The sequence below is a fragment of the Pseudophryne corroboree genome, chromosome 7, assembly GCF_028390025.1.
Source record: "Pseudophryne corroboree isolate aPseCor3 chromosome 7, aPseCor3.hap2, whole genome shotgun sequence".
In the NCBI taxonomy this organism is placed as follows: domain Eukaryota; kingdom Metazoa; phylum Chordata; class Amphibia; order Anura; family Myobatrachidae; genus Pseudophryne; species Pseudophryne corroboree.
In genome coordinates this window covers 53,960,461-54,077,818 of record NC_086450.1, presented here as the reverse complement: position 1 = coordinate 54,077,818, position 117,358 = coordinate 53,960,461, and the positions used below count along the sequence as shown (strand labels likewise).

The 117,358-nt window shown below is 44.9% G+C and overlaps 1 protein-coding gene across 1 annotated transcript; it reads right to left on the bottom strand.

The window, feature by feature from the left end:
- Positions 1–13,160: 13,160 nt before the first annotated feature.
- Positions 13,161–100,713, bottom strand: LOC134943358 (putative methyltransferase DDB_G0268948). Its single transcript, XM_063932247.1, has 6 exons — positions 100,603–100,713; positions 82,759–82,922; positions 82,457–82,670; positions 40,393–40,493; positions 18,967–19,104; positions 13,161–13,278 (listed from the first exon to the last, which is right to left on the bottom strand). Exons 1-6 carry the CDS (start codon positions 100,711–100,713, stop codon positions 13,191–13,193), a joined length of 816 nt encoding a protein of 271 aa, XP_063788317.1. The 3' UTR covers positions 13,161–13,190.
- Positions 100,714–117,358: the final 16,645 nt, after the last annotated feature.

Here is a 117,358-nt window from a genome sequence, read left to right as displayed (position 1 = left end):
TAGAATAAGTGCATTGTCCATTTCTGCTAGGAGAGGCTTATGGACTCGGCAGTGGACAGGGGATGCAGATTCTAAAAGGCACATGGAAGTTTTGCCTTACAAGGGTAGGGAGTTATTCGGGGATGGTCTCTCAGACCTTGTTTCCACAGCAACAGCTGGGAAGTCAGCATTTTTGCCCCATGTCCCCTCACCAGTGCCAGATTAAGGTCCACATGGGCCTGGAGCTGAAACTTATGAAGGGCCTATTGTATGCCGCTGCAGGGGGTGGGACAATTGCTGTGGCGGAATGACTGATATGGGGGTGTAGCCAGTACTGTGGGTATGGTTATCCCCGTGGAGGGCATAACTGGTGCACACCTTCAACCACTTTATAGTGGAATTATAACAAGAAAAAAATGTTTTACTGTGAAAGGGTGAGAACTGTATTATCTGCCTTTTCTTGAGTGCTTGAATAGTTTAAATTTATAGAAAATAAAATTAAAATAAATCAGGTTTAGCTTACAGCATTGCAGATGTGCATGTGTGAGCTGGTTTGGGTTCACAGTTATACTTTTTAATAACAAAAATGTAATTTTAAATAAAAATAGATAGTAAAGATGATTTAAAAAATCGAAAAAGTATTCACATATAAAAATATATCTATTTAAAAAAAAAATTAAGCTGTCATTGACATCCTGAGATAGCGCTAATAAAACAGTTCAGTTCTCAGTGGTTTCTTTATGGGGACTTTTGTGTATAGTAGTATTATTATTATTATTATTATTATTAGAGATAGCTAAAACTTTTTCTTTTGTATTACCTTTTATGTCTATGGCAAAAAACATAAAAATCTACCCCTTGTACCTTGAAATCACACTCTCTGAAAATGTTCTTAATTTTCAACCTTTGTATGATTAAATATTTAGTACTCTATAATACAGACAGCATCTTAGTGACCACCATATAATACAGAGCATTACAGTGACTGACATATAATATGGAGAGCATCAGTGACCACAATATAACACAGGCAACGCACTGACTGCCATATAATACAGAGAGCATCACAATGAGCACTATATAATACAGCGAGCATCAATGACCACAAGTGGTCGCTACAGCACATTGAGCAGGGGGGGGGGGGGGGGGAGAGGTCAGCACATATAAACATACTGGCATGCTGGTTATCCTGGGGTTTGGCACTGCATGTCTCACAGCTGTTGTGCGACACCTGGGACTCAGCATTAGGCTTTACTCTCTGTCTAACCTCCCCCCCTATCCCCAGACTCCTATGAAACCTGCACTGTCTGGTCGGCTACAAATTACAAAAAGCATCAGTGACCACCATATAATACAGAGGGCATCACAGTGAGTGCCATATAGTACAGAGAGCATATGATACAAAGAACTCCAACGACAATCACAAAATACTCAGGTCATCACAGCAACACACTATGTATGGCCTCTTGAATGGGATAAATCAGACAGCAATCTGCAGGCAGATCTTATATATGAAGGGAGATACCAAGTAGCAGTGTTACCTCTAACACATAGAGACCTCTAGATACTACCTGTGTTGGTGTAATTTATGACCCATCAAAAATTGTGAACAAGCTATACATCACTTTTTCCAGATGTTATAGGCACATACTCCATTGCACTCCATAAGTGTGACCCATTTAAGATATACCTTACCTGTCCTGATGTTCTGCTCCCCTCTAACAGTGCCTTAATAGTATCCACTACTAGATGTTGACACCAGGTACCTCTCTCTAGAGACTAGGCCACTGGGTGGGAGAGAACGCAGGGTGGGAGAGGGACATATTGTGGATATGGACACTCGGTGGGAGAGGACGCAAGGTGTGAGAGGGACATATTGGGGATTGGTACACTGGGTGGGAGAGGGACATATTGGGCATTGGGACACTGGATAGGAGAGGATGCAGGGTGGAAGAGGGACATACCGGGACACTGGGTTGGAGAGGACACAGGGTGGGATAGGAACATATTGGGGATTGGGACACTGGGTGGGAGAGGGACATATTGGGGACTGGGTGGGAGAGGGGACGCAGGGTGGGAGAGGGACATATTGGGGATCGGGACACTGTGTGGGAGAGAACGCAGGGTGGGAGAGGGACATTTTGGGGATCGGGGCAGTGGGTGTGAGATGACGCAGAGTGGGAGAGGGATATACTGAGGATTGGGACACTGGGTGGGAGGGGGGACGCAGGGTGTGAAAGGGACATACTGGGGATTGGGAAACTGGGTGTGATAGGACGCAGGGTGTGAGAGGAACATATTGGAGATTAGGACACTGGGTGGGAGAGGACACAGGGTGGGACAGGAACATATTGGGGATTGGGACACTGGGTGGGAGGGGGGACGCAGGGTGGGAGAGGGATATACTGGGGATTGGGATACTGGGTGGAAGAGGACGCAGAGTGGGAGAGGGTCATATTGGGGATTGGGACACTGAGTGGGAGAGAACGCAGGGTGGGATAGGGACATATTGGGCTTTCTGATTTAACATTAAAGCCTACCAGTCCTTGATGGGCACCCTGTGTGGCTCCAGCAGTGACAGGAACAGGAACCAGGTGCACTCCACGTGGGCGTCCGGCAGCAGGGATGAGAGCCGGGTGCACCCCATGTGGGCATCCGGCGGCAGCAGGGACGAAATCTGGGTGAACCCCACATGGGTGCCCGGCGAGACTTCGGCAGCGGCAGGGAGAGCCGGATGCACACCATATTGGCGTCTGGCGGGGCTCCGGCAGAGCCGGGAGCAGCATATTGTAAGTGCAGCAGGCTGGCCACTTCCCCCGCCTCCTGCTGCACTATTTTCTATTCAATAAGAAAAAAAACTACTTCTGGTGGAATATATATACACATTAAGCAAAAGGAACCCCCTTGTGTAAGTGCCCCAGGCCCACCTGGGGCCTTAATCCTGCTCTGCACACTGGTTGCCTATTTAAAGCTTTGGAAGAACGAACTGACAGCAGCTCGAGCTGAAGTGGCAGGACTTCAGGTGACCCGAGAGGACAAAGCTGCTGACTGTCCAGGGGGGTGGAGCTATCAAACGTGTGCAGAACTGCAGGCTTTCCAGGGGATGGCTCCAGGCTCAGTGTGGAAGGAGTGAAGGAGGGGGCGGAGCTTATCATCGGGGGACAGAGCCTCAGCCTTGGATGGCATGGGAACGGAGAATCAGACAATCTGAAGCACAGCTGCAGCCTGCATGGATGGGGTCGGGAGCAGAGCTTATCGCGGTGTGGGCGGAGCTTAGCACAACTCGGTGTCGAGTTCAGGTAACATGGGGGGGATGAGGGCGGATGTGCATAGTGCGGGCAGCACGGAGGGTATAGGCGGAACCTTGGCAGGGAAGGAGGCGTATGCTGTTGAGTAGTGGTGACAGGAGAAAAGTATCTCTCCTGTCACCGCTGGCTGGTTGCACTGCATGGGATCCCATGGGCCTATTTTCAATGGGGGGCCTGGAGCTGCAGCTCCATCCGCCCCATTGTTAATCCGGCCCTGCCCCTCACAGCCTAAGAAAGCGCCGTATTATCAGGTACAGTCCTTTCGACCCCAGAAAAACAGGCGGGGAAAAGGCGGGTCCTTTCTGTCTAGAGGCAGAGGAAGGGGAAAAAAGCTGCAACATACAGCAGGTTCCCAGGAACAAAAGTCCTCCCCCGCTTCTTCCAAATCCGCCGCATGACGGTGGGGCTCCACAGGCAGAGCCAGGTATGGTGGGGGGCCGTCTCAAAAATTTCAGCAATCAGTGGGTTCGCTCACGGGTGGATCCCTGGATCCTTCAAATAGTATCTTAGGGGTACAAGCTGGAATTCGATGCGCCTCCCCCCCGCCGTTTCCTCAAATCGGCCTTACCGACAACTCCCTCGGGCAGGGAGGCTGTGCTAGAGGCAATTCACAAGCTGTATTCCCAGCAGGTGATAGTCAAGGTACCCCTACTTCAACAAGGACGGGGTTACTACTCCACACTGTTTGTGGTACCGAAACCGGACGGTTCGGTGAGACCCATTTTAAATTTGAAATCCTTGAACACATACATAACAAGATTCAAGTTCAAGATGGAATCGCTCAGGGCGGTTATTGCAAGCCTGGACGAGGGGGATTACATGGTATCCCTGGACATCAAGGATGCTTACCTGCATGTCCCCATTTACCTTCCTCACCAGGAGTACCTCAGATTTGTGGTACAGGATTGCCATTTACCAATTCCAGACACTACCGTTTGGACTGTCCACGGCACCGAGGGTGTTTACCAAGGTAATGGCAGAAATGATGATACTCCTTCGAAAAAAGGGAGTTTTAATTATCCCGTACTTGGACAATCTCCTAATAAAGGCGAGGTCCAGGGAGCAGTTACTGGTCGGAGTAGCACTATCTCAGGAAGTGCTACAACAGCATGGCTGGATTCTAAACATTCCGAAGTCACACCTGGTTCCTTCCACACGCTTACTGTTCCTGGGGATGATTACGGACACAGAACAGAAAAAAGTGTTTCTCCCGCAGGAGAAAGCCAAGGAGCTGTCATCTCTAGTCAGAGACCTCCCAAAACCAAAACGGGTATCGGTGCATCACTGCACACGAGTCCTGGGAAAAATGGTGGCTTCATACGAAGCAATTCCATTCGGCAGGTTCCATGCAAGGACCTTCCAGTGGGACCTCTTGGACAAGTGGTCGGGATCGCATCTTCAGATGCATCAACTGATAACCCTGTCTCCAAGGACCAGGGTGTCTCTACTGTGGTGGCTGCAGAGTGCTCATCTTCTAGAGGGCCGCAGATTCGGCATACAAGACTGGGTCCTGGTGACCACGGATGCCAGCCTTCGAGGCTGGGGCGCAGTCACACAGGGAAGAAATTTCCAGGGACTTTGGTCAAGTCAGGAGTCGTCCCTACACATAAATATTCTGGAACTGAGGGCCATTTACAATGCCCTAAGACTGGCAAGGCCTCTGCTTCAAAACCAGCCGGTTCTGATCCAATCAGACAACATCACGGCAGTCGCACATGTAAACCGACAGGGCGGCACAAGAAGCAGGATGGTGATGGCAGAAGCCACAAGGATTCTCCGATGGGCGGAAAATCACGTACTAGCACTGTCAGCAGTGTTCATTCCGGGAGTGGACAACTGGGAAGCAGACTTCCTCAGCAGACACGACCTACACCCGGGAGAGTGGGGACTTCATCCAGAAGTCTTCCTACTGTTGGTAAACCATTGGGAAAGGCCACAGGTGGACATGATGGCGTCCCGCCTCAACAAAAAGCTAAAGAGATATTGCGCCAGGTCAAGGGACCCTCAGGCGATAGCTGTGGACGCTCTAGTGACACCGTGGGTGTACCAGTCGGTTTATGTGTTCCCTCCTCTGCCTCTCATACCAAAGGTACTGAGAATAATAAGAAGGCGAGGAGTAAGAACGATACTCGTGGTTCCGGATTGGCCAAGAAGAGCTTGGTACCCAGAACTTCAAGAAATGATATCAGAGGACCCATGGCCTCTACCGCTCAGACAGGATCTGCTACAGCAGGGGCCCTGTATATTCCAAGACTTACCGTGGCTGCGTTTGACGGTATGGCGGTTGAATTCCGGATCCTAAAGGAAAAGGGCATTCCGGAGGAAGTCATTCCTACGCTGATAAAAGCCAGGAAAGAAGTAACCGCAAACCATTATCACCGTATTTGGCGAAAATATGTTGCGTGGTGTGAGGCCAGGAAGGCCCCAACAGAGGAATTTCAGCTGGGTCGTTTTCTGCACTTCCTACAGTCGGGAGTGACTATGGGCCTGAAATTGGGTTCCATTAAGGTCCAGATTTCGGCTCTGTCGATTTTCTTCCAGAAATAACTGGCTTCACTGCCTGAAGTTCAGACTTTTGTAAAGGGAGTGCTTCATATTCTGCCCCCTTTTGTGCCTCCTGTGGCACCTTGGGATCTCAATGTGGTGTTGAGTTTCCTAAAATCACATTGGTTTGAACCACTTAAAACTGTGGATCTGAAATATCTCACGTGGAAAGTGGTTATGTTATTGGCCTTGGCTTCGGCCAGGCGTGTGTCAGAATTGGCGGCTTTGTCATGTAAAAGCCCTTATCTGATTTTCCATATGGATAGGGCAGAATTGAGGACTCGTCCCCAGTTTCTCCCTAAGGTGGTATCAGCTTTTCACTTGAACCAACCTATTGTGGTGCCTGCGGCTACTAGGGACTTGGAGGATTCCAAGTTACTGGACGTAGTCAGGGCCTTGAAACTTTATATTTCCAGGACGGCTGGAGTCAGGAAAACTGACTCGCTTTTTGTCCTGTATGCACCCAACAAGATGGGTGCTCCTGCTTCTAAGCAGACTATTGCTCGCTGGATTTGTAGCACAATTCAGCTGGCGCATTCTGCGGCTGGTTTGCCGCATCCTAAATCAGTGAAAGCCCATTCCACGAGGAAGGTGGGCTCATCTTGGGCAGCTGCCCGAGGGGTCTCGGCTTTACAACTTTGCCGAGCTGCAACTTGGTCAGGGGCAAACACGTTTGCTAAATTCTACAAATTTGATACCCTGGCTGAGGAGGACCTTGAGTTCTCTCATTCGGTGCTGCAGAGTCATCCGCACTCTCCCGCCCGTTTGGGAGCTTTGGTATAATCCCCATGGTCCTTATGGAGTCCCCAGCATCCACTAGGACGTCAGAGAAAATAAGAATTTACTCACCGGTAATTCTATTTCTCGTAGTCCGTAGTGGATGCTGGGCGCCCATCCCAAGTGCGGATTGTCTGCAATACTTGTATATAGTTATTGCCTAACTAAAGGGTTATTGTTGAGCCATCTGTTGAGAGGCTCAGTTATATTTCATACTGTTAACTGGGTATAGTATCACAAGTTATACGGTGTGATTGGTGTGGCTGGTATGAGTCTTACCCGGGATTCAAAATCCTTCCTTATTGTGTCAGCTCTTCCGGGCACAGTATCCTAACTGAGGTCTGGAGGAGGGGCATAGAGGGAGGAGCCAGTGCACACCAGATAGTACCAAATCTTTCTTATAGAGTGCCCAGTCTCCTGCGGAGCCCGTCTATTCCCCATGGTCCTTACGGAGTCCCCAGCATCCACTACGGACTACGAGAAATAGAATTACCGGTGAGTAAATTCTTATTTTTTCCATAGTTATATACAGTATGTGAATACTTTTTTCACCTTAAAGAACCTCTTGTTTTGAGTAACTGTTTAGAAATTACTACACATTGGGGTATATGCAATAGCGGGCGAATTGGCAAAATAGGCGAATTCCGGGCCGTTTTCGCCTCCAAAAATCAATTCGCCTATGCAGTGCAGTCATTTTTCGCAAAAAAACGGCCCGTCAAAATTCGCCTTTTCTCAATTCGCCTTTTTCCGAATTCGCCTTTTCTGCAATGGTACAGATGCTGCAATTCGCCTCCAGCATATTCAATTCAAGTTTGGAAATTCGCCTGCAGTGCTTTTAGACAGCAAATTCGCGATTTTCACTCCGCCACACTTTGGAGGGTGAAAACAAATAAAAAATTTTTAAACATGTTTTTTTTTGTGTTTTTTTTTTTAGGAATAGCAGATCTATTTATATTAGAAGGGATTAGGTTTTTTTTTTTTTTTTGGGGGAGGCACAAATATTATTTATATATTTTTTAAAATAATATTTTTATTGTTTTATTTTTTTTATTGCTGGAACGGTAAAATCCGGGGAAAAAATGGCGTGGGGTCCCCCCTCCAAAGCATAACCAGCCTCGGGCTCATTGAGCTGGTCCTGGTTCTAAAAATGCGGGGAAAAAATTGACAGGGGATCCCCCGTATTTTTAAAACCAGCACCGGGCTCTGCGCCTGGTGCTGGTGCCAAAAATACGGGGGACAAAACGAGTAGGGGTCCCCCGTATTTTTAACACCAGCATCGGGCTCCACTAGCTGGACAGATAATGCCACAGCCGGGGGTCACTTTTATACAGTGCCCTGCGGCCGTGGCATCAAATATCCAACTAGTCACCCCTGGCCGGGGTACCCTGGGGGAATGGGGACCCCTTCAATCAAGGGGTCCCCCCCCCCCAGCCACCCAAGGGCCAGGGGTGAAGCCCGAGGCTGTCCCCCCCCCATCCAATGGGCTGCGGATGGGGGGGCTGATAGCCTTTGTGTTCAAAAAAAAAGATATTGTTTTTTCCATTAGTACTACAAGTCCCAGCAAGCCTCCCCTGCAAGCTGGTACTTGGAGAACCACAAGTACCAGCATGCGGGAGAAAAACGGGCCCGCTGGTACCTGTAGTTCTAATGGAAAAAAAATACCCAAATAAAAACAGGACACAGACACCGTCGACAGTAAAACTTTATTACACACTGCCGACACACACATACTTACCTATGTTCACACGCCGACATCGGTCCTCTTCTCCATGTAGAATCCCGGGGTACCTGAAAATAAAAGATCAATTATACTCACCTCAACAGGCTCCAGAGATAAATCCACGGACTTGGCAAAAAAAGAAAGCGCATTTACCCGCACCAAAAACGGACTGAAAGGTGTCCCATGCTGACACATGGGACACCTATCCACGATTAAGATCTGTCAGTGACAGTTGTCACTGACAGGTCTCTAAGCCAATCAGGAAGCGCAACTTCGTTGCGCTAACCTGATTGGCTGATCGCTGTGACAGCGCATCGCACAGCTCCCTCCATTATATTCAATGGTGGGAACTTAGCGGCTAGCGGTGAGGTCACCCGCCGGTCAGCGGTGACCGGCGGGTGACCCCACCGCTAGCCGCTAAGTTCCCACCATTGAATATAATGGAGGGAGCTGTGCGATGCGCTGTCACAGCGATCAGCCAATCAGGTTAGCGCAACGAAGTTGCGCTTCCTGATTGGCTTAGAGACCTGTCAGTGACAACTGTCACTGACAGATCTTAATCGTGGATAGGTGTCCCATGTGTCAGCATGGGACACCTTTCAGTCCGTTTTTGGTGCGGGTAAATGCGCTTTCTTTTTTTGCCAAGTCCGTGGATTTATCTCTGGAGCCTGTTGAGGTGAGTATAATTGATCTTTTCTTTTCAGGTATCCGTGGATTCTACATGGAGAAGAGGACCGATGTCGGCGTGTGAACATAGGTAAGTATGTGTGTGTCGACGTATGAAATAAAGTTTTACTGTCGACGGTGTGTGTGTCCTGTTTTTATTTGGGTATTTTTTTCCCAGTAGTACTACAGGTACCAGCGGGCCCGTTTTTCTCCCGCATGCTGGTACTTGTGGTTCTCCAAGTACCAGCTTGCAGGGGAGGCTTGCTGGGACTTGTAGTACTAATGGAAAAAACAATCTTTTTTTTTGAACACAAAGGCTATCAGCCCCCCCATCCGCAGCCCATTGGATGGGGGGGGACAGCCTCGGGCTTCACCCCTGGCCCTTGGGTGGCTGGGGGGGGGGGACCCCTTGATTGAAGGGGTCCCCATTCCCCCAGGGTACCCCGGCCAGGGGTGACTAGTTGGATATTTGATGCCACGGCCGCAGGGCACTGTATAAAAGTGACCCCCGGCTGTGGCATTATCTGTCCAGCTAGTGGAGCCCGATGCTGGTGTTAAAAATACGGGGGACCCCTACTCGTTTTGTCCCCCGTATTTTTGGCACCAGCATCAGGCGCAGAGCCCGGTGCTGGTTTTAAAAATACGGGGGATCCCTGCCCGATTTTTCCCCTGCATTTTTAGAACCAGGACCAGCTCGATGAGCCCGAGGCTGGTTATGCTTTGGAGGGGGGACCCCACGCCATTTTTTTTTCGGGTTTTTCCCCGTTTTTTCCCGTTTTTTAAAATCGCGGTAAAATCCGCAAAATCGGCCGATTTTCGCCCGCGACTCTGGCGAATCCGTTTTTCATTGCATATGGTGAATTCCGGAAGCCACCTTCCGGAATTCACCTGGCGAATTTGGTCGAATTGAAAAAACGGCGATAATTGCCGCGATTTCGCCCGCTATTGCATATACCCCATTGTGTTTTTTTTTTGTTTTTTTATTACGTTTATTTGTCATATATCCATGAGTCATTTCATCATTGATTGAAGCTGGATGTAGTTATGTGACTGGTGGACAGAAGACCGGCAGTCACATTACCTCCCCCTACATCCCGCCCCCTCACAATCCCGAGGGTTGGCATGCAACAAGCAGGGTCTATTCCCACTCGTGGGTGTACACAACACCCATAGAGTGGTAATAAAACCCGCTCGCCCTCCGCTCCCTCCCCACACCGGCATGGTGTTTGAAAATGTGTAGGAAGATGAGGAAACCCTCACGCTCTGCTGCAAGCTTAAATGCTTTTGATCAATATATGAACAAATATGACTTGCTTTCATTTGCTAGACAGAGATATGCAGTAGTGGTTCCAAATTACGACAATTGTCTTAATGTATTGTGTTAATTTCTTTTTTATTCTGTGTTTATTGAAAATTCAAAATGTATACAAGCATTGAAGACATTTCCCTCCATCAGCAGAGCATAGGTGCAAACAAAGCAATAATTGACCAGGAGAAAAATCATAAACAGTTCAATGAGATTCAACGTATACGTAGTAAAATTTTAATAACCCATACAGGGAAAAACAATAACTAAATATAAAAAAGAAAAGAACAAGCATGGAAGTAGGATATATTGGGAAAGGGGATGAGGGAGTGATGAACCGCCATGAAATAGATAATCCACAGATCAGAAATTATATGGCATATATATTCCAAAAACCCAATAAATCGGATTACGTGTCTGGTGGGATTGTGGTTTTATATACGGCTGAGGACTTGTATACCATCCAGGGGAACCAGGTGTTAGTGAAGTCAGAAGGTTTATCTGTTGAGGAAATTAAAATATCTGCCCTTGACATGAAATAATCAATCTTGTGCAACCAATCTTTGCGCTTGGCAGGTATGAGAGAGCTCCAAAGTACTGATATAACTGATTGTTACTCCTCCACCTTAGTAATGTAGCACAATTTCCTGTACTTCGTCAACAGCATTGGAGAGTGGCTGAGTAACCAAAATGTGGGGTCTGTGGGTATGCTGGTTCCTAAAATTTGCTGGGACATGGTTATAACGTCAACCCAGAAGTTGGATAAATGGGGACAATCCCACCAAAATGAAATAGAGTACAAAAGGCAAAGGAACACCTCCAACAGGAGCCAGAGGTGGAACGAAATACGGACGGGAAAAGGAAGGGGTATCTGCTGTACCATCGCAAATTATCTTACATTGTGTCTTCTTCACAGCAATACACATAGAGCTAGAATAGGTCTTCCATTCCTGTTTAGACAGAGAAAGGCCCAAGTCTTTTTCTCAAACACTGGCATACTTTGGAATAGAGGTACTGTAGTATGGTTAATTAGTAATAGTTTGTAAAGCATAGACACAGTGTGGGAAGGTGATTTGGGCGAGACACAAAGATTCTCTAAAAAAGTAAGAGCCTTCCCAGCAAGGGTTGCCCTATTGGCTGTAGTTAGGTAATATTGTACTTGTAGGATCTTGCAAAAATCAGTATGGGGGATATCCAATTTGTCTCTAATCTCGGAAAAAATTTATAATACTAGAAGCAGTCACCAGCTGGCCAACTCTAAAGAGAACCTGGCAGTCCAACTAGAAAAGTGTAAAGAATTTATGACTGGCTGTAACCGGGGGTTAGGCAAGAAGGAGGTACGAGGGCCAAAGTCAGAATATATGAATGGAGAGCATCTCAGAACTCAGCTCCTTGAGTCCTGTTGGAGAAAGAGTGCTATGTAAATAAAATTATTGTTGTTATTATTATTAACTCTCCAGAGAGAAAGCGTGGGAGATATCGTTTGATGGGAAGGAGAAATTTGGGGAAGATCAGGCATCCATAGCACAATTTCAGGGTGTTGTTTCATGCAAAAACACTCTAGTGCAACCCACTGCTTTATGCCATGATTTCTGGTCCATGCAGGAACTCTGTTGAGAGCTATGGCATGACAATATATAATGTCAGGTAATTGAAGGCAACCCATCTGTTTCAGGTGTGATAAAGTTTCTCGACTAATTCTGGGTCTTTTACTGGACCAAATAAACTCTTGAATCAAGAGGGAAAGTGAGCAGAACCATAACTTGGGAACAGCTATCAGCAGGGTCTGGGGGACACAAAGCAGTTTGGGAAGTATGTTCATTTAACCACATTTATTTGGCCTAACCAAGAAAGTTGTATTAGATGGCAATTATTATAGTCTGAGCAAATAGCAGATAGAAGGGGAGTGAAGTTTGCGTGGAATAATTGCGACAGAATCCTAGTTAGCTTAATCCCTAGATATGTAATATGGGAGGGGTGCCAGGTGAACGCAAAGGCATGTTGTGATAAAAGAGTGTTTCCGCACTGACCTAGAAAATATTTTTTAGAAAAGTTTTAAACGAACATTACCCATTTTTTTTACTGTATTGTCAAAATTACAAATTTGTTGGCGGTGCACCAAGGGTATCAGTAGTATCCTACTGTTAGGTCCAATTGTGAAAAAGAGAAAAGAAAGATGAGACCCTTGTCTGGCACACTCATTAGTAAGAACAAAATATTATATGATTATATTAATTTTTTAAAACATAACCTTTATTCAGATAACTTAAAATGTGTTTCCCCTTCTGATATGTACACTTGACAGTGTACTAGGAAAACGTTATAAAGCTCAATATACAATAATATAAAGCTCAATATACAATAATAATCTTATTCAAATTACTGATATTTTTTCAATAGTTTTAAAGGCTAAATTGCCTAATATGCAGCAGGAGTAATAATATGGTCCTGAGAAGAACTTGTTACACAGCACACCCTGGAGAAAACGAGTAATGCCTATTCAATATCCTACCCTGGATTTTAGCACAATGACATGCAACCTGACAGTCAGGTTAATGTACACACTAATAAAAAGGTTCATTACTGTATTTCCACAATTATTTACCGTCCCATCTGTGGAGACCAACAACGCTAAGGCATGTTAGGGACCCGATACTATGGAAGGAGGAGAGGAAATAAGAAGGCCTGTAGACTTTGAGAAGTTGATCTTAAAATTTGACAATTATTTTTTAATTGATCAATAGCAAATGATTTCATGTATTTAAAGTGTCATGTGACCAGACTATGGCGATAATGAATAGAGATGTGAATAGAGATGTATCATTTTATTAGGCCAATGGAGAAGAAAGTAATTGATGACATCATCAATGCGTCTTCTGCGGTCACCGTGTTAACTCTTACAAGCCAGGACGCAATAGTGTTTAATATGGGCGTTCATCACAGCAGAATCAGCCTTTTCCCCCAATATTTCTCGGAACCTGCAAGAATGGAGTGTATTCAGCAAAGTACTGCAATGTAAACCAACACATTTATTAAACAAAATTCAATTTATACAATTCAAACTTGTAGCTTATTTAGACATTTTTTAAGTTATTTGGTGCATTATATGCTTACCATTCATGTTAGGGAAGTTATGTTCTCTGCTGCAGTTAATTCCAGGCATCCGAACTATTGAAGCTACAGTAATTTGCACAATTGCCTTACAGTAGGTTAATGTCTAGTCTGTTGAGATGTCTCTCAGGCGAGAGGTTGTCATTTGACAATGAACGCAGTTATAAATGATGTTCTTGAAAATTTTTGGATACTTTGGTTTTGCTTTGTATGGATATGGGTGGTCATTCCGAGTTGTTCGCTCGTTATTTTTCTTTCGCAACAGAGCGATGCGCATGCGCAATGTCCGCAGTGCGACTGCGCCAAGTAAATTTGCTATGCAGTTAGGTATTTTACTCACGGCATTACGAGGTTTTTTCTTCGTTCTGGTGATCGTAATGTGATTGACAGGAAGTGGGTGTTTCTGGGCGGAAACTGGCCGTTTTATGGGTGTGTGCGAAAAAACGCTACAGTTTCTGGGAAAAATGCCGGAGTGGCTGGAGAAACGGAGGAGTGTTTGGGCGAACGCTGGGTGTGTTTGTGACGTCAAACCAGGAACGACAAGCACTGAACTGATCGCAGATGCAGAGTAAGTCTGGAGCTACTCAGAAACTGCTAAGAAGTGTCTATTCGCAATTCTGCTAATCTTTCGTTCGCAATTTTGATAAGCTAAGATTCACTCCCAGTAGGCGGCGGCTTAGCGTGTGCAAAGCTGCTAAAAGCAGCTTGCGAGCGAACATCTCGGAATGAGGGCCTTGGGTTCTTGATTAATCTTCCACTGGACTACTACATAATGCATTAAGTATAACTATTTGGAGACTGGACTTTGAAAAGCCAGGACTCTCATCTGACATTGGGAGTTGGTAACAACCATCTATCTTTTCAATGTATTACTATCTTTAGTATTGATCATATTTCATATTTAAAGGTTCCATTTAGATTTGCAGTTGTTCCAGAAGGATGATGTAGTTGGCATACCGACGCTCGAGATACCATTGGTCAGAAGACCGACACTGGAATACCGACACCACTCAGAATCCTGAAGCCAGAATCCTGACAGTCAGAAGCCCGAATGTAAGCATGCCAGGGAAGGTTAGGGTTAGGCTGCAGGGTAGGGAGGAGATGGGAGGGGAAGGGAGGGGAGGGGGAGTAGGGTTAAACACTTGAAGAATATTAAGGGGGGTTAGGATTAGGCTGTGGGAAGGGAGGGTTAGGGTTAGGTTGCTTGTAGGGAGCATAAGGGGAAGGGCAAAGGTTAGAGGGAGAGTAAGGGCTGCCCTACTTACCTGAATTATTTAGAGATTCTCACCATCAGGATGCCAATTTCATGATTTTGACCATTGGCATCCTGACTGTCAAGATCTTTTATCCAACCCCCAGAAGAGACTGCTAATTCTGGAGCCAGATATATATTTAAATATTCGTTAAGGAGGATGTATTCTATGATTGTTATAATGATATTGTCATTTCTACTGGATTTCATGGTATAAGGTTTTGTTTACACCAATAACTTCAATAAGCACTGTCCTCATTTACTCCAGATCTCTCAGGAGAAGAGAGTAATAGTATATTAAGGAGACTACAGGTGCAAAACTGATTTTAAAGAATATCATATTTTCCTTATTTTTACCGCTATTCTGTTTTTTTTTTTTTTTGCATGGCTCCACACCCTGCCTGATTTTATAACTGTTGAATGGCGCCATGCTTTCTTCCATAAATACCAAAGCAGCATTGTGCTTATATATTTCACAGACACAGGTACACTCTTAGGGGGTTTCAAGTTGCCCAGAAATGACCTGCCTCTTGGACTGGAGTGGTATTGGATCACAACCAGTTTGCCCTACAGACTGGTCCTTATTCTGGGATCATTCGCTTTACTGTGCATGCCACGGATCACTTTGATCCATTTCTGTTGACCATAACCCTGCCACTGACAGAATGTGACATCTGGGACAGCGTTCTTCTCAGTTCGTACACATCGTATGTTTGAAATGCTGTCAGTGGGGGGAAAGATGGGTCAGAAGTGTCTGACAGTACTGTATGTTAAACAGTAAGTGGGTCAGGAAGAGGGGATTTATAGGGGGGAATTCAATTGTTTGAAAAGTCGGATGGGTGTATGTTTTTTCCTGTCTATTAGATAGGAAAAAACAGACACCCAACTGATTTTTCAAACAATTGAATGCCCCTCATATTGTTATATGTCACTATTCTTCTATGTGTCATGAACTGTTTATATTCAATTTGCACTCAGAAGTGCTCACATGTAATTGCAATCTACTCAACTACATGGGTTTATACAGGTTCCCAATGGCTATGTTTTGATATGGACTCTTTCGGGAACTTGATGTGATATGTGACTAGATAATACAGATTTACAATGAGCCATAACACTATAAGTAGTAGCAGCATTGCTGATGAATGTGGTAGTAATAGTATGCTTGTAATAGTGGTATTGCTGCTGCTGCTGGTAGTAGTAGCAGCAGTGGCATTGCTAGTAGTAGTATTGCTGGTGACAGTAGTAGTATGGAGAGTAGTAGTATTGCTGGTAATAGTAGTGGTATGGCTTGTAGTAGTATTGCTGGTAGTAGTAGCAGTGGCATTGCAAGTAGTAGTATTGCTGGTGGTGGTGGTAGTAGTAGTTAGGCTAGTATCGCTGGTGGTGGTAGTAGTAGTATTGCTGGTGGTGGTGGTGGTGGTGGTAGTAGTAGTAGTAGTAGTAGTAGTAGTAGTAGTAGTAGTAGTAAGGATAGTAATAGTATTGCTTGTGGTAGTAGTAGTAATGGTGGTGGTGGTGGTGGTGGTGGTGGTGGTGGTGGTAGTAGTAGTAGTAGTAAGAATAGTAATAGTATTGTTGGTGATGATAGTAGTATTGCTGTGGTAGTAGTAGTAAGGATAGTAATAGTATTGCTGGTGGTAGTAGTAGTAATGCTGGTAGTAGTAGTAAGGATAGTAATAGTATTGTTGGTAGTAGTATTGCTGGTGGTAGTAGTAGTAGTATAGATAGTAGTAGTATTGCTGGTTGTAGTAATAGTAGTAGGAGTAGTAACTATAGTAAACATATTGCTGGTGGTAGTAGTAGTATTGCTGGTACGGGTAGTAGTAGTAGTAAGGATAGTAATAGTATTACTGGTTGTAGTAGCAGTAGTAGTAGTAAGTATAGTTATAGTATTGCTGGCGGTAGTAGTATTGCTGGTGGTGGTGGTGGTAGTAGTAGTAAGGATAGTAAGAGTATTACTGGTTGTTGTTGTTGTTGTTGTAGTAGTAGTAGTAGTAGTAGTAGTAAGTATAGTAATAGTATTGCTGGTGGTAGTAGTAGTAGTAAGGATAGTAATAGTATTGCTGGTGGTAGTAGTATGGATGGTAGTAGTATCGCTAGTGGTAGTAGTAGTATTGCTGGTGGTAGTAGTATGGTGAGTAGTAGCAGTATTACTGGTGGTAGTAGTATTGCTGGTGGTGGTGGTAGTATGGATAGTAGTAGTATTTCTGGTGGTAGTAGTAGTTTGGCTAGTAGTAGAGAAATATGGCTAATAGTTTTGCTTCTGGTAGTAGTAGCACTGTTATTAGTAGTATTGCTGGTGATAGTAGTAGTAAGGCTAGTAGAAGTAGTATTGCTAGTGGTAGTAGTATGGATAGTAGTAGTATTGCTGGTGGTGGTAGTAGTAGTAGTAAGAATAGTAAGAGTATTACTGTTGTTGTTGTTGTTGTTGTTGTTGTTGTTGTTGTAGTAGTAAGTATAGTAAAAGTATTGCTGCTACTACTTGTGGTGGTAGTAACAGTATTGCTGGTGGTAGTAGTAGTATGGATAGTAATAGTATTGCTAGTGGTAGTAGTATGGCTAGTAGTAGTATTGCTGGTGGTGGTGGTAGTAGTAGTATTGCTGTTGGTGGTAGTATAGTTAGTAGTAGTATTGCTGGTGGTAGTAGTAGTAGCATTGCTGGTGGTGGTAGTATAGTTAGTAGTAGTATTGCTGGTGGTAGTAGTAGTATTGCTGGTGGTAGAAGTATGGATAGTAGTATTGCTGGTGTTAGTAGTAGTTTGGCTAGTGGTAGAGAAATATGGCTAATAGTTTTGCTTCTGGTAGTAGTAGCACTGCTATTAGTAGTATTGCCGGTGATAGTAGTAGTAAGGCTAGTAGAAGTAGTATTGCTGGTAGTAATATTAGTAGTAGTATTGCTGGTGGTATGGTGGTGGTGGTGGTGGTGGTGGTGGTAGTAGTAGTAGTAGTAGTAGTAGTAGTAGTAGTATTGCTGATAGATTTAGTATTGCTAGTAATATTATTGCTGGTGGTAGTAGTAGCAGCAGTAGTATTGGTAGTTGAAATAGTATTTTTGGTAGTAGTAGCATTGCAATTAGTAGTAGTATGGCTTTTATTTATTCATTTATTTATTAACAGTTTCTTATATAGTGCAGCATATTCTGTTGTGCTTTACAGTTGGAACAACAATAGTGTGGTAGTAGTGGTAGTATGGCTAGTAGCTATGGTGGTGGTAGTATGGCTAGTAGTATTGGTGGTGGTAGTATGGCTAGTAGTATTGGTGGTGGTAGTATGGCTAGTAGTATTGGTGGTGGTAGTATTAGTAACATTGCTTGTAGTAGTAGTTGTATTGATGTTCTTGATGTTGGTAGTAGTAGTAGTAGTAGTATGACTAATAGTAGCTGAAGTATTGCTAGTAATAGCATTGCTGGTGGTAGTAGTAATATGGCTAGTAGGAATAGTAATGCTGGTATTAGTAGTATGGCTAGTAATAGTATTTCTGGTAGTAGTAGTTGTAGTATGGCTAGTAATAGTAGTAATGCTGGTGTAAGTAGTAGGGCTAGGAAAAGTATTTCTGGTGGTAGTAGTAGTATGGCAAGAAGTATTATTGCTGGTTGCAGTAGTAGTATGGCTAGTAGCATTAGTGGTATTGCTGGTTTTAGCAATAGTATGGCTTGTACTATATTGCTTATGGTGGTGGTGGTGGTGGTGGTGGTAGTAGTAGTATGCCTAGTAGTATTGCTGGTAGTAGTATTATGGCATGTACAGTAATAGTAGTATTGCTGGTAGTAGTATTATGGCATGTACAGTAATAGTAGTATTGCTGGTAGTAGTAGAATTGCTAGTAGTATTACTATAGTACAGACACAGAGGCAGCATATTGGCAGTCCCACAGTACATTTTTTTACAATGGGGATATGGATCAAAGATTGTAAGTAGGAAAGGCGGAAACGTTGCTAGCTTCTAGCTATTGCTTTATAGAATGTACTAGATAAATGATAGCCAGTAGCAGATTGGTTGATGTGGACAACTTCTTCGCTTGCCCTCTTTAGAAAATTTGATACATCTCCTGCATACTGTAATATGGCATAAAAATGCAATTTCTTATTGGATAGTATTGCCATTAGCACCATTCAATTTATAGACATACTGTAGAAGTGCCCAGGCTCTACGCACATTGCCATCACACAGCCATGTCCTGTACAGCACCACCCACTGAGTACAGGTTTTTTATTTATTAGCACCAATTACATTGGTGAATAATACACAGCCAATCCAGAGAGGTATTAAGTTGCATTACCACCTAGGTACCACCACGTACTTGTTCTCAGTCGTTACCAAGAATTCTGCGGCTCCGGCTGGATCTTTATCCGCAAATGCCTGGTACATGTAAATTGCCTGCATATAGCCCATAATGTCTGATATGGACATCTGAACAGTGACTGGTATATCAGTGATCCTGTAATATAAGAAGAGAAGGCATGCAATGGATTACTAAGAAGGTGGAACAAATACAGTTTTTGCATAATAATCAGATTTTGAGAGTGAGCAAGATGAATATCTAATTTCACATTCAGTTGGATAACTACAGTCCTGTGAATCTGCCCTGCACCCAGACACAATGTCGATGTTAGACGCAGATAAGCAATAGCTTAGTTACCGGTGAGGGTGCTCAGAAATAAGAGAGAAAGTGAAGGGGTGATACCTACAGTATACCACTGTATCTATTCCCGGCAGAGGCTGGCTGGCAAGAGGGGCAGGGTGCCATCTGCCCCCTGGGCCAGTAAAATTGAAGTGATCCAGGGCCGCCTGGCTGTGAGAGGCAAACAGAGATCCTCCAGCTCCCAATGGCTCTGAGTTATAACATTTAACTCCCCTGCCTGACTGCTGAACAGTAGGGGCTATCAGAAAATGTCTGCCCCTATAGCAGGCTATTAGAAAATGGCCACTGCTGACCAATGAGGTTCCAGGTGTTTGTCAGACAGGGCTGGTAGGCTAAGAATTTGATTATTGTTCTTAGACATATTGATTTTTCAGATATTTCACTACACATTTAAACTGCATCTCCATTAGATAAACCACGCCTGCATTTTTTTTTTGTCACATCCATTTTGCCATTGCTGTGCGCTGGTAGAGAAGCCAGGGCCACTTGATTGCCTTTGTCCCCCATGCTAAAAGTTGCCAGCCAGCCACTGATTCCCGGGCAAGACTCTTAAGGAGGGGAGACCAAGCATGTGGACATACACAGGGATCCCATATTTGCTTTATCGGACTAATCTACTAAAACATGATGCATTGATGTTGAAAATTGAACCCAGATCCAATGCATATGTGGTCATGAGGTATAATGATCCACTGTGCAACATGGTAATGGATATCATACTGGCTCCTATAGCTGCCATCAGAAATTGTGGGGCCTGGGACTGACAAAATAGGCAGGACCTGTGCTGAGCTGTGGATATTATGGATGGAGATTCAATTGGTGCATAAACTTGTTTTAAAAAATTGATGACGTTTGGGCTGTGGGGGTGGATTGTTATAATTATACCATATCAATCTATCATAATATATGATACTATATAAATACAGAAATATACTGTAGGAGACAAATACTGTATGTTGTAAATTCACACACACAGAAAACCAGAGCCTATCCAAAGCTGGATTAGCATGAAATACATTAAAATAGCCAGATTCACATTAAAAAAAACTCTGAAATAGCCAGATCCACATAAAAAAAACACTGAAATAGCCAGATCCACATAATAAAGCACTGAAAAAGCTCGATTCACACATAAAAAAGCATTGAAAAAGTCAGATCCAAATAAAAAGTTAGATCCGAATAAAAAAGGATTGAAAAAGCCAGATCCATGTGAAGAAAAAAAAACACTGAAAAACCCAGAGCCACATAAAAAAACATTGGATAAACCAGATCCACATAAACAAAACACTGAAAAACCCAGAGCCACATAAAGAAAATAGAAAAAGCGAGAACTAAAAACTAAATTGAAAAAGCGAGATCCACATTGAAAAAAACATTGCAAAAGTCAAATCTAACTAAAGAAAAAAATAGAAAAGTCAGGTCCACATAATTTTTTTTTTAAATGCTAGAACTACATGAGAGGCATCTTACCTTCAGGATCTCCTTCAGATCCCTCACATTCAGGCAGGTGGTAGCTGGACAGTGCTGGCTGGGTGAGACAGAGCCCCTCTAGCAGATTTCTGCCTCTTTCAGAACTATCTCCCTGGGGAGAGATCTGTCACCGGCCCCGACTGCTCTGGCTGAGTGGCCTGGCTTGGAGCCCATGGCAACCTGGCCACCCCAGAACATATATTAAGCAACGGCTTCTGATTGGCTGCTGGACCACAAGTTCTGATTGGCTGGCAGCCGGCATCATATTCGAAATGTTGCCAGCGCTGTCTCTGTCTCCATGGCTGCCTGCCACCTAAGCACCATCCATGAACACCATTGCCACCTGGGCCCCCTGTGTGACCGGACCAAGGACAACAGTCCCAATGGTTCCCTGATTATGGCAGCCCAGAGAGGCTGGTGCACACAGGGATGGGCAGAGGGGCTGGTGCACACAGGGGATGAGCAGAGAGGCTGGTGGACACAGGGGATGAGCAGAGAATCTGGTGCACACAGGGGATGAGCAGAGAGGCTGGTGCAAACAGGGGATGAGCAGAGAGGCTGGTGCAAACAGGGGATGAGCAGAGAGGCTGGTGCAAACAGGGGTTGAGCAGAGAGGCTGGTGCACACAGTGGATGGGCAGAGAGGCTGGTGTACACAGGGATGGGCAGAGAGGCTGGTGCACACAGGGGATGAGCAAAGAGGTGGGTGTACAGAAGAGGTGGGCAGAGAGGCTGGTGCACATAGGGGATGAGCAGAAATACTGGTGCACACAGGGATGAGCAGAGAGGCTGGTGCATACAGGGGATGAGCAGAGAGTCTGGTGCACACAGGAGGGGGGCAGAGAAGCTGATGCACACAGTGATGGGCAGGCTGGTGCACACAGGGGAATGGCAGAGAGGCTGGTGTACATAGGGATGGGCAGAGAGGTTGGAGCACACAGGGGATGAGTAATGAGGTTTGTGCACACGGATGTGCAGAGAGGCTGGTGTACACAGGGGATGGGCAGACAGGCTAGTGTACACAAGAGGTGGGCAGAGACAGGGCTGGGCAGAGAGGCTGATGCACAAAGTGGATAGGCAGAAATACTGGTGCACATGTGTTACCCCGAGGATAAAGAGTGCGATGAGGCGCAACTGTATTTGATGCCCGAACATGGCCATCCTAAAAGAGTCGCCACTCAGCAGGTCCAAGCCAGTCAAGATCCGATCTGGGCTCTCACCAGTGCTGTAACAAAATTGTTGAAAGAAATCCGAGACATACGCCTGGAACAGGCCAGGAATAAACGCGGAGGATGGCGTCATGATTCAAATGTGAAGTTGAGCCTTTAAACGACATGACCCCGAGGTGAGGGACCGACCCTCGGAAAGAACCTCGCCACAATACGTGGGCAAGTGTCCCCACTTGAAGATAAGGGTCAATGGAGTACAAATGGCAGCTCTCCTAGATACCAGATCCCAAGTGACGACTATTCAGCTCACCGAGTTCTGAAAACACTGGAAAGAGAGCGAGACCACCTACCACCTGGCTAAGCCTACTGGCCAGCATTGGCCAACCAATTCAATTCCGTGGCTACTGGGAGTCCGATTTGTCTATTGGCAAGGTACAGCTAAAACACCAAGGCTGTTTGGTCACAACTTCCTGCAGTGAACACCTGCCCCCTGTCATTCTGGGGATGAACGTGTTAAAGAATTGTCCTGACGAGCTGGTGGAGGCCCTCAGGATAGAGATGAGGTCCGTGGCCCAGAGAGAACGGAAAACGATGCAGCAGACGATGCGTCTGCTTGAAGGGCACAAGCGGTTCACTAACTCCAAAGGAGAGGTTGGCAAGGCAAGGATCACGGACCGCCAACCCATTATACTTCGACCCAATGCTGAACACGTGATATGGTGTAAGGCCAGGATCGGCCCAGGTGGGCGGGATTACGAAGCAGCCATCGAAGCCTGTGACCCCGATGGGCAAAACCCATTCGCAGTGGCCAGGATACTGGCGAGAGTGGAACGTGGATGAGTTCCAGTCCGGGTACTCAATCCATACAGTGACTTGACGCTGGCCACTGGAATTGCCCAGTGGCCAGCGTGGTGTTGGTCAATTTTCAAGAAGTCTTGGGAGAAACCGTGTCCGGGACTCAACCAAGAACTCTGGCCAGCCAATCCAGCCTAATCACCACGAGCACCCCTTGGTGGAACGAGATACACCAGAGGACCAATGAAAGGTTGTTATCCAAGTCGTGTGCAGGAATGCCGGGGCTTTCAGCCAACTTTGGTAGAGCAGAGGGGCTGAAACACCACATTCCCACCGGAGTGAGCCAGTCAATAAACAAAAGCTACAGGCCGCTCCCACCGGCCATTTACTAACCGGTACGAACCATGATCAGCGAGATGCAAGAGGCCGGCATGATCAAGGAGAGCCACAGCCCATGGGCTGCCCCGCTGGTCATTGTCAAGAAGAAGGATGGCAGCCTTCGTTTCTGCATTGACTACAGGAGGTTGAATGCAGTCTCACACAAGGACGCATATCCATTACCACGAATTGAGTCCCTGACTGCCCTGAAGATCGCTGTCTATTTCTCAACCTTGGATTTGACCAGCAGGTACTGGCAGATCCTCATAGCCCTGAAAAATAGGGAGAAAACGGCTTTTATCACCCCCATGGGCCTATTCGAATTCGATAGAATGCCGTTCCGACTCTGCAACGCCCCTGCCACCTTCCAGAGGGTCATGGAACACTGCTTGGGCCATCGCAACTTTGAGATAGTCCTCCTGTATCTCGACGACATGATCATCTTCTCAAAGACGTACGGGAACCATTTGAAACACTTGGAGGAAGTGTTTGGACAACTGACTCGATGTGGCCTGAAGTTGAAGCCATCCAAATGCCACCTCCTGAAGCCAAAAGTGCAATGCCTCGGGCACATTGTGAGCACTGAAGGGGTGAAACCAGACCCAGAGAAGATTCACGTGGTGCGCAACTGGCAAGTACCAAAAACTGTCAAAGACGTACGCAGCTTCCTGGGGTTCGTCTGATACTACCGACGCTTCATCGAGAACTTCGCTAAAGTGGCCTCATCACTGCATGAACTCCTGCGTGGCAAGTCGGGCCAAGAGAGGCGAAATACAGCAGTGGTCGCATGGACCAAAGACCACCAAGCATCTTTTGAACAGCTTAAGCGGTCACTGGTCGAGGCACCCACCTGGCCTACCCTGACTACGAGAAGCCCTTCACGGTCTATACCAGGCCGTGACTAGTTGCAAGGTGTGCCGCGGGGCCAGAGCAGCCTCCTGCACCTTCAGAGTGAATTGTTGGCCCGGGCTCTTCTTAGAGGATCAGTCGTGCTCCAGCCGTGAAGTATGCCTTGAAGACGCGGCGGTGTGATATCATATGTCACGGCCTTCGTATCACCACCCAGCTAGCCCACCCGCCTGCACACATATCTTCCAGTTCATGCCTGCATACACAGCTTTCCTTGCCCACCCACATCCACACCTGCCCGACTGCCCACTGCTCAGTATTCGCAGAACTCCACTATGAACAACCCCCGCCACTGAGGAACAGGGAGGAGGACAAATGACCAGTAGGGGCTAATATTTGTTATTTTTTTCTCCTGTGGGGAAAAATAGGATTTATGTGGGGAGAATAAGGATTTATGAGGGGAACAATGTGAATAATTCATGTGGGGAGCAATAGGATTCATGTAGGGAGCAATATGATTTATGTGGGGAGCAATGTGATTGTTTTTTTCTGTCTAGGCCAATGTATGTGTGGATTTTTTTTTTTTACTATGAGGGCCAATGTGTGTTTTTATTTTTTTTTCTGTGGGGAACTGATGGTGTGCCTCGGCAATTTAAAACAATTGTTCGGTGTGCCGCGAGTGAAAAAAGGTTGAAAATCACTGGTCTATACTAATGCCAGCCACCGAGGCCTGAGAGCTGTGCTATCGCAAGTACAGGATGGCCGGGAAAGGGTGATCGCCTATGCCAGTCGGGGCCTCAGGAAAACAGAAAGCAATAACAAAAACTACAGCACGTTCAAACTGGAGCTGCTCACCCTAATCTGGGCCATGACAGAGAAGTTCAAAAACTACTTGGCCGCCACCCTTCTCGTAATTGTCACCAACAACAACCCCTTAGCTCACCTATCTATAGCCCGGCTAGGCGCAATGGAGCAGAGATGGTCGTCACACCTGGCCAACTTCTGCCACACAGTAATATATCGCAGCAGGAAATCCAATGGCAATGCGGATACCCTGTCCCATCTGCCCACAGCGGATGTTGAGGAAGAAGAATGAGATTGTGCTGAAGATGTTGAGACTCCGGTCTTCAAGCACAAAGACGTATGGTCACCTCCGACCCTGTTGTTGTCACCTCAGACCCCTTGCCTGAACAAAGTCTACACAACAAGGAAGGATTTGATTGGGAGTCGATCCAAAAAGAAAGTTCAGGCTGACCAAAATACAGAGAACTAACACAGATCAAGAGTTAGTCAAACTATTGAGACACCGTGATCGCCTGAGCCTTCGACAAGCACTTGTCATTCGCATGAGTCTTGACCCTGGGACCCACCGCCCATTCATCAGATCGTGGTACCAAAAGAACGAGCCCACTTCTTACTGACAGCTTACCACAACCAAAATGGCCATTTAGGGACACAGAAGACTGAAGCGACACTGAGGAGGAGGTACTTCTGAATGCGGGCTGATGTTGAAAGATGGTGCCGCGACTGCGTGAGTTGCAACCTGAAACGCCCAGCTGAAGCCGCCCAGAAAGACCCCCTTCACCCGATTCCCAGCAGCCATCTGGCTGAATTGGCGGTATTAGATCACGTAAAGCTCAAACCAAGTTCCACCGGCGTCCAATACGCCCTAACGATCATGGAGCATTATAGCCGAATCCTGGTGGTAGTCCCCGCACGCAACCTAACCGCAAAAACGACAGCCGAACTCTCCATGAAGCATTTTGTTCGGCCTTATAGATACCCCGATCGGGTCCTGACGTATCAGGGCCCAGTTTTTGAATCTCAATTGTTCCATGAACTATGTAACATGAACGGGTGACGAAAGTTGAGGACCACCGCCTACCACCCATAGGGGAATGGACTCTGCGAGAGAGCCAGACAGTGATAAGGATACTTTAAAACCTTTCCGTGGAATCAAGGATTCAATGGCCCAAATTCCTATCTGAGATGACATATCTGTATAACAATACAGAACACTGTTTGACAGGCTTCACGCTCTTCTATCTAATGCTTGGAAGACAAGGCAGACTCCCCAAGGACCTGGAATTGACCCCAGAGGTTGAAGAACCCAGTACGTCGCAAACTGACTGGGTACATGAGCACCAGCACTGCACTGATACGGCCAGACAAGTTGTAGAGAAGCGATTAGAAGTCGTACACGCCCGGCAAGTGAGAAACTATAATGCTAACGCACAGCCGGTGCCTCTACAAATAGGCGACAGAGTGTGGAGAAAGAAAAATTGCCAAACACGTAAACTCGACACCATGTGGGAAGCTGTGCCCTACACCATCACAAGAGTTCTGACTGATGACCTGTATATGTACCAGATCGAGGGAGACGATGGTCGACTCAGCCCTGTACCTCATGAGCAGCTGAAGTTGTGCACTTTCAAAGAACCTGTACCGCAGAAGGAGGGGAGTCCTGTGGCAAAAGGATGGGAGCCTCAGGGAGGTATACCACTTGATGACCCCATTAAGTTATTGACATTTATAGGGAGTGCCATTCCCTACCCCATAGCCCGGAGCATGGCTCCTGAGTCGTCAGATTATGAACTCACCAGTAACAGACAGTCTTCTTCTTCAGGTGTCTCTGATGCTGAAAGTGAATCTAATGTGGGATCAGTACTAAATGCCGCCGGCCGGATTCCCGGCAGTCGAAATACCGACGCCGGAATCCCGACCACACAATCCCGACAGGGGTGGCGAGCGAAATGCAGCCCCTTGCGGGCTCGCTTCGCTCGCCACACTATTATATTCTCCCTCTGTGGGTGTCTTGGACACCCACAGAGGGAGAATATGTTGGGATTGTGGCGGTCGGTATTTCGACTGGCGGGATTCCGGCCGGCGGCATCTTGACCGCATCCCTCTAATGCAATCTGTGTCAGGAGATCAGAACACAGCACTAAAGGCATTCTGCCCTTGTGCTACCGAGAATAAAACATGCACGTATTATGTATATATACATAACTATGTTAAAATTGTTCTTATCAAAAGACTTGTTGCTCGGGACTTTGAGTTACCTTGCAAATGCGTTAGGACATGCATAATTCCTGTCTTTCCAGAGCATTATGCATCTGGCCACATCAAGGACTGCTGTGCCACGGGACCACAGAGATCTCTCCTTTTCAAACATATGGGGAAAACCTCTGAAACTGCAATTGTTTTGAGGCTTTACTGCAAAAGCCTTTAATACATCTCGCAGCAAGTTAGGAGTTTGAATCTAGGAGGGTCGTGGTATTAAGCCTGAAGAAGTGATAAAGCAGTGATCAGTGCAAGGTGAGAACGCACCAGCCAATAAGCTCCTATCAATTTACATATTGGAGCTTATTGGCTGGTGCGTTATTACCGTGCACTTATCACTGCTTTATCACTTCTCCAGGCCTAATACATTTGCCCCATGTGAAGTAGCGCTATGTACAGAATATTTTTCAGTTTAAAACCAATCACATACAGTATCACTTAGATGGATATTTTGTGATACTTTGTGGTCCGAGCCCGACTTGGATTTTACTGCCTGCCTCGATGCTGTCATCAAGGCAAAGTGTCATCACCCCGCTGTCGGATTCTCGTGGTTTTGGATTCTATATAAGTCCAAATTGATCTGTGCCGTCTTCACTCCCGCATTGGAGAGTGTACTGGACGGACATGTACATCTCAGTACTGTGTCTACCTGGCATGGTGTGGGGCAGGTGTTCTTAGTGTTCTGTTGTTGTGTGGTGTGTGTCGGTAAGCCGGCGGTCGGGCTCCCGGCACCGGTATGCTGGTCGCCGGGAGCCCGACCGCCGGCATATCGTAGTGAAGCCCCCCTAGCACCCTTAGCGGTGAGGCAGCAGTACTGAGTATTTCAGCAGACAGCATAACTCTGGAATGCCTGCAGCAATTTACAACAAACTTGGTACACATATGACTTACACTCTGGCAACAAACACTATGGGGGTCAGACACCCCTAGCACCCCTAGGGGTGGGACAGCAGCACAGAGTATGTCAGGAGACGCCAAAACTGTGGAAGGCCTGGAGCAATTTACACCAAATTTGATACACATCTGACTTAAAATCTTGGAACAAACTCTGTGGGGGTTAGACACCCCTAGCAACCCTAGGGGGTGGGACAGCAGCACAGAGTATTTCAGGAGACAGCATATCTCCAGAATGCCTAAACCAATTTACAACAAACTTGGTACACATATGATTTACAAGCTGAAAACAAACACTGTGTGGGTCAGGCACTCCTAGCACCCCTAGGGGGGTAGCAGCACAGAGTATTTCAGGAGACAGCGAAACTGTGGAAAGCCTGGAGCAATTTACACCAAACTTGGTACACATCTGACTTACAATCTGGGAACAAACTCTGTGGGAGTTAGACACCCCTAGCACCCCTAGGGGTGGGACAGCAGCACAGAGTATTTCAGGAGACAGCATAACTCCAGAATGTCTAGACCAATTTACAACAAACTTGGTACTCATATGACTTACAAGCTGGGAACAAACACTGTGGGGGTAACACGCTTCTAGCACCCCTAGGGGTCGGCCTATATCATGCATATCATGCATGTCCTGACTATATCAGGACATGCATGATATGTCAGTGATGACAGAGCTGCATGTGACAGGGGCAGTGACATGATGTGGAGGGGAATGGAGTTAGCACGAACCCACACACTGAGAGTTATATAGTGGAAGTAGCACGGTCCCCCAGCAGCACAGAGTATATCAGGAGGTACATAATGTGCTGTGCTATTTTTAAATTGGGTTGTCATTTTAATGATGCATATAACATTTTACATGCTTTTTTATACTATGTTATTTATACTGTGTGTTTAATATTTATATTCATTTTTGTAAACAAACATTCTTAAAATCCCGGGCAACGCCGGGTACTCCAGCTAGTTCCTATATATATTTCTGGTATTGGTCAAAGGGATTTTTTCAAGGGTTAACCCAGTATACTTTTAGTGGAACATAGATGGTCACCGCTAGAGAAGTAATCTCTTGGGCATAAATCTGTGTACGCTGAGTATTGAATCCTCAAATTGTTGCTGTGTAAGCTGTTGGTACAGTCCAGGCAAGGATAAGCAGCTGATAATAAGGGGTTATTTAGAGATGGACACAGATCTTAATTCCCGCAGCAAGATCTGCATCCATCTCCTCACATGCTCGGGTCTGCCCAGCACAGGGCAAGGCCACCCAGTATGTGTGTGGTGCCACCCCGCATTTCGTCCATAATTTAATTTCAGACTCATCGATTTAGGGGCAGCTGCGTGACATCACACGCAGCCACTCAGTGAAAAAAATGTCACCAGACCAGTGCAGCCATTGCAGGGGTCGACCCCTGCCTTGGCTGCAATGGTCTGGCGCCATTTATTTCTCTGAGTGGCTACGTGTGATGTCACGCAGCTGCCCCAAAAACGGTCCAGACATGCCTGCGTCCGGAAACGCTGCTTCAACGCCCCCTCCCTTGACGGCCACCACTGTCAATCACCTTGTGGCCGGCCGCAAGGTGAATGGTCATGCATACATGCTGCAGCCGGTGCATGTGTGCACAGACTCTCTAAATGCAGCTGCTGCGTACAGATGCGCGGCTGCGTTCGGGTGTGAATAGACCCCATAGTCCACAGCAGACTGATTTTCCTCTGTCGATTCCAGAAGCACCCGTTGAGAGCCTTAATTGGTATCTTTGCTCCTGGAGCAGTCAGCAGCCAAGGACATCTGAGGACTTTAGGTGGAGTGGATAAAACCTTCTGTAGAGGATATGTGTCAATCACATTATCGCTATAACTTATCAAGTACATTCTATTGGGCATATGTATCAAAAGCTTGGAGAGAGTTAAAGCATAGAGAAATAAAGTACCAACCAATCAGCTCCTAACTGTCATGTTACGGGTTAAATTATCTGAAAGATACATACTACAGCTTTTGCTCTTGTGTCTGTTGCCGGACTTACAGATGCAAGTAGCAATGTTCCCCTGTGGCACAAGGCTATGCCTTGTCTGCACCTACATCTGTGGGGTAAATTTACTAAGATATGAGTTCTATTTAAGATGGGATGTTGCCCATACCAACCAATCACAATAGAGCTTCCACCTTAGAAAATTTACCCCTGTATGTGCAAACACCGAGATGCCCACTTTCAGCTCCTACACTGCCAGTGCATTTTTAGCCTCTATCATCGTTGCACCTTCGCGCGCATTTTAAACTTTCACCAGCCCTATGTCTGCAGTTGTGCATCTATTAATGCATCCGCTTTCACTGACATACTGTATGTGACACTCTCATAACAATATAGGAACAAGGCTGCAGGTGCACCATACACCATTAAAAGTATAACGATAACAACCATCATATCCAAGGTTTTTGGCAAATATTGGCCAGTATATGAGCCTGCCCACCTACTTCACAGTGACCTCATCGGACAGGTCCCTAACACTATAGAGGTTCGCCTCTGGGGCACAGAGCACCCCCAAACCGCCCCAGCCATACCACCCTAGGGCATCACATAAATTGGCTTGGGACGCCCTTATTCTGGATTAGCACCCCACCCACTGCCCCTCGGGCTTTTTAAAGAGGGAACTAGCATATGCTGACTGCACACAAGCCATAGGTAAGATCCTTTTAATTATATAGAAAGTCAGTTTGGGGGTGAACTTTTAGGGCGTGAGGCTCCTTGGATTGCTCTGGCTGGGCCACTTTGGGGCATCACCACCTTATACTTATTTCTAACACCTATATTACCCTTTGTTCGTTGTTATTATTATGTAGTATTTTCGCAGTTATGGATAGTGTAATGGTTAGCATTACTGCTTCACAGCACTGAGGTCATGGGTTCGATTCCCACCATGGTCCTAACTTTTACACTTGTAACACTGATCAGCTACTGTAGCCTCAATTTCTAACACTCTGACACCTTACTGCTGTCCTCTTTCTAACACTCAGCAGCTTCTGTCACTTGCTTAACACTGATTTTTCACTTCTATCTCTCATTTGTATGATGCCCTGGGGTGGTATGGCTGGGTAGTTTGGGGGTGCTCTGCGACCCAGAGGCAAACCCCTATAGTGTTAGCGACCTGTCCGACGAGGTCACCGTGAAGCAGGTGGGCAGGCTGATATACTGTCCAATATATGCCAAGAACCTCAGATATGATGGTTGTTATAATTATACTTTTAATGGTGTATGGTGCACCTGCACATCCCATTAGAAGAAGCTAGGGTGTGCAGTCAAGACCCCCTCTCCACAAGACACTCCCATATCAATAAGATAAACCTCCTCCATGGGTATGCTAAGACACCTCCCTGTCACTGCCAAGGAATTCCTGCTGAATTTTCACTACACTTCTCCCTGCATGCGCCTGAAATAAGAGATGCGACTCTGCATGTTTACAAATCAGGAAGAATGTGTGGTGTAACTTACATGCATGCCTAGTAACAAACAGTCGCTCCTTTATGTCCAACGTTGCATTGCATAGACCTCTGAATCAGGCCCAGTATTGTAGCCAGCATTTCACAGGAGTGGGAGTGAATATGGAAACATAGTCACCCAACACTACTGCTAGGAGGATTCGCCACAGGCTCCTGGCATCACTGCGGAGATAGAAGACCTTTCACACACATCAGCGGTCATAGGGGTTGATTGTGTGGATCCGTCCGAGCACCCACGGAAAATGATGAGCACCCACGGCCGGTTCCGGGACCATAGGCTTGCGCACAGGCAGTGCCGTTTTCACCCACCATATCACTCTTTCCCTGTTCCGACTGCTCCCCCTCCTCCCTGTCATAGTACTTTGCCAGGGGAGCATAATTTTGCAAACCCCTGCCCCCTCCCCGATAGAGTCCTATGAAAGGGAAGGTGGGCTGGTTCACTGTGGCTGGCTGTACACACCCCTGGCAACTAGCATTACACACCCCTGGCAACAAGCATGACACCCATCCCAGAGCATGAAACCCCTGGCAATAAGCATGGATCCCAAAGCATGAAACCCCTGGCAACGAACAAGACACCCAACCTGTGAAACCCCTGGCAACGAGCAAGACACCAAGTGTGTTAAACCCCTGGCAATGAGCAAGAAACCCAGCGCATGAAACCCTTGGCAATGAGCAGGTAATTTAAAAGTAATTAGAAGCTTTACTGTAGGGTATAATGTGTCATGGGCATTGCAGTGTGTGGCATAATATGGTGCAAAAGGCATTATTTTGTGGGGCTTAAAATGGTGCTAGTAGCATTACTGTGTGTGGCATAATATGGTGCAGGGGCATTATTGTGTGGGGATTAATATGGTGGCATTTTTATTTATATTTTTTCCCTGTGGTGGCTGAGGTCTGTTGGTGCAGGGTCAAAAACTGGGGTGTACGGTAGCCTTTTCCTGTGAGGCCATGTCCAATTTAGCGAGACCATACCAATTTTAGCTAGGCCACACCCCCTAGTCAGTGGGAGTTACGGGCAAAAACATAAATCGGCACCTCTGTCAGCGGTTACACTAACCAGGCACGTGGCACAAACCATAACATACAGCCAATCGTACACACCTACCAACCAATTGGTGGATTCTGCTCTTTCATTGGATCTTATGCAGGAGATCACATGTTAGTGTAGGAATGTATTTAAAACTATAATTGTATTTTATTTGCTAATTTGGTACCATTTGTAAGATGTTTCTTTAGAATTGGTGTCTTAATGAAAATTATTGTTCCTCAAACATTTTCTTCTAAGCATGCTGTAAACAATAGGGTTAATGTTAAAATCCATATGACCCTTGTCCAGTGCTGCAAGTATGGTGGTATGGGGCAGTACTGCGTACTGGTAAGAAATTTCCAGCCGGTGCGCAGTACCACCGAGGCCAACCGCCATGCTTGCAAGCCACTGCTGTGTCACGGAAGGAGAGAAGAACGCAGAGCAAGCGCAGTCCCTCAGTGCTCAGTCAAACTGTAGTCTCTAGTGGCGGTGTGTATCTTCTCATTGAGGCACCGGTTCATTAGCCAATCAGAGCTCGCGGACTGGCAGCCACAGCTCCTGATTGGCTGCTGGTCCGCGAGCTCTGATTTGCTATTGAACCGGTGCCTCAATGATACATACCGCCACCGGAGACCAGAGTCTGACTGGGCAGCACTGAGGGACCGCGCTGCGCTCTCCTCTCCATAGCTGACACAGCAGCAGCGGATGAGCAGCAGGGGGAGGGAGGGGAAGGGGGGAAGGGAGAGGGGGTTGGTATATTGACTGTGATTTCTGCCACTGTGGGGCATATGTATAACTGGCAATGTGGGGCATATCTGGCACTGTGGGGCATATGTGTATCTGGCATTGTGGGATATTTGTATAACTGGCACCATGGGGCATATAGATTGTAAGCTCCACTGGGGCAGGGACTGATGTGAATGGACAAATATTCTCTGTAAAGCGCTGCGGAATATGTGTGCGCTATATAAATAACTGGTAATAAATAAATAAATATGTATATCTGGCACTGTGGGGCATATGTATAACTGCAACTGTGGAACATATGTATAACTGGCACTGTGGGGCATACCTGGCAGTGTGAGACATATGTATAACTGGCACTGTGGGACATATCTGGCATTGTGGCGCATATCTGACACTGTGGGGCAAATGTATATCTGGCACTGTGGCGCATATCTACTGTGTATCTGGCACTGTGGGGCATATGTATAACTGGCACTGTGGGGCATATCTGACACTCTGGGACATACGCATAACTGGCATTGTGGGGCATATCTGGCACTGTGGGGCATATGTATATCTGGCACTGTGGGGCATTTGTACTGTATATCTGGCACTGTGGGGCATATGTATATCTGGCACTGTGGGGCATATGTATATCTGGCACTGTGGGGCATATCTGGCACTGTGGGGCATATGTATAACTGGTAATGTGGGGAATATCTGGCACTGTGGGGCAGAGGCGTATCTAGGGTAGGGCAAGTGGGGCACGTGCCCTGGGCGCCTTGGCAGGCCCAGGAGAGGGGGGCACCGGCACCGGTCAGGGCATCATGCCCCTCTCGCCCCCGTCAACCTGAAATGTGAGGGGAGGAGAGCGCACCGTCTCTCCCTCCTCTCACCGCCGCTGAAAGCCCTAGCAGCGCTGCTGTGTCCGGTCTCCGGCGTTAGCCAATCAGAGCGTGCGGACCGGCTCCTGATTGGCTGCCAGTCCGTGAGCTCTGATTGGCTAGCGAATCGGCGCCAGACCTGGAGCGGTGAGGGGAAGGAGAGGCGCTGCGCTGCACTCTCCTCCCCCAACATATCATCAACAAGCGGTGAGTGACCGGGGGGGGGGGGGGGCGGCGGCACAGTGGGGCATGTATCTGGCACTAAATGGGGCATGTAACTGGCACTGAGTGGGGCATGTAACTGGCACTGAGTGGGGCATGTATCTGGCACTAAATGGGGCATGTAACTTGCACTGAGTGGGGCATGTAACTGGCACTGAGGGAGGCATGTAACTGGCACTGAGTGGGGCATGTATCTGGCACTAAATGGGGCATGTAACTGGCACTAAATGGGGCATGTAACTGGCACTGAGTGGGGCATGTATCTGGCACTGTGGGACAATGTAACTGGCACTGTGGGACAATATATCTGGCACTATGGGGCAATGTATCTGGCACTGTGGGGCAATGTAACTGGCAGAGTGGGGCAATGTAACTGGCACTGAGTGGGGCAATGTAACTGGCACTGTGGGGCATGTATCTGGCACTGTGGGGCATGTATCTGGCACTGTGGGGCATGTAACTGGCACTGTGGGGCATGTAACTGGCACTGTGGGGCATGTATCTGGCACTGTGGGGCAATGTATCTGGCACTGTGGGGCATGTATCCGGCACTGTGGGGCATTGTATCTGGCACTGTGGGGCAATGTAACTAGCACTGTGGGCCATTTCAGTGGCCACACCCCTTCTGGAGTGTGGCCATGCTCATTTTTTCAGCGCACGCACATGCTTCTTTTGTGTGTTTTTTTTTGGGGGGAGCACCATTTTTCATCTTGACCTGGGCTCCAAAAACCCTAGCTATGCCTCTGCTGTGAGGCATATGTATAGCTGGCCCTGTGGGACATTTGTATAACTGGCACCATGGAGTATATGTATATCTGGCACTGTGGGGCATATGTGTATCTGGCACTGTGGGGCATATGTATATCTGGCACTGTGGGGCATATGTAGAACTGCAACTGTGGGACATATGTATAACTGGCACTGTGGGGCATATTTTGCACTGTGGGACATACATATACCTGGCATTGTGGGGCATATCTGGCACTGTGGGGCATATGTATATCTGGCACTGTGGGGCATATGTACTGTATATCTGTCACTGTGGTGCATATGTGTAACTGGCACTGTGGGGCAAATATGGCACTGTGGGACATAAGTATAACTGGCATTGTGGGGCATATCTGGCACTATGGGGCATATGTATATCTGGCACTGTGGGGCATATGTACTGTATATCTGGCACTGTGGGACATATGTATATCTGGCACTGTAGGAGCATATCTGGCACTGTAGGAGCATATCTGGCACTGTAGGAGCATATCTGGCACTGTGGACGGCATGTCTGGCACTATTGGGGTCATATGTATATCTGGCCCCCCATATGTGTATCACGCCCCCATTGTCATTGGCCACATCCATTTTTGGCATATGCGCCTTTGGCGTGCGCACACAGTACCACTAAGAATTTTTTTCTACTTGCAGCACTGCCCTTGTCCCACATTTATAGTCAGTATAAGCAGGAGCATATGATCATGTCAGGTGCCCAGAGGCAAAATAGATGGTGGTGCCCACACACACACACACACACACACACACACACACACACACACACACACACACACACACACACACACACACAGCGTCGGTCAGTGCATGAACAGTAGCATAGCTGTCCCAGGGCCTTACCAATGGTACAGGTGTGCATATAAAGGGATCTTTATTTTTGGAGGGTGGTCGCAAATTGTAGGGTGATCAAAAAGTTCTATATTAACAATTAGTGCAAACATTGACATTGAACCCCACAGGAAAAAACACATTATTCACCACAGAAAGAAAAAAAAACACATTGCCCCCTACAGAAAAAAACCCACTTGACCCCTACAGGAAGAATACAAAACATTACCATATCACCCACAGGAAAGAAAAAAAAATATCCCCCACAGAAAAAAATACACCCCCTATAGAAAAAACACATAATCCCCTACAAAAAAAAGATTATCCCCAACAGAAAAAAAAACATAATATCCACCACAGAAGAAGAACATGATCCCCTACAGAAAAAAACAAACAAATCATCCCTACAAAAAACTAAAAACATTCCTAACAAAAAAAACACATTGGGGTATATTTACTAAGATTCTCATTTCTGCCGATTTCAGCCGAGATCAATCTCGGATGACATTGGCAATGTGATAATGCAACTTTTTGAGAAAAAACTAGGTAATTTACTAAACTACTGTGTTTTTTCAATTCAAATTCATCAATGTCGGTGTAATTCATATTGCTGGTAGTGTTTTACAGGAGAGAATAGTAACTCTAGTGAGTGCCGAACTCTTGTGAGTGACCTCAATTAACCTCGCAGGTAGCCGCAGACCACAATTTTCCCACCATTAACTATTATGGTGGACCGCGATCCTCCATTATAGCCAGTGCGCTCCGCCTGATTGACAGATCAGGAGCACACAGCCATACAGGATAGCGCTATGACGTGGCACTCCCTGATTGGCTGCCGGGTCCTCTAGCGACAGGAGTCACGGGGGGTCCTGGGATTAGGGTAAAGGTAGTGGCTTGGATCTGGTTTTCAGTTGTTTTTTTTTAACCCTGTGGATGCCTACTTGGAAAGAAGATGACCGATCTTCACTGGATAATAGGTGAGTATTTGGGGTTTTAATTTACAGGTACACCAATAGATACTACTTGACAAGGGGACCGATGGGCTCTGTGGGACACTAGATAAGTATGTGTGAGTGTGTAAGTGTGCATGTATGTGAAAATAAACTTATACTTTCACAGTATATGTGTGTTTTCTTTTTATTTGGGTATTTCTTTTGTTGTGGAACTACAGGTACCAGCGGGACTGTTATTTTCCTGCATACTTGTTGTTCTCCAAGAACCAGCAAGCAGGGGCGGCTTGCTGAGACTCGTAGTTTCATAACAAAGGACAATATTCTTTCTTTTTACACACTTTTAAAGGCCATCAGCCCCCCATCCACCGCCCAGGTATGGGGGGAGCAGCCTCGGGCCTCACCCCTGACCCTTGGGTGCCTGGAGCGGGGGACCTCTTGAATTATGGGGTCCCCAATCCACCAGGGAACCCCAGCTAGGGATGACTAGTTGGGGGAGTGATGCTTTGGCCGCAGGGACTTATATAAAAGTGTCCCCCAACTGCGGCATCACCTCCCTGGCTAGTGGAGCCCTGTGCTGGTTTTAAAAATACGGGGGACCCCTACGTCTTGATACAAATTCTTAGTAAATTCCCGTGTTGTATAAATTAGCAGCCGTGTTTGACCAATGGAAGAGTGCTCCTTGATAAGAAGAACAGGCGCTTCTAATGAGATTGCTGCACCAAGCAGCCACCACATGAACAGGGGAGTCACTCCCGTATAAACATAAACAACAAAAAATATCGGCATCGCTACTGATGTAGTGATTGGAATGAAACAATATTATATAATATAACAATTTATTGTAATAAAACTACTAAAATTAGCAATTACTCTCCTCACAGAGAACAACAATGTAGGAATTCTATCACAAAACCAAATAGTTATAAATTATTATGTAGAAGGAGTTTATAGTAATACATTCAATTCTACTGCGTCGTTCAGTCCTTCAGGATAAATGGAGCCCACTTTATGGATCCAATAAACTTCTTGTTTACAAAGTTTCTTAAACCGATCTCCACCTCTACTTGCGGTTGATATATGTTCCACTCCTATTAGCTTAAGACTTCTTGGGTCCCCATTATGATAATCAAAAAAGTGTTTAGATACACTATGTGTCAGGTTTTGATTCAGAATATTCCTTCGATGTTCCAAAAATCTAGTCCGCAATTTCCTAGTCGTACGACCCACATACTTCTGATTGCAGCCGCAGACTAGTATTTAAATGACATATGAACTGTTACAGTTAATAAAGTTTTTTATATCCCAGTAGTAGTTTAACTAAACCTCTATGGAATAAGTGGACTTATCTTTGCATATTTTACAGGAACAGAGACACCAAGCGATACCACTATATATAGAAATATTAACTGAATGTGGTGTATGTAATCTATTTTATACAACTGTGAGGAGAGTAATTGCTAATTTTAGTAGTTTTATTGGTTTTATTACAATAAATTGTTATATTATATAATATTGTTTCATTCCAATCACTTCATCAGTAGCGCTGCCGATATTTTTTGTTGTTTGTGTTTGACCGATGGTCTATTGATTCGTATTTTTTTGGACGGCTGTGTATCTCAATACAAATAGCCCCAACACTGCCGAGATTTGTGTTTAGTAAATTCCCGAGATCACACTTAGAAAAAAAAACCTAGAATGGAATCGGGAGCTTAGTAAATATCCACCATGGTCCCTTACAGAAAAAAACACATCCCCATAGAATAAAAAAAAAGAAAACACAATGGGCCTAAAGCAGATCTGTTCGCTCGCTAGCTATTTTTGGTAGCGCTGCGAACAGATAGACGCCGCCTATAGGGAAGTGTACTTTAGCTTTGCAAGTGTGCGAACGCGTGTGTAGCCGCCCTGTATAAAAACAGCTTGTGCAGTTTCTGAGTAGCTCTGACCTTACTCAGCCGCTGCGATCACTTCAGCCTATTCCAGCCCGGAATTGACGTCAGACACCTGCCCTGCAAACTCTTTGACACGCCTGCGTTTTTCAAACCACTCCCTGAAAACGGTCAGTTGACACCCACAAACACCCTCTTCCTGTCAATTTCCTTGCAAACGGCAGTGCGAATGTATTCTTCGCTAGAACCCGTGCACATCAACAAGCCGCTTTGTAATCGTACGGTGTGCCTGTGCATTGCGGTGCATATGCATGCGCAGTAGCTACCTGATCGCTGCGCAGCGAAAAACGCTAGCGAGCGAACAGATCTGAATTAGGCCTACTATCCCCCAAAGATGAACCACATCAAACCCCACAAAAAAAAAAACTTATCCCCCACAGGAAAAAACATCCCCTAAGGGAAAAAAAACACATTATACCTCACAGAAAAAAAAAAAACACATTATCTGCCACTGAAAAAAAACACATTATTAAAAAAAACACGTTATCCCCTACAAAAAAAAAGACATTACCCCTACAGAATTAAACTACAATATCCCCCACAGAAAAAAACACCTTATCCACCTCACAAAAAACATACATTATCCCCTACAGAAAAAAAACACATACCCCACAAAAGACATATTATATATTGCTGAAAAACATTAATTGCCTAGCCCAAAGCAGAAGACTTACCTTACATTTCTCTTCTCTGAAGGAGAGGAGCTCCCAGTCACTCCCTTCCTGCCCAGCAGTCCTCAGTGCTGTCTCCACTCCCCAGCGCACTATGCTAGCAAGATGGCGGACAGTTACATGACCTATAATACCACAGTGCCGCGTCACAAGGTTACAGCACGGGCCACGTCTGACTCTGAGCTGTAAGATGAGGCCAGCGATGCTCAGACTACAGTTACTTAGAACTGGTGGTGCAGCTGGTGCAGGGTGGCATTGGGTCCTGCACTGACTCTCGAGCCACCCATACTCCTAAGTGTCACCTTGACAGCTGGCAACTGGACGCTAATGTCTCTATTATGTTGTAGGATGTGAAGAGAATATTTTGCCCGTTTCCATGGGTTCTGTTCAGACTGACATGTGCAGACGGTTTGTTATTGGGCTTAAGGTGGCAATTATGATTAATCTCCAAGCCCTTTCCCCCAGTCTCTTCCCCAAGTTTTCTCAAGTTTCACGCCCCCTCTCTCTCTCGGACCTGGACTGGAGGCAGCATCGAAGTTATAGGCCCTACACACTAGGCGATTTAACTAAATTATATAAACGTTCTTGTTTATTAATGAACGAGAACTCGTTCATATCGATCAGTGTGGAGGCAGCAATGATGAACGGGCTCGTTCATCGTTGGTGCTCCGTCGCTTGTGTATGCAGGCCATTACAGACAGCAACAACGCCCACATTATCCATTTTTATGGGCAGCGTATTGCAGGCACTTTTCCCTAACCTGTAGTGTCAGGGCTGGCTGGTCCGTGGCTCTCCCAGCACCCCTGGCTACTCCGCTAGGTAGAGACTATAGACTCTTGTCAACACCTGAATTATGTATAACCAAAACCATGACTTTCTGTTTCATATATATTAAAAAGAACCTTTTTTTTTCATTACTCACCACGTCTTGTCGTTTAGTGGTACAGCGTCATATATTTTTTCATATTGGCATAACATGTGCTGTGTATTCTTGGAAGAATGCTTGAATAAAGTAAACCATACCTGCAAAAATGTGTTTAAATAAACTAAGGAAAAGAAAATGTTTAGGTATGAAGATTAAAATAAAGGACATGGGGTAGATTTCCAAAAGCTTCTCAAAATATAAAGTAGTGGTGTTGCCCATAGCAACCAATCAGATTCTGTCTATCATTTTCTAGGATGCAATAGAGAAATGATAGATAGATTCTTATTGATTGCCATTGGCAACATTATTCCTTTTCATCTACCCACAAGTGTCTGTTCCTTATACCAATGTAAGCAACAGGTAAATAACTAGATTATTTATTAACGATCAGTTATATAACCTCCATGTCAGTGTTTGTGACATTTTCTGATTTTCTCTTTATTAAAGTTAGACGTACTTGGAGAGTGATAAAGTGGAGAGAGATAAAGAACCAACCAATCAGCTCCTAACTGTCATGTTACAGACTGTGGGGTTTATTCATGTGAATAGTGAAAAGTGTGACGTGAGCCAGTGGATAAGTTGCCCATGGAAACCAATCAGCCTTGAAGTAAAATTTAAAATTAGCATACTACACAACTGTATGGAGCAGCTAATTGGTTGCCATAGGCAACTTCTCCACAGACTCACTTCTCCACACTTTTCACTGCTTCATGAATAGACCCTGAAAAAGATGGAAGCCATACTTGTTCATAGACTCCATATGTAATTGACATCTGATAATCTGCTTCTAATTGGTTTCAGCTTAGAGCTGATACAGGAAAAAGTGCAAAGCGTTGTACTTTGTTTAGACCCATATTGTGAAGTTATGACCTTTATCTAAGATATATTTCATGGTAATTTCCTAGCAGAAATATAATGTCACCAGCTAGACATGTAAGCTTCAAAGGGTATTTGTCAGATTGCGGTATAGCAGGTGTGAAAACATAACCAGACTAATGTATATCTCAAGCTTAGCAAAATCCCCCAGTTACCCCACTTAAAAGCACATATAAGAATTTTAGACGTTACTAAGCATATTATATATAAGATAGGAGTTTATTAACCAATAGTATTAGAGAGTACATTAACCAATAGACTTAAAGAGGTTATTAACAAATAGCATTAAGCTTTGTGTAAGGAAACTACAACACTGTAGGCAAATGTGTATTTCTTTATAACGTACTGTTTTCAGGAAATAAAGCTGCTTCTGCTATTTCCTACTTCACTCTCTTTATTTAACTGGTAACTGGCTGCAGCCATGAATGAACCTGATGCTGACCAATTGAGTGTGTGCTTGAGCTTGGATCAGCGAAGGGTACCCTGTCCTTGGGTTACCTTTAACAATTTGGAGGTCCCACCGAGATCCTCATCACCTGTTGAACAACGGACGGCTGGGTGGATGGTTCCTGGACTGAGACTCACAAAAACCATGCGCATGGTACATAGAGATATTTTATCTCCAGACTGTCATTCCTGTAACTATCCATCTGTTCTGTTGCCAGACAGGGATCGGGGATTGTGCACAATGGTCACTCACTAATCAGGTCGATTTTTTTTTTTTCATTTTCCTTCTATTCTCTTGCTTATATGTACTTCTATGTGTTAAAAGGCGTTAAGAATCAATTAATGTGTTCTGTGTATTTAGAGTGCGTCCACATATATTCAACTGATGGGTTGTTAAACTGGACGTTGCTGCAGCTGCCTTCACTGGCGGTAGAAACTTCTGGGACCCGTGAACTTGGTGTGTGGACCTCAAATAACAGAGTGAGAGACATTGGAAGGGATTGAACAGATGTATTATGTGAATTGGAAGATTCAGAACAGTATATTGTACATAACATAAGAATCTAAGTTATGGTTACAGTAGAATATCATTGCCAAGAAAACATCTGAATTGCATATATTGCTAGTACCACAAAGCACTTCCTGTCACTTTAAAAATTATAGCGTACAGAGTTAAAGAAAAGAGGAACATAAGTCATTTAAAACTTTTTTCTGTGATCTGCAAACAAAAACTGGTGCGAGCAGTGAATGAAAGTTGAATATTCTGTCAGGATTGTGTCTGCATAGTTATCATACATAAGTTAGGACAAGGATATTCATCTATTTTGAAAGCCATAGTGTACACCGCAGAAGAAGGGGTTTGGGAAAATAGGGAAAACCCATATGATGTGCTCTTATTGATGGGATGTCCTTTCATACCACAGGATAGTGACATAGGTAATAATTGGTTGCAGGTCACCTCTGTTACAGGCAATTTTCCTCACAGTTATAGCTCAGGGTATCCATTAGATATAGGTTACTGATATTTCCAGGATTCTGAATACTTACTGGCCATAAGTAGGAGAAATATAAATAGTTACCCTTTGGATGAAGCACCTCAGAGTGCCATGAACATTATGAAAAGTGTACATGGTGAGCAATGCTTGAAGGGTATGAAGCGGTTGTTTCAACGGGCAGGGTTGTCCATTGATGGCACACTGGACCCCGATAACTTGAAACAGATCAGAGTAACCTATGGGATACATGCAATGGATAATAATCTGAAACAGAGTTTTGATTTGTGGATTAAAACAGCTAAATTACTTCAGTATAAGAAAGAGTTAGAAGAGTTAGGACAAACTCAAGAACAAATGGCTCTAATTAATATGGATGTTTTTGAAGATGCAGACACATCTGAACAGGGAACAATTAGATGTAAAGGTTCCAAGAAAACCAAAGGGTATCGTTACTGGGCATGTCCAAATTGTAGACATTGTAACCCACCAGATAATAAACTATGTCCAATTAGTCAAACACCTTGGTCCTATAAATGTAAGCCCTGTAAAGAACCAAATGTTAGAAAATCTGTTAGATCTAAAAAGTCAATCACTGACTGGTTACCAGTGTTAAAAAATAATAGACCTATTAAAAATACCTGAAGATGTGCATGCCCCAGACTAATACATTGGTAGACTAAAAATTGGACAGAATGTAATGTCAAGAGATCAGAAATGTCTCCTATGTATGGTCTCAAGTTTGGCATCTGCACCTCCAGTGTATAAGTTACTTAAGGATTTAGTCCCTGTGGACTATATCCGGTGTGCACATAAGATACTGTCACAACTGGTGTAGCTGCTGACGGATCTAATCCGGAACGCCCAGAGTTGCGATGAACCACTACATGGTATAAAAAATTCAGAACTGTTAACATAACAACAGTTACAGAACTCCCTAATGTTAAACAATAATTTATGGAGTTCATTAGACATGTAAGGAAATTAAAAATAATTTAAACCTAGAAATAGACTCCAAAAAGGGTTATGAGTTTTCTGAATCCTGCTTAGTGAGGGACAATTGGACTTAGGTGGCATGGAAATGCACACATAAATCCAGCTGGTGAGTAATCTATTATTTACTCCTCTTTGCCTTCCCATGTAGGCTGGTGTGGTCTGTCATTAGGTAAAACTTATTTGAGGTCCAAAAGTCTCAGTTTCAGGCTGCTTTTGTCTCTGGAACTGCATGCTCATCAAATTGTGTAAAGAAATTATTCATAAATTGTGATCAGTGTGTTTTTACTTTTCTGTCATTTTGTGCCACAAAATAGCAAAATATATAGTCGGTAAATTGCATTGGTAAATATGTATTGAATTAGTTGTTCCAAATAACTTGTAGACTTCAATGGAAGTGTGTAATATAATGTATTATGTAAGTTCTAATGGTTTATCATTAAACTCCAGCCCACCCCTGTTCGGAGTTGGGAGAGTGCTGGCTCACTCTCAGTGTTTTAATTGTATGTGTAAAATAGTATTCTCTTAATGTAAATAAAATTAGTGTAACTAAAAAAAAATAGACAAAATATAAAGTTTTGGATAGTATAATAAAATGTATTGTGGACAAATAAATATTGCCCCAGCCAATAGCAAAGGACTGTCATAAGACTAAAAATATGACATGTATTTGCATTAAAAAAAATCTCCACAGTAAAATGAATATCTCTGTGTCTGAAAGAGTAAATAGGTAAATAATTAGGAACATGTTACAGATGTCAAAAAATATTTTTTTTAATGTACAGTTAGTTACTGTTCCAGTTACAGTGTGTAATGAAATGCCAGAGAATCAGGAAGTGTTTGGGTAACTATTACAAGGGGTGGGGCCAAGCGATGAGGTAAACTAGGTATAAGAAGTGGGCAGAACTGTAGTCATAGTCCATACCCCTAAAATAGAAGTCTGCCCTCATGAAACAATTACATTTACATGGTATAAAATAAAAATTGTAACTGTAAAATTTAACAATGCATAAATGATACCTCTGAAAGATGTTAGGTGAACATACTTTAACATTACATAACTGCTGATGCTCGGCACATAACAGTAAAGGAGGGAGGTTTATTTTAGAAATATCTCTATGACGCACCTTACAACAGTTTAAGTCATTTCTAAAATTAATCACCTATTGGACAAAATACTTTCCAAGGGCATCACAGAAAACTAAGTTTTATATGATGCCATCAAAAGGATTACAAGTGTAAGGTATTTTTAAATAGGACCCAAATGTCAACCCTTATTGCTATTCCTATATCAAAAAAAAAAATGTAAGGTACATAGAAATAAGTTACAATATGCACAAGACAAAGTACAATTTCTAGGACACTGCATTTCTGCTAATAGTAAGCATATCACTACAAAAAGAAAGAAAATCATTTCAAAAGTTAGACCTCCTCAGACACGTAAACAACTCATATCCTTTTAGGTATAATTACATATTGCAAAAAAGGAATTGCAGGGGCATCACAAAACTCCAAGTATTATATGATGACCAAATCGAACATAATGCACAAGGCGTATTATAACTAACTCATGAGCAACTATACACATTCTGTCAGTTCAAATCAAAACATCTATTAGCTGCTAAACTGACCAAATACTGTATGAAGTAGCATTGCTCACACCGTCCAATGTCACCATCAATCGCTGTACATCTTTGAACCCAGCTACGTTATTGCCGCTGGTTTCAAAATAGGGGAAAAGTGAGGGGGGTGAAGAATCTCCTGCCCTTAGTGACAAGTGGGACAGTGTGAGTAATGATGAAATGGGAGACACAGTAGATCCACCAAGTTTTTCAGTTTCTACACACGATCAAGAACATGATTGTATAGGGTTAATGAATCTTGAATCCGCAAGTACACCAGACATACAGGAACATCCTCTACTAAATGCAGATTTACATTTATTTATGGATGGCTCCAGGTACTATGTGGATGGGGAACCGCATACAGAATTTGCAGTTACCACAGAAACAGACATCTTAATACAGGAACCTTTGTCACCAGGTAGTTCAGCTCAGGAGACAGAACTTAGGGCACTGATTGCAGCCTGTATTTGTGCTGAAGGTCAAACAGTTAACATTTATACAGACTCAAGGTACTGCTTTGGTATTGCCCATGACTATGCGGTTATCTGGAAGAGCAGAGATTTTATAGGCTCTTCAGGAAAACCAATAAAACATGCAGACTGTATTAGGGCATTATTTGCTGCCTTTCAATGGCCAAAGAAATTAGTAGTCATAAAGGTCAAGGCACACACTAAAAAAACTACTGCAGAGTTTAGAGGAAATGCTTTAGCTAACCAGGTGGCAAAAGCCGCAGTGGTCCAGCCTCTGTCAAAAACTCAGGTGATGTTAACTGTCACACCAGAGTCATTAAACTTACAGGTATTGTGCAAATTACAAGCACAGGCCTTAGGCAAGGAGAAAAAAGATTGGGAAAAATTAGGTGGGTGAATACACGGTGATAGATGGATGGTGGGAAACCGTCTCTGTTTACCACGCTCACTTTACCCAGTCTTAGCACAAATATTGCATAAAAAAACTCACCAATCAAAAGATGCAATGGTGAGGATTTTAAACCAGCATTGGGTGGCACTGGGTTTCACACAGGCAGCACAGGCTTATGTTGCAGGGTGTGTAACTTGTGCTTTACATAACCCAGGAAAGGTAGTAAAAGTACCAGCAAAAAAAAAAAAAAAAAAGTACCCCGCAAACTTGCTACCCCTTTTAGCAATTACAAATAGACCTTATCCAGTTACCTAAATGTACTGGGTATTAAAATGTACTTGTGTGCAAAGATCTATTTTCAAATTGGGTTGAGGCTTGGCCTTGCAGGGCAGCAAACGCTAAAACAGTTGAAAAGAAGTTAATGCAAGAAGTAATATGTAGATATGGAGTATCTTAAGTTATTAAATGCAACAGAGGTACCCATTTCACGGAAAAAGTATTAGGCAAAATTCTGTCAGATCTGGGTGTTACTCAGGCCTTTTACACTCCCTATAGGCAGAGTAGTAAACATGTAGAAAAACTTAACTATTACCCTAAAACTAAAGCTACAAAAATTAGTTATAGAAACAGGCAAAACATGGTTAAAATGTTTACCCATTGCTTTGTTCTCACAAATAATTCAAGTGGAAAGCATTGGTTAATACCATATGAAAACTTGTTCAATATTGTTGCTAGGACAGGCTGTTATTTTCCACAGCAACTGCAACATGAGCATGGTGACTTAACTTATTATGTAATGCATATATAGCAGCAACTAACCAAATTACATGGCAAAGTTTTTGATTCTATTCCAGATACCAACTGTTCCCAAGACTCACTTGAACTAAAGCAAGGTGATTGGGTGGTCATTAAGAAAGAGAAAGTCTCTTGAACCCAGAATCCAAGGTCCGTTTTAAGTTCTGTTGACTACCGCCACTTCAGTCACGTTGAGTGAAAAAGACTTGTGAATAGACACTTCTCATTGCAAGAAAGTAACAAAGAAAGTATTATCCAATCACAATACATAATCAAAATATATAGGTACATTTGAATAGGCCCCAGGCCATATAAGGGTCTGGGGGATGTATTATATGTTACTCAGTTCTTCTTGTTAGCATGGTTATTCTTATATAAACAGTAATGAGTAACCCTTACTTATATGAGTAGTCAAGTGATAGTGCAATGATCAGTAACTATGCCACAAATAACAGAACAAAAGGGAATATATATATATATATATATATATATATACACAACTAACTACCCTTACTCCACCTGAAATGTCTACACATAGGATGTCAACAATTACCCAGGTAAAGACAAATAGACATAGAAGATGCTGGTCATTAAACGTAAAACAAAACCAATATAAACAGTTGTCACCAATTATTTACTGTATCTGCAGGCTATTATGTTACTTTACAAACTGTGTATGGAGTTAAATGTTGCACTTATTTAAGTAATGATACTAACCCAGAGGATATTATTGATGAAAAGATAAATGAAGTAATACAGTTGAAAAATCAGTTCGCTACTAACCATAATTACACCAGTGTAATTCCAGATTTATACTTTTCCTGGCTCTAATGGTTAAATAAAAAAAAAATTGTTTCAAGGGCATAGGAGGATGGATAGCCGGAATATTGTCTATTGTTGCCAAGATGCTTGCTTTGCTATTAGTAATATATATTGTTGTAAAGGTTATTATGTGAATAATACAAAAGATACTGACAGAAAGATCTTTTTCTGTTTGAGGTATTTCTGAAATTGGAAAATCACAACCAATTTATATGGAACTTATTGAAGGAGCTACAATATATAACTCCACATCACACTACTGTGAGACCTGCCATACCAGATACACAGAAGCTTCCAGCTGTCCCTATTGCTATGATGATGTGATCTAAAGAAACATTGCTGTCACAATATGAAGTTATAAACACTTTCAAGGACTATGAACATTATAATGATCTCATCTTCAGAAAATGCTTCTCCTTTATGAACTTTCTCTTGTGGTTAGGGATAAGAAAATAGGGAACATTGATTCTGCCTGAGTATAGGGGTGTTGAATGGACTAGCCCATGTCCTGAGTTCCCTTATGGTACACTAGCCGTGAAAGTAGGTGTCCCTATAGAATCAATAACCAGGTAAAGGAAGGGTAGATTAGAGGTAAAAATTAGAAACAAAGAGGGGAAGTTGATAAAGATGGAAGCCATACTTGTTCATAGACTCCATATGTAATTGACATCTGATAATCTGTTTCTAGCTGGTTTCAGATTAGAGTTGATACAGGAAAAAGTGCAAAGCGTTGTACTTTGTTTAGACCCATATTGTGAAGTTATGACCTTTATCTAAGATATATTTCATTGTAATTTCCTAGCAGAAATATAATGTCACCAGCTAGACATGTAAGCTTCAAAGGGTATTTGTCAGTTTGCGGTATAGCAGGTGTGAAAACATAACCAGACTAATGTATGTCTCAAGCTTAGCAAAAAAAACCAGTTACCCCACTTAAAAGCACATATAATAATGTTAGACGTTACTATGCATATTATGTATAAGATAGGAGTTTATTAACCAATAGGATTAGAGAGTACATTAAACAATAGAATTAAAGAGGTTATTAACCAATAGGATTAAGCTTTGTGTAAGGAAACTACAACACTGTATGCAAATGTGTATTTCTTTATAACGTACTGCTTTCAGGAAATAAAGCTGCTTCTGCTATTTCCTACTTCACTCTCTTTATTTAACTGGTAACTGGCTGCAGCCATGAATGAACCTGATGCTGACCGATTGAGTGTGTGCTTGAGCTTGGATCAGCAAGGGGTACCCTGTCCTGGGGTTACCTTTAACAATCCCAAGTGACAGGATCAGGATATAACGGATTTTGGTACCCTATTGTCATGCTCTCAAATTCAATCTAAGTTCTCAATACCACTGAGAGATTTTTATAAATATCTCCAGTTAAGACACTGGTTAAAGGGGTTGATTACGACTTGATTGTAGCTGTGCTAAATTTAGCTCAGCTACGATCAGGAACACAGACATGCGGGTGGATGCCCAGCACAGGACTAGCCCACCCCGCATGTTAGTCCCTGACCCGTTGCTGAAGTGCAAAAGCATTGCACAGCAGGGATGCTTTTGCACTTCAGGAGTAGCTCCCAGCCAGCTCAGCTCCTATGCGCTGGCCGGGAGCTACTCATAGTTGCCCGGGTCGCAGCGGCTGCATGTGACGTCACACAGCCACTACGGCCCACCCCCTGCCCTTAAAACGGCGGGCAAATGCCGCCGGGACTCCCCCTCCCGCCCAGCATCCGCCTCTGACTGTAAATCAGGCAGAGGCGATCGCTAGGCAACGACATGCGAAGTTCTGACCTGATCGCTGCGCTGCAAAGAATTGCATTGATATATCAGGTCAGAATGACCCTCAAAGAGCATATCACCTCCCTCCTATAAATTGTCATCTATCCCTAGATATTTACTTGACCTGATTGCTAAAGCAAAAAGTAGAGATTCAATATCTAGATGGTATTCCCTTCTGATTACCTCAAAAACATCTACAAAACTACCCTCACATAGCAAATGGGAAAATGACCTTGCTTGTACCATATCAGAGGAAGAATGGTTGTCAGTATTCTGTACTTGTTTTACTCTATCTAAACGCATGTCTGTAGCGGCTAAGTTCCAGACGACCAACAGGTGGCTGAGGTATTGCAAACAAGTAAGCTTTATTTCTAGCTGACAGGCATAGCCACTGATATAGCTTCTTACAAAGTGTACATTCAACAGTTAAAAAATAACAGTTCAGCTTACTTGAAGACAACAGTGCAAACAGGCAGAGTATTCACAGCAATTTCAGAGTGCACAATACCCAGGACAGAGAGCACTGCTAAAGGTGCAAACTCTGCCACACATTCCCCTCTACTAACTCATCTGGCATGGTTTTTATACCTTAGCTTGTCCTAATTAAGGAAACGGTATGGTTCCTCCCTGAGCTGCAGGTGATTAATATTTTCCTAAGAATGTGGTAGAGAGCCACTTTGCCACATTGTCCCATGTAGAAAAAATTTATAAAATTCTTTATAGACAGTATTTAACACCTGCTCTCCTTCACCGCATGTTGCTCACTATATCTAATGAATGTTGTCGTAATTGTGGAAGAGTGGGTACACTTTAACAAATACAGTATATTGTGGTCTTGCCCTCTAAATAAACAATTTTGGAACCAGGTTTCCTTGCTTATTTCAACAGTACTGGTACTTCCCTTGACTCCTAACTAGAGATGTCCAGTGAGCATTTTTCGGGTTTTGTGTTTTGGTTTTGAATTCGGTTCCGCGGTTGTGTTTTGGATTCGGATGCATTTTGGCAAAACCTCCCTTAAGAATTTTTGTCGGATTCGGGTGTGTTTTGGATTCGGGTGTTGTTGTTTTTTCAAAAACCCCTCAAAAACAGCTTAAATCATAGAATTTGGGTGTAATTTTGATCCTATAGTATTATTAACCTCAATAACCATAATTTCCACTCATTTCCAATCTATTCTGAACACCTCACACCTCACAATATTATTTTTAGTCCTAAAATTTGCACAGAGGTCGCTGGATGACTAAGCTAAGTGACCCAAGTGGGCGGCACAAACACCTGTCCCATCTAGGAGTGGCACTGCAGTGTCAGACAGGATGGCACTTAAAGAAATAGTCCCCAAACAGCACATGATGTAAAGATAAATACAAAAAAAGAGGCGCAAGATGGAATTGTCCTTGGGCCTTCCACCCACCCTTATGTTTTATAAACAGGACATGCACACTTTACCAAAACCCATCATTTCAGCGACAGGGTTTGCCACACGACTGTGACTGAAATGACTGGTTTGTTTGGGCCCTCACCAAAAAAGAAGCAATCAATCTCTCCTTGCACAAACTGGCTCTACAGAGGCAGGATGTCCACCTCCTCCTCATCGTCCAATTCATCACCCCTTTCACTGTGTACATCCCCCTCCTCACAGAGTATTAATTCGTACCCAATGGAATCCACCATCACAGGTTCCTGTGTACTTTCTGGAGGCAATTGCTGATAAATGTCTCCACGGAGGAATTGAATATAATTAATTTTGATGAACATCATCTTCTCCACATTTTCTGGAAGTAACCTCCTACGCCGATCACTGACAAGGTTACCGGCTGTACTAAACACTCTTTTGGAGTACACACTGGAGGGGGGGCAACTTAGGTAAAATAAAGCCAGTCTGTGCAATGGCCTCCAAATTGCCTCTTTTATCTGCCAGTATACATACGGACTGTCTGAAATGCCTACTTGGATGCTGTAACTCATATTATCCTCCACCATTCTTTCAATGGTAACAGAATCATATGCAGCGACAGTAGACGACATGTCAGTAATCGTTGGCAGGTCCTTCAGTCCGGACCAGATGTCAGCTATCGCTCCTGACTGCCCTGCATCACCGCCAGCGGGTGGTTTTGGAAATTGTATCCTTTTCCTGGCAGCTCCAGTGGCGTGAGAAAATTAAGGAGGAGCTGTTGGCGGGTCACGTTCCGCTTGACTTGACAATTGTCTCACCAGCAGGTCTTTGAACATCTGCAGACTTGTGTCTGCCGGAAAGAGAGATACAACGTAGGCTTTAAACCTAGGATCGAACACGGTGGCCAAAATGTAGGTCCCGGTTAAGCAAATGAAGGGCTCCATCCACAAGTCCCACATGCCTAGCGGAATCACTCCATTTTAGCTCCTCCTTCAGTCTCTCCAAATGCTTCTGCAAAAGCCTGATGAGGGGAATGACCTGACTCAGGCTGGCAGTGTCTGAACTGACTTCACGTGTGGCAAGTTCCAAAGGTTGCAGAACCTTGCACAACGTTGAAATCATTCTCCACTGCGCTTGAGTCAGGTGCATTCCCCATCCTTTGCCTATATTGTAGGCAGATGTATAGGCTTGAATGGCCTTTTGCTGCTCTTCCATCCTCTGAATCATATAGAGGGTTGAATTCCACCTCGTTACCACCACTTGCTTCAGCTGATGGCAGGGCATGTTCAGAAGTGTTTGCTGGTGCTCCAGTCTTCGGCACGCCGTGGCAATTCTTTGGGCCACCGACAGTATCTCTTGTACATCCCTGTTGTTTTTTAAAAAAAAAATCTGCACCAGCAAATGAATTGTATGAATTGTATGTGCAAAACATGGGACGTGCTGGAATTTGCACACATGTAATGCACGCACAATATTGGTGGCGTTGTCTGATGTCACAAATCCCCAGGAGAGTAAGCCAATCTGTGATGATGTTCCTCAGTTTCAGTAAGAGGTTGTCAGCTGTGTGCCTCTTATGAAAAGCGGTGATACAAAGCGTAGCCTGCCTAGGAACAAGTTGGAGTTTGCGAGATGCTGCTACTGGTGCTGCCAATGCTGTTGTTGCTGCGGGAGGCAATACATCTACCCAGTGGGCTGTCACAGTCATATAGTCCTTAGTCTGCCCTCCTCCACTTGTCCACATGTCCGTGGTTAAGTGGACATTGGGTACAACTGCATTTTTTAGGACACTGGTGACTCTTTTTCTGACGTCTGTGTACATTCTCGGTATCGCCTGCCTAGAGAAGTGGACTAGATGGTATTTGGTACAGGGGACACACTACCTCAAGTAATTCTCTAAGTCCCTGTGAACTAACGGCGGATACCGGACGCACGTCTAACACCAACATAGTTGTCAAGGCCTGAGTTATCCACTTTGCAACAGGATGACTGCTGTGATATTTCATCTTCCTCGCAAAAGATTGTTGGACAGTCAATTGCTCACTGGACGTAGTACAAGTGGTCTTCCGACTTCCCCTCTGGGATGACGATCGACTCCCAGCAGCAACAACAGCAGCGCCAGCAGCAGTAGGCATTACACTCAAGGATCCATCGGAGGAATCCCAGTTAGGAGAGGACTCGTCAGACTTGCCAGTGACATGGCCTGCAGGACTATTGGCGTTCCTGTCTAAGGAGGAAATTGACACTGAGGGAGTTGGTGGTGTGGTTTGCAGATTATCCGGACTCCAGGTCGACAACAAAAAGGTCAACACACCTTAGGTCAACGCCAATTGGTTGACATACCTTAGGTCAACGTGGACAAAAGGTCGACAGGAACAAGGTCAACATGGAAAAAGGTCGACATGAGTTTTTCACAATTTTTTTATTTTTTGGAACCTTTTCATACTTAACGATCCACGTGGACTACGATTGGAACGGTAATCTGTGCCGAGCAAAGCGGAGCGAAGGCACCATGACCGAAGCATGGCGATCGAAGCTTGCTATGCGAGGGGAGGCGGTGCACTAATTGGGGTTCCTGGTCACTCTACGAAGAAAACGACACCAAAAAAACATAAAAAACTCATGTCAACCTTTTTCCATGTCGACCTTTTGTCCATGTCGACCTAAGGTGTGTCGACCAATTGGTATCGACCTAAGGTGTGTCGACCTTTTTGTTGTCAACCTGGAGTCCGAGATCCATTTGCAGGAGCTTGGGTACAAGAGGAAGAAGGGATTTAGTTGTCAGTGGACTGCTTCCGCTGTCACCCAAAGTTTTTGAACTTGTCAATGACTTCTGATGAATGTGCTCCAGGTGACGTATAAGGGAGGATGTTCCTAGGTGGTTAACATCCTTACCCCTACTCATTACAGGTTGACTAAAGGCAACACATGGCTTGACAACAGTTGTCCGCATTTCTGTTTAAATAATTCCACACCGAAGAGGTGATTTTTTTTGTATTTTCACCAGGCATGTCAAGGGACACAAAACAAAGGGAAGGAGGGTAGAGGCGGTAGCAACTCCGAAATATAGAAATGAGTTATCATAGTGGATAGGAATTACACTAGTTTCTGTCTCAGGAACCAATCAGTGCCTTCGAACACTATCTGTAGTTGATCCTGTATACCTTGGAGAAGTTTAATTATATATTCACCCCATTTTTTTATAGAACTTAACTACCCCTGCCTCAATTTCTGGAAAAGCATCACTTAGTTCATAATAAGGCATCTTTAAAATGTCCGATTGAAGTTCATGCAGAAAGGGGGGGGATCTAGAGATCCAGTGTCTCAGAATAAGTTTACAGGCGATGGTCAAAATGACCGCTAATATAGGAGACAGTGTGGTCTTACATAAACCTAAATCCCATTCATCAAAATTTAATAAAAGGCAAGGAATGGGGGCTCTAATAAGACAGAGGGAAAAAAGTTTATTGACATAAGCGATAACCTTATCCCAAAATCGTCTTATTTTCCTACATTCCCAGAAGTTATGAAAAAAATCAGCCCGACTAACAGAGCATTTTGGGCATCTGCCTGTTTCTTCTGCTACCATAAATTTTCTTTGCACTGGAGAGATGTATGCTCTATGTATAATCCGCAGATGTGTTTCCTGCAGTGCGGCCGAAGGGATACGCTTAAGGGTAACCTCACAATGCTCCGTCCAAACTGCAGACAACTGAAGAGATGGAATGTCTCGAGCCCAGCTCCCAAGGGAGCGAGACCAAGCTGCTACCATAGATGTCTCCAATAAAAACGGATATAAATACCGAATTTTGTATGTTTTGATTTTAATGAAAGCCATAGTATCTAAAATCACATCTCTGGGTTGGGTCACAGTTGGTTTCACAGTTTTGGACTGAGCATAGTGCCTAGCCTGTAGGTACATAAAGAACCACCCCTTCTGAAGACCAAAAGTATCTCGTAGGTAGTCAAAGGCATGTATGGTGCCACCTGGATCAAAGATATCTTTTATCGCTATTATCCCTTTCGCTTTCCAGTTCAGGTACATCGAATTCTCCAAACCTGGAATAAAACTGGGATTTCCCCAAAAGGTAATAAAAGGGGTGTCGGTATGGTCCCTATGTAAGCGTTTATTAATGGTACACCAGCTTCTATAAACATCTGCAAATAATATATTGGAGAGAATGGGCGCTGGGATCAGTGATTTAGGAGAGTGTAATAGTGCATTAGAGGAAAAGGGGAAAAAAAGTGCATCCTCCAATGCAGTATTGGTAAATACAGAGGTTTGCCCCAACCAGTCAGATGTATATCGAAAATGAGCTGCTTGAGTAAAAGTGACTACATCTGGCACAGCGAAGCCCCCCTGCGCCTTTGAAAGGATAAATTTTGAAAAAGCAATGCGTGGCCTCTTACCTTGCCACATAAATTTAGTAAATTGAGCATTTAGAACTTTGGCATCTCGTTTTGAAAGACAAAGGGGGAGCATTTGTAGTATATATGAAAGTTTGGGAAATAACACACTTTTTATGACAGCAATTCTGCCGGTTAGCGAAAGGGGAAAGTGTATCCAATGGTCGATTCATTTTGCAATTGAGGCCAGTATTGGTAGGAAATTGACCGTGTAAAGTGAGCTTAGAGTAGGTGGAATAAGAATCCCTAGATATTTAAGAGGGGCGCGGCAGATAGTGAACCTAGCTAATGTGGGGTGTGACTGAAAATAATTAGCTTCTGTCATTATAGGGAGAAGCTGCGATTTCGAATAGTTCACCTTAAAGCCTGAAAACGCACTAAAATTGTCTATCATTGAGATAATAGCCGTAAGCGACTGCAAAGGCTGAGATATAAATAGCAGCATATCATCCGCGAAGAGGCTCAATTCGACTTCTACATCATTAATTTTAATGCCAGTATATAGGGAATTTGAACGGAGGGCAGCAGCCAGTGGTTCTAATGCCATAGCGAAGAGGAGGGGAGAGAGGGGGCAACCCTGTCTCGTGCCCTGCAAAATGGAAAAGGGGTGAGAGAGATAACTATTACTTAAAATTTGCGTAGAGGAGCTTTTATATAATCTTTGTAATAACAGAATAAATTCAGTGGGGGCGCCAAATCTATGTATACAATCAAATAAGTGGTCCCATGCCACTAAGTCAAAAGCTTTTTCCGCATCAAGTGACAAAATTGCGTTGGAACTGTTGAGGTTAGAGGATTCTAGCCATTGCATAATCGCGAGGACCTTCCGAACATTCCCCACTGAGTGGCGTCCCATAATAAACCCTGTTTGGTCTTCGTGTATGATAGTTGGAAGAATAAGTTTAAGTCTATCAGCTAAAATTTTGGTATATAATTTATAATCTGTGTTCAGGAGGGAAATTGGGTGATAGGAGCCGGGCAAGAGAGGGTCACGGCCAGGTTTATGTAATAGTTTCAACAGGGCAGAATTAAAGTATAGAGGGGGGTCCGATCCTGATATAAGCAAGTTAAAAAAAACTAGAAGAGCTTCTTCTATTTTAGGGCCTAACATCTTATAAAAGTCATTAGAAATGCCATCTGGACCAGGAGCTTTATTGGTTTTAAGTTGCTTAATAGCATGTCTTATTTCCTCAATAGATATGGGCTGTATTAGAGATGAGTCTTAATCTAGGGACATGCGAGGGAGGGTAACCTTGTCCCAAAAGGCAGCAGCCTCTTCAATGTTAGATTCCGATGAGGCATATAACTTAGAGTAAAAGGCGTGTAAAACATTGGAGATTTCCTTACCACCAGAAGTGGTTTTACCATTCTTATCTTTAAGAGCCTTAATTGTATTAGAAGTGAGTTGGCCCCTAAGTAGATTGGATAAAAGCTTCCCCGACCTATTGCCATGTTTATAGAATTTGCAGGCAGAGTTAAAAGAATATTTAGATTCCGCCTGGGACAACATGTTATCAAAAGCTGCCTTTTGTGACAAATATGCTAATTTATTGGCTGAGGTAGGTGTAGTTTTAAATGTCTGATAAGCTGTGGTCAGGTTGGTTTGCAATTCTACATATGAGGAACGAAACAATTTGTCTTTATGAGCACAATAAGAAATAATCTCCCCTCTAAGTACAGGTTTAAAGGCTAGCCAAAAAAGTGCGGGGGAGGAAGAAGCGATATCTGCATTATCAGATTGATAATTAACCCATACGGTTTCCAATGCAGCTCTAAACTTTAAGGAGTGAGATAAATGGGAGGGGAAACGCCATTGTTTAAATGGGCCCTTATCAGTGACCAGAGCAAATTTAATCCAACACAGAGCGTGATCAGACACACAGATAGGTTCTATATTAGAATCCAGGAGGCGTGTAAATAAATGCTCAGACATAAAAATATAATCTATTCTGGAAAGAGTACTATGAGCTGCAGACAGACAAGTGAAATCACGTTCTAGAGGATGAGAAGCTCTCCACGCATCTACTAATTGAAGTTGCTGAAGAATATATGGTATGCCTACATGTGGGGCTCGACGTTTGTTGTGTGGAGAAGAGGAAACGTCCATCTGCGGAGATGCTACTATATTTAAATCTCCCCCGAAGAGAATAGGGACAGTACCATAAGCGTATAATTTAGATACAATTTTCGTAAAGAAGTCCTTAGAATAGACATTTGGGGCATATACATTACATAATATATATCTAGCTTGGTCAACTGATACATCGGCGATTATATAGCGACCCTGAGGGTCTATTGAAGAGGAGTGCACCACGGTTGCTAATGACGCCCTCACTATTACTGCTACTCCTCTGGCCTTAGAGGTGAATGGGGCAGATAGAAGGACTTTCCAGCGTAGTGTGTTTAACTTTAACATTTCAGGGGGTAACAAATGAGTTTCCTGTAAGTACGCTATATCAATTTTTGTTCTATTGAGGTTTATTAATATCTTCTTCCTCTTTACTGGAGAATGAAAGCCACCAACATTGAGGGAACCTAATGTTAGACTAGCCATATATGAAGCCATATAAAGGTAAACATGCAAAATATATTTCCAACCTACTCATTGAAAACCTCCCACATGATAATAAGACAAAGGATACAATCAAATCGGAGTTGCAAAAGGGAAGAGGGGGGGTGGGAAGGAACAACTGGGGGAACAAACATAGTGAATATATTCCGATACGGAAGTACACTCCTATGTTACGCACGCAGGCGAGGTGGACTTCCGGATTTAAATCTTCCCGCATCAAACTAGCACGCGGGTATACTCCAACGAGCATAAAGCAGAACAAGATTGGTGCTCCTAACCTCCATAATAAAAAACATAATGAGTCATAGATTGGTATATATGGGGGTTAGGCACAGAGCCATTATAGATCAAAAGCAAAACAGCGGTCAGAGGGGATATATAAGGGTCACATGTCTAAGCACTGTCTAAAACAACATGTAAATCTCTATACCCTTAATCATTATGGCTATAAAGCTATAGGCAGCCAATTGCATTCAGAACAGTGATTGCAAAAAGAAAAAAAAAAACAAGTATGTAAACCTTTAACCAAAAGGAGCAATGAGACCGTGAGTGAGGTCTAAGCCGGTGAAAGGCGACAGTCTAGCAACAATAACAAGAGATTAAAAAGAAAAAAAAAGAAGAAAAAAGGGCAAATGTATTGTTAGCTAGGAGACTGCAAGGCGTACATAAATTGCCGGCCAAGGCTATATGTGTGTATACACAAAGGTCAGGGTCTGACTGCACGTGGGTATCTCCTTAGGGATAGATAAGACCAACTATTCCCACATTTCAGGACACATTATAGATCAGCTGGGTCTTCAGAGGGGCTGTAATCTGTCTGAGTAAGTTCACGCAAGTATCCCTCCACATCACCGACTGTGGAGAAATCTTTAAATGCATTGCCTTCAAAGAGACGGAGACGTGCTGGAAACAACAAAGCAAATTTCCTTTTATCCTTCACCAGCTTAGTACAGAGGGGTGCAAAGTCTTTTCTTGCTCTCATTACTTCAGAAGAATAGTCCTGAAAAATAAACAGTCGGGAGCCCGTCCATTTAAGATCCCTGTTGTGTCGTGACGCTGCCCAGATGGCCTCCTTGTGCACAAAACAGAGTTTTGAAAATGACTACACGGGGTCTGCTGTCCGGGCCAGACCGCGGAGGACCTAAGCGGTGTGCCCGTTCTACTACCAAACCCGTACAATCCTCTCCAATATCCAGCAAATCAGGTAGGGTAGATTGCAGAAATGTAAACAGTTCAGGGCCTTTCAGTGACTCAGGCAACCCCACGACACGTAAATTGCATCGTCGTGACCTATTTTCAAGGGCATCGACCTTTGTTTGTAACTGGTAGTGGGATTTCTGTAGTTGTTCATATTGTATTTTGAGCTCAGTAACATCTTGGAAAGTTTCCCCAATGCGTTGCTCATTGTTTACCACAGTTCTAGAAAGCTGCTTTACTTGTGATTTCTTATAACGTATGGGCCTGTTGCAGTTTGGCTGAATGTGCATCCATAATCGGCCCCATAGCCACCTGCACTGCTTTTACCACGTCTGAGTATGTAACAGGGCTATCAGAGGCAGGTACAGGGGTGTCTGGGGAAGGTTGTGCAAGGCATGCTGTGAGTGTGTATCATTGTTAACAGCATGTGCTCCCACCTGAGTTGCAGACGCGGCGGCCATCTTGGATGCCGGCTGCCGGCAGTCAGACTTGGATTTGTGCACTTTGGGGGGCATAGATGCGGATAAAAACTTATCCATGTGATGCCTCACACTCTCCCCTTCAGCCTGCTGCAAAAACCGCCACTATCCACGGCGGGACGGAGGCTCTGTGCGGCCCGTTATTCAGAGGTGCGGGAGAGCTGTAAAGATCAGCGTCTCCTCATGCAGGCACCGGAACCGGAAGTCGCTTTTGCCATCTTAACTCTTTTCAGTTTTCTAGCGGGAGGATGAGTGCTTCCATCCTCATGTGAAGCTGAACCACTAGCCATGAACATAGGCCAGGGCCTCAGCCGTTCCTTGCCACTCCGTGTCGTAAATGGCATATTGGCAAGTTTACGCTTCTCATCAGACGCTTTTCATTTAGATTTTTGGGTCATTTTACTGAACTTTTGTTTTTTGGATTTTACATGCTCTCTACTATGACATTGGGCATCGGCCTTGGCAGACGACGTTGATGGCATTGAATCGTCTCTGCCATGACTAGTGGCAGCAGCTCCAGCACTAGGTGGAAGTGGATCTTGATCTTTCCCTATTTTACCCTCCACATTTTTGTTCTCCATTTTTTAATGTGTGGAATTATATGCCAGTAATATATCTGGAATTAAACAGCAGCAATGTCTGGAATTAGATACCACTAGATAGATACAAGATACCACTGTGACTGGAAAGATGATGACCTATGCACAGTGACAGGAGACTACCACAGCACCCTACAGCAGCAAGATGCAGCACAAGACACTGAACTTTTAGTCACCACAATGCAGCACAAGACAATGTGTAGTGATAATGAGCACTGATGAGGATACTAGAACTGACACTGGGCAGTGAGAACAGCCCTGGACTACTGTACTGTAGTATTATATACTGGTCACCACAATGCAGCACTGATACTGAGCACAGATATTGAGCACTGTTCATGATACTAGAACTGACACGGATCAGCAAGATACAGCAATGGAATACTGTACTGTACTACTATATACTGGTCACCACAATGCAGCACTGATACTGAGCACAGATAGTGAGCACTGTTCAGGATACTAGAACTGACATGGAGCAGCAAGATACATCAATGGACTACTGTACTGTATTACTATATACTGGTCACCACAATGCAGCACTGATACTGAGCACAGATATTGAGCACTGTTCAGGATACTAGAACTGACACGGAGCAGCAAGATTCAGCAATGGACTACTGTACTGTACTACTATATACTGGTCACCACAATGCAGCACTGATACTGAGCACAGATATTGAGCACTGTTCAGGATACTAGAACTGACACGGAGCAGCAAGATACAGCAATGGACTACTGTACTGTACTACTATTTATACTGGTCACACCAATGCAGCACTGATACTGAGCACAGATATTGAGCACTGTTCAGGATACTAGAACTGACATGGAGCAGCAAGATACAGCAACGGACTACTGTACTGTACTACTATATACTGGTCACCACAATGCAGCACTGATACTGAGCACAGATAGTGAGCACTGTTCAGGATACTAGAACTGACACGGAGCAGCAAGATACAGCAATGGACTACTGTACTGTACTACTATTTATACTGGTCACACCAATGCAGCACTGATACTGAGCACAGATATTGAGCACTGTTCAGGATACTAGAACTGACACGGATCAGCAAGATACAGCAATGGAATACTGTACTGTACTACTATATACTGGTCACCACAATGCAGCACTGATACTGAGCACAGATAGTGAGCACTGTTCAGGATACTAGAACTGACATGGAGCAGCAAGATACATCAATGGACTACTGTACTGTATTACTATATACTGGTCACCACAATGCAGCACTGATACTGAGCACAGATATTGAGCACTGTTCAGGATACTAGAACTGACACGGAGCAGCAAGATTCAGCAATGGACTACTGTACTGTACTACTATATACTGGTCACCACAATGCAGCACTGATACTGAGCACAGATATTGAGCACTGTTCAGGATACTAGAACTGACACGGAGCAGCAAGATACAGCAATGGACTACTGTACTGTACTACTATTTATACTGGTCACACCAATGCAGCACTGATACTGAGCACAGATATTGAGCACTGTTCAGGATACTAGAACTGACATGGAGCAGCAAGATACGTCAATGGACTACTGTACTGTATTACTATATACTGGTCACCACAATGCAGCACTGATACTGAGCACAGATATTGAGCACTGTTCAGGATACTAGAACTGACACGGAGCAGCAAGATTCAGCAATGGACTACTGTACTGTACTACTATATACTGGTCACCACAATGCAGCACTGATACTGAGCACAGATATTGAGCACTGTTCAGGATACTAGAACTGACACGGAGCAGCAAGATACAGCTATGGACTACTGTACTGTACTACTATTTATACTGGTCACACCAATGCAGCACTGATACTGAGCACAGATATTGAGCACTGTTCAGGATACTAGAACTGACATGGATCAGCAAGATACAGCAACGGACTACTGTACTGTACTACTATATACTGGTCACCACAATGCAGCACTGATACTGAGCACAGATAGTGAGCACTGTTCAGGATACTAGAACTGACATGGAGCAGCAAGATACATCAATGGACTACTGTACTGTATTACTATATACTGGTCACCACAATGCAGCACTGATACTGAGCACAGATATTGAGCACTGTTCATGATACTAGAACTGACACGGATCAGCAAGATACAGCAATGGAATACTGTACTGTACTACTATATACTGGTCACCACAATGCAGCACTGATACTGAGCACAGATAGTGAGCACTGTTCAGGATACTAGAACTGACATGGAGCAGCAAGATACATCAATGGACTACTGTACTGTATTACTATATACTGGTCACCACAATGCAGCACTGATACTGAGCACAGATATTGAGCACTGTTCAGGATACTAGAACTGACACGGAGCAGCAAGATTCAGCAATGGACTACTGTACTGTACTACTATATACTGGTCACCACAATGCAGCACTGATACTGAGCACAGATATTGAGCACTGTTCAGGATACTAGAACTGACACGGAGCAGCAAGATACAGCAATGGACTACTGTACTGTACTACTATTTATACTGGTCACACCAATGCAGCACTGATACTGAGCACAGATATTGAGCACTGTTCAGGATACTAGAACTGACATGGAGCAGCAAGATACAGCAACGGACTACTGTACTGTACTACTATATACTGGTCACCACAATGCAGCACTGATACTGAGCACAGATAGTGAGCACTGTTCAGGATACTAGAACTGACACGGAGCAGCAAGATACAGCAATGGACTACTGTACTGTACTACTATTTATACTGGTCACACCAATGCAGCACTGATACTGAGCACAGATATTGAGCACTGTTCAGGATACTAGAACTGACACGGATCAGCAAGATACAGCAATGGAATACTGTACTGTACTACTATATACTGGTCACCACAATGCAGCACTGATACTGAGCACAGATAGTGAGCACTGTTCAGGATACTAGAACTGACATGGAGCAGCAAGATACATCAATGGACTACTGTACTGTATTACTATATACTGGTCACCACAATGCAGCACTGATACTGAGCACAGATATTGAGCACTGTTCAGGATACTAGAACTGACACGGAGTAGCAAGATTCAGCAATGGACTACTGTACTGTACTACTATATACTGGTCACCACAATGCAGCACTGATACTGAGCACAGATATTGAGCACTGTTCAGGATACTAGAACTGACACGGAGCAGCAAGATACAGCAATGGACTACTGTACTGTACTACTATTTATACTGGTCACACCAATGCAGCACTGATACTGAGCACAGATATTGAGCACTGTTCAGGATACTAGAACTGACATGGAGCAGCAAGATACGTCAATGGACTACTGTACTGTATTACTATATACTGGTCACCACAATGCAGCACTGATACTGAGCACAGATATTGAGCACTGTTCAGGATACTAGAACTGACACGGAGCAGCAAGATTCAGCAATGGACTACTGTACTGTACTACTATATACTGGTCACCACAATGCAGCACTGATACTGAGCACAGATATTGAGCACTGTTCAGGATACTAGAACTGACACGGAGCAGCAAGATACAGCAATGGACTACTGTACTGTACTACTATTTATACTGGTCACACCAATGCAGCACTGATACTGAGCACAGATATTGAGCACTGTTCAGGATACTAGAACTGACATGGATCAGCAAGATACAGCAACGGACTACTGTACTGTACTACTATATCCTGGTCACCACAATGCAGCACTGATACTGAGCACAGATAGTGAGCACTGTTCAGGATACTAGAACTGACATGGAGCAGCAAGATACATCAATGGACTACTGTACTGTATTACTATATACTGGTCACCACAATGCAGCACTGATACTGAGCACAGATATTGAGCACTGTTCAGGATACTAGAACTGACACGGAGCAGCAAGATTCAGCAATGGACTACTGTACTGTACTACTATATACTGGTCACCACAATGCAGCACTGATACTGAGCACAGATATTGAGCACTGTTCAGGATACTAGAACTGACACGGAGCAGCAAGATACAGCAATGGACTACTGTACTGTACTACTATTTATACTGGTCACACCAATGCAGCACTGATACTGAGCACAGATATTGAGCACTGTTCAGGATACTAGAACTGACACGAAGCAGCAAGATACATCAATGGACTACTGTACTGTATTACTATATACTGGTCACCACAATGCAGCACTGATACTGAGCACAGATATTGAGCACTGTTCAGGATACTAGAACTGACACGGAGCAGCAAGATTCAGCAATGGACTACTGTACTGTACTACTATATACTGGTCACCACAATGCAGCACTGATACTGAGCACAGATATTGAGCACTGTTCAGGATACTAGAACTGACACGGAGCAGCAAGATACAGCAATGGACTACTGTACTGTACTACTATTTATACTGGTCACACCAATGCAGCACTGATACTGAGCACAGATATTGAGCACTGTTCAGGATACTAGAACTGACATGGAGCAGCAAGATACAGCAACGGACTACTGTACTGTACTACTATATAGACTGGTCACCACAATGCAGCACTGATACTGAGCACAGATATTGAGCACTGTTCAGGATACTAGAACTGACATGGAGCAGCAAGATACAGCAATGGACTACTGTACTGTACAGCTATATACTGGTAATGTTTTTATTTGAAATATTGCAACCTTCTTACATTTTATTTATACATTTACAAATTTACAATAAATAAATAATAAAAAAGTGAGCACTGTTCAGGATACTAGAACTGACATGGAGCAGCAAGATACATCAATGGACTACTGTACTGTATTACTATATACTGGTCACCACAATGCAGCACTGATACTGAGCACAGATATTGAGCACTGTTCAGGATACTAGAACTGACACGGAGCAGCAAGATTCAGCAATGGACTACTGTACTGTACTGTACTGTACTACTATATACTGGTCACCACAATGCTGCACTGATACTGAGCACAGATATTGAGCACTGTTCAGGATACTAGAACTGACACGGAGCAGCAAGATACAGCAATGGACTACTGTACTGTACTACTATTTATACTGGTCACACCAATGCAGCACTGATACTGAGCACAGATATTGAGCACTGTTCAGGATACTAGAACTGACATGGAGCAGCAAGATACAGCAACGGACTACTGTACTGTACTACTATATAGACTGGTCACCACAATGCAGCACTGATACTGAGCACAGATATTGAGCACTGTTCAGGATACTAGAACTGACATGGAGCAGCAAGATACAGCAATGGACTACTGTACTGTACAGCTATATGCTGGTAATGTTTTTATTTGAAATATTGCAACCTTCTTACATTTTATTTATACATTTACAAATTTACAATAAATAAATAATAAAAAAGAACAACAATCTCAAACAAATTTTCCCATTTTTTCCTACCACTTCTTCCCTGTTTGACATATTTCCAAATTCCATCTTTCCCTTCAAATTTCCCCTTAAGTCTAACAACTTCCTTAAGAACCTTCTTCTCCTGAGACTAGCCTCCTCCTCTTCCTCCTTACTCACCCCTCACCTGTTCTTGAGCCCCTGCATACCACTCTCACACTTCCTTTCATTCCGCACCACCACCTTTCACTCCACTCTCAACCCACTCACCCTCTCACCTACCACCCCATACACTCTACTTTCTCCAAGGACAATCCAACATTTAATGAGGAGTCAATAACAAATCTAGGTAGCTCTTCCAGTGTACGCAGCCATTTAAAATCAAACCAAATCTCAAAATTCTATTTCAACTAAAAAGTGAGATAGTTATAGAAAAGTTTCTACCAGCACCTGGAGACTGAAAATTTTCCATCACCCACTAAGGGGGCTTCAGCCGGCGCCACAAGTGGGACCAACTGGTGACATCCAATCTCTCCTCCTCCATTTCCATCGTCCGCTTCACCTCGTGTAGTATTAAGCCCTCCACCACTTCGCAGGGAAGGATTTTATTTCTCAATGAAACCTGACACCGTGCATTCCATAAGTGATACCTGACAGCTAAACTTATCATAAAAATTGTGCATAAATCAAATTTTGAGTGCCCCATATGCCCATCCCCGGTAATCCAAACCAGAATGACAAGGTATTCCTAGAGCGCTTGACACTCTTTTGCAAATGTTTATATTAAAAGGACACTGAAGCAAGAAATGGTCCATACTCTCCTCCTGACCTTGACACTCCTCCCGTGGACAATCACGATCATTGGATCTTCTAAACTTCAGGTTCCCCCTAACATAGAGCTTCCCTTGGAATGAGAACCAGGCGATGTCCCTAAATTTCAACGGGATCCTCTGAGAATTTATCAGAGAAATCCCTTCTGAACATACAGTTTCTGGGCAATCCTTCAGGGCCAATGGGACATGGAAGTGAGTTTGCAAGACCCTCTTCCCCAACTCCTTCCTACTGAGATCTCTTAACTCCCCCACTCCCAAGCCCCATCGCCCAATCACTCTCAAGCACTGGATCATGTAGATCGGGAGGTGGCCTCTTCTAGGCCGAGAGTTTCTCAAGTGACCTCCTTCTATCCACACTGTGAGGAAGGGGGATATCCATTCTCTAAAACCGTCTGCCCACCGAGGAGGGGTCTCTGAAAACAGACCCCCGAAATTCATTTTTAAAAAAGCTGTTATAAAAAATACCACTGGGTTGACCATATCCAGCCCCCCCTTGGTCCTCGGTTTGCACGCAATGCCTCTCTTGACTATATTAATTTTGTTTCCCCACAACAGCAGGAAAAACAAAGAGCCAATTTTAGACCACAGTGGTTGTGGCAAAAAACATACATAACTGACATATAAAACAATGGAATCAGATAGGTTTTACACAAGTCAACCCTTTCCCTCAGGGAGAATTTCCATCCTCTCCAACTTCTTACTTTCCGGGTCGCCTCTTCCAGTATCCTTTCCCAATTTGCTGTGGCATAATCGCCCTGGTCGAATCGTATCCCTAGAATCTTAATTTGGTGGTTGGCCACAGGGAGGCAGTCCGGAAGGTCGAATTCTCTACCTTCCTCCCCCATCCAGAAAACTTCACACTTGTCCTGATTTATCATGGAGCCCGAGGCTCCAGAATATTCGCCTATCAGTTGGTCCACTTCCCAGGCCTCTGTCTTTGATGACAGAACCACTGTGACATCATCAGCATAGGCAGTTACCTTTAGTGATTCACCCCGGCCCAGCTGCACCTCTCCCACCATGCTGTCCTCAATCCTCCGAATAAAAGGATCAATCACAAACACGTAAAGGAGAGGGCTCAGGGGGCAACCCTGACGGACCCCAGAATTCACCACAAAGGCAGGCCCTACCCAACCATTAACAAGCGGGAAGCTCTCGGCCTTGCTGTACAATATGCGTAGCCAATTGACTAATATAACTGGAATGCCATACCTTTCCAGCAAAGTCCAGAGGTACTCATGGTTGACTCGGTCAAAAGCTTTGGACTGATCCAATGCCAGTAAGTACTTCCCCCACTTCTCAACCCTGCACCGCTCTATGGCCTCCCGGACACCAAGGACAGCACTAAATGTGCTTCGACCTTTCACAGTACAATGCTGAGAAGTAGAGAGCAACTGCCCGGAAAATTCCATTAGCCTATTAAATATGATTTTTGCCAACACCTTCCTATCCATATTGAGTGCGCCAGTTCTCAATACGGACCGGGTCCTTTCCTTTAGAGAGTAAGATAAGTGCAGAAAGCCTCATGGAGGGAGGGAGTTCACCCTCTGCCAGGCCACTATTAGAAACCTCCACGAGACGAGGTGCCAGGACGTCTGAGAATTCTTTATAGAATTCAGCTGTCAAACCATCTGGCCCAGGTGTCTTTTTGGTGTTAAACTACCAATCGCTTCTCTGACCACCTCCACAGATATCTCACTCTCTAAGCAATCAATTGAGGCATCCGGTTCCACAAGCCCTGGTACCCTCCCCAGAAATTCCTCCATCTTTTCTCTGCTAAGTGCCTTCTCGGACAGTGTAATAGGTTCTAATGACTTCCAGGATGCCCTCTCTCCCCCTCCTGCATGACACCCTTTCCATCAATCAGACCTCTGATTTCCTTTAACTCGATCTTCCGCCTACAATTCTGGTAGGGATCCGGGGAGTGGTACTTGCCATAATCCCTCTCCCGAATCAAAGATGAAAGTCGACTATACTGCAACTGCTGCATCCGAGATTTCACCCGGGAGATTTTCCCTTCATCTCCTCTTTCAGAGATCAGGAAGTCTAATTTCCTCCTCAGAGCATAGTAGGCACTTTTCTTTACCAAGTTTTTCTTTGCTACCAGCCACTTGAAAAACCCTCGGGTCCTCTCTTTGACCTCCTCCCACCACTCCGATCTACTCCATCCTACCTCCAACAGTGTTTCCTGTGCTTGGAAGAATTCCCTAAAGGATTGTCTTACCTTTTCTTCCTTTAGGAGCTCTGAGTTCAGCCTCCATAGGCCCCTTCCTTTCGAAATGGACTGTGAGGCATTCAAAGAAAAAGTCAAGAACCCGTGATCCGAAAATTCCACCAACCTTACCTGTGAAGGCAAAGTCTTGGAAGTTTCTTTAACGAAAAACCTATCTATTCTAGTCCTACTCTGACCACTAAAGTAAGTGTACCCCGTGAGGTCTGGATGATGCCGAATATGGACATCAACCAACCTAGCTTGCCTAACCATTGACACTAAATAATTTGAATCATAGCCCATGGTTTTTTTGGCACCTCCCCTGTCTTTTGGCCTAACTACGGCATTGAAATCGCCACCAAAAACAACCTGCTGGGCTGTAAAAAGAAATGGCATGATCCTCTTGAAAAGGCATTTCCTATCCCAGGCTGTTTGGGGCCCATAGATGTTGATAAGCCTTAGGTCATGCCCTCTCAAGGTGACATCTAAGATCATACACCTTCCAATTTGTAACTCAATAACCTTGTGCACAGTTACTATGCTGGCAAAAAGTACCGCCACCCCACCATAAGGCTCAGCTGCAAGAGACCAATAGGAGGGCCCACCTCTCCACTCGCTTTTGGCTTTATGAAGAGCTGCCAACCTGCTAACCCGGGTCTCCTGCAAAAACAAAATATCAAAATCCTGGTTGTTAAAAAATTCAAAAGCCATAAACCGAGCCTTATCGGAAAGAACGGAAGCCACATTAATCGTGGCACATCGTATAGGGTGGAGATCCATGTTTCTTTGGTGATTGAGTTTCACTACCCATTTTCCTTATTCACTTCTCCCCACCACCTCCTTCACCATCACCACCACCAACACCACATTCCATTCTTACTACAGCCTCTCCTTCTTTCATCCCGGCTCCCTCCACGCCTGAACCAGGATCTGGGGGTTTCCGGGCAGGATCCATTGAAGGCGAATCCTTCTCAATTAGGGATTCCTGCAACCCCTCCCCAATTCCTTCCATGTTTGACTCTACATTTTCACCCTCCTCCTTGTATTTCCCCACTAATGTAGATCCTACCGGGTCCCACTCCAGCTCACTTTCTGATTCTTTCCCTGAAACTTCCGTCAAACTTCCTTTTCTTTCCTTCTTCTTTCTCCCTCCCTCCCCACTCCCTTTCTCTCTCTTCCTTCTCTTCCTTACTTTCCTTTGCTTAAGCACTAACTCTCCTTTTTCTGTCACTATTTCCCCTTCTTCATCCTCCGTAGGCACCCCCTCAAACCTATTGAAAAGCAACAAGTTTTCTTTAATTCTTTCTGACTGCCTTTTTCCTCCCTTAATTACTAGCTGGAATCCCTCATCCTTCTCTTCCTTTCCCTCCTTTCCTTTCCCCTTTCCTCCTACCAACTTCCATTCCACCTTTCCTTCCTGTACCTTCGCTGACCCTACTTGCACATTTTTCTCTCTTTCTTCCGTCTCTCTTTCCCTTCTCTGCGTTGCTAATTCCTCCATACTTTCCCTCCTTCTCCCCCATTCCTTCATTTTTACCGCCTCCGGGCACCTACTATATGGATGACCTTCACACCCACATAAATTGCATCGAATTATGTTGCAAACCTTTGATGTATGGCCCAGTCCGCTGCATTAGTTGCATTTGACCGCGTCGCACTCATTGCTCAAGTGCCCAGGGTCACCACACTTAAAGCAGGTCTTTGGCTGACCCTGGTAGAACACCTGAATGCGATCGCGGACAATGTATGCGGCGGACGGCAGATGTTTCACTCCTTCTACATTTCGCACCAAGTGCACATTTGATGACCATGTTCCCCCCCACACTCCCAGTGTATAATCAGCTTTCTCTAAACTCAACACTTTTTCACATTGCCTGCTTAACCAGAACTTAATGTCGTTTTCCGGTATTGTCTCATTTCTTACTAATATAGATACTTTAACACTTTCAATCCTCCCCCTCATGAAGAGGAAAATTGACTAAAGTAGCCTCCCTCTACTTGATCAGTTAATTTTAAGAAGCACTCCTGCATCACCCTGTTTGCCATAAAGGCCACGTCAAACTCTTTTGAGTTCACAGGGTGAATGCAGGAGTACAGTTGCCTGGCTGTAAACCCCAATGCAAAAAATTATTTCAAAAAATCAACTTTTAAAGGAGCATCCCCCTTACCATTCCATTTAAAATGTATCACCTTTCTCTTCCCAAAACCTCCCGCATCTCCTCCCTCCCCCCAAACATCTTCACCTTGTCTCACAGACAGTGGTTCGCACAGTACCTTTGCATAAGACGCAGCTCCTTCCTTTGATGTTCCACCTTTACCTGCAACAGGGACAATCGGAACAGGGAAAAACACAGGGCCAGGGGCTGAAATAGGGACAACTGCAGGCTTCACCTGTTTCCCTGGAACCACATTCTTGCTTTTATCCTTGTGTTTAAGCATTTCAGTACTTATGAGCTTTGCCGCAGCTCGCATTCTTTCTGGTACCTGTAGTTCCCCATAAACTGTATTCACCACTTCTAACTCTGCTTTAGAAAGCAAGCTTTTATCCAGCCTTATCTGGCCTTGAACTTCATCGGATTTTCCTTCATTTCCACGTTTTTTGTTTATCTCCCCATTTGCAATTTCATCTTCATTTTCCCCACTTTGTCCCTCCACCCCCCTGCAAATCCCAACTGGGCCCCCACCACCCAAACAAAATTCTGGAGCCCCCTTTGCTCTTTCCTTTCCTCCGCTGTCTGGGACACACACCTCTTGTCTGCTGCTCTCAGCCGCTTTGCAGGGCTTCACGCTGGACGGGGCTCCCGCTGATGTCACTTGTCTTCCAGCCGGGATCCCCGCATGGGTCTTTTCTGCCTCTACCGCTCTGGCCGCCACTGCTTGATCTTCCTGCTGCTTCTGCATCACCGCTGGCTCACCTTTGTCCTTGGACCCCGGCTTTCCCTCCATCTCCATAGCAACCAGGATTTCTTCCACGTCAGTGGCCACGTCACCGGGGTTCCCTCGACTTCGGCATTGGTCCACTGCTCCCGGCACCCCCTCCACACTGACGACGCATGGTATTCCTCCCTGAGGTCGCTCCTCTTGCACCGCTGTCTCCAGCTGTTCTACAGGGAAATCCTTTGTAGATGGTACTGTCATTAACCCCTGTAGCGCCGGCAAATTTTCAGTACTGTCCTTTTTATTACTTTTTTTCTCTGGCAGCTACCATTTTTCCTTTAATACGAGCATGGTATATAGTTAAGTCCTCAATTTGATTTACATACCGCTGCCTCTCCCACACTTGACTTTTATTCCTTCTTTTCTTTGCTGTCACAATACGATTGCTTATTTTCTTTGATTCCATTATCAGTTCTTGTAAGGACATCTTCGCTAATATATCCTCAGTGTCAGATGTATCTTCAGATACTGACTTCTCTGACGATTCTTACACTTCCTCCATACTGTACTCTTCTTGATTAACCCCTAACCCCCTGGTTTCTGCAGATTTCCCCCCAGGAGCTGGCTTTCCCCCAAAGGTACTCTCTACTAACTCAGGGGGCTCGGGACCCTCAGAGGATGCATCATACCATGACAATGGCTCTTGAACTTTAATAATTGCTTTTTCCACTAGCGGCACCAGCCGCTCCCCTCCGTCCTGCAGCTTCCCCCCAATCCCCTCATGGGGACCCCCGGCCTTTGCAGCATTATCCCCAGGAGCTACACTACCCCCAGGGACACCTGCTGCTAGCACAGGAAGGGGGGCTGTCCTGGACAGGGACCCTTCTCGGGATTTACCTAATTGCTGTGCCGTTCGCAGCTCCCCTTCTCCGGACAGACCCGCAGACTCCACTTTCCCTTCTACGGGCGGACCTTTCTTGGCTCCAGGATTATCTGTTCCCACCGCTGCGTGATTTGAGGTACCCCCCCCTCCTTTGCACGGAGGGGGTGCTTTGCCTTCCTCTTACTTTCACCGGTCCCAGGCAATCTGTTCTTGGATCCTGCAACTTTCCTTTTTCTTCCTTTGCAGCAGCTGCAGCTGCTGCAACTCGGGCAGATGTTCTGACATCCTCTTTCTTTTTTACTTTAGCTGGGGAGGCCGGCAGGACCCCCCGCTTCTTCATTCTGGTAATAAGGCTCCTCCAGGCACCCTCAAATGTTCAGGAATACAGGCCCCAGGCAGGGGATTCTCCTGCTGCAGCTGCCCACTCCCCAGCTCCCACAGCTGGGAGAGGGAGCGGGATCCCTCAGTTAACCAGATGGAGCCAAGGAGCTCCTGCAGACACGTTCAGACACATCCAGAACTGAGTAGTATACTGGTCACCACAATGCAGCACTGATACTGAGCACAGATATTGAGCACTGTTCAGGATACTAGAACTGACACGGAGCAGCAAGATTCAGCAATGGACTACTGTACTGTATTACTATATACTGGTCACCACAATGCAGCACTGATACTGAGCACAGATATTGAGCACTGTTCAGGATACTAGAACTGACACGGAGCAGCAAGAAACAGCAATGGACTACTGTACTGTATTACAATTTATACTGGTCACACCAATGCAGCACTGATACTGAGCACAGATATTGAGCACTGTTCAGGATACTAGAACTGACACGGAGCAGCAAGATACAGCAACGGACTACTGTACTGTACAGCTATATACTGGTCACCACAATGCAGCACTGATACTGAGCACAGATATTGAGCACTGTTCAGGATACTAGAACTGACACGGAGCAGCAAGATACAGCATTGGACTACTGTACTGTACTACTATATATTGGTCACCACAATGCAGCACTGATACTGAGCACAGATATTGAGCACTGTTCAGGATACTAGAACTGACACGGATCAGCAAGATACAGCAATGGACTACTGTACTGTACTACTATATACTGGTCACCACAATGCAGCACTGATACTGAGCACAGATATTGGGCACTGTTCAGGATACTAGAACTGACACGGAGCAGCAAGATACAGCAATGGACTACTGTACTGTACTACTATATATACTGGTCACCACAATGCAGCACTGATACTGAGCACAGATATTGAGCACTGTTCAGGATACTAGAACTGACACGAAGCAGCAAGATACAGCAATGGACTACTGTACTGTATAACTATATAAACTGGTCACCACAATGCAGCACTGATACTGAGCACAGATATTGAGCGCTGTTCAGGATACTAGAACTGACACAGAGCAGCAAGATACATCAATGGACTACTGTACTGTACTACTATATACTGGTCCCCACAATACAGCGCTGATACTGAGCACAGATATTGAGCACTGTTCAGGATACTAGAACTGACACGGAGCAGCAAGATACAGCAATGGACTACTGTACTGTACTACTATATACTGGTCACCACAATGCAGCACTGATACTGAGCACAGATATTGAGCACTGTTCAGGATACTAGAGCTGACACAGTAGCAAGATTCAGCAATGGACTACTATACTGTACTACTATATACTGGTCACCACAATGCAGCACTGATACTGAGCACAGATATTGAGCACTGTTCAGGACACTAGAAGTGACACAGAGCAGCAAGATACAGCAATGGACTACTGTACTGTACTACTATATACTGGTCACCACAATGAAGCACTGTTACTGAGCACAGATATTGAGCACTGTTCAGGATACTAGAACTGACACAGAGCAGCAAGATACAGCAATGGACTACTGTACTGTACTACTACATACTGGTCACCACAATGCAGCACTGATACTGAGCACAGATATTGAGCACTGTTCAGGATACTAGAACTGACACGGATCAGCAAGATACAGCAATGGACTACTGTACTGTACTAGTATATACTGGTCACCACAATGCAGCACTGATACTGAGCACAGATATTGGGCACTGTCCAGGATACTAGAACTGACACGGAGCAGCAAGATACAGCAATGGACTACTGTACTGTACTATTATATACGGGTCACCACAATGCAGCACTGATACTGAGCACAGATACTGGGCACTGTCCAGGATACTAGAACTGACACGGAGCAGCAAGATACAGCAATGGACTACTGTACTGTACTATTATATACGGGTCACCACAATGCAGCACTGATACTGAGCACAGATACTGGGCACTGTCAGGATACTAGAACTGACACGGAGCAGCAAGAAACAGCAATGGACTACTGTACTGTACTACAATATACGGGTCACCACAATGCAACACTGATACTGAGCACAGATGTTGAGCACTGTTCAGGATACTAGAACTGACACGAAGCAGCAAGATACAGCAATGGACTACTGTACTGTACTACTATATACTGGTCACCACAATGCAGCACTGTTACTGAGCACAGATATTGAGCACTGTTCAGGATACTAGAACTGATACAGAGCAGCAAGATACAGCAATGGACTACTGTACTGTACTACTATATACTGGTCACCACAATGCAGTACTGATACTGAGCACAGATATTGAGCACTGTTCAGGATACTAGAACTGACACGGAGCAGCAAGATACAGCAATGGACTACTGTACTGTACTACTATATACTGGTCACCACAATGCAGCACTGATACTGAGCACAGATATTGGGCACTATAGAGGATACTAGAACTGACATGGAGCAGCAAGATACAACAATGGCTACTGTACTATACTACTATATTCTGGTCACCACAATGCAGCACTGATACTGAGCACAGATATTGGGCACTGTTCGGGATACTATAACTGATACAGAGCAGCAAGATACAGCAATGGACTACTGTACTGTACTACTATATATACTGGTCACCACAATGCAGCACTGATACTGAGCACAGATATTGAGCACTGTTCAGGATACTAGAACTGACATGGAACAGCAAGAAACAGCAATGGACTACTGTACTGTACTACTATATCCGGGTCACCACAATGCAACACTGATACTGAGCACAGATGTTGAGCACTGTTCAGGATACTAAAACTGACACAGAGCAGCAAGATACAGCAATGGACTACTGTACTGTACTACTATATAGACTGGTCACCACAATGCAGCACTGATACTGAGCACAGATATTGAGCGCTGTTCAGGATACTAGAACTGACACGGAGCAGCAAGATACAGCAATGGACTACTGTACTGTACTACTATATACTGTCACCACAATGCAGCACTGATACTGAGCACAGATATTGAGCACTGTTCAGGATACTAGAACTGACACGGAGCAGCAAGATACAGCAATGGACTACTGTACTGTACTACTATATACTGGTCACCACAACGCAGCACTGATACTGAGCACAGATATTGAGCATTGTTTAGGATACTAGAACTGACACAGAGCAGCTAGATACAGCAATGGACAATTGAACTGTAGTATACTGGTCACCACAATGCAGTACTGATACTGAGCACAGATATTGAGCTGATATTTAGCTGATATTGGGCTATTCAGGCAGAGAACGTAGTCATGTCCTTTCCGCTCAATGTACAATGCACGAGTGAAAATGTCGGCGACGTGTTGCTCTTTATATGGAATACGAATCCCGCGAGAATCTGACAGCGGGATGATGATGTTTTGCCTCATTTGGGTTTTGCGAGTAAGGCAGGAAGAACCAAGGCTGTCTCAGACCCATATAAACCACGTGAAGTAGGAGAGGGTTCGGATCTCGACGAACCGAACCCGATCATTTCTAATCCTAACCCAAAATTAGGTTTACTACACTTGCTACCGGAAATTATTTCTCCCTCTGACAGATATGTAATGGGTCATATACTGTATTAGCTTCTGTAAAGCTTCTCCTAGCATGAAATTGGCATACGCCTTTAATTTCTTCATTTACCAAGGTCGAAATCGCTGTGCAATCTCACTTTGAATTTGAAATACCAGGTGCCCCTTACTCTAGCTCCCTGGCGAGGGCTCCCCTCCTAACAAAATTGTCTGCTTGGAGCAATTACAAAATATAACAATCCCTCTATTTCAGAGGTTCCCAAATGCAGCCCTCAAGGCACCCCAATGGTCTTAGTTTTAAATGTATCCATTCCTGGCCACAGGTGGCTTAATTAGCACCTTAGTCAATTTGCTTAAACCATCTGTGTTGAGCCATGGCTATACCTAAAACCTGGACTGTTGGGGTGCCTTGAGGACCGGGTTTGGGAACCTCTGCTCTAAATATTAGCTACAAGGTGGTTCACTGTTAATGTGAATTTGTTGGTTGGTATGATGTACAGATGGAGCCACGCTAGTTATGGCTCTGTCTGTGCCTAGGCGCGCCCGCCTAGACATGCCTAGGACTCAGACGTATCCATCCCCGGCTGGGCGCGAGTGCCCATGATGGAGACGCGTCCCATTCACTAAAATGGGAAAGCGTCTCCATCCAGGTGGGCGCGCTAGCCCAGACGGAGAAGCTCTCCTATTCTATGAATGGGAGACTGTCTCTGTGCACTCTTGGTATTTATTTATTATTATTTATTAGCAGTTTCTTATATAGCGCAGCATATTCCGTTCGCTTTACAATTAGAACAACAGTTATAGAACAAAACTGGGCAAAGACAGACAGACAGAGGTAGGAAGGCCCTGCTCGCAAGCTTACAATCTATAGGGAAATAGGCATTGATACACAAGGATAGATGCTACCTGTTACATAATGGTTCCCCAGATTGCTAGGTTCTTAATGGGTTGTATGATATGATCACCCAGCAATGTTGGAAGACAAAATGTGAGGTTATGTGGACTGTACAGTGGGGATGTAACTGGATAGGGAAGCATTAAAGGTTATGTGGGTGGGTCTGAAATTTGGTAGGCTTGTCTGAAGAGATGAGTTTTGAGGGAACGTTTAAAGGTTTGGAGACTAGAGGAGAGTCTTATTGTGCGTGGGAAGGCATTCCACGGAGTGGGTGAAGCCCAGGTAAAGTCCTGTAATTTTGAGTGGGAACAGGTAATACATGTGGATGAGAGACACAGATCTTGTGCAAAGTGGAAAGGTCTGGTAGGGAGATGTTTTGAGTGAGGAGATGTATGATGGTGCAGTTTGGTTAATAACCTTGTATGTAAGTAAAAGTATTTTATATTTGACACGGTAGAATACCGTTAACCAATGGAGGGACTGACAGAGTGGATCAGCAGATGAAGAATGTCTGGCGAGGAAGATTAGCCTCTCAGCTGCAATTAAAATGGATTGAAGTGGTGAGAGCCTATGTTTGGGAAAACCAGTAAGGAGACTATTACAATAATCAATGCGGGAGATGATGAGTGCATGGATTAGAGTTTTTGCAGTGTCTTGTGTAAGATAAGGGCGTATTTTGGATATGTTTTTAGGGTGCATCTAACATGATTTAGAGACAGATTGTATGTGTGAAACAAAGGACAGTTCAGAGTCAAGGGTGACACCTAGGCAACAAGCTTGTGGGGTAAGGTGGATAGTTGCATTGTCAATAGTTATGGAGATATCAGGTTGGTAACTACTCTTAGCTGGTGGGAAAATAATTCTGTTTTGAAAATGTTGAGTTTGAGGTGGCGAGATGACATCCAAGATGAAATGGCAGACAGGCATCCAGTGACACGAGCCAATACAGATGGTGACAAATCTGGGGAGGATAGGTAGATTTGAGTATCATCAGTGTACAAATGATACTGAAATCCGACGGAGCTGATTAGTTTACCAAGAGAGGAGGTATAGATTGAGAAAAGCAGAGGGCCTAAGACTGAGCCTTGCGGTACTCCAACTGATAGAGGTAGAGAAGAGGAGGTAGAATCAGAGAAGTGAACACTGAAAGAGCAATTAGATAGGTAGGATGAGAACCAAGTAAGGGCTGTGTCCTGAAGACCTAGGGATTGTAGTGTTAGTATGAGTAGAGAGTGGTCAACAGTGTCAAAACAGCAGAGAGATCTAGAAGAATAAGTAGTGTGTAATGGCATTTTGATCTAGCAGTGACTAGATCATTCACTACTTTGGTCAGTGCCGTCTCTGTGGAGTGTTGGGCACGAAAGCCTGACTGAAGTGGGTCCAATAAGTTGTGGGAGTTAAGAAAGTGTGTAAGGCGAGAGTAGGCAAGTCTCTCAAGTAGCTTGGAGGGACTGGGTAGCTGAGAAATGGGACGGTAGTTAGGGTCAGAGTTGTGTTTTTTTAGAATGGGAGTAATCACTGCATGTTTAAACAGAGAAGGGAAGATACCAGTAGAGAGAGACATTACAGATTTTAGTTAAGGTTGGGATAAGCACAGGAGACAAAGTTTTACTGACCTGTGAGGGTATAGGATCAAGAGGAGAGGTAGTGGAGTAGGAGGATGAAAATAATGTTGATACTTCATCTACACTTGTGGGATCAAATTAAGAGAAAGTGCCAGAGGGTTCAGGTAGGGAATTGAGCAGGCCATTGGCTGAGTTAGAGCATACCATTTCATTTCGGATTTTATCAATCTCATCCTTGAAGTAGGAAGAAAGTTCTTGTGCACTGATAGTAGCTAGTGGGGGAGGTGATGGAGGGTAAAGAAGTGATTTAAATGTATTAAAAAGTCGCTTGGGGTTGGTGGCATGATAAGAGATGAGAGTTTGGAAATAGGTTTGTTTGGCAGTTTCCAGGGCCTGATGATAGGAGTGGTAGGTAGTCTTATATGTGAGAAAGTCACTTGGATTCAGAGCTTTCCGCCACTGACGTTCTACTTTATGTGACAGTTTTTATAGGTGTCTTGTTGATTTAGAGTGCCATGGTTGGCATCTAAGCCTACGTGGAGTGTGATGGGTAGCTGGAGCCACTTCATCAAGGGCAATCTCTAGGGTCTGGTGCAGGTGGGATACAGCAGTGTCAGGTGTGGTGAATGTAGAGATTGGTGAGAGTAGTTGTTGCAGAGAAGTGGAAAGCTGTTAAAAAATTATATTATTAGTATTTCTACGGGTTAGAGGAGGCTTGGTTTCAGTGTTCTAGAATTTAAAGTAATAGAGATTGTGAAGGTGATCAGGTTGTGATCAGAGAGAGGGAAAGGACTGTTAATGAATTCGGAAACTGAGCAGAGCCTGGAGAACACAAGATCAAGGCAGTGGCCCTCCTGGTGAGTAGAGGAGTTGGACCATTGGGTTAGGCCAAGAGAGGAGGTTAGAGAGAGGAGTTTGGATGCATGAACAGACTGTGGACTGTCAAGAGCTATATTGAAATCACCCATAATGATGGTGGAGATATCAGAGGATAAGAAGTGTGGGAGCCAGGCAGAAAAATCTTCTAGAAATTGTTGTTTAGGTTGCCCAGGAGGGCGATAGATAGCTGCAACACGCAGAGAGAAGGGGATGAAAATCCTGATAGAGTGAACTTCAAATGATGTGAATGCAAGTGATGGAACCTGAGGTAGAACAGTGTATGTGAAAAACTGTGACAGTAAGATTCCAACCCCGCCACCTTTACTATTATTAGGCCTAGATGTGTGTGTGTGTGTGTGTGTGTGTGTGTGTGTGTGTGTGTGTGTGTGTGTGTGTGTGTGTGTGTGTGTGTGTGTGTGTGTGAAGTGGAAACCACCGTGTGACAGTGCTGCAGGGGATGCAGTGTCTGATTGTGTGAGCCATGTTTCTGTTATAGCCAGCAGATTAAAGTTGTGTTGTATCTTGGAATAATTGCATACCATAAAATATAATAATGTATTTGTACATACTTTCTTTTTATTGTATTTATTTTCTAACATTTATGTTTCATATGCACCTTATACACACAGCCTAAAGGTAATTTTAGCCAATATTTTAAATAACTTTGTGCATTAAACAAAGTGTGTGTACATTCACACAATTTATTTAAGTTTCATATACACCTAATACACACAGCCTGAAGGTCATTTAATACAATATTTTAATAACTTTGTGTATTAAACAAAGTTTGTATACATTGAGCCATCAGAAAACAAAGGTTTCACTATCTCGCTCTCACTCAAAAAATTCTGTATTTCGGAATAGTCTGTATTTCGGAATATTTGGATATGGGATACTCAACCTGTATATCTTTTTCCGTTATAAATTTATCTACCCTATTTTTAAACGCATTGACTGAGTCCGCCATTATAACCTTCTCTGGCAGTGTATTCCATATTCTTATTGCCCTCACAGTGAAGAATCCCTTCCTGCACCGAGTATGAAATTTTCTCTCCTCAAGCCTTAGCGGGTGTCCACGCGTTTTGTGCAGAGGACTCTTAATAAACAAATCACCGGAAAGCTCCACATATTGTCCCTTTATATATTTGTAAATATTAATCACATCTCCTCTTAGTCATCTCATGTCTAGTGTAAACATATCTAACCTAGGAAGCTTCTCCTCAAATTCCAGTGTCTCCAACCCCTTAATCAATGTGGTAGTTCGTCTCTGAATCTTTTCAAGTTCTAATATGTCTCTTTTATAGTGTGGTGCCCAGAACTGTACACAATACTCAAAATGCGGCCGTACCATCGACTTGTACAGTGGCAGGATTACACTCTCATCCCTTGTCTCAATTCCCCTTTTCATGCATGCTAACACCTTATTTGCTTTTGTTGCTACACTTTGACATTTTGTGTTGCTGCTAAATATATTATCAATGAACACCCCCAAATCTTTCTCTAATACCATTTACCCTATATTTTACCCATTTAATTGGTAGGTTGCATGTTTATCCTTAGTCCCAAAGTGAATAAAATTTTTCCACATTAAACCTCATACACCATTTGTTGCCAAACTTACAGTTTAAATAACTCACTCTGAAGAGACTCCATATCCACATGTTACTTGAATACCCTACATATTTTAGTATCGTCTGCCAAAATTGACACTGTGCTTTCTAGTCCTTCTCCTAGATCATTTATAAATATGTTAAACAATAGTGGCCGCAGCACAGAACCCTGCGGTATTCCACTGATTACTTTAGCCAAGGTGAAAAACATCCCATTAACCACCACTTTTTGTTTCCTGTTATCAAGCCAATTACTCACCCATGTACAAATAGTGTCTCCTATACCAAGCTCCCTAAATTTTAAAATCAGCATCCTGTGAGGCACTGTGTCGAAAGCTTTTGCAAAATCTAGATAGACCACATCTACTGCGTTACCCTGCTCGAGATTGTAGCTTAGTATCTCATAGAAGCTAATCAAATTAGTTTGGCATGACCTATTTCTCACAAAACCATGCTGGTTCTTGTTAATAGCATGGGAGTTCTCCAAGTAATCCTGTACGCTGTCCCTTAGTATACTTTCCAATAGTTTCCCCACTATTGATGTCAGACTAACTGGTCTATATTTACCAGGATGAAGTTTAATACCCTTTTTAAATATTGGGACAACACCCGCTATAGGCTAGTCCTTTGGAACCATGCCTGATGTAAGTGAATCAGTGAAACTCAGATACAGTGGCCTTGCTATTTCAGCATTTAGCTCCATCAAAACCCTAGGATGAAGTTCATCTGGACCAGGAGATTTATTAGTAAATTTTTTTTATCACTCACGGACTACTTCCTCAGCCAGATAAGTATTAAGCAATGGGCCTTTATCATCCTTTTCCCTCCCTTTTTTATTTCTGCACCCTCTTCCCATCCTATGTCTGTGTAATCTTTGACATATACTAATATAACTTTAAATTTTAAAAGTGACAGGATCTGATTGGTTGGTAGTTTCTCTCTCCACTTTATCTCTCTTCAAGGCTTACTACATCAGTAAAACATAATTTACATGAATGATAGACAGAAACTCTGAATAGACCACCTGTAAGTGTATTCATAAACATGGCTTAATGGATGATGCATTCTACTTAAATTGTCTTTTTTCCAATCAATTGATTTTTTAGGTGCAGCCTTACCTCTTTCATAAGTGCTGTAAGAGCTCCTGACAGATCACCAGATTCAATCTCAGTGGATGGATGGAAAGCATGGTCAGCAAGGCAGCCATTGGCCTTGAGCACTCTAGTTGCTTCATGGACAAATTTGTCAACCTCGAACCAATGAGCAGCGAGACCGGCATGCACCAGGTCCACAGAGGCATCTTTCAGTGGTAACTTCTCAGCTTGCCCTATGCTAGATAGAATTTGTGATGTCATTGATGCGGTCTAGTTTTGTTATAGTTTGTAATATCTGGATGGTTGAATGCCTGTATGACACTTACATGTAGGACACATTATTTGCTGAAGTACATCTTCTGGCCAAATTTATTTGAGATTTACCGGTGTCTATTCCCAGAACCTTCTTGAAGTGAGGAGCTAGAGGCAAAGTGTACCGGCCTGTCCCACAGCCAACATCCAGCGCCATTTCAGGAGATTGACCTTTCTGCTAAGAAGAGTGGCAGAGTACATTAAATACAGATCTGTTGCTCTCCATGGGGCAGATGTACTGTACTAAAACTTGGAGTGAGATAAAATGCCATCCATATGTAGGGAAAAAGAGACTCTCTTTTTTGGGGGGCACTCTTGTTATTACTAAAAGTTTCATTTTATTCATTAAAATCAAAAAGTACTATAACCACATACAAAGAAAAACATCACATATAACATACTGTAAAATGAAAATTAAGAAATGTATTTTACTCCAAAGAATATATGCTTAAACTAAGCGGTAAGTGAGTCACTGTATCACAGGGCGGGTGAGGCGGCCGCCGTGCTTACCTCTCCGCTGCGCGCTGGGTCTCCGAGGCGGTCTCCGGTGGTTTCCGGCTATCAGTGTGCGTCCCTCCGGGCCGCGGGCGCCGCCATTGTGCCTGGCGTCCATGTGGGTGGTGTGGGCCAATGGCGCGACCCGAAGCTTCCTCCAACCAGAGCCAGGGCGGGCAATTCAAAAGGAGGCACTGGGCAAGGTTCCAGCGCCTGAGTATCGTCGCTATCAAGTTGCTCCCAGGCTCACGCTGCTCGTGAAGTGTGTAATTCATCCACCGGCACTGATCACCTATGGAGACGTTTCCCGTCTCCACCAGTGGACTCTTCCCAAGATTAGAGGCGGCTCCAGTCAGCGCTAGTAGATAGCATTGTCATCCGCTATTAGCGGTTACCATCACTTATGTGGATCATTCCATCTTCCATCACAGGACTTTCACTGTTATCAACAGCGGCTCCAGTCAGCACGACTGTATAGCTTCTCTCTACTATTAGCGACTCCGGCCAGCACTACTGCACGGCACTTCTCTGCTATAAGTGGATCCAGCTAACGCTACCGCACAGTGCTTCTCCGCTATTAGCGGCTACCAGCTGCTCCAATCAGCGTCTCTGTACATCACTTCTTCCTTTTGTGGGCATCATAACGGATTTACACCAGCCCACAGGTGAATATAAGGAGCAGCTTTAGTCAGTCCAATTGTGCTCTGTTCCTCTCCCTTATTATTATATCATCGGGCACCTTAGAGGACTCCACCGAGGATGCTTGGTGTCGCCAGCCCAGGAGAGGTAATATTGTATCCACATGCTAATTCTTACATTAATTTGTTGACTGGGACTTCCATTATTTATTAATGATTAAGTGCATGTTGCCTCTGCACTTACACAGACTTTGAAGTTTCCTCTACTGCTCATATAGAGGGAAATCCCTGGAGTGATACATTATAACTGATTAGATACATCAGTGCCACAATCTCTGAACAATGGGGCTAATTCTGAGTTGATCGCAGCAGAAATTCTGTTAGCAACTGGGCAAAACCATGTGCACTGCAGGGGAGGCAGATATAACATGTGCAGAGAGAGTTAGATTTGGGTGTGGTGAGTTCAATCTGCAATCTAATTTGCAGTGTAAAAATAAAGCAGCCAGTATTTACCCTGCACAGAAATAAAATAACCCACCCAAATCTAACTCTCTCTGCAAATGTTATATCTGCCACACCTGCAGTGCACATGGTTTTGCCCAGTTGCTAACAGAATTCCTGCTGCGATCAACTTGGAATTACCCCCAATATTACCATTGTAAATTGTATTGAGTTAACACTACATAAAAGAGATGTTATCTTATCCTGTGGATATTTTTTATTGAAAATACTTATGGTGTCTCAGAGTACATATATATTTTTCCTTTATTTATTGACATATTGCATACATGGGGGGTCATTCCGAGTTGATCGCACGCAAGCTGCTTTTAGCAGCATTGCACATGCTAAGTCACCGCCTACTGGGAGTGAATCTTAGCTTCTTAAAATTGCGAACGAAAGATTCTCAAAATTGCGATTACACACCTCTTAGCAGTTTCTGAGTAGCTCCAGACTTACTCGGCATCTGCGATCAGTTCAGTCAGTTTCGTTCCTGGTTTGATATCACAAACACACCCAGCATTCGCCCAGACACTCCTCCGTTTCTCCAGCCACTCCCGCGTTTTTCCCAGAAACGGTAGCGTTTTTCCGCACACACCCATAAAACGTCCAGTTTCCGCCCAGTAACACCCACTTCCTGTCAATCATATTACGATCACCAGAACGATGAAAAAGCCGTGCGTAAAAATCCTAACTACATAGCAAATTTACTGCGGACATTGCGCATGCGCGTTAGCGATTGATCGCTCCGTTGCGAAAAAAAAAAACAACGAGCGATCAACTCGGAATGACCCCCACGGTTTTTTATTGTTTTATTATAGCAAATAAATAACCTTTATATTAAGATATTATCAGTTCTCCACATGTATGGTTTATTATAACACCATAAGCGCAGCCTTTTTCTTTTTTCTTTATTGCTTGATTCCTTAAAGGCATCTACACAGTGCCTTTTTCTGGCAGCGCTTTGGCGCTATTTCTATTTGCATTTTTTATCCTAGGCACTTTAAGCAGTGGTTTTCTTTGGTTTTAATGTTATATTGTATGCATACCCTTTTAATATCAAATATATACATCGCTGAGCGTTGGACCTCAACCTATGTGTGCGCATGCTTGTTTTCTCTTGAGGGATGTAGTGTTTGCGATGTACAGCGCACTTCTATCAAATATGGTAATAAGATGCGCCTTGTGTCTGCAGCATATATTAACGCTGGCATTTTAAGTATTTATTAGAAATAATCTAGACATTCTCAGGCTGGACACTCTGAGCCCCCTCCTGGGGCTGGACACTCTGAGCCCTCTCCTGGGGCAGTGGCCTTCGGAACCCCCTCCAGGGTAGTGGTCTTCGGAACCCACTCTGGGGTAGTGGCCTTCAGAACACCCTACGGGGCAGTTGCCTTCGGAACCCCCTCTGGGGGCAGTGGCCTTTGGAACCCCCTCTGGGGTCAGCACCTAAGACTCTCGCTGGGACCAGATTGTCAGACTCTCTCACCGGGAACAGATCATCTGACTTTTTCACAGAGGCCAGACCATCAGATTCTCTCTCTGGGGCCGGACCATGGGACTCCCTCTATGGGACCGGACCATCGGACTCTCTCTCTGGGGCTGGACCATCGTACTCCCTCTCCGGGGCCAGACCTTCAGACTCCCTCTCTGGGTCAATAATTATCAAGGCTTCTGCCGGGGTTATGGCCTTCTGGACTTTTTCTGAAGCTATGACCTTCAGAACCTCAACTAAAGTTATGCCTCTTGAGTCCCTTCCTGGGGAAGCGACCTCTAGAACCCCTCCTGGGGCTGTATCTCTTGAGACCCCACCTGGGGATATTGCTTCAAAAACCTCTTCTGGGGTTGGGCTGCACGGGTTCCCTTCTGGATCTATGGCTTTAGTTACCCTTTCTGGGGTTACGCCTTTCAAGTCCCTAACTGGGGTAACAGCTTCTGAGACCCCTTCTGGGATTAACACCTGAACCATTATTTCTGAAGCCCCTCTTGGACCCTGAGCATTGGGTACCGCTCCTAGACCCTGAGCATCGGGCACTGCTCCAGGACCCTGAGCATCAGGCACCGATCCAGGACCCTGAGCATCAGGCACCGATCCAGGACCCTGAGCATCAGGCACCAATCCAGGACCCTGAGCATCGGGCACCGGGACCCTAAGCATCTGGCACCGCACCAGGACCCTGAGCATTGGGCACCGCTCCAGGACCCTGAGCATCAGGAACTGCTTCAGGACCCTGGGCATCGGGCACTGCTTCGGGACCCTGGGCATCGGGCACCACTCCTAGACCCTGGGCAACAGGCTCCGCTCCTAGACCCTGGGCATGAGGCACTGCTCCTAGACCCTGGGCATCAGGCACCGCTCCTAGACCCTGGGCATTGGGCACTGCTCCTAGACCCTGGGCATCAGGCACCGCTTCAGGACCCTGAGATTACACTACTGGGGTTTGCAACTCTGATTCAACAGGAAAGTCAAAAAATTATAGAAACATTCTCCTTTGATTCCTGAATTTATAATGGGGCTCCCTAGCACAAGGACCACAATTATAGGACTGAGTGCTTTTTAGTGTGGGTTTCATGACAAGTACCTATGCCACAGTTGAGACAGAAGTATGTCTTGATTCCTGACTCAATTTGGCCAGAGGGCAGACCTTGTCACCACATTTAGTCTTGCGCAACTCACAGGTCTGCAGATAGTGGCCTAAACGCCCACAATATAGGCATAAATTCAAGTTTCTGTGACGCTGATGCTCCTCTTTTGAGAGCCTGAGCCACAGGAAAGTTTTAAACCTTTTCTCTTCAACCAAATCTGAGGATTCTCTTGTCACAATATTGTGAGCAAGAGTCTCTTTAGAGGTAGATGAACTCTTAACAAATTCGGGCAAGATAAGCAAAATTTTGGTCAGAAAGTTTTGCAGTTGCTTTAAGGATTGCTGCAAAACTTCCAGCCACTCAGGTTTCAAGGCACTGAAAGCAGAGTTCAGGGCTGAGAGAGATGCCTGCAGGGCTTGCATAGTTGGCACAGGTGGATTTCAGGCTAGACAGACTAGACTGGACAAGACAAGGCTGGACTGGATTTTGAACTAGACAAGACAAGACTGGACTGGATTCTGAACTAGACAAGACAAGGCTGGACTGGATTCTGGAATGGACTGGAGTAGACTAGAGTGGATTCTGCACTGGACTGGATAATACCAAAAAAGAAAACTACTCTGTTTAGTTTCGTTTTTTGTTGTATGGCCTGTGATACTGTTATGTTTTCTATACTTGGAACCCAGGAGATAGGGTAGCAGCAGAAAAGTTCCAAGTACATATGCGTGAAGCGGTGACAGAACTGGGGTACGCAGCAATACCTAATGGAAAACCCTGACTCCATTGTTCTTCCCTAGTGGTCGATTAATGCCTGCGAGACTATGGTTTCCTGGGCCCATGGCAGCCGCGTTTGAACGGGCGAATTAGGTCTGCCCAAACTCCGATACACCCCGATCTTAGTAGGTGACAAGGCGTTAACCGAGACAGAGAAAAAACAAGGGGAAAACTAAGACAGACACAAAAGCAAAAAGGGAAACTACAGAAAACAAACTAATTCATGTGCAGCGCGGCCATCAAGACAAAATCGTAACCAAAGTAATGCTGCCCAAATGCCAAATACAAATCCGTCGTAGTTTGGCAAGGACAACAGTAGCAGAACCTCCGCAGAAAACACAATGGCAAGATGATTAAAATAATACGGCTGTACTCACGACACCACGGAAGGTGCGCGCAGGAAACGACCAGAAGCCCTGAGGCTTCGGATACCAGACCACTCCACTGAAAGACAAACTCGGAGGACAGCAGGAAACGATCTCTCATACCGTACTCTAGAAACTGGACACAGGTCACTGGAGTACACAAGCTGGATGCAGGAACACACCAGAAGCAGAAAGACAGGCTCCACTGTAAACTGCTGACAGGGACCAGGAACAAGCTTGCAGGAAGCTAACCAAGAACTGGAACATACAGGTATCATAGCAAACGTCAATCACCGGCCCTGGACTACAGGGCTAGCTGGGTAAAATGGGAAGTACGTCCCAATCAGGATGGCTGGAAGCCAGGCACAAGGTAATGGCCAAAATTCTGGCAGGTGAGGTTACACAGACAAGAGCCAGACTGCAGTACACAGACTCACCACATAATGACCAAATATCTGACAGGTGAGGCTTAACACATAGAAAACAGGCTGCAGTTACACAGACTCACCACCGGTGGCCAACAAGAGTCTTCTAAACAAGTACAAGAGAAATCCTGGCATGCAAACAGAACTATAACATAAAATTCATGAACAGAAAGCAAACAGAAATGAACCACTGCTTGTGGTTCATAACAGTACCCACTCCTTAAGGGTGGACTCTGGACACCCCATAAAAGCCAAGGGGAACAGAAACAGAACTATAACATAAAATTAATGAATAGAAAGCAAATAGGAATGAACCACTGCTTTCTGCTCCAGTAGTAGTTTCCAGTTGTGCCCAGCCTTCATAATGCTGCATGAGGAAGACCTACATCCGGCCGTACTTATTTCGACCCAGCTACGGTTCCTCTTCCTGACCATCGGAGGAATCCCAGAGTACCCAACTCTCCTGTCCCAGGTCTGTGACAGAATACTCAGGCCCAATGGACTCGGAGGATCGGAACGCAGAGGCAAGTGTCATACAGAGTTTGGTTTCCCGTGTACAGAGTCAGGAGGTGGCACATGGTCAGGTGATGCAGTATCTCCAGGAGTTGTCTGGTCATCTGGATCAAATTCAAGCATCTTTGGCTTCGGTGGTTCTGGGTGCCACTCCAGTTTCTGCTCCAGTAGTAGTTTCCAGTAGTGCCCTGCCCTCAGCAGCAGTCAGGTCACGTCTCCAGCTTCCTACTCCATCCCGCTATAACAGAGATTCAAGACATTGCCGCGGGTTCTTAAACCAGTGCGAGATGCACTATGAACTGCTCTCACATATCTTTCCCACGGATCGAACCAAAGTGGCATACATAATTTCCCTGCTCGAGGGTTCAGCATTGGATTGGGTATCTCCATTGTGGGAACGTTCTGACCCACTAGTCTCCAATTACGCTGACTTCATAGCTTTTTTCTAAAGAATTTTTGATGAGCCTGGCAGGTCCACCGCAGCTTCTACCAAATTGCTACGTGTTCGTCAAGGCTCTCATTCCGTAGGGCAGTACGTAGTCCAATTCCAGACTATTGCTTCGGAATTATGCTGGAATAACAAAGCTCTCAAGGCTGCCATCTGGAGTGGGCTCTCGGACCACCTTAAGGATGAGCTGGTCACCAGGGATCTAGCTGATCAACTAGAAGAGTTCATCTCGCTCTGCGTCAAAGTAGATCTCCACATGCGGGAGCGTGGTGGTGAGCGTAGCCGGTTGGATCAGCCTAGGTTCCAGTCTCTCCCTCCCAGACAAGCAGCATCACCAAGTCTGGATGAACCCATGCAGATTAATCGGTCACGGTTGTCTCCTGAAGAACGCCAGCGTCGTTGTGAGGGAAAACTTTGCCTCTACTGTGGAGCCATGGATCATGTTATTAAGTTCTGCAAGTCACGTCCAGGAAACGGGCAAACCTAGCTTGTTCCGGAGGAGTCAAGTTGGATGCCACATCTAAATCTTCTCCAGCAGAGGACTCTCTGTATCATTGTTTTCTGAATCAGCCACTAAGTCCTTCTATGACTTGCTGGACTCCGGGGCTGCTGGGAATTTTATCTCTGCCGTTTGCGACCAGGAAATGGGTCTGAAACTGAAGTTCATCGACCAACCCATTATGCTGACTGCTATCAATGGTACCCAAGCCTCCAATGGACTCATTTCTAGTTGCACGGAGCCGACCAAGCTGCAAGTCGGAGCTCTACATCTTGAACATCAGGATTTCCTAGTGATCTCAGAGATGCCTCATGACCTTGTCCTCGGCTTACCCTGGCTCAAGACCCACAACCCCCACATCGATTGGGAGTCCTCACAAATATTCTCCTGGAGCTCCTACTGCTGTTCAAGTTGCCTCACGCCCGTTTACCCACTTCAAGTGTCCTCCAAGTCAGACAAAGAACTTATTCCGGAAGCCTATCAGGAATATGGAGACGTGTTTTATGAGCAAGCAGCCGATCAGCTGCTGCCCCATAGACGTTGGGATTGTCTAATAGATCTAATCCCTGGGAAGATGCTGCCCCGAGGTCGCACGTATTACCTGTCTTTACCGGAGACCCAAACCATGACAGATTATATCAAGTCAAATCTCCAAAAAGGTTTAATTTGTCCTTCTACCTACCCAGCTGGAGCTGGTTTCTTTTTCGTAAAGAAAAAGAACAGGGGGTTAAGACCATGTATAAACTATCGTGGGTTGAATGATATCACCATTAAGATTAGATACCCGTTCCCATTGATCATGGAGTTATTCGATAAGGTTCACAGAGCCCACGTTTTCACGAAGCATGACTTGAGGGGAACATATAATCTCATAAGCATCAGACAGGGGGATGAGTGGAAGACCGCTTTTAATACCAGGGACGGGCATTATGAGTATTTGGAAATGCCGTTTGGCCTCAGTAATGCTCCTGCCGTCTTTTAGGGATTCGTGAATGAGATCTTTCGAGACATGCTATACCAGAGCATAGTGGTCTACTTGGACGACAATCTGATCATCTCCAGAAACCTCTGCGTAACCAATTCCTTTCCTTTCCGTTATATCATCTCGGGCACAGAACTTTGCATGGATATGGAAAAGGATAAAGCCATCCGGGACTGGACTCAACCACTCTCCTTGAAAGCGGTGCAAAGATTCCTGGGCTTTGCAAACTATTACAGGAAATTCATAAAGGAGTTCTCCACCATTGTGGCACCCATTACCGCTTCGACCAAGAAAGGCTACAATCCGAGTCTGTGGTCTCCCGAAGCCGTGGAAGCATTTTCTCAGTTGAAATCGGCCTTTATGTCTGCTCTGGTGCTTGAGCAGCCAAATCTTGAGAAGACTTTTTTCTTGGAAGTCGACGCATCATCAGTTGGTGTCGGAGCTGTCCTCTCGCCGTACTCCTCTGATGGGAAATTGCATCCGTGTGATTACTACTCCCGAAAGTTTTTGCCTGCAGAACGAAACCATTCCATAGGAGACCAGGAGCTTTCGACAATAAAATCTGTCTTGGAGGAGTGGAGATATTTATTGGAGGGTGCTAAACATCTTATTACCATCTATACCGACGAGAAGATCTTGTTCTACATCAAGACCGCTCAATGTCTGAATCCACACCAAGCTAGATGGGCACTCTTTTTCGCTCCGTTTTTATTTGTTATTAAGTACCGGGCCGGTACTTTAAATGCTAAAAGCTGATGCCTTGTCTTGCTCTCTAACCACCTCCGATTAAGAGAATTTGGTTGAAAAGAGTCTAATTCTCAGTCCTGTCTCCATCTCCGCAGCTCCCACCTCCCTAGGTCTTCCTCCTGGAAGTTCGTCCGTTCCGGCTGAGCTGCGCCCGAAATTGTTACAGTGGGCTCATATCTCCAAGTTTTCCGGACACCCAGGGGCACAAAAAATGTTTGAATTCTTACAAAGGACTTATTGGTGGCCCACCATGAGGAAAGGTATACAGGATTATGTCAGTTCCTTCCCTCAATGTACCCAACACAAGATCCTTCGTCTACCTCCTGCCGGGTTACTTCGTCCTTTGTCTTTTCCTAGAAGACCCTGGACCCATATCTCTATAGACTTCATCACTGAATTACCCTTTTCAAAGGGATATAACACCGTCTGGGTGATCGTTAATCGCTTCTCGAAAATGGCACATTTTGTTCCGTTGACAGGTCTACCTACTGCTCCCAGATTGGCTCAATTGTTCGTCCGAAAATATTTTCGGTTACATTGATTACCACAGGTGGTCTCCGACCGAGGGGTACAATTCACAGCAAGATTCTGGACAGCTCTCTGTCCTGCACTACAAATTAAGCTCAAGTTTTCTTCTGCCTACCACCCACAAACCAACGGACAAACCGAAAGAGTCAACTAGGATCTAGAGACTTTCCTTCGCATTTATCTCTCTCCTGCACAGGACAACTGGGCGGAGTTGTTGCCCTGGGCAGAATTTGCCCATAATCATCAGTACCATACTTCCACTGGCGACACCCCTTTCAACATCAATTTTGGATTTCATCCACGTGTTCCAGAACTGCCACTTTTCCCTTCAGAGGATGTTCCTGCTGTAACCTCCAATCTACAGCAGTTCAGTCACATATAGAATAAGGTTCATGCTAACCTTAAGAGAATCTCCAACAGATATAAACTCTTTGCGGACAAAAAACGGCAGGCAGCTCCTAAATACAAGGTAGGCGACAGGGTATGGCTCTCCACTCGCATCCCACGTCTAAAGGTGCCCACTATGAAATTTGCTCTGAGCTTCATCAGTCCTTACCCAGTTCTGCAAGTCCTGAATCCCGTTGTCTGCAAGCTGGCTCTGCCATTTCACTTTCGAATACCAAACTCTATCCATGTTTCCCTCCTCCGTCCTCTCATCTTAAATCGTTTCCATTCACCTAGACCAACCCTGATGGAGATCAAGTTTATTCTCGACTCTCATTATTATCTTAAGAATCTGCAGTATCTGGTGGAATGGAAAGGTTTTGGATCAGAGTAGAAGAGTTGGATAAAGGCTACTGATGCTTCTGCTCCTCGTTTAGTTTGGATATTTCATTCCAAGCATCCAACGAAGCCAGGAAAGTGTCCAGGGGCCACTCCTAGAGGAGGGGGTACTACAGTATCACAGGGTGGGTACAGCGGCCACTGGGCTTACCTCTCCACCGCACACTGGGTCTCCGGGGCAGTTTCCTCTGGTGGTCTCTGCCTCCCAGCTTTCGGCGGGCATCCCTCTGGGCCGCGGGCACCGCCATTGTGCCCCGCATCCAAGTGGGTGGTGTGGGCCAATGGCGTGTCCCGAAGCTTCCTCCAATCAGAGACAGGGTGGGCAATTCAAAAGGAGGTGTTGGGCAAGGCTCCAGCACCTGAGTATCATTGCTATCAAGCTGCTCCCAGGCTCACGCTGCTCGTGGAGTGTGTTTCTCTGCTCTCACAGTGTACCAGAACTTCCAGCGTTACAGGGTGGTTTCAGTTCTCACAGTGTACTAGAACTTCCAGCATTACAGTGTGCATCTCATCTCTCCCAGAGTACCAGTACTCCCAGCGTTACAGTATGCTTCTCAGCTCTCACAAAGTACCAGTACTTCTAGCGTTACAGTGTGCTTTCAGTTCTCACAGTGTACCAGAACTTCCAGCGTTAGTGTGCTTCTCAGCTCTCCAAGAGTACCAGTACTCCTAAGCGCTACAGTGTGCTTCTCAGCTCTCACAAAGTACCAGTAGTCACAGTGATGCAGTGTGCTTCTCAGCGCTGACAGAGTTCCAGAACTTCCCACATGACAGTGTTTCGGCTCTCACTGAGCTCCAGTGCATCAGTATTCTTCAGCATTATACACAAATCATCACTCATTTCTTCATTCAGTGTTCTTCAGCATCGCTCCTAAGTAATCAATAATCTCTTCCTACAGTATTCTTCAGCCTTGTTCACAAGTCATCACTCATTTCTTTATTCAGTGTTCTTTAGCATCACTTCCAAGTCATCACTCATCTCTTCCTACAGTATTCTTCAGCCTTGTTCACAAGTCATCACTTTTCTTCATTCAGTGTTCTTCAGCATCGCTCTCAAGTCATCACTCACTTCTTCATACAGTATTCTTCAGCATCGTTTTCGAGTAATCATTTAATTTCTTCATTCAGTGTACTTTGGCATCATTATCAAGCATTAGATACCTATAACTCTGCATGAAGAAGACCTACATCCGGCCATCCTTATTTCGACCCAGCAGCTACGGTTCCTCTTCCCGACCATCAGAAGAATCCCCGAGTACCCAAATCTCCGGTCCCAGGTCTGTGACATACTGACAACTCAGAGAGCTGAGCGAAATAACTTAACAGTCTTCAATAAAAAAATACCATCCAATAAGCTCCCAACTGCTATGTTCCAGGCTGTGTTTGAAAAATGGCAGTTGAGAGCAGATTGGTTGGTAGTTTATCTCTCTCCAATTTATCTCTCTCTGAGCTTTTATATATATCCTTCATTGTCGTTTTTTTCTGTCTCAAGTCTAATTTGCCTCTCTCTGAGTCCTCAAGGCATAGCATGAAGCCATGGCACCTGGACCAGGCTCATGTCATGCCCCCACCTCCCCACACATACACACACACATACACATACATATATATATATATATATATATATATATACACTGCTCAAAAAAATAAAGGGAACACTTAAACAACACAATGTAACTCCAAGTCAATCACACTTCTGTGAAATCAAACGGTCCACTTAGGAAGCAACACTGATTGATAATCAATTTCACATGCTGTTGTGCAAATGGAATAGACAACAGGTGGGAACTATAGGCAATTAGCAAGACACCCCCCAATAAAGGAGTTGTTCTGCAGGTGGTGACCACAGACCACTTCTCAGCTCCTATGCTTTCTGGCTGATGTTTTGGTCACTTTTGAAAGCTGGTGGTGCTTTCACTCTAGTGGTAGCATGACACGGAGTCTACAACCCACACAAGTGGCTCAGGTAGTGCAGCTCATCCAGGATGGCACATCAATGCGAGCTGTGGCAAGAAGGTTTGCTGTGTCTGTCAGCGTAGTGTCCAGAGCATGGAGGCGCTACCAGGAGACAGGCCAGTACATCAGGAGACGTGGAGGAGGCCGTAGGAAGGCAACAACCCAGCAGCAGGACTGCTACCTCCGCCTTTGTGCAAGGAGAAACAGGAGGAGCACTGCCAGAGCCTGCAAAATGACCTCCAGCAAGCCACAAATGTGCATGTGTCTACTCAAACTATCAGAAACAGACTCCATGAGGGTGGTATGAGGACCCGACGTCCACAGGTGGAGGACGTTTGGCATTTGCCAGAGAACACCAAGATTGGCAAATTCGCCACTGGCTCCCTGTGCTCTTCACAGATGGAAGCAGGTTCTCACTGAGCACGTGTGACAGACGTGACAGAGTCTGGAGACACCAAGGAGAACGTTCTGCTGCCTGCAACTTCCTCCAGCATGACCGGTTTGGCAGTGGGTCAGTAATGGTGTGGGGTGGCATTTCTTTGGTGGGCCACACAGCCCTCCATGTGCTCGCCAGAGGTAGCCTGATTGCCATTAGGTACCGAGATGAGATCCTCAGACCCCTTGTGAGACCATATGCTGGTGCGGTTGGCCCTGGGTTCCTCCTAATGCAAGACAATGCTAGACCTCATGTGGCTGGAGTGTGTCAGCAGTTCCAGCAAGACGAAGGCATTGATGCTATGAACTGGCCCGCCCGTTCCCCAGACCTGAATCCAATTGAGCACATCTGGGACATCATGTCTCGCTCCATCCACCAACGCCACGTTGCACCACAGACTGTCCAGGAGTTGGTGTATGCTTTAGTCCAGGTCTGGGAGGATATCCCTCAGGAGACCATCCGCCACCTCATCAGGAGCATGCCCAGAAATTGTAGGGAGGTCATACAGGCACGTGGAGGCCACACATACTACTGATCCTCATTTTGACTTGTTTTAAGGACATTACATCAAAGTTAGATCAGCCTGTAGTGTGTTTTTCCACTTTAATTTTGAGTGTGACTCCAAATACAGACCTCCATGGGTTAATAAATTTGATTTCCATTGATAATTTTTGTGTGATTTTGTTGTCAGCACATTCAACTATGTAAAGAACAAAGTATTTAATAAGTATAATTCATTCATTCAGATCTAGGATGTGTTGTTTAAGTGTTCCCTTTATTTTTTTTAAAAGTGTGTGTGTATATATATATATATATATATAAATTCGTCAAGTTCGGCACTGCTCCGCATACCACTGTTTTACCTTTGCCCGTTGCCTTCCGTGAAGGAGACTGAAGTAGTTTCCCAATAGAGACCAGCATGTACGGCGGCACTCAGGTCAGAAAAACGACAGGACACAAAGCCTCTGTTTGCCCAAACAGAGGCTTTGTGTCCTGTCGTTTTTCTGACCTGAGTGCCGCCGTACATGCTGGTCTATATATATATATATATATATATACATTGGTCCCCACAGGGGGAAAAAAACACAGTAGCCTCTACAATAGCCCCCACTGGGACAAAACACACCATATGTCCCTCACAGGAAAAAACACACATTGTCCCCAACAGGAAAAAAACACACACATTGCCCCCCACAAGAAAATAAACACATAAACATTGGCCTACACAAAAATTAGACACCTAGATTCAATTATCACACGGGCTGTCACAGATAGCTTCAGAGCTAATTGCAGGAGACCAACCTCCAGTCGCTCCATATAGTCCAGACCAGTGAGTGTCTTCCTTCAGAGAGTCCAGACCAGGTCAGTGGTTTGTAACTTGGTCCCACTTCCTCCCTCTCAACCTCTCCATCCTCAGCCCTAATCACCTCGTCATCTCTTCACCTTCCTCAGCCCCTCAACCTCTGATCATCATTCTCAGTCCCACTGTCCTCAACCTCTGATCATCATTCTCAGTCCCTCATCACCATCCTCAATTTATCATCACCATCATCAGTAACAGCCCCATCACAATCTTTAGCCACAGCCAAATCACCTTTCACAGCCACATCCCCATCAACATCCTCAGCCAAAGCCCCATCACCTTCCTCAGCCCCATCACCTTTCTCGTCCTCGTCACCTTCCCCAGCTCAATCATCGTCTTCAGCCCTATCACCATCCTCTGTTCCATCAACATCTTCAGCCACAGCCTATATCTCCATCCTCAGCCACAGCCCCATCATCTTCCTTAGCCCCATCACCATCCTCAGCCACAGCCCCATCACCATCCTCAGCCACAGCCCCATCACTTTCCTCAGCCCCATCACCATCCTCAGCCACAGCCCCATCACCTTCCTCAGCCCCATCAGCATCCTCAGCCACAGCCCCATAACCTCTATCAGCCACTGCCCCATAACCTCTCTGAGCCCCATCACCATCCTCAGCCACAGCCCCATAACCTCTCTCAGTCCCATCACCATCCTCAGCCACAGCCCCATAACCTCTCTCAGCCCCATCACCATCCTCAGCCACAGCCCCATAACCTCTCTCAGCCCCATCACCATCCTCATCCACAGCCCCATAACCTCTCTCAGCCCCATCACCATCCCCAGCCACAGCCCCATTACCTTCCTTAGCCCCATCACCATCCTCAGCCACAACCCCATTAACTTCCTTAGCCCCATCACCATCCTCAGACACAGCCCCATCACCTTCCTCAGCCCCATCACCATCCTCAGACACTGCCCCATAACCTCTGTCAGCCCCATCACCATCCTCAGCCACAGCCCCATAACCTCTCTCAGCCCCATCACCATCCTCAGCCACAGCCCCATAACCTCTCAGCCCCATCACCATCCTCATCCACAGCCCCATAACCTCTCTCAGCCCCATCACCATCCCCAGCCACAGCCCCATTACCTTCCTTAGCCCCATCACCATCCTCAGCCACAGCCCCATTACCTTCCTTAGCCCAATCATCTTCCTCAGCCCACAGCCCCTTCCACAGTCATACTGTAAGTGTAACATGCAACCAAATTTACACATCAATGCAAGTGTAAACCCTATATGAGCACTAAAATGTGTGTTTTTTTATGACAGACAGTGGCAGTGCCTCCCCCCTCACTGATTGTAGCAGGTCCCCTTTATATTATTGCACCAATCAGTCAGTGACATGTTGATTATATATCAGTGGCCCACTGATATATAATTAGTAGGTCACTTACTGATGAGTGTAATAATATAAGGGATGGGGACCTACTACAATCAGTGAGGGAGGGAGGCACTGCCAGTGACAGTGCCCCCCTCTTCACTGATTGTAGCAGGCCCCCATCCCTTATGTTTATTATTACACTCATCAGTGACTGCCCATATAAATTATATTGCCACTTGGATATATACAAAGTGAAAACCAGTATGTTGTATATCTGTGTTTTTTTTTAATACTTAAGAGCAAACAATGCACCTCTTTTCTTCTTAAAGTTTGGATTGGTGCATCCCGGTTACTCTCTCTTCTCCAGTGTTCTCCACCCGTCTGAAGTTATTTGCACATACGTGTGATGTCATGATGTCACATGCAGGACTTGGGATCGCAGAGGGTCCAGGTGGAAGCTTACGCAACGTAAGATTATCAGTGAGTAGACGGTTGTGAGCAGGGCCGGTGCTAGGGTGTTCGGCGCCCCCCTGCAAACTATAAATTTGCGCCCTCCCATATTCCTTTGGCACGCACCGGGAAAAGGGGTGTGGGCTCACAAGTAAGGGGCATGGCCACACAATAGTACCCCCATTTAAAATTACGCCACAATGTAACACAATCTTATTCCTCTTATACATAATGCCCCACCCATAGTAGTAGCGTCATATGTAATGCACCCCAGTAGTAGTAGCATCCTTATACATAATGCCCCCCAGTAGTAGTAGTATCCTTATACATAATGCTCCCCAGTAGTAGTAGTATCCTTATACATAATGCCCCCCAGTAGTAGTAGTATTCTTATACATAATGCCCCCCCAGTAGTAGTAGCATCCTTATATGTAGTGCGCCCCCAGTAGTAGACGCGTCCTTATACGTAATGCTCCCCCAGTAGTAGTAGCGTCCTTATACGTAGTGCACCCCCAGTAGTAGAAGCGTCCTTATACGTAATTCCCCCCTAGTAGTAGTTTCGTCCTTATACGTAATGGCCCCCCCAGTAGTAGCGTTGTTTCACAAAATGCCCCCCCAGTAGTAGTAGCGTCCTTACATGTAATGCCCCCCCCAGTAATAGTGTCATTATACGTAATGCCCCCCCCAGTAATACCATCCATAAAGTGCGCGTACACAGACATACCTCTCACACACACACACACAATTCACACATATATACACACACACACATACACACACACCGAATGCACACACACACACATACACACACACACACACACACCCACCATATACACACACACACATACACACCCACCATATATACAAACACACACTTCTCTCTCACCCTCTACTTACCTAAGCCAGTCTCCCTCGGTACAGCAGCCTGGTCCGCGTAGCTCCGCCCCCTTCTGGGCCATTTAGCTCCGCCCCCTTCCATCCCGTTTAGCTCCGCCCCCTTTCGTCCCATACACAGCCGCTGTCACACAGGTGAGGGGAGCGGAGGGAGGAGGCTTTTCACGCTGCAAGCACCGCTGCCAGTGACTGTCATACAGTGACAGACACAGCAGCAGCAGCAGCTTGGGAGCCAGGACGGCGCAGCAGGGAAGGGATGCAGAGCATGGGGAGCGCCTCTCCGTCCCAGCGCCTCCCTGCACTGCATCCCTTCGCTGAGCGGGTAGCGCCGGGCCTGGTTGTGAGCTGCGGGTAGGTGCCTCATTTACAGGTGTCTCATGTACACTACACCTCTAACCCTTTTGGCGCTCAAGCTCCATCAAAGCCACCCTCCCTACATTCCTGTCTGTGACTAAAGGCTGGCTTTGTGCCCAGAATGGGCGTGCAGTCACAGGAAGTGGGTGATTGTGACTGCAGTGGGTGCAAAGGTAAAGTAAGGGCATGTTCTGGGTGTAGTAGGGTTGGTTGAAAAATACTTTTATTCGAGATTTAAATTCTAATAGCGCAAAAAGTTGCCTCTGAGCGAATTCAAATCTCCAGTCAAAATCCAATCTTATCTCAGCCAGGAACTACAAGGAGAGGATTCCACAGCCAATGGGAGGGATTTTTGGATTCCTTTGAAATTAATAAAAATCAATAAACATTGATTAATTAAAAAAAGGTAAAATCATGTAATTTGGATTTGTTTTCATTCAATCTCATTCAATCCAATTTCGGTTTTTAAATCCGAGTTCTGAACTGAAAACAGACCCCACTCAGAATTCCAAATGATTTTGAACTGGGCCTCGATTTGACTCAAAACCCCTAACTTCGGGTGTGTTCGTGTTTCAGGAAAACGGAACTGCACATCTCTAGTCTACAGTTACAGCTGAAGAAGTGTTATTGGACATTTAAGGGGTGTACTGAAAAAGACAAAGGTCAGTGATGGCATGTTAACATAAGTGTCAATTCCTGGATATAATTGTAAATTATTATGTTATCTTTTAAATAAGCATGCACACAGAAAGGAAGTAATCAATTCACTTAATAATGGATTACATATGCTATACTTACTTTGCCTTTCACATAAGACAAAATCATATCCACTACAATAGTGGAGACTGGAATCATGTACCTCTGATAAACTGCTGAGAATTCCTTCTTTGTGAATAATTGACTTGCCATTGTCTGTTCCAGTCCAGTAACTGCAAAAAAATAAAATAATAATAATAAAAAAATAATAATCATAATAATAAATAAATTAATTGTGTGTATTATATATATATATATATATATATATAAATTGCTGCGGTCCGGCACTCCGTGTTAGCCTTAGAAATATCTGTCGCTGGTGCCCTCACAAAGATGAATCAAATAGCCTTTCCATGGTGCGGCACTCTTGCTTGTTTCAGAAATAAACGGACTGTAGTCCTTCTATATACACACAACATCGGATTGGCACTCACCCTTCCTTATAAATAGAGCCCCGGTGCCCTCTGGAACCTGTGATACATACAGCAAATCCTAGCATGCAGCGGCACTCAGGGAGAAACTCATGGATATTCAAAACAAGTGATGTTTATTCCATAATGATGCAAAGAAAGACCATCCAACGTTTCGGGGTGCTAACACCCCTTTGTCAAGGTGAACAAAAAAGAAGTGAATAATAAAACAATGTGATTACCTTTATAGGTGAAGAAGGTGGAGAAGTCCCGCCAGCGGGAGGTGCAGCAACCTTTCCGGGGAAGGCCTAAACTTCCTTCCCAGTTAGTGAGTGTAGTGACGTGGTGTACGAGCGCCGGTCACATGATCCGACGTCGCGTCATCGGACATCCCGGTTCCCCTGGCAACCTTCTGTGTATCAGCCGCAATCTCAGGCGGCTGTTGATGTAGTCACGGAAACAAGGGGCTCACAGGACAATCAGGACGCGGCGGTCATGGCCCAGCGCTGTAAAGACATATATATAATATGTAATCATATGCCACGAGTGAAATTAAACATGTGCATAAGCATCAGTCTATTATAGTGCCAGTGTTGCATTATGTTCTAAAAACCTATGTTTATGATATAATAATGATGCTGAAAACTAGGAACATTTATCCTTAAATTAAGAAACTATGACTGGGGACTCTCCCATTAAGGTTACAGCGGCATCTGATTTGGTCACACTAAATTATCTGGATGTAATGGTGTCCATCAACAACAACAACAGAATATCAACGGAGGTATTCTATAAACCAACGGACAAAAATACACTATTAAGGCATAACAGTCACCATCCAGGGGCTTTAAAGAAAGGTCTGCCCAAATCACAATTGATTAGGGCGGCAAGAATCACCAGTGACCCCACGAAAGTAGATGGAGCCTCGACACAAGTAAAAGCGCGTTTTATTGAGAGAGGATATGACCACAAGACACTACAGGACAGTCAACGCGAAGTAGCACGAATGTGCAGGGAGGACTTATTAGCCCAGAAAAGTAAGAAAGACACACAAATCCTGCCATTTGTCACAAAATATAAAACTGCCAGTCCAGTAGTACCCAGGGCCCTACGTGCATTGTGGCCCATCATTGCAACCGATAAAGCGCTACCGTCATTACATAAGAAAAGACCCACGGTATGTCATACCAGAGGCAAAAACATCAAGGACTGGATTGTCCACTCCGATATCACAGGCTTCAGTAATCCAGTACCCACTATGTTCCTCTCCAGGCTCCCAGGGTGCTATAAATGTCTTGGATGTGAAACATGTAAATTCATGGTCCCTGGTTCCACATTCAAATCATGTTCTACAGGCAGATCATATGACATCAGACACATACTTACCTGCACTAGCACTTTTATAGTATATTTAATCACCTGCCCCTGTGAACTACAGTATGTGGGCAAGACCATCCGTAGTGCCCGTGAACGGTTTGCATTACATAGATCAGCGGTCAAGATTGCACTGTCGGGCAAACCCTCGGAACAACCGGTAGCCCGTCATTACGCTGATCACGGACATTCCATGAACGATTTACGGTTCCAGATTATTGACCATTGTCCAAAGAATTTGAGGGGTGAAGATAGAGCCGGCAATCTCTTGAGACTTGAGGCCAGATGGATGTACAACTTAGCCACTATAAAACCGAAGGGACTTAACGACAAAATGCCATGGAATGTATTTTGAATAATGTAATCTTGGAGTCCTGTGCTGAAGTATGTAGTTACAGTATTATATATCTGGATATATTGCATGTATGGGCTCAGGACCGAAGAACACTAAACGATGGTTGGTCTGACTGTCACGGACTCCTTCATGGTGTACTTTGGGTCCTGCCCCAGTCATAGTTTCTTAATTTAAGGATAAATGTTCCTAGTTTTCAGCATCTTTATTATATCATAAACATAGGTTTTTAGAACATAATGCAACACTGGCACTATAATAGACTGATGCTTATGCACATGTTTAATTTCACTCGTGACCACTGGCGTGCGCAGCACATTTTATTAGGGGGTGCACCGTCGGAGGGGTGTGTATAGCACTGCCTTTTGGGCGTGTCTAGCACCATCTATTGATGGTCAACACATATAAATTATCCACCCTTGTACCAGTCCTAATAAAGCAGATACATTGTTTGGTGTACACCACAACATCTGACAAACACCCCTGATGGCACTCGCTGCAATTACACTGCTCCTCCTCAGCCTGGTCTGGCTCCCCCTCTCTTTCCCCTGCAAGCTGCAGCAGCTTACTTACAAGTCAGTCACTCACTGACACTGACAGTCGTAGACTAGTACTGCTGCTGCTGGGAAAATGAGTGACGTGTCAATGCTGCTGCCGACCGCCTGCCAGTATTGAATTTGTCTTCCTAAGAGGAACGCTGGCTGCATGCTGATCCTCATCAGTGGCTGGCATTGGCATAGCATAGAAGGAGAGAGGTGGGCATGTGGCGGGTGTGTCGGGTGGGCGTGCAAGCAGCATGACGTAATCACGTCACATCACCCTGTTTTTGTACATGGAGGTGAAGCTGGGAGTTTGAAAGCCGGTGTCAGTGGCACCCTTGATTAACCCAGGCGTCCGGTCAGTAATGCAGTCCTGACGGTGCAGTGCAGAGGGGACAGTAATCAGCCTGCTCGGCTATCGCTGCATCAGGCATGTGAGATCGGGGTGCCAGACATTAGAGGGTGCCTGTGCGCACCAGGCACCCCCCCTGCGCACACCTATGCCGTGACATATGATTACACATTATATATATGTCTTTACAGCGCTGGGCCATGACCGCCGCGTCCTGATTGTCCTGTGAGCCCCTTGTTTCCTTGACTACATCAACAGCCGCCTGAGATTGCGGCTTGTACACGGAAGGTTGCCAGGGGAACCGGGATGTCCGATGACGCAACGTCGGATCATGTGACCGGCGCTCGTACACCACGTCACTACACTCACTAACTGGGAAGAAAGTTTAGGCCTTCCCCGGAAAGGTTGCTGCACCTCCCACTGGCGGGACTTCTCCACCTTCTTCACCTATAAAGGTAATCACATTGTTTTATTATTCACTTCTTTTTTGTTCACCTTGACAAAGGGGTGTTAGCACCCCGAAACGTTGGATGGTCTTTTTTTGCATCATTATGGAATAAACATCACTTGTTTTGAATATCCATGAGTTTCTCCCTGAGTGCCGCTGCATGCTAGGATTTGCTGTATATATATATATATATATATATATATATATATATATATATATTTATATATATTTATTTATTTATTTATTTATTACAGGGGTGGATTGGGATCGAAAACCTGCCCGGGAAATTTATGGAAGCAGCCCGCATGGGCTGCATGCACCCCACCCTATGAGTGGTGAGTGCAGACACTGCACCCCGCTTCTGGGATGGCGAATGCTGTGGTTTTCTATATTTGTTTGTATATTATGGGGTTAATCTTTGGTTAACTCTTATTAACCGTGTTCACAGGCCTTTTCATGCACCCCTGTGTAATCTCAATTGTTCTAAACCTGTGTCAGCTGCTCCTTAGTAATTTATCGGCTGTGTCAGGTGACTAGTATGCCTTTTAAAAGCCACAAGATATGTGGCAGGCATACATTAAACTTAGTGGGCATATTTGCAGTTATATTATATTTGATACAGTTGCCAGGTTTTAAATCTTAAGGCTTTGTGGTAGTGTAGGACCTGCATGAAGGTGGGGTACCTTGGAGCGGTATGCAGGCTTCCGTGCATTGGCCAATTCACTAACTAAACCCCCATCATTTATTTATTGATGTTGTGAGGACAGGTGAGCTTGCTATGGTGAGTGCTGAATTCTCTATTTATTTGTATGTATTTGGGTAGGTGGCCATGGGCTGCATGCACCCCACCATATGAGTGGTGAGTGCAGACACTGCACCCCGCTTCTGGGGTGGCGAGTGCTGTAGTTTTCTATATTTGTTTGTATATATATATATATATATATATATATATATATATATTTATTTATTACAGGGGCGGATTGGGATCGAAAACCAGCCCGGGAAATTTATGGAAGCAGCCCGCATGGGAGGGCTGTTGAGGGGGTGGAGTCTGTCAAGAGGGAGGGATTATTGCTCAGAAAGCCTGATTAAAGAAAGTACAGAGAGTGCTTTTAGAGGCCGCAAAAATGTTAGGGACGTGGCTTCGTGGGGGAAGGGACGTGGCCACATAATACCACCAATTCACATTACCACACAGTAGTGCCGCTTATACACACTGCACCAGATAGAACCTCCTATACACACTGCGCCAGGTAGAGCACATTACACAAATCCCGCCAGATAGAGCGCTCCTATACACACTTTGCGCCAGGTAGAGCGCGGTATACACTTTACCCCAGGCAGAGCATATTATACACATTGCACCAGGTAAAGCACATTATACATATTGCACCAGGTAGAGCACGTTATAAACTTTGTGCCAGGCAGAGCACATTATACACATTGTACCAGGTAAAGCACATTATACATGCTGCACCAGGTAGAGCACGTTATACACATTGCACCAGTTAGAGCACGTTATACACATTGCAGCGGGTAGAGCACATTATACACATTGAACCAGGTAAAGCATGTTATACACTTTGTGCCAGGCAGAGCACATTATACACATTGCACCAGGTAAAGCACATTATACACATTGCACCAGGTAGAGCATGTTATACACTTTGTGCCAGTCAGAGCACATTATACACATTGCACCAGGTAAAGCACATTTACACATTGCACCAGGTAGAGCATGTTATACACTTTGTGCCAGGCAGAGCACATTATACACATTGCACCAGGTAAAGCACATTTACACATTGCACCAGGTAGAGCACGTTCTACATTTTGCACCAGGCAGAGCACGTTATACACATTGCACCAGGTAAAGCACGTTATACACATTGCAACACGTACAGCACATTATAGACATTGCACCAGGTAGGACACGTTATACACATTGCACCAAGTAGAGCTTGTTATACAAATTGCCCCAGGTAAAGCAAATTATACACTTATAAATATATATATATATATATATATATAACTGCAGCAGAGCCCAGCACTCCTGATAGACGTTACAATGGCCCCAGTGCCATCCTAAAGAAGATAGACAGGAAATTTGCTAGAGGCTGCATTCACTGGACTTATACATAAAGATACCGCACTACCACCAGCACAATACTAATGCCCTCCATGGGATTGCTGTCCCAATGTATGCTGTCAGCATGGCAGCACTCAGAGACTTCCAATAGCTGCAAAATGTGCTTTTTATTATCAACATTTTGAGCTTGAAACGTTGATAATAAAATATATATAGTATATATATATTATGTGACAGACAGCGACACTCCACACCGCAATAATGAACACCACACAGGAGGTGTGTTTCAACGTTTCAATGCCTAAACATAATATATGGCATTTTCATCAGGACGTCATATATTATGTTTAGGCAATGAAATGTTGAAATATAGAAACATAGAATTTGACGGCAGATAAGAACCACTTGGCCCATCTAGTCTGCCCCTTTTTTATCCTTTAGGTAATCTCAACCCTTTTTGAACCTTAATTCTTTGTAAGGATATTTATATGTCTATCCCAAGCAGTGGCGTAACTACTGCCCCCGCAGTCCTCGCGGTGGCTTGGTGGCGAGGGGCTGCGGGGGCGCCACTGACTTTGCACAGATTGACATGCGGACGAGCGTCCGCATGTCAATCTGCGGTCTCCCTCCCTGCTGTAAGGACTTGGAGGGACACGGAGCGCATAGTCCCTCCTGGCTCTCCCCCGGCCGGTCTAATAAAGGAAGTGCCGTTCGTGAGCTCTGATTGGCTCACGAACGGCACTTCCTTTATTAGACCGGCCAGGGGAGAGCCAGGAGGGACACAGGAGAGACGTGCTATGCGCTCCGTGTCCCTCCAACACAAAGGGGGGGGGGGAGCAGGCACTGGGGGCATATACCTGGCACTGTGGGGGAAGATCTGGCACTGGGGGCATATACCTGGCACTGTGGGGGAAGATCTGGCACTGGGGGCATATACCTGGCACTGGGGGCATATACCTGGCACTGTGGGGGAAGATCTGGCACTGGGGGCATATACCTGGCACTGGGGGCATATACCTGGCACTGTGGGGGAAGATCTGGCACTGGGGGCATATACCTGGCACTGGGGGCATATACCTGGCACTGTGGGGGAATATCTGGCACTGGGGGCATATACCTGGCACTGTGGGGGAAGATCTGGCACTGGGGGCATATACCTGGCACTGTGGGGGAAGATCTGGCACTGGGGGCATATACCTGGCACTGTGGGGGAATATCTGGCACTGGGGACATATACCTGGCACTGGGGGCATATACCTGGCACTGTGGGGGAAGATCTGGCACTGCGGGCATATACCTGGCACTGGGGGCATATATCTGGCACTGTAGGGGAAGATCTGGCACTGGGGGCATATACCTGGCACTGTGGGGGAATATTTGGCACTGGGGGGAGCAGGCACTGAGGGGGCATATGTGGCATTGTGGGGGAATATCTGGCACTGGGGGGAGCAGGCACTGAGGGGGCATATTTGGCACTGGGGGCATGTACCTGGCACTGGGGGAATATACCTGGCACTGTGGGGGAATATCTGGCACTGGGGGCATATGTGGCACTGGGAGCACGGCCCTAGCAACAAGCACTACCCCCTAGCAACGAGCATGACACCCAGTGCATGAAACCCCTGGCAACGAGCATGACACCCAGTGCATGAAACCCCTGGCAACGAGCATGACACCCTGAGCATGAAAACCTCTGGCACCGTGCATGGAACCAAGAGCATGAAACCCCTGGCAACGAGCAGGTAATTTAAAAGTAATTAGAAGCCTTACTGTAGAACTTAATGTGTAATGGGCATTACGGTGTGTGGCATAATGTATCACGGACATTGCGGTGTGTGTCATAATGTGTCGGGCATTATGGTGTGTTGTATACTATATCACGGGCATTGTGGTATGTGGTATAATGTCTCAGGATCATTGTGGTGTGTGTCATACTGTGTCACAGACATTGTATATGCTATAATGTATCAGGGGCATTGCAGTGTGTAGCATAATGTATAACGGGCATTGCGATTCCTGTCATAATGTGTCACAGGCATTACGGTGTGTGGCATAATGTGTCGGGGGCATTACAGTGTGTGCATATTGTCATCTGCATTATTGTGTGTGGCATAATAGCTAAGGCCATTGCAGTATGTGGAATAATGTATACTGGGCATTACTATAAGGAGGAAAAATGACAAATAATGTAAGGGGCATGAATCAGGATTATTTTTCTTTCCTGTGGTGGCTAACGTCTGGGCGTGCAGGTTGCAAAACTGGGGTATAAGGTAGTCTTTTCCTGCAATACCACGCCCCTTTACGCGAAGCCACACCCATTTTAACGAAGCCACACCCTTTTTGGCGGCGCGCGCCTAAGGCGCGCACATATTTGTCCCTTTGCTAATGCCAATTATGGGGGGTATGGGGGGGGGGCGCTGAAGGATTTTTTGGCTTGGGGGAGGAAAATTTCTAGTTACGCCACTGATCCCAAGCATGTTTAAATTGCTCTACAGTCTTAGTTCCTACCACCTCTGATGGGAGGCTATTCCACTTGTCCACTACCCTTTCTGTGAAGTAAGTTTTCATTTAAATTTCCGCTGAACCTGCCTTCCTCCAGTTTCAGTGTATGTCCTTGAGTTCTAAAACCCTTGGTGTATTTGAAAGTTTTCTATCATGTCCCCCCTTTCCCTTCTCTCCTCCAAACTATACATGTTAAGATCTTTTAGCCTTTCCGGGTAAGTTTTGTGATGTAGGCAATGCACCATTTTAGTTGCCCTTCTTTGTACACTCTCTAATGTATTTAGATCCTTCTGGAGATATGGTCTCCAGAACTGGACACAGTATTCAAGATGCGGCCGTACCAATGACCTATACAGTGGCATTATCACTTCTTTTTTCCTGTTACTAATTCCTCTCCCTATGCAACCAAGCATCTGACTTGCCTTTCTCATTGCTTTGTTGCATTGCTTTCCTGCCTTTAAGTCACTTGAAATAGTGACTCCTAAATCCCATTCCTCCTCAGTAGTTTCCATTATAGTACCCTTGATACTATATTTAGCCTTTGGGTTTTTGAGACCCAAGTGCATGATTTTGCATTTTTTAGCATTAAACTGTAGTGGCCACGTTCTTGACCATTTCTTAAGCCTAGCTAGGTCATCAATCATTTGTTTTACCCCTCCCGGTATGTCTACCCTGTTGCAAATCTTTGTATCATCTGCAAAAATGCATACTTTTCCTTTAATACCATTTGCAATGTCACCAACAAAGATATTAAAGAGAACTGGTCCGAGTACAGATCCCTGGGGTACTCCACGGCTAACATTTCCTTCCAAAGATTGCACTCCATTTACTAAAACTGTCTGTTTCCTATTCTGCAACCCGGTTCTTATCCATTTAACTGTTTTGTAATCCACCATCACGCTTTCAAGTTTATTCAGCAGTCTGCGATGTGGGACAGTGTCAAATGCCTTACTAAAGTCTAAATATGCTACATCTACATCTCTCCCTTGATCTATTATTTTCATCACAGAGTCAAAAAAAGTCAATAAGATTTGTTTGGCATGATCTCCCACCAGTAAATCCATGCTGTTTTGGATCCTGTAAGTTATTTGATTTAAGATATTTCACTACTCTTTCTTTTAATTGTTTTTCCATTACTTTCCCTACTACTGATGTAAGGCTTACTGGTCTGTAGTTACTTGCTTGTTCCTTGCTTCCACTTTTGTACAGTGGAACTGCATTTGCTCTTTTCCAGTCCTATGGAATGGCACCTGTATTTAGTGACTGGTTAAATAATTCTGTTAATAATGCCACCAGCACATCTTTTAGCTCTTTTAGTATCCTTAGGTGTATCCCATTTGGCCACATTGATTTTTCCACTTTTAGTTTTAAAAGTTCAGTTAAGACCTTCTCTTCTGTAAATGTAGTTTCAGCTTCCTTATTTTTATGAATGTACTTGCAGCTTAACTGTGGCCCCTTCCCTTCTCCTTTGTAGTAAATACGGAGCAAAAATAATGATTTAGGTGATCTGCTATTGCTTTGTCTCCCTCCACAAAATTCTCACTCTCTGTCTTAAGTCTTATTATTTCTCCATTTGATTTTTTTCCTTTCATTTATATATTTAAAAAAGTTTTTCCCCCTTTATCTACTGACTGGGCCATTTTCTCCTCAGCTTCTGCCTTTGCATGTCTGATCACTTTCTTAGCATCCTGCCGTCTGTCAAGATACACCTCTTTGTCATTATTATTTTTAGTCTGTTTGTATTTCCTAAAAGCCAGCTTTTTTGCTTTCACACTAGTTGATACTTCTTTTGTGAACCACACTGGCTTCCTTTTCCTGGTGCTTTTCCTAACCCTTTTGATACAAAGGTCTGTTGCCCTTAGTATTGCACTTTTCAGGTTTTCCCACCTCTCCTGCACTCCTTCCAAGTCCCTCCAGCCCACCAATGAATCACTTAAACATCTCCCCATTTTTGCAAAGTCAGCATTTCTAAAATCCAACACCTTTGTTTTTGTGTGACAGGAGTTGGATCCTGTCTTTATACTAAACCATACTGCTTAATGATCACTGGATCCCAGGTGCTCACCTACATGTGTGTCTGATATCCTGTCACCATTTGTGAGAATTAAATCTAATATGGAGTCTTTGCGAGTGGGCTCCCTCACCAATTGCTTGAGAGATGCTCCCTGTAAGGAATTTAGAAATTTGCCACTTATAGCTGAACTAGCAAAAGACCCCTCCCAATTTACATCAGGTAAATTAAAGTCTCCCATGATTATGACTTCTCCCTTTAAAGCCATTTTAGTGATGTCCAACAATAGGTTCCTGTCCAAATACTGCCCCTGGCCTGGTGGTCTATAGATCACCCCAATGCGAATAATATACTTCTCCCCCGGTTTCTATGGTGACCCAAAGGGCCTCAGTTTTGTCTTCAATATTTTGTATTAAAGTAGCATTTATGTTTTTTCACATACATTGCTACCCCTCCTCTGATTCTTCCCATTCTATCCTTCCTAAATAAATTGTATCCTGGTATAGCAATGTCCCAGTCATGAGTCTCATTGCACCATGACTCTGTAATTGCCACAATATCCAGTTTGTCCCTTGTCATTATTGCAATTAGTTCTGGAATTTTGTCTCCTAAGCTCGTAGCATTTGCAGACATAGCTTTAAGAATTTGGCCTGTGCAGCTGTTACTAGTAGCCATGTCAAGAAAGTACAAAATAAATAACAAGTTTAAAGTTGAAATTACTTGTTTGGTGATGTTGCTCAGTGTTTGTTATTTGTTTTCATTTACTAATCAGTAATCATACTCCGTGCTTTACACCACGACTGCACCTCACTAAATATAAAGATATAGTACACCTGACCACAATGGCCGGACCAGAATCATATCCAAACATACCTCCTGTGTGATGTTCATTATTGCATGGTGTGCCGCTGTGTGTCGCATACTACATTTCCTTCTACTATAGGAAACCAGCTAAGTAATGGTGATATATGGAGTGCCGGGCTTCTGGATTTGTTTATATATATATATATATATATATATATATATATGCACATGCGCAGCAGCTCCGCCGATGGCCATCTCTCAGTTAGCTTCAGGTTAACACTGCCGTGATTGGAGCTAAGCTCCGCTCACGGCAGCTGGCCAGCATGAGGGATCACGGTGGCCACTGAGGGGATGTCCAGACCAGCCAAACGGAATCTGGTCCGGTATCCCGGTATGCCAATCCGCCGCTGATTACAGCGTGCCTATACCCCTTTTCTTTACTCGGTACGCTCTTTGAAGCCTCACCTTTCACTTTAGTCTTTATTCTCATTTAATCTCCCTTTCTTTTCTAGATCATCTCACTCACTTTTCTTCCTTTCTCATCTCCCACATAACATACTGACCTTGACTCTTTTCTAACCTCTCACGCAGAGCATCTCACTATACACAGAGCATCTCACTAGCCTTCTTTTCTTTATCACCTACTTTTCTTTGCTGCCTCAGGTGCCCTAGTCTTTTCTTTCCCTCCACTGTCATTCCTAACTCACATTCCTCTCTTTACTGTCACGTATCCTTATACCTTGCTGCACTGCAGCTTACTGTACTCACTATTAGTCTCTTCTTCTGTCTCACTTCTTCCTATCAGTCTCCAAGTCTCTGTAGTGTGTAGTTTGTTAAATGGAAGCAGACAGTGCTGTGCAGAGAGCTGGTCCCGCTCCCTGCCAACGTCATGAAGAGGGCGGGGCTTACAGTGTGAGGAAGTGCTGCACACTGCACAGCCCAACAAGTGCGAGCAGCGCCACACAGCCTGCAGCTTCAGTCATACAGGCTGTGAAAGGGGGCTGTTTCTAAGCGCTACCCGATCACGGTAGTCGTCCTGGTAGAGGAGAAAGTCAGCCCACTGAGGGGACAATGGGGTCAGCCTACCCAGAACTGGCATGATGGCCCAGCGTCCCAAACTGCCCCTATATATATATTAGGGATGTACGCCGGCCGAAGAGTTTTGGATCTGTTTCTCCTTCATGTTTTGGATCTGTATTTGTTTTGCCAAAACCTCACTTACGAGTTTTGGATCAGTATTTTTTTTAAAGAAAATCATAAAAACAGCTAAAATCACAGAATTTGGGTGTGTTTTTGTCCCTAGAGTATTATTAACCTCAATAACATTAATTTCCACTCATTTCCATTTTTCCAATCAATTTTCAGTACTTCACAGCTTAACAATATTGTTTTTATACAGTTTTGGCCAAAAGGTGGCACCGAGGTAGCTGGATGACTAAGCTACTGTAAGCGACAGCATTGGACAGCACAGACATGGGGAGCTTAAACGTCCAACATGGCACATCTAGGAAACAGAATGGCACTGCAGTGGCAGACAGGGGGGTAAATTTACTAACATTCGTAATTTTCCGAAAAAGGTCAAAGTTCAATCACGAATGACATCGAAAGTGTAAAACTGCAACTTTTTGAATTTATTACGACTAATTTACTAAGCTGTCGTATTCGGGTTTTTCTTTTCTTCCGATGTCGATGTCATTCGTGTTTTTTTTTATATTTTTACGGCAGTGATTAGCAAAACACTGCCGACTTTTTTTACAATCAATCTCGGCCGGATCTGTGTGATCCGTGCTGGGGTTTATTTTTTTTTATTTTTTTAATTAAACACTGTAAAATAATAAAAAAAATGCGTGGGGTCCCCCCTCCTAAGCATAACCAGCCTCGGGCTCTTTGAGCCGATCCTGGTTGCAAAAATATGGGGGGAAAAATGACAGGGGTTCCCCCATATTTAAGCAACCAGCATCGGGCTCTGCGCCTGGTCCTGGTTCCAAAAATACGGGGGACAAAAAGAGTAGGGGTCCCCCGTATTTTTAAAACCAGCACCGGGCTCCACTAGCTGGACAGATAATGCCACAGCCGGGGGTCACTTTTATATAGTGCCCTGCGGCCGTGGCATCAAAAATCCAACTAGTCACCCCTGGCCGGGGTACCCTGGGGGAGTGGGGACCCCTTCAATCAAGGGGTCCCACCCCCCAGCCACCCAAGGGCCTGGGGTGTAGCCCGAGGCTGTCCCCCCCCATCCAATGGGCTGCGGATGGGGGGGCTGATAGCCTTTGTTGTAAAAGAAAAGATATTGTTTTTAGTAGCAGTACTACAAGTCCCAGCAAGCCTCCCCCGCATGCTGGTACTTGGAGAACCACAAGTACCAGCATGCGGCGGAAAAACTGGCCCGCTGGTACCTGTAGTACTATTACTAAAAAAATACCCAAAAAAAGACAAGACACACACACCGTGAAAGTATAATTTTATTACATACATACACACATACATACATACTTACCTTAAGTTCCCACGCAGGTCGGTCCTCTTCTCCAGTAGAATCCAAGGGGTACCTGTTGAAGAAATTATACTCACGAGATCCAGGGGTCCAGGCTCCTCGGGAAATCCAGGGGTAATCCACGTACTTGAAAAAAATAACAAAACGGTGTCCCGATCACGAACTGAAAGGGGACCCATGTTTGCACATGGGTCACCTTTCCACGAATGCCAGAAACCCACTTTGACTTCTGTCTAAGTGGGTTTCTTCAGCCAATCAGGGAGCGCCACGTTGTAGCACTCTCCTGATCAGCTGTGTGCTCCTGTCCTCACTGACAGGCAGCACACGGCAGTGTTACAATGTAGCGCCTATGCGCTACATTGTAACCAATGCTGGGAACTTTCTGCTCAGCGGTGACGTCACTTTAGGTCAACCGCAGGGCAGAAAGTTCCCATCATTGGTTACAATGTAGCGCATAGGCGCTACATTGTAACACTGCCGTGTGCTGCCTGTCAGTGAGGACAGGAGCACACAGCTGATCAGGAGAGTGCTACAACGTGGCGCTCCCTGATTGGCTGAAGAAACCCACTTAGACAGAAGTCAAAGTGGGTTTCTGGCATTCGTGGAAAGGTGACCCATGTGCAAACATGGGTCCCCTTTCAGTTCGTGGTCGGGACACCGTTTTGTTATTTTTTTCAAGTACGTGGATTACCCCTGGATTTCCCGAGGAGCCTGGACCCCTGGATCTCGTGAGTATAATTTCTTCAACAGGTACCCCTTGGATTCTACTGGAGAAGAGGACCGACCTGCGTGGGAACTTAAGGTAAGTATGTATGTATGTGTGTATGTATGTAATAAAATTATACTTTCACGGTGTGTGTGTCTTGTCTTTTTTTGGGTAATTTTTTTTTTACAACAAAGGCTATCAGCCTCCCCATCCGCAGCCCATTGGATGGGGGGGGACAGCCTCGGGCTTCACCCCTGGCCCTTGGGTGGCTGGGGGGGGGGGGACCCCTTGATTGAAGGGGTCCCCACTCCCCCAGGGTACCCCGGCCAGGAGTGACTAGTTGGATTTTTTATGCCACGGCCGCAGGGCACTATATAAAAGTGACCCCCGGCTGTGGCATTATCTGTCCAGCTAGTGGAGCCCGGTGCTGGTTTTAAAAATACGGGGGACCCCTACTCTTTTTGTCCCCCGTATTTTTGGGACCAGGACCAGGCGCAGAGCCCGATGATGGTTGCTTAAATATGGGGGAACCCCTGTCATTTTTTTCCCCATATTTCTGCAACCAGGATCGGCTCAAAGAGCCCGAGGCTGGTTATGCTTAGGAGGGGGGACCCCACGCAATTTTTTTTGAAAAAATAAGCACTTTCCCACCCCTTCCCACTGATATACATGCACGGATCTCATGGATCCGTGCATGCCTATCCAATCACGAATAAAAAAAAAAGGTCTGGTTTTTTTTAGCACTTTTTTACGAGTTGTAATTTTTCACGGCAGTGTTTGTTTGTTTTTTTGCTTTGCACTTCTTAGTAAATGACCGAGATTCATACTTAAACAGCCGCGTTTTGACCGATGGTGTATTCATTCGTAATTTTTTACTTGGACTTGCAAAAAATTACGAATGCCCTCATCTCTGCCGTGATTAGTGTTTAGTAAATTACCGAGATGACACTTTGATGAAAAAACAGCATCTCGGTCAAAATCGGGAGCTTAGTAAATTTCCCCCAGGGTGTCAGTTTATAAACTATACAAATGTTTAGTAGACAGTCAGTAATGATCCAAACAGCACATAGGGCCTAATTCAGACCTGATCGCTAGGCTGCATTTTCGTACAGCGGGCGATCAGGTCTAAACTGCGCATGCACCGCAATGCGCAGGCACGTTGCACAGGTACAAAGTGGATCGCTGCTCAGCGATGGGTTTGTGCGAAGAATCCATTCGCACGGGCATTCGCAAGGTGATTGACAGGAAGAAGCCGTTTGTGGGTGGCAACTGACCGATTTCTGGGAGTGGTTGGAAAAACGCAGGCGTGTCCAAGCATTTGCAGGGCGGGTGTCTGACGTCAATTCCTGTCCTGAACAGGCTGAAGCGATCGGAGCGGCTAAGTCCTGGGCTACTCAGAGACTGCACAAAATCTGTTTGTACAGCTCTGCTACACATGCGTTCGCACACTTGCAAAGTGAAAATACACTCCCCTATGAGCGGCGACTTTGCGAACGCAGGACTGCAAAAAATCCCTAGCGAGCGAACAGGTATAAATTATGCCCTAAATGCAAAGAAAAGAGGTGCAAGATGGAATTGTTCTTGGGCTCTCCCACCCACTAGGAATACTAATTAAACACTGTGGTTTCATCTCATCAACAGTGTCGCACAATACGTGTATGAGTAGGAAATAAAATATATTACTATAGTACCACCTTCACCCACAGCATCACACAATGCATGCATGCATCACAAATAGTGATCAAACACTAGAGATGAGCGCCTGAAATTTTTCGGGTTTTGTGTTTTGGTTTTGGGTTCGGTTCCGCGGCCGTGTTTTGGGTTCGAACGCGTTTTGGCAAAACCTCACCGAATTTTTTTTGTCGGATTCGGGTGTGTTTTGGATTCGGGTGTTTTTTTCAAAAAACACTAAAAAACAGCTTAAATCATAGAATTTGGGGGTCATTTTGATCCCAAAGTATTATTAACCTCAAAAACCATAATTTACACTCATTTTCAGTCTATTCTGAATACCTCACACCTCACAATATTATTTTTAGTCCTAAAATTTGCACCGAGGTCGCTGTGTGAGTAAGATAAGCGACCCTAGTGGCCGACACAAACACCGGGCCCATCTAGGAGTGGCACTGCAGTGTCACGCAGGATGTCCCTTCCAAAAAACCCTCCCCAAACAGCACATGACGCAAAGAAAAAAAGAGGCGCAATGAGGTAGCTGTGTGAGTAAGATTAGCGACCCTAGTGGCCGACACAAACACCGGGCCCATCTAGGAGTGGCACTGCAGTGTCACGCAGGATGGCCCTTCCAAAAAACCCTCCCCAAACAGCACATGACGCAAAGAAAAAAAGAGGCGCAATGAGGTAGCTGTGTGAGTAAGATTAGCGACCCTAGTGGCCGACACAAACACCGGGCCCATCTAGGAGTGGCACTGCAGTGTCACGCAGGATGTCCCTTCCAAAAAACCCTCCCCAAACAGCACATGACGCAAAGAAAAAAAGAGGCGCAATGAGGAAGCTGTGTGAGTAAGATTAGCGACCCTAGTGGCCGACACAAACACCGGGCCCATCTAGGAGTGGCACTGCAGTGTCACGCAGGATGTCCCTTCCAAAAAACCCTCCCCAAACAGCACATGACGCAAAGAAAAAAAGAGGCGCAATGAGGTAGCTGACTGTGTGAGTAAGATTAGCGACCCTAGTGGCCGACACAAACACCGGGCCCA

Coding starts and splice junctions, on each gene's coding strand:
- LOC134943358 (XM_063932247.1), bottom strand. CDS start 100,713: ATGGCAAGTCAATTATTCACAAAGAAGGAATTCTCAGCAGTTTATCAG. Junction 82,923..100,602: donor TGTCTTATGTGAAAGGCAAA/GTAAGTATAGCA, acceptor CACTCTTCTTAG/CAGAAAGGTCAATCTCCTGA. Junction 82,671..82,758: donor GCAAATAATGTGTCCTACAT/GTAAGTGTCATA, acceptor AATTCTATCTAG/CATAGGGCAAGCTGAGAAGT.